The 128400-nt window shown below is 61.8% G+C and overlaps 11 protein-coding genes and 3 long non-coding RNA genes across 40 annotated transcripts; 9 read left to right on the forward strand and 5 right to left on the reverse strand.

Moving 5' to 3' along the window:
- Positions 1-1578: 1578 nt before the first annotated feature.
- LOC147362224 (uncharacterized) lies at positions 1579-2958 on the reverse strand. Its single transcript, XR_015136033.1, has 2 exons — positions 2662-2958; positions 1579-1772 (listed from the first exon to the last, which is right to left on the reverse strand). It is a non-coding gene; the product is annotated as an uncharacterized LOC147362224 (long non-coding RNA).
- Positions 2959-2999: 41 nt separating this feature from the next.
- Positions 3000-16147, forward strand: LOC147362225 (endoplasmic reticulum mannosyl-oligosaccharide 1,2-alpha-mannosidase-like). Its single transcript, XM_086324105.1, has 13 exons — positions 3000-3098; positions 4672-4780; positions 5460-5575; positions 7227-7381; positions 7611-7723; positions 8836-9021; positions 9700-9848; positions 10220-10408; positions 13326-13516; positions 14034-14154; positions 14611-14808; positions 14885-15016; positions 15634-16147. The coding sequence occupies exons 1-13, from the start codon at positions 3000-3002 to the stop codon at positions 15835-15837; spliced, it is 1962 nt and encodes a 653-aa protein (XP_086180231.1). The 3' UTR covers positions 15838-16147.
- A 1554-nt stretch (positions 16148-17701) lies between these two features.
- On the reverse strand, positions 17702-23985 carry LOC147362226 (uncharacterized). 11 transcript variants are annotated; one of them, XR_015136038.1, is made up of 3 exons: positions 23888-23985; positions 22466-22571; positions 17702-18254 (listed from the first exon to the last, which is right to left on the reverse strand). It is a non-coding gene; the product is annotated as an uncharacterized LOC147362226 (long non-coding RNA). The 11 variants fall into 11 exon arrangements; XR_015136036.1 differs by having other exon boundaries at positions 17702-20930; XR_015136042.1 differs by having other exon boundaries at positions 17702-21028; positions 22466-22702.
- A 42-nt stretch (positions 23986-24027) lies between these two features.
- Positions 24028-28251, forward strand: DPP7 (dipeptidyl peptidase 7). Of its 3 annotated transcripts, none has more exons than XM_086324102.1 (13): positions 24028-24247; positions 24796-24909; positions 24995-25134; positions 25226-25389; positions 25616-25751; positions 25828-25909; positions 26166-26332; positions 26494-26554; positions 26961-27079; positions 27174-27330; positions 27467-27531; positions 27746-27816; positions 27913-28251. In XM_086324102.1, exons 1-13 carry the CDS (start codon positions 24166-24168, stop codon positions 28019-28021), a joined length of 1467 nt encoding a protein of 488 aa, XP_086180228.1. In that variant the 5' UTR covers positions 24028-24165; the 3' UTR covers positions 28022-28251. The 3 variants fall into 3 exon arrangements, with proteins under 3 accessions (XP_086180228.1, XP_086180229.1, XP_086180230.1); XM_086324103.1 differs by having other exon boundaries at positions 26166-26302; XM_086324104.1 differs by lacking the exons at positions 24028-24247; positions 24796-24909; positions 24995-25134 and having other exon boundaries at positions 25275-25389; positions 25568-25751.
- A 1501-nt stretch (positions 28252-29752) lies between these two features.
- LOC147362228 (endoplasmic reticulum mannosyl-oligosaccharide 1,2-alpha-mannosidase-like) lies at positions 29753-41050 on the reverse strand. Of its 3 annotated transcripts, none has more exons than XM_086324098.1 (13): positions 40812-41050; positions 40123-40231; positions 39329-39458; positions 37522-37676; positions 37171-37280; positions 35795-35980; positions 34968-35116; positions 34396-34584; positions 32795-32985; positions 32157-32277; positions 31503-31700; positions 31295-31426; positions 29753-30681 (listed from the first exon to the last, which is right to left on the reverse strand). In XM_086324098.1, the coding sequence occupies exons 1-13, from the start codon at positions 41047-41049 to the stop codon at positions 30478-30480; spliced, it is 2112 nt and encodes a 703-aa protein (XP_086180224.1). In that variant the 5' UTR covers position 41050; the 3' UTR covers positions 29753-30477. The 3 variants fall into 3 exon arrangements, with proteins under 3 accessions (XP_086180224.1, XP_086180223.1, XP_086180222.1); XM_086324097.1 differs by having other exon boundaries at positions 29753-30131; positions 39329-39444; positions 40812-41040; XM_086324096.1 differs by having other exon boundaries at positions 39329-39444; positions 40812-41040.
- Positions 40866-44503, forward strand: LOC147362229 (uncharacterized). The gene is made up of 2 exons (XR_015136032.1): positions 40866-41941; positions 44050-44503. It is a non-coding gene; the product is annotated as an uncharacterized LOC147362229 (long non-coding RNA).
- UAP1L1 (UDP-N-acetylglucosamine pyrophosphorylase 1 like 1) lies at positions 44491-50587 on the reverse strand. Of its 2 annotated transcripts, none has more exons than XM_086324101.1 (9): positions 50182-50587; positions 49396-49600; positions 49017-49192; positions 48528-48700; positions 48093-48286; positions 47539-47679; positions 46815-47000; positions 46200-46266; positions 44491-45744 (listed from the first exon to the last, which is right to left on the reverse strand). In XM_086324101.1, exons 1-9 carry the CDS (start codon positions 50468-50470, stop codon positions 45661-45663), a joined length of 1515 nt encoding a protein of 504 aa, XP_086180227.1. In that variant the 5' UTR covers positions 50471-50587; the 3' UTR covers positions 44491-45660. The 2 variants fall into 2 exon arrangements, with proteins under 2 accessions (XP_086180227.1, XP_086180226.1); XM_086324100.1 differs by having other exon boundaries at positions 47464-47679.
- A 5879-nt stretch (positions 50588-56466) lies between these two features.
- SAPCD2 (suppressor APC domain containing 2) lies at positions 56467-63935 on the forward strand. Of its 2 annotated transcripts, XM_086324146.1 has the most exons (6): positions 56480-57309; positions 59914-60026; positions 60620-60766; positions 61013-61120; positions 61206-61316; positions 61433-63935. In XM_086324146.1, the coding sequence occupies exons 1-6, from the start codon at positions 56586-56588 to the stop codon at positions 61559-61561; spliced, it is 1332 nt and encodes a 443-aa protein (XP_086180272.1). In that variant the 5' UTR covers positions 56480-56585; the 3' UTR covers positions 61562-63935. The 2 variants fall into 2 exon arrangements, with proteins under 2 accessions (XP_086180273.1, XP_086180272.1); XM_086324147.1 differs by lacking the exons at positions 61013-61120; positions 61206-61316; positions 61433-63935 and having other exon boundaries at positions 56467-57309; positions 60573-60707.
- Positions 63936-72185: 8250 nt separating this feature from the next.
- ENTPD2 (ectonucleoside triphosphate diphosphohydrolase 2) lies at positions 72186-77732 on the forward strand. The gene is made up of 9 exons (XM_086324143.1): positions 72186-72376; positions 73689-73806; positions 74401-74551; positions 74739-74898; positions 74978-75205; positions 75603-75857; positions 75943-76062; positions 76913-77047; positions 77152-77732. Exons 1-9 carry the CDS (start codon positions 72260-72262, stop codon positions 77353-77355), a joined length of 1488 nt encoding a protein of 495 aa, XP_086180269.1. The 5' UTR covers positions 72186-72259; the 3' UTR covers positions 77356-77732.
- A 1670-nt stretch (positions 77733-79402) lies between these two features.
- NPDC1 (neural proliferation, differentiation and control 1) lies at positions 79403-85238 on the forward strand. Of its 3 annotated transcripts, XM_086324149.1 has the most exons (9): positions 79403-79671; positions 82394-82540; positions 83584-83718; positions 83807-83980; positions 84051-84117; positions 84253-84337; positions 84416-84495; positions 84662-84758; positions 84868-85238. In XM_086324149.1, the coding sequence occupies exons 1-9, from the start codon at positions 79560-79562 to the stop codon at positions 84934-84936; spliced, it is 966 nt and encodes a 321-aa protein (XP_086180275.1). In that variant the 5' UTR covers positions 79403-79559; the 3' UTR covers positions 84937-85238. The 3 variants fall into 3 exon arrangements, with proteins under 3 accessions (XP_086180275.1, XP_086180276.1, XP_086180277.1); XM_086324150.1 differs by lacking the exon at positions 83807-83980 and having other exon boundaries at positions 83985-84117; XM_086324151.1 differs by lacking the exon at positions 83584-83718.
- Positions 85239-89428: 4190 nt separating this feature from the next.
- On the forward strand, positions 89429-91237 carry FUT7 (fucosyltransferase 7). The gene is made up of 2 exons (XM_086324148.1): positions 89429-89625; positions 89718-91237. The coding sequence occupies exons 1-2, from the start codon at positions 89613-89615 to the stop codon at positions 90731-90733; spliced, it is 1029 nt and encodes a 342-aa protein (XP_086180274.1). The 5' UTR covers positions 89429-89612; the 3' UTR covers positions 90734-91237.
- A 1823-nt stretch (positions 91238-93060) lies between these two features.
- On the forward strand, positions 93061-112893 carry ABCA2 (ATP binding cassette subfamily A member 2). Of its 4 annotated transcripts, XM_086324109.1 has the most exons (49): positions 93064-93230; positions 96734-96827; positions 97071-97103; positions 97731-97875; positions 97980-98143; positions 98390-98517; positions 98794-98880; positions 99155-99373; positions 99689-100056; positions 100263-100422; positions 101248-101376; positions 101462-101629; positions 101696-101792; positions 101998-102171; positions 102251-102353; positions 102443-102557; positions 102691-102881; positions 102984-103134; positions 103210-103414; positions 103532-103696; positions 103784-103964; positions 104039-104251; positions 104330-104526; positions 104607-104789; positions 104946-105130; positions 105513-105633; positions 105880-106116; positions 106196-106402; positions 106617-106719; positions 106817-107112; positions 107183-107396; positions 107485-107590; positions 107689-107800; positions 107873-107933; positions 108013-108187; positions 108323-108438; positions 108516-108663; positions 108743-108866; positions 108980-109112; positions 109228-109345; positions 109569-109747; positions 109830-109971; positions 110049-110183; positions 110447-110550; positions 110629-110721; positions 111080-111182; positions 111253-111390; positions 111464-111670; positions 112164-112893. In XM_086324109.1, the coding sequence occupies exons 1-49, from the start codon at positions 93165-93167 to the stop codon at positions 112197-112199; spliced, it is 7329 nt and encodes a 2442-aa protein (XP_086180235.1). In that variant the 5' UTR covers positions 93064-93164; the 3' UTR covers positions 112200-112893. The 4 variants fall into 4 exon arrangements, with proteins under 4 accessions (XP_086180234.1, XP_086180232.1, XP_086180235.1 ...); XM_086324108.1 differs by lacking the exon at positions 97071-97103 and having other exon boundaries at positions 93061-93230; positions 97764-97875; positions 111980-112893; XM_086324106.1 differs by lacking the exon at positions 97071-97103 and having other exon boundaries at positions 93063-93230; positions 97764-97875; positions 99728-100056; positions 111980-112893.
- Positions 112894-114933: 2040 nt separating this feature from the next.
- CLIC3 (CLIC family member 3) lies at positions 114934-119554 on the forward strand. Of its 3 annotated transcripts, none has more exons than XM_086324154.1 (6): positions 114934-115173; positions 115914-116023; positions 116096-116221; positions 116339-116445; positions 116521-116696; positions 116770-119554. In XM_086324154.1, the coding sequence occupies exons 1-6, from the start codon at positions 115138-115140 to the stop codon at positions 116926-116928; spliced, it is 714 nt and encodes a 237-aa protein (XP_086180280.1). In that variant the 5' UTR covers positions 114934-115137; the 3' UTR covers positions 116929-119554. The 3 variants fall into 3 exon arrangements, with proteins under 3 accessions (XP_086180280.1, XP_086180282.1, XP_086180281.1); XM_086324155.1 differs by having other exon boundaries at positions 115125-115173; positions 115894-116023; XM_086324156.1 differs by lacking the exon at positions 116096-116221.
- On the reverse strand, positions 117539-119136 carry PAXX (PAXX non-homologous end joining factor). Of its 4 annotated transcripts, XM_086324158.1 has the most exons (7): positions 118910-119136; positions 118780-118840; positions 118505-118554; positions 118235-118425; positions 118079-118153; positions 117836-117920; positions 117539-117738 (listed from the first exon to the last, which is right to left on the reverse strand). In XM_086324158.1, the coding sequence occupies exons 1-7, from the start codon at positions 119020-119022 to the stop codon at positions 117699-117701; spliced, it is 615 nt and encodes a 204-aa protein (XP_086180284.1). In that variant the 5' UTR covers positions 119023-119136; the 3' UTR covers positions 117539-117698. The 4 variants fall into 4 exon arrangements, with proteins under 4 accessions (XP_086180284.1, XP_086180286.1, XP_086180283.1 ...); XM_086324160.1 differs by lacking the exon at positions 118505-118554 and having other exon boundaries at positions 118235-118385; XM_086324157.1 differs by having other exon boundaries at positions 117539-117920.
- Positions 119555-128400: the final 8846 nt, after the last annotated feature.

Raw genomic sequence — 128400 nt, forward strand, 5'->3', positions numbered from 1 at the left:
ACGTGCGGCCATCTCCCCCAGGAAGGGTGCTGTCCCAGGGGCTTCAGTGGCAGTGAGCCTCCCGCCTCGGGTGTGCCGGCAGGGTCAGGGCCAGGCCCAGGGCTGTGCCTCCACCCAGGCTCTAACCTGTGCCTTACTTGCCTTCTCCCAGCTGCTCCACAGGCCAGCAGAGGGCCTAGGGCAGACGAGGGTCACCAAGGAGGAGGCCGAGGTTGAGGGTCCCGCCCGGCCCAGGGGCTCCTCACTGCCACGACGGGGCAGCCTCTTTCGCAAGTCGAGTTCGTTGGGTAAACTATTAAAACAGCTTGCTTTCACAAAGCCTTTTTATTTTCAAATAATTACACCTTCACGTGAGGTTTCGCTCAGCGCAGAGAGGTCCCGGGTACACCTCGCCGTCTCCTGCAATGTCTGTCCTTCTGCGATGCGAGGACGCCGTGACCAGGAGACCCTGGTCGTGCTGAGTCCTCTCTCCCGGGTGAGGCTCCCTGTGGGTTGGGGGTCCCATGGCTACAAGCATCTCCCTCCTGCTTCCTTAGGAGCCACGTGCCCCATCATCTCTCACCCAGACAGCTGCTAGTTGAAGCAACTGAGTTTTGAAAGATGGACAAACTCAGTTTTCCCAGGATGCAGGGATTTCCAGTCAACACCAGGTGCTGGGATCCAGCCCGGCCTGGCGAGCGCGCTGTCTGACCAGCGAGTGGCGGAGTGGCACTGGGTGTCCCGGGTCTGCGTCCGTCCAGGGGCTGCAGCCTGGTGGCCCTGCGGCAACGAGAGCCCGCAGGCTGAGCTGAACCCAATCTGGGCTGCCCACGAATCTCCCTGTGCTCCATCCAGCTCTTTCCTAAGATTGCAGGGGAGCCTGGGAAGACCTAGTGGATCAGGCACCTTGGGGGCTGGTCTAAAAGCTGTCCCTTGAACCAGTTCTCTTGGGGGGGAGGGTGAGAAACCATGACAAACTCTCCTCCAGATGCCACCGTTTCCCTGGTAACTGATTGTACAGGGAGGAGTCCTGAGGGCATGGCTGGAACTGCCAGCAGAGCGGTGTGTGGAAGACCTGCAGAGGCCCCAGGGATGACCCCTAGAGAGGAGGGAGAGGTGGGAGAGGAGGGAGGGAGGTCTCTGGGTCGGGGGCAGACAGGCCTAGGTGCTGGGCAGTAGGGGCCTGTGCTGGGGAGCCCTCCTGAGGCCCAGGAAGGTCATAGCTGGGATGGCAGGAAGCAGTGGGTTCCCCCATGGGGGGAGTGGGCATTGGGACCTGGAAAGCCCAAGGGAGGGGCTGCAGAGACCACTGGGCGGGGCCCCAGATCGAGCAACCCTCTGCAGCCCAGGCCTCCTTTGCCCCGTGTGTTGAGGGGAAACAAGCTCACAGCAATGCAGTGCTCTTTGCTGCATCCTGAGGACGATGGAGTCTGCTGACCTCAGAAATAAGCACTCAGTTATTTTACCAGCAAAAGTGGACTTTGGAACATCACAGGAACTGCGATTTGGGACACGCAGGCTATAGCAAAAGCCATAGGTAAGTCCAACAAAAAGGAGAGGAATGGTTACTTTATAGAGAAAAGTGAGGAAGGTGAGAGGTTTGGGGGTTTTTTTTGTTTTTAATGAAATCTCCCTGGGAAAGACTGCGAGTTCAGGGTGAGGATGGCTTCTCGTGGGCTAAGTCGCTGAGGTGACTGCCTCTGGGAGAAGCAGTGCGCTGTCCTGTGGGGCCTGTGACTGACGGCTCTTTGCTGTTGCGCTTCTTCCATCGTGGTTTGTAACTGGCTGTTGACCTGGAACAAGGAAACAGCCAGTTATTTTACCCGCAACGTGGATTTATTCTGGAACAGTTAAGAACCGGAATCCAAGACAAACAAACTAAAGTGACCTTCCAGCAAGTGCTGAGAACAAAAGAAACCCTTTCATAGATGAGAAGGGGGGCTGTTCTAAACAAAGGGTCCATTGGAGAAAACCCGGAGCCGGAGGTGTGGCGGCTTTTTATTTGTTGCACTCTCATTGGCTGAACGGTTGCTGAGCCGGGAGAAAATCTCCCTCTGCCTGGGGCGTATGTAGCTCAGCACCTTCCTGTGGGGTCTGCCACTGAGGCTGCCCCTTAGGGCGATAGAGCTCCCGCTCCTGGTCTCCTGACTGCACCTCCCTGAGGGTTCCCTTGACTAATTTTCATTCACTGAGGGTTCCCTTTACTAACTTTAATAAGTCCAATGGACTTCCCTTGTGGCTCAGCTGGTAAAGAATCCGCCTGCAACGCGGGACACCCGGGTTCGATTCCCGGGTTGGGAAGATCCCCTGGAGAAGGGAACGCTACCCACCCCAGTATCCTGGCCTGTAGAATCCCACGGACTATACCGACTCTGGGTCGCAAAGAGTCGGGCACGACTGAGCGACTTTCAAACGTATAGGTCCAATGGCTTTCCTGGTGACGGCAGAGACTCTGCCTGCAATGCAGGAGACCCGGGTTGGATCCCTGAATCAGGAAGATCCCCTGGAGAAGGGAGTAGAACCCACTCCAGTATTCTTGCCTGGAAAATTCCAGGGACAGAGGAGCCCACAGCCTGGTGGGCTAGTCATGGGGTAGCAGAGCTGGACTCGACTAAGTGCCGCGCGCGCGCGCGCACACACACACACACACACACACACTCGATGAAGACCCCGAGGGCCCACCTGCCTGACTCTGCAGCCCTCTGTCCTCACTGAGCCCAGTCGGCCAGGCCCCAGCCCCACCCCAAGGCTCCGGGAAGACAGCGGGTCAGGTCCACCCCGAGATTCGGGGCGCCCCGCGCACGCGGCGGAGCCGCCGGGGAAGGCTCGGCCGGTCGCCCCAGGCCTTCGCGGGGGAGCTGGGCGGGGACGCAGCGCGTAGAACGCCGGGGGACCGGCTCGACCAGAGCGGCTCCTCGTCCGCCCGGCAGAGCCGGGTAACGGTCGGGCGGGCTTCTGCGCACGCGGCATACCGGCAGCGCCGCCGCCCGGCCCCTGAGGCGCCAGCGCCGGTCGCCGGCATGCACCCGCGGCCCGCACCGCCCGGGGGCGCCTTGGCGCTGAGCCCCGGCGGGAGACCGGACGGCGGCGGAGCGCGGGGGCCCTGCTGGCCGTGGCGGGTGAGCGTCCGCGGCGCCGGGCTCAGGCCTGCGGGGCCGGGAGGGCGCGGAGCGCGGCGTGAGACAGCCTCCGCGGGCGGGACAGCTGCCACCCGGCCCCGGCCCCGGCCCCGCAGCCGCGCCCGCACACGCCCGCCGGCTGCGGGGGCCGCGGTGCCGCCGCGGAGCCCGGGAAGAGACCCTGCCAGAGCCCGGCCGCGGCGCCGGCCCCCAACCTGTGCCCCGCGGGGCCTGCGGTAGGGCCCGCTGTGTCGCCCAGTGTCTCTGGTGGGCTCTGGCAAAGCGGCCTTGGATGGGGGCGTCTGAGACCCCTTGCGCCTCTGTCTGTCGAAGGACTCACCCACCCTTGACTCTTTAAGGTCACACAGAACTGACCCCTGGCGCTTCACCGGCACCCTGAGCCCTGAGTGTGTGAGTGCTCCTAGGAAGGAGGAGCCCATGCGCGGGATTTCATTTATCCCTCTGGCCCCTGACGTCTACTTGCTGACCCTTGGAGCGTTTGTCTCTGTCTCATGTCTCCGGTGTCATGTCACCCCTTCCTCAAGCTGGCCTCTGGAGCTAAGACATTCAGAAACCCATTTCCTTTGGATAAACTTTGCCCCATCATTATTGAAAACTTTATAACAAACTTCTTCCTCTGACTCAGGCCTATGTCCCCAGAGGGGCTTTTCTTTTACTTCTGCCACGAATCAGGAGGTTTTTGTCCAGCTACTGATAGGAGACCAAAAGGAGAAACACACACACACACACAAAACCTAATATGATCTCCCTCACCTTAATTCTGTTATTTCTGACTTTCATGGCCTCATGAAGATGAAAGAAAAACAATACTCATGTCTCACCCCAGACAGACCTTGTGGTTTTTAAGTCCTTCACATCACTGATCCAGAACCTAAGTTGTGAACCTGATCTCACTTCAATAAAATATGCCTGCTGGGGTCACTGTTGTCCTGTTACAAGGCCTGGCAGATCAGGGGCCTCCAGGAGCCACCACCAGAGCCCGCTGTCCTCTTTAGTGTGTTGTGGACCTGCCTCTCAGGAGGGTTTTTTTTTTTTTTTTGACTGAGTCAGGCAGCACCCAGGAGCTTAGTTCCCCAACCAGAGATCAAACTGGGCCCATGCAGTGGAAGCTCGGAGTCTTAACCACGGGATGCCAAGGCTTTCCCAGTTGGACCTTTAAAAACTTGCTTTTTGCAGGAGGCCTTTAACACCATGCAAGGAACTTGTACCCGTGGAGAGGTGGGGGCCTGAGTCCAGCTAGTGGGCTGCAGGGCCAGGGTGAGGCGGGAGGGAGCTGCGGCCAGCACACCCGGCTGCCAGTCATTCTCTGCGCCCATACCAGGCCCAGAAAAGGTCTCCCCACGGGTTTCATTCTAAGTGGACCGGTGCAGGTGTCGGCTGCAGTACCGCTCCAGCCTGCGGCCCCCGCTTGGAGGAAACGTCCCCGGTTCAGAAGCAGCAGAGCCCCATGCTGGGCCTCGGGAATTGCTCCTCATCCTCCCGGAGTCTGACACGGCGGGAGAGATTGCTCCGTGTGCTCCTTTCAGTAAAATGGTCGTTCTCTGTCCGTCAGAAATGGAAGCAGCTGTCGAGGTTACAGCGGATGGAGGTCCTCTTCCTGCTGGTGGTCCTGATGCTCTTTGGCCTCCGGTCCTATGTCCACGTGGCCGATGAGTGGACAGGTACCAGCTTGCATGATCCTCGGGTGTCCTGAGAGCTGACTAAGGGGTGCCACAGCGATCTGGCAGCGGCAGGAGGCCCAGACTTCAACGCATTGGCGGGAAGTGAGATAAGGAGAAGCCTAGAATGTTCCCAGCACCCCGCTATAAGGTGGCTGTTAATCTGCCGTGTGTGACTGTTTCCCAGACGTCTGCTGTGAGAAGCGGCCTGTCGGCCCGGCAGTCTCACACCGAGATCCAGGTCCGAGGGTACAGGCGGAGTCTGCACGCGCTGCGCTGCAGGCGCTTCCTAACACGCACCGCAGTGCTGGGAAGGAAGCGCAGGTGCCGGCAGGAGGGGCAACTCCCTCCTGGGTTCTGCTCGCGGCTCCTTGGAGGAGGAAAGCTGCAGAGCCCGCGGCTGGCTCCCGTGAATGGCCCGTGTGCCACCGTGGGCCTCCTCGAAGTGGAAAGATAAAGGCCAAGTGTGTGGGTTGTGGTGGGGTAAAGACAGAAGCTGCGGGGGCTATGGGCAGGCTTTGCTTCCCTGAGGCCACTCTGGAATTCCTTGGCCTGCCCTCTGCGGAGGCCCCAGCCTGTCCTTTTCCAGGAGGGCTGGCTGTGTAGGTGCTGTTTCCAGCGCCCTTTGACTCTCCTCTGGGCCTCGAGGCGTATTGGAGATAAAATAGATTCTCCTGTTTAGCTGTGGACAGCAGGTCGGCGGCAGCAGGGCAGATGAGACCAGCAAATCCTCCCGTCTTGCCAGCTCCTCAGAAAGCAGCTGAGAACCCGGAGGCCGTGGCGGGGCTGTCGCCTCAGGTACTTGGAGTAAACTGAAGGTGGAGTCGCAACTGGGGTCCAGGCCAGAGGCGCTTCAGCACAGCGTGGGCTGTTTGAGAGGGACTGGGAAGAATTCTGCTTCCTGCCGTGTGTCTGAGGTTTTCACCTGAGGCTCCTTGCTCTGGGCTGGGGGGATGGAGGAGACGCGGAGAGAGGAGGAGGGCCATTCTGTCCTCTGTCCTCTTGGCCCATCTGCTGCTCCGGGTCCTTGGGAGGTGAGAGAGACCGGCCCTTTTCTCTGGGATCTACTGGCCGGGGGCGGTCAGGCGGGGGCTCCACTCTGGACCTGCCCAGACAGAGGTTCTGGGGCCTCCGCATCACAGTGGGGTCAGCAGGGAGGACTGGGAGTTGGCAGGTGCGTGGTGCCTGCCATCCAGAAGGGGTGGGGGCAGGGGTGAGGCCGCGTCCTGGGGAACCCCGAGCCGTCCAGGGGGGCGAGCGAGGGCGGGGTAGCACGTGGAGACTAGAGGGCGAGGCGTCAGCCAGAGCCAGGGCAGGTCCCACCCCAGGAGGGCGGCCGGCCTCTGAGCGCCCAGGGTGCTCTGTGCCAGGTGCACGCTCCTGCGGGTTGGGGTGTCCAGGTATGCCCAGGCGCCCCCAGGGAGAGGCTCTGGGACTGATGCCGGCCTCAAGCCCCACAGGCTGCCTGCTCTCACCCCGTCTCTCTGGAAGGTCTGTGTGTGAGAGAGCCGGTTTCTCCCTTTAGAGCCAAGAGCATTCCTTCTGTCACTTCTGTGCCCACTCTTGTGTGTTGACTTCACGGTCACGTGACAGCAGAACGTGGCTGTTTCTCCTCCGAGAGACACGTTTCCACACCTCAGCATCCATGACCTGGACTCTGGGGTCCAGGAGGGGCCTGGGATGAAGGCGTGGACATCCACGTCTCCTGTGGAGCGAGTCTCGGGGCCCCTGCGCATCCTGAGTCCGCTGGCACCTCCTCTCTGGGTCCGATGCCGGCACTCGTCCCCGAGACCTGCTTCATCCATGGAGCTTTGTTTCAGCCGCACCTACTCTCGTGACCTGGGGGCCCGGCTCAGTGGGGTTTGGATCTTGGAAGGGGGTGTCTTCACGGATCCTCCGCCAAGGTGTCCGTGGGTGCTGCCGCCAGAGGCTTTCCATTCACGGGTCTGTGTCCTTGGGAGCTGGAGGAGTTGCTGTCACAGCCACTGTTGGGGGGCTGGAGCCAGGATGAGTGCGGCCTCCCACGGCGCTTTGTCACTGACCGGCCGCCTCTGCCGCAGCCTTCCGAGGCTGAGGTGGGAGTCCCGGGTGCAGGCCTGGGCAGTGTTCTCTGTGGCTCCATCGACGGGGATGGGGTGGTTTATCCCTGCCCTGCTACCCTTAGGGTCTGACTCCCAGACACGCTCTGGCCAGGGGCTTAACTGACTCTCCAGGGCTACATTCACCCATCGGCAGAGCCTCCATCAGGGAGTCAGAGCCAGGATCTGACGAGAAAGGGGCTCCTCCCAAAGCTGCGCATCGTATGAAAAGTGGAAAGCATTTCCTCTAGGAAACGGCAGCTGCTCAGCCAGTCCACAGCGCTCCCTACGTGGCTCCAGGTCTGACGGGACGGGCTGCGTCCTAGAAGCGGGATGGAATCATTGTACGAGTGACTCTTGTCTCTGTCCAGAAGCCCCAAAGGCATTTCCGACGAGGACCCCCCAACCTGCAGATTAGAGCGCCCGATGGAGACCCCCAGGAGAGGAGGCAGGACAGGGCCCAGAGGAGGGCAGAGGTGGTGGGCGAGGCTGGCTGGGGAGCAGAGGCGCAGAGAGACGGCCTCAGGTACCGGGAGCGTCAGAGATGGTCTGATTGTGGGAAACCCAGAGGCCTCTTTTGGTGTTTTTTCCCCTGAAAAACAAAGAGAACCAGCCTGACACATAAGGATAGCTTTCCTTTGTCACAGACTGTGCCCGTGGGAAGCAGTTTCGGGGACTGCTCACTTGAGGTCCCCCGTGTAGAGTGGGAGGCTGAGCAATCCACCTCTGCTCTGAGTTTGATTCTCTCCCTCCAGGTGGAGGGGAGCAGGGACCAAGCTGGAGCAGGGCCCCAGACACCCTCCCAAGAAGGCAGAGTTCTTCGGCTGGCCTTTTCAGCAGCAGGCCCTAAGGATTCGGGCCAGTCGAAGTAAGGGCCGCCTGTGCCCTCTGGGCCTCAGCTGGCATTCATTCTGAGGGCGCAGCGCTGTGCACGCTGGAGAGTGGGGTGGCTGTGCAGCTCCTGCCTTCCCGTGGAGCACGGGCACCGGGGGTCCTTGGGGTCAGGCACTCTCCAGAGCCTTGGTGACGACGTCCGGCCCCTCTGCGGCTGTTCCCCGCGTCCAGTGCTGCAGCTGCAGGAGTTACACATGCAGGAGGCTGGCCTCTCCGCCTGTGTCCCGGTGACAGGCCTGGGTGCTGCTGTGCACCTCTGTCCTTTGGGGATGGCCCCAGGCCGATGGCTCTGGGCAGATGTGCAGGGTCCTCAGGCTCCAGCGCAAGAGGTGAAGGGCCTGTGGGCGGCTGGGCTCAGTGAGCCCCATGCAGCCTGCACACTGTGGTCCTCACGTCCCCGTTGAGATGGCGGTCTGTCCTCTGCCCATTTGACCGGAGAACTGAGTCTGCAGCCTGGCTGGGACCCTCTGCTTCCAGCGCTGGAGTCCCCCAGGAGAACCAGGGAGCCAGGAGGGGGACTTGTGGCCACGGCCCTGAGGGACACAGGGCGGGGTTAGCAATGGATGACTGCGTGTGGGTGTGGACAGCGGTCCGCCTTGCCCACGCCGGGCTGCACGTGGGGCAGCGTGCACGCCTGGTGTCCCCTTGTGCAGTAGCCCTGTGTATGCATGCAGTTCCCTCACACGGGGCGAGAAGCCACCGCTGACGTGCTCCAAGCCCCGGGAGGCATCTGATCAGCCTTGAGGTGTCAGCTCCGTTTTCTCCTCCTCGGAAGCACCCTCAGCTGACTGGGTTGAACACAGGCACCACCAGATGCCTTCTTGTCCGGGTCACCAGCACCCGTCACGTTTGATGTCCACAAGCCAGACTGCACACCAGGCACACTGGGTCCTCTGCTTTCGCTCCTTCGCTGTTTCCTGGAGGGGGGTCCCTGCTGGGACCTGGTGCAGGCTGACCAGCCTGGGCTGGTGGCATCTTCAGCTGGGCCTTCACTGCAGCCTAAGGTGCCCCCACGGCAGGCTCACTCGCTGTGGGGCCACAGGGCAGGTCTGCCTGGGTGCCCACACCCTGCTTTCCTCCTCCCAGCCCCCCAGAACGAGCGCCAGAAGGCTGTGGTAGACGCCTTCCTCCACGCGTGGGCTGGATACCGCAAGTTCGCTTGGGGCCACGACGAGCTGAAGCCCCTGACCAGGTCCTTCAGCGAGTGGTTTGGCCTCGGCCTCACGCTGATCGACGCACTGGACACCATGTGGATTCTGGGGCTAAAGAAAGGTACCTGCCCGTCCCTGTGGTGGGCTCGAGCTCGCCGCGCGTGACCCTCGGGCCCGAGCGCGCCTGGTCTGGGAGGCGACCACACGCTGCGTCCTGCTGGGCTGTGCTTCCCCTTGTCCTGGCTGCCAGCGTGGCTGTGCTGGCCGCGGGCAGCTCTCTGTCCTCGCACATCCGTGCGCCCTGCGCCTCCTGCAGAGCGCCGAGCGTGGTGGAGGGTGGAATCCAGGGGCGTCTGCAGCCCGTGTTTCTGGTGGTCAGGAGGGCCCTGTGGGGGGAGGCGGCACGTGATCCGACGCGGTGGCCGGCCGCGCCCCGAGTCTCCCTCAGGCCTTGTCGGTGGAGACAGGGTGAGACGGGTGGCGTGTCCTGGGTATTTCTGAACTGGCGCGCACGGCCCTGTTCCGTCTAACACTTGCACTGCAGGCCTCCAGCCACTCATTCTCTCGTGCTTCTCTGTAGCGTGGCTTTGACGTTGAGCACTTGTGCTCACGCTGCACAGCCTTCCCCCAGCTGCACGCTGGCCCCATGTTTTCTGTGCGGTTGGAGGACTCCTGGGCCCCTCTCCTGCGTGAGGAGGTGATGTCGGAACCCTGCCGGGGTGTGCAGAGCCCCGAGGGCGCAGCCAGGAAAGGCTGGCCTGTTCATTTGTTCCTGTGTCTCTGCTGTTCCACGTGGTAGAATTTCAAGAAGCCAGGAAGTGGGTGTCAAAGAAGTTACGGTTTCGGAAAAATGTGGACGTCAACCTGTTTGAGAGCACAATCCGGATCCTGGGGGGGCTTCTGAGTGCCTTCCACCTATCTGGGGACATCCTCTTCCTGAAGAAGGCTGTGAGTGTCCCGGCGTCGGGTCTGCTCGCGTCCTGGGGGGACTGGGGTCTCAAGTGCTCAGCAGTCATGGGATTAGGCTGTGGCGGGCGTTTGTTTCCGGTTCTGTCTCCTCCCGCTCTGGCGTCTGTTTCCGAGCACGTGGGTGGCTGAAGCAGCATTGTGCCAGCCTACTGCCTGCCCGTGAGGTCATTCTGAACGAATTGAGTCCAGCTCGGTTTTTGTAGCTGGCCAGGGTTGGGTCAGGTGAAGCCAGCATACTCGGGTCTGTCCACGGAATTAGATGAAAAGGGGTGTTGGGTTCACCATCGTGTCGTGGAGACAAGGCCGCCGAGCAGCAGGAATCGTTGACTCATCACTGTGTTGTGTGTCAGGAGGATTTTGGAAATCGGTTAATGCCTGCCTTCCGAACACCCTCTAAGATTCCATACTCCATGGTAAACATTGGCACTGGAGTTGCTCACCCACCCCGATGGACCTCTGATAGCACGGTGGCTGAGGTGACAAGCATTCAGCTGGAGTTCCGAGAGCTCTCTCGTCTCACGGGAGATAAGAAATTTCAGGTATGGGGGGGCTCTGCCCCCGGCTGGTGCGGGTTTTCTGCGGGGCCGTCTCCGGCTCATGGAGGTGAGTGCAGGTCTGCGTGGTTGTGGGTGCTGGGCCATGAGACTCACGTCGGTGTTGGTTCTTGTCCCACGTTCTCCTGCAGAATCGCATTTTCTGGTGATGCCAGAGGCGCAGATGGGAGAGGCCTTGACTGGAGGCCGAGTCCTCTGCCTGGCCTGCGGGGCCCCGACAGCTGACGGCTTGTCCTGCCGCGCTCGGCATGGCCTGGTGTCCACTTGCTGTTGTCCTGTGCCCTCCTGCAGTGGCGAGGACCGCCTGCTGTGTTGTGGCTGAGTGCCACGGGGTGTGTTGGAGCTCTGGGTTTCGTAGCCAGGTCAGCGTAGGTGACGTCGTCGTCGTCCCGTTTTGGCATCCAGACTGGGCCCTGCACACAAGTGTCCCGGGTGGGCAGCTGGAGTGGGGTGCTGGCCTGGCTCCTGGTATGGGGGGCGGGGCAGTGCTGACCCCCGAGTCTTCCTCCCAGGGAAAAAGTCCTAATTTGAAGACTTGGACTGGAAAAAGGCCTCAATGGTGTCAGGGATTGCTGTAGTCACAGCAGTCTGCAAGGCTGTGAGCTTCTATCCACTACAGGCTTCCTTGGTGCCCAAATGCCTCCCTCAAATGTTCCGGGGACCCTGCCATCTGAGCCCAGAGAACAGACAGCACCTGAGTGGGTTGGACCCACACTAGTCCTGTGGACCCTCATTGCCCACCCCGCTCTGCCTTTCTGAGCAGCTTGGCACAGTGAGAGGCTTCCGCTTATGTAGTTCCTGCTGCAGTCACCGTAGCCCTTCCCAGTTGAAACTGGAGAAACTGAGGCAGGAAGGGTGCTGGTTACTTATACAAGATCAGAGGTAGTGGGAGATGGGGAATTCAGACCCACAGCATCTACACTTGAGTCTTTTTTCTTCTATTTTGTAGCCATGTCAATATGCATTATTAAATGAATGTAAAGTGAATACCAAATCTGAAAGTCCTCTACCTGTCATCGCTTTCTTAAAAAACACAGAGCACAGAACACAGCACAAGGACTCCTCTCTGTGCACAGTCCTGTGGCGTCAAGCACAGCCAGACCAGCGTGTAGCCGTCATGACCGTCACCTCCCCAAACTGACCCCCTGTCCTCAGCTAGACAGTAACTCTCCACTCTCCCAGGCCCTGGACATGAGCATCTACTTTCTGTCTCCATGAAAAATACTTTCATTTTTTAAAATGTTGCCTCTTTCTTTTCTTATTGTGGTAAGAAAATCATGTAACATAAAACTCGCCATCATAAAACCATCTTGAAGCATCCAGTTCATAAGTGTTCAATCTGTTCACACAGCTGTGAAACAGATCTCCAGAACTTTGTCATCTGATGAGCCGAAGCTCTGCATGCATGACATACTGACTCATTTCATTAGATCTTCTGTCTCTATGAAGCGTGCCGTTCAGGGTCTGTCATATAGGTGGAGCCATACGGCGTCTCTCCTTGTGAGTCTGGCCCATTTCATGCAGCGTAGTGTCCGCAGGGCTCACCCACAGAGTAACAGCAGAATTTCCTTCCTTTTGAAGATTGAATAATATTCCATTACACAGATGGACCACACTGCTTTTCCATTCATCCGTCAATGGACACTGGTTTGCTTCCGCACTGTGGTTACAGTGAATGATGCGCTCTGAACACAGCTATAATGACGCACTGTTAGACAGAATGCCCAGAACTGAAACCGTGAGAGCGTGAGGTCACTCAGTGTCCGGTGTTCTTGAGGAAGCGCCACCCCACTGTCCCAGGCGGTTACCATTTGGGTCTCCACGGCCGTGCACAGGTGCTTCACTTGCTACACGTCCTTGCAGCTCTTGTTTTCTGGGTTCTTCTTTGTGTGGTTGGTTGGTAGTGGCCATTGGAGTCAGCGTGACGTGATATCTGATTCCTGTGGTACCTGCTTCCATTTCATTAGTGATCGATGATGTTACACATTTTTCACATGCTTATTTGTATGTCTTCTTTGGCAAAACGTCTATGAAAATCTTTTGCCCTCATGTGAATCAGGTTGTTTGGGTTTTTTGTTGTTGAGTTGGAGGAATTCTCTATACATTCTGAACAGTAATCCTGAATCACATATGCAGCAAATATTTTTCTCTCATCTGTACTTTGCATGTTTCCAGCGTGGATGGTGTCCTTAGATGTACAAGAGATTTTCATTTTCACAGAGTCAGTCTCTCTGTTGTGCTGCCTGTGGATTAGGCATTGTGTTCTGATCCTGGGATGAAGTGTGGCCTGCCAGGTGCCACCTTAGGTCAGCGAGCCCCTGCTAGTGATGGAGGGGAACACGCACCGTTCACGTGAGGTTCCCACACACCCGAGGGCAGTTGCGTGTGCAATGAGCCACGTGCTCATAAGGGTCGCTTGCAGACACACGTTGCCATGTCTCGGTGGTTGCGAGATCGCAGAGGAGTAAGCAGCTCCCTCCAGGGAAGTGTGCACACTGACGGGTGTGTAACTGTTGGGTCCGGACGACTGAGAGGAAATGTGCACAGAGCCTTGGGGACACACACACGTGCTGCCCTGGCTGGATAGGAGCCCAGGCGGGATGGGTCTTGAGAGGGAATAGATGGTCCCCGGTGGCGGAGGACTTTGGGGCAGTTGTCATCATGAGTAGCAACCTTGGGCTGGGAAACAGATGTGCCTGCCAGCCCTGCAGGAAGTGGGAGCACTCAGCAATCCTCAAGAGGGGTCCCAGGCCCACAGCTGTGGCCTCAGACACTGTCCCGGGTGGAGGCTGGGAAGGGTCTCAGGGACGAGTTCAGCCCCACGGTAGGCCGTCCGGGCACTGTCTCAGAAGACAGCCTCTCCGTGTGGCCCACCCACTCACCGCCCCCACCGTCTGCCCAGGAGGCCGCAGAGGAGGTGACGAGACGTGTGCATGCCCTGCACGGGAAGCTGGACGGGCTGGTGCCCATGTTCATCAACACCAACAGCGGCAGCTTCACCCACCTGGGCATGTTCACCCTGGGCGCCAGGGCCGACAGCTACTACGAGTACCTGCTGAAGCAGTGGATCCAGGGCGGGAAGAAGGAGCGGCAGTGAGGCCTGTTTCTCTGCCTTCGGGGTGGCCCCCCGGGCTCGGGGTGGCGGGGCCCTCTGTGGGGAAGGGTGTTTCTGTTCATCCTATATGCAGAGCAAGGACCGGCCACCGGGGTGGGCAGACAGGGGTCTTCCTTGGGGTTGTGGCTGCTCGGTCGTCGGCTCCGGCGGGAGGCAGCCAGGACCATGTGGGCCTCCTCACGCTTAGCACTTTGACACTGAAAACTCACACATTCCCAGGGAGCAGCCTGGTCGCTCCTTGTTCAGTTATAAAAGAGATAAACCCCAGTGGGGTGCTGGGATCCTCTCAAGCCTCAAGCCTGGGGGTGACTGTGGCCCAGGAAGCGTCACTGACTGGGAGCCCGCAGGCTGGTTCAGGCTGACCCCATGGGGCTGGCAGGGCCGGGCCTCATAGATCCCAGAACGGGGACAGGAGCTCGGGGTCAGCCCTGTTTGTGGACCTGAGGGCTGTGCGCCCGCCTGGCCAGAGCACACAGGCCCCGCTGGTCTGCATAGGCTGCTGGAAGACTACCTGGAAGCCGTGGACGGGATCAGGAAGCACCTGCTCGCCAGGTCTGAGCCCAGGAAGCTGACCTTCGTGGGGGAGCTCAACCACGGCCGCTTCAGCGCCAAGATGGTGAGTGGGAGGGTGTTTCCCTGATGCGGCCTCAAGGCAGCGTGGGGACCCGGCCTCTGTGCTTGACGTCTGATGGCTCTGAGTGGGGACGACCGGGGGGACCTCGTGATCCTGGCCGTGGAGCGGGGCGGTCCCGGGTGGATGTGGGTGTCCCGTGAGAGCAGCAGGAGGAGCTGAGGTCTGTGGGGTGCCAGGGCCCCCACCCCGGAGCCCCCACCTCCTCCAGGTCCCCTGCCCTGCCCCGAGTCTCTCCTTCCATGCTCTCGGGGAACCCCCACTCCCAGTTGCACCCCGTCCTGCTCTCCTGCAGCCAGGGCTCTGTCAGCCTTTGAGGTGGTCCTTCCAGAAGCTGCTCCCCTGCCCGTGTGGGGCCCCAGGTGCTTGGCCCGCAGCCCAGTCCCCTGTCTGAGGCCTGACGGCGCTGGACCTGCTGCTGAGGTGACCCTGTGGTTTCAGGACCACCTGGTGTGCTTCCTGCCGGGGACACTGGCTCTGGGTGCCCACCACGGCCTGCCTGCTGAGCACATGGAGCTGGCTCAGGCACTCATGGACACCTGCTACCAGATGTACCGTCAGATGGAGACGGGGCTGAGCCCCGAGACCGCACACTTCAACCTCCACCACACGAAGATCCTTAAGGACGTTCAGGTGAAGGTGAGCCATGCTGGGCCCAGGGCTGGGCCAGATGGGAGTACCGGGAGGCACCTCCTGAGCCCATGTGCCTCCCCAGGCGGCCGACAGACACAACCTGCTGCGGCCCGAGACCGTGGAGAGCCTGTTCTACCTGTACCGCCTCACAGGCAACCGCAAGTACCAGGACTGGGGCTGGGAGATCCTGCACAGCTTCAACACCTACACGCGGGTGAGCCCCCACCGTGTCCCCAGGGCCTCACTGTCACCTCCCAGGGGCTGCACTGGGAGGCCCTGCCCTGCTGTGAGGGCCCAGGGGTTGGGGCATCTGTCTGTCTTGTCTGGGGGACAGCTGTGTCGGGAGGGTCCCTGCAGTGGCCCGAGGCGCACAGACCGTGTCTGTTGGGTCCTCCATGTGGCTTGGGCAGCGTGTTTCAACCCAGCAGGTGGGAGACCTCTGAGCCGCTACTCCCCAGGCCGGGGGCCCCAACCCGCACCACCCCCTGCTATGCCCAGGGCCCACTGCCCACCCTGGCAGGGCTGCGACTTGACCTTCGCCCCGTGGCCCCTGAGGTGGACTCTATACCCCTCGGGTGGCCTTGGGGCCTTTGTGAGGCCTGCACAGGTTTTGGAGGTGGCACTTGGCATCTGGTCACTGAAGGGAACCATGGCTGACCTCCAGGTGGCCATTCCCTCTGGGCTTTGGAGTCCTCCCCGCCCCATACCCTGCCCTGGGGGGCAGTGTGTTCTGGGGTGGGCAAGTGCCCCGGGAGTTGGGGGTGCCTCTGGCTGGCAGCCCTCCAGAGGGCTGAGCCAGCATCGTGACTTGCGGCCTCGGCTCTCGAGCAGGTCCCCTCGGGCGGCTATTCTTCCATCAGCAACGTCCAGGACCCCCGCCACCCCCAGCCCAGGGACAAGATGGAGAGCTTCTTTCTGGGAGAGACGCTCAAATACCTGTATCTGCTCTTCTCCGACAACCCCGACCTGCTGAGCCTGGACACCTACGTGTTCAACACAGAGGCTCACCCCCTGCCCATCTGGGCCCCCTCCTAGGGCGGGATGGCTCACGAGTAGGCGCTGCCCAGGAGGCTGATATGTGCTGTCCGTGAGGATGCCTGTCGGCAAGACCCGGGCCCTGACCTTGGCTGTTGAGGTGTCCCCTCAGCTGGCGGCACGTGCTCCGGGCCGGGCTGGTGACAGAGGCCGGTGGGCCACAGGGCCAGGATGTTTCGGGGCCTCATAGCTGCTCGGGGTGGCCACTGGGCGTCTGGTGCTCTGCCGTTGATTCTGTGCTCCTCGCCTGGTTCCTGTTGGATCACCGTTTGGAACACATAGGAATAAATGGGCGGTGTGATTCTGGGGATCCTGTCCACTCAGCGAGTTTCTTCCTTCTTCCTAGAAAATCAAATCAAATGACTACATTCCTGAAGCCTGAACACTCTCCTGCTGCCCTGCAAGGGCTTCCTCGGGGTCCTGGGCATCTGGTCACCCCAGGCCACTTTGGCATAGAGCCCATGATGTGATCAGAGATGGTCTTGGGCACAGCCCAGTACAGCCCAGCCTCGGGGTCACAGCCTGTGAACACGCCCGACGCAGGGGCTCGGGGCGTCCTGACCTCATGGGGATTCGGGCTCCTGGCTGGCTGTGGTGTTTACACATTGGACTCAGGGATCCGCCCCCGCCTTTACAGGGCTGGGCAAGGCTGGGGGGCATGTTCACCGGCTCCCAGCCCAATAGATGGACTTCATTTGGGATAGAAGCACGTATGCTCTGTGAGGTTTCCCATGTGGATGAACTGGTCTCTGAAATGCTGGGGGTAGATTGAGACACTCCAGGCTTTTGGGTCCCAACTCTATGTTCTGTGCACTGAAAGTCATATTGCCCCCTTCAGAAATCCTAATCCTGTTAGATATAATGAAAAACGTCAGCAAAAAGTTCAGCAAAGCCTAAGACAAGGGAAGGTTGCAGCCACAAGGCAGAGGTGGCAACTCCCAGCTCTTGTTCCTCCACACAGACACACCAATCACAGCCAGCTTTCAACGACAGCAGCAGCAAAATCACAAGGAGAAATTTAAAAGCAGGAAAGTGCTCTACCCAAAACAACAAAATTAGTTGATAGAAACCATCCCTGAAGAATTTCAGACATCAGAATTATTAGAAAGCAACTTTAAGAGAATTGTTTAAAAATGCTAAAAGAGGCCTTCTCTGGGGGTTCAGTAGTTAAGAGTCCATGTGCCAATGCAGGGGACACGAGTTCGATCCCTGGTCTGGGGAGATGCCACCTTCTGAGGGTCAGCTCAGCCCACGTGCCACAACTGCTAAAGCCCGTGTGCCCTAGAGCCAATGCTTTGCAACAAAAGAAGCCACCGTAACGAGAAGCCTGTGCACTGCAGTGAAGAGTAGCCCCTGCTCACCGCAACCAGAGAAAGCCTTCACGTAGCAACAAGGACCTAGTGCAGTCAAAAAAGAAAATAACCTTTTTTAAATGCTAGAAGAGCTCAAGGAAAACATGCACATGGAAGTAAAGGAAATCCAAAATGATAAGGAAAATGAGAATAAAGGAAAATTATGAGCAGAAAGCAAAGTCTCAGACTGAAAAGCACAGTAACTAAGACTCATTAGGGGGTTCAAGAGCAGATTCAAGCAGGAGAAAGAACGAGTTGGACTTGGTGTGTGACTAGAGGAACTCGTGTTAAGAGCAGAGAGCTCTTAACTCAAAGACCAGTGAGCAGAGGCCAGAGAGCTCTGGAGTCCCATCCTAGCGGGTCCCACATGTGCCTTATGGTAGTTTCAAAGCAAAGAGAACAGGGAAAAACGAATAGTTGAAAAAACAGTTAAAAACTTAGCAAATGTGATGAAAGATATGAATCTACAAATCCAAGAAGTCCAGTGACTTCCAAGAATCAAGTCAAAGAGACTCACTCCAAGACACTTTAATAATCAAATTGTTGACAGAATCTTGAAAATAGCACAAGAGAAATGACTGCTATATAAAAGCCATCTTCATATTAACAGATAATTTTTCATCAGAAAATGATAGAGATGGACTTCCCTGGTGGCCCAGTGGTTACGAATTTGACTTCCAATGCAGGGGACATGGGTTTGTTCCCTGGTCCAGAAGCTGAGATTCTGTAGCTGTAGGGGATCTGTGTGGAGAAGGCAATGGCACCCCACTCCAGTACTCTTGCCTGGAAAATCCCACGGATGGAGGAGCCTGGTAGGCTGTAGTCCATGAGGCTGCGAAGAGTCGGACACGACTGAGCAACTTCACTTTCACTTTTCACTTTCATGCACTGGAGAAGGAAATGGCAACCCACTCCAGTGTTCTTGCCTGGAGAATCCCAGGGACAGGGGAGCCTGGTGGGTTGCCATCTACGGGGTCGCACAGAGTCGGACACGACTGAAGCGACTTAGCAGCAGCAGCAGCAGGGGATCTGTGCACAATTAAACCTGCACACCACAACTAAGACCTGCCAGAACCAAAAACAATTAATTTAAAACAGAAAACCATAGAAACCAGAAGGCAATGGCACAATCAAAGTGACGGGTGAACAAAGTTATCAACCAGAATCCTATATCCGGCAAAACTGACCTTCAAAAATGAAGAGTTTAGGGCATCACTGATTCAATGGGCATGGGTTTGAGCAAGCTCTGGGAGATGAGGAGGAACAGGGTTAGGGGTACCTCAGCGTATGGGTCACAGAGTCAGACGTGACTGAGCACCTCAACAACAAAAGCATTCCCAGATAAACAATAGTTGAAGGAGTTTGTTGCCACCAGACCTGCCCTACAAGAAATACTCACGGTGTCCCTTCAGATTTAAGTGAAGGGACATTAGATAGTACCTCCAAGCCACAGGGAGAAATAAAGGTCTCAGATAAAGGCAAAACTATGGGCGAGCATAAAACCCAGCATTATATTTTTGGTTATGAGTCCACTTTGTGTTTAGTATAGGATTTGAAAGACAAATGCAGGAACAACAATTACAGATGTATGGTATTGTGCACAGGTGTGTGAATATTAATTGGCAATGACAACATAGTGCAGAAAGGATGGAGTTTTGAAGCATAGTGTATGCATGTGATCAGAGTGAAGCTGTCGTCTACTTAAGTACATTGCTATAAACTTAGGATGTTAAGTGTACTCGCCCTGGTAACCAAAGAAGATATCTGTGAGATCCATACACAAGAGTCTCTAAGAAAGCTACTAGAGGTAATAAATTCAGCAAAGTTGCAGGGTATTAGATTAACAGACAAAAAATCAGCTACGTGTCTATGCACCTGCAATGAACAATTCAAAAGGAAATTAAAGAAGCAATTCCACTTTACATAGCATCTAAAAGAATGACTAAAAATAAATTTAACCAAGGGGGTGACTTAACTGTACACTGAAAACTATAAAACATTGCTGATGGATATTAAGACCCAAATAGGTGGAAAGATACCCTTTGTTCATGGGTAGAAAGCCTTTTTTTTTTTGGCTGCACCACTCAGCTGACAGGATCTTAGCTCCCTGACCAGGGATCAAACGTGGCCCCAGCAGTGAAAGTGGAGAGTCCTAACCTCTGCACCACCAAGGAAGTCCCAGGAAGACTTAGTTTTAAGATGTCAATACTACCCAAAGTGACCTGCAGGTTCAATGCAATCCTTATCAAAATTCCAACTTCTTCTTCTTTTTTTTTTTTTTTTTGCAGAAGTTGAAATGTCAATCCTCAAATTAATATGGGATTGCAAGGGGCCCTGAATAGCCAAAATAATCTTGAAAAAGAAAAAAGACATACATTTCCCAAGTTCAAGACTCCCTACCTACAAAGGCACAGCATTCAAAACAGTGTGCTGTTTTCCTAAGGCTAGGACAGACATCTAGGGCATGGAGAACAAGAGAGAATCAGAAATAAACTCGTAGCTATGTTGGTGTTCAGTCGCTAAGTCATGTCCAATCTTTGTGACCCTATGAAGCAACCAGGCTTCCCTGTCCGACCCTATCTCCTAGAGTTTGCTTAAACTCATGTCCATTGAGTTGATGATACCGTCCAACCATCTCATCCTCTGTTGTCCCCTTCTCCTCCTCCTTCAATCTCTGCCAGCATCAGGGTCTTTTCCAGTGAGTCAACTCTTTGCATCAGGTGGCCAAAGGACTGGAGCTTTAGCTTTAGCATCAGTTCTTCCAACGAATAATCAGGGTTGCTTTCCTTTAGGATGGACTGGTTATATCTCCTTGCTGTCCAAGGGACTTTCAAGAATCTTCTCCAGCACCACAGTTTGAATGCATTGATTCTTTGGCGCTCAGCCTTTTTTATGCTCCAACTGTCCCATCCATACATGACTACTGGAAAAACCATAGCTTTGATTAGACAGACCTTTGTCGGCAAAGTGATGTCTCTGCTTTTTAATACACTCTCTAGTTTGTCACAGCTTTCCTTCCAAGGAGCAAGCATCTTTTAATTTCATGGCTGCAGTCACCATCTGCGGTGATTTTTGTCGTTGTTGTTCAGTCGCTCAGTTGTGTCTGACTGTTCGCAACCCCGTGGAGTGCAGCACACCAAGTTTCCCTCTCTTTCTTTCACTGTCTGCTGAAGCTTGCTCAAACTCATGTCCATTAAGTCAGTGATACCATCCAACCATCTCATCCTATTTCATCCCTTTCTCCTCCTGCCTTCAATCTTTCCCAGCATCAGGGTCTTTTGTAGTGAGTCGGCTCTTTGCAGCAGGTGGCCAAGTATTGGTGTTTCGGCTTTAGCATCAGTCCTTCCAATGAATATTCAAGATTGATTTCCTTTAGGACTGACCTCTCCTTGCAGTCCAAGGGACTCTCAAGTCTCCTCCAACATCACAGTTCCAAAGCATCGATTCTTTGGGGCTCAGCCTTCTTTATGGTCCAACTCTCACACCCATACATGACAACTGGAAAAACCACAGCTTTGATTAGACCTTTGTTGGCAAAGTAACGTGTCTGCTTTTTAATACGTCTTCTAGGTTTGTCATAGCAGTGATTTTGGAGTCCAAGAAAGAAAGTCTGTCACTGTTTCCATTTTCCCCCATCTGTTTGCTTGGACGTCATCAGAATAATCTCGAATAATCTCTGTGCACAGGAGGACACTGTCCCGAGTGCACAGGCCCCACAGGACGGGGGAAGACAGTCTCCAACTACAAATCCAATAAAGGTTTAATAACCAGGATATACTTTCTAAAACCTCTAAAACTCAAGAACAAAAACTCTTGAAACTCCTCAACGAACGAAAAAACTAAAAAAATAAAAAAAAACCAAATTAAACAAAAAAACACAACAATGAATAAACGGTGGAAACGCTTTTTATGTTAAACGTGCACATTATATGTATAATCTAATACACGTACACACATGTCCACACCACACGACTGCGGGCAGCGCCTGGGTCACAGCTGAGAGCGCTGAGGCCTGCCTGGGGAGTCCCCGGCCCCCCCGCCCCTCAAGACATTCCTCCAAGGAAGACTTAAGCACACTCACGAAGTGCCCGAAAAGGTAGCGTCACTGTCGGGAAGACGCCAATCAAACCACAGTGAGAGGCCACTCCCACTGTGGCAACGCTACCTCCGAACAAAACAAGTGTTGGAGAGGACGTGGAGAAATTGAAACTTTTGTGCACTGCTGGTTAGAATGTAAACGATGCAAATGCCATGGAAAACAGAGTGGAGCGTCCTCAGAACTGAAACACAGAGCTACCATGCGGCCCTGCAAGCCCACTTGCAGGTGTGCCCGCCCCCAGACGGAAGCAAGGTCTTGAGATCATCGAGCGCCCGAATTCACAGCAGCGTTTTAAACATAAGCAAGAGGTGGAGACAATCTGGTGTCCGCTGCTGGGTGAGTGGGTTTCACAGTGGGGTCTGTCCATGAATGGAATATGACTCATATTTACCTGGAAAAAAGGAAGGAAATCCTGACACAGGCTACACCATGCGTGAGCGCTAAAGACTTGGTGCTCAGTGAAACCAGACACAAAGATAAGTTGTGTATGATTCTACTTATATGAGGTCTCTAGAATAAGCAGACTCATAGAGACAGGACAACAGAGGTCATCCCAGGATTGGGGAGGGCTTCCCTGGTGGCTCAGCGGTAAAGAATCCACCTGCGGTGCAGGAGACACAGATCCGACCCCTGGGTCACAAAGATCGCCTGGAGATGAGAATGGCAACCCACTCCAGTGTTCTTGCCTGGAGACTCCCATGGACAGAGGAGCCTGACTCTGAGACCCTGTCCACGGGGTCTCAGAGTCAGACATGACTGATGACTGAACCATCAGCAGCCTGGGGGAGGAGAGTGAGGAGTTTCCGTTTGGGAAGATGAAAGTTTGAGAGAGAATGATGGTAGTTGCACAACAGTATGGATGAACTTACAGCTGATATTTAAAAGTGGTTGAAAGCGTATAATTTCACACAGATGAACGTGGCCTTAACTGCAGGTGCTGAGTGGGTCAGAGCTGAGAGCCCTGGGGCCTACACTTTGGGACTCTCTGTGCATCCCAAGTGCCCGCCTCTGGGTCCTGGCGGCTCTTAGGTCTGAAAGGGGCAGGGTAGGCTCTGCTAAGGGGCTGGGCCTGGCTCCAAGATCCAGAGGCTGTGGAGGGGGAATCAGGTCCCAGCTTTGTCCCCAGAGTCAGTGGCCCCGGGCAGCTGGGGAAAGGGATCTGGTCCCCCAGACGTACCTGTGTGCTCAGGGCCACAAGTCGTGGCCGGAGTCTCAGAGGAATCAGATGCTTCTCTCTGGGACTTCCTGCTGCTACCCAGGCGTGGAGGAGCCGCCTGGAGCGTCTGCAGGGGGAATGCAGTGGGCCTGCGGTGGGTTGGGGTCCGGCCTCTTATTTGACAAGAGGAGAGGCTGCCGTCCATGGGAAGGGACTCCTCCTTGAAGAGGCGGGCCTCTCAACACAGGACAGGCGCCCCTAGATGCAGGGCCGGGAGCACAGGAACAGGCCCAAGGGGACACGGGAACAGGGCCACTTTGGCACACAGAGACAGGAGGATGGGGACACGGGGAAGCAGGGACGGGGACACAGGGGCAGGGGCACGCAGGGGCTGGGGCACAGGGGCGTGGGCACACAGGGACAGGAACACAGGGGCGTGGGCACGCAGGGGTAGGAACACAGGGGCATGGGGACGCAGGGACGGGGACACAGGGGCGTGGGCACGCAGGGGTAGGAGCACAGGGGCATGGGGACAGTGGGGTAGGAGCACAGGGGCGTGGGCACGCAGGGACGGGAGCACAGGGGCATGGGGACAGGGGGTGGGGGCACAGGGGCACGAGGGAGCCAAGGGTGTGTAGGGATGGGGCTGCGGGGAAGGGACTGGGGGTGATTGTGCTGTGGCCCTGGGTGACCTCAGGGAGGCCACACCCACAGGGCGCTGTCACATGGTGGGCAGTCATTGTCACCACACTGAGAGCCACAGCATGGGGCCTGGGGCTGTGAGGGGGCGGGGCACGCGGCTCCCTCCCTGCCCAGCCCAAGGCCCTTTGCTTTCCGCGGCCCATCACCCAACAGGGGAGGCCTGGGCAGAGGCCTGGGGAGAGACCGCGGGCCGGGACCGTCCTGGGAGTGGGTTCAGGCAGCCCCCTCCCCTCTGCCACCGTGCGGGGCAACCCCCCTCAACCCGCTCTGGGCCCGGCTCACGGGCCACATCCCCAGCAGGACTGCAGTCAGCACAGCCCGGCCTGAGACTGAGCAGGCCACCCGCTGGGCCTGGCTGGCCCCTCCAGGCCCTGGACTGGCACCAGGGCAGTGGGGGCCCTTCTGTCCTCTGGGTACCAGGGCACCAGAGAGGGGCTGGCCTGAGGGGGCGAGAGAGGGTCCTGGATCCCAGCTCGGCGTCCGAAAGAGCGGCCCCAGCTCCTGTGTGGGCGGCGCGGCCCTCAAGGTTTCTCAGGCGCTGGGCTCCTTTCTAGGGCTGCTGACCCCACCCCTTGCCCCAGGGCTCAAGAGCTGTCCTCCTGCCGAGCTCTATCTTCCTAACTCTCCCTTCCTCCCCCTCAAGGGCAGGCCTTCCCCAGCCTCACTCAGGAGATGGCAGGGCCAGGAGGGGGCCGGGCGGTGGCTGGGCAGCAGCCAGGCGACGGGGAGGTCACCTCCTACCCACACGCGCGTGGCATGGCGCCCAAGCCGGCGGTGGCCATGGAGGATGGGAGGCTGGGCGGGCACACCCCCACCCCAGCACGGACCCTCGAGCCCTCAGCCCACTTCCGTGCCCCCACGGTGACCGTCTCCACGGTGACGCAGACGGAAGGGCCGGGAAGCTGGCACTGGGTGGGTAGGGAAGTGCTGCTCACAGCGCCGCCCCAGCCGTCACGTGAGGGGTTCCTCTGGTCATGTGACCCCAACCGCCTGACCCGAAGCTGCCGGGCAAAGTGAACATGAGCCCCCATCCCTGGCCGACCCTGCTCTGGGCCCTGGTTCTGCTGCTGGGGCTGCAGCCACGAGGCCTGGAGGCCAGGGGTAAGTGTGGCCCAAGGCCCCCATCCCTGCCCTGGGCCCCACTCCCCATCCCCCGCGACCCTTGCAGGGCCCGCCCCCACACCCCCCTCAACCCGCGCCAGGCCCCCTGCACTCAGCCCTGGGCTCCAACCCCCATCCCCCGCGACCCTTGCCAGGCCCCAATCCCCGTGCCCCACACCCGGCTCCCTCCCATCCCCCCCCACAACCCCTGCCAGGCCCTAATCCCTGCACCCCCACCCAGCTCCCTCCCACCCCCCACTTCGACCCCTGCAGGGCCCCCAATCCCCATGCCCCCTGCCTAGCTCCCTCCCATCCCCCCCCATACCCCTGCCTGGCTCCCTCCCATCCCCCCATACCCCCGCCTGGCTCCCTCCCATCACCCGATACCCCCACCCGGCTCCCTCCCATCCCCCCCGCGACCCCTGCCGGACCCCCAATCCCCGTGCCCCCTGCCTGGCTCCCTCCCATCCACCTCGATCGACACCCACCAGCCCGTCCCCCATGGCCCTGATGGCTCCCCCGACCCCGCTGAGCGTGGTGCCCTCTAGCCCACAGATCCAAGGACCCTGAGTTTCAGGAGGCCTACTTCGAGCAGCTTCTGGACCATTTCAACTTTGAGAGGTTTGGGAACAAGACCTTTCTCCAGCGGTTCCTGCTGACAGGTGAGCCGCCCCGGGAACAGCGCCAGCACCCGCTGCTGGCGAGGGGGGCACCCTCCCCCACCCCTCACTCGCCTCCACCCGACAGAGAAGTTCTGGAACAGGGGCGAGGGGCCCATATTCTTCTACACCGGCAACGAGGGGGATGTGTGGTCCTTCGCCAACAACTCAGGATTCATCCTGGAGCTGGCAGAGCAGCAGGGGGCCCTGGTCGTCTTTGCCGAGCACGTGGGTACCGGCTGGGGCTGGGCGGTGTGGGGGTGTCGCTCTGGGGGCTCAGAGTCAGCGCCTCCCACCCCTGCCGCCCACCTGCTTGCAGCGTTACTACGGAAAGTCGCTGCCTTTCGGTGAGCGGTCCACGTGGCGTGGGTACACGGAGCTGCTGACGGTGGAGCAGGCCCTGGCTGACTTCGCAGGGCTGCTCCGGGCGCTCCGGCAGGAGCTCGAGGCCCCCGATGCCCCGGCCATCGCCTTTGGCGGCAGGTGCGTCAGCGTCTCCTTTCTCTCCCCAGCAAGTGTACTTGGCCCCGCCCAGAACTTCTGTGGGTCTTGGACGTGTCGGGTCCTGGGGGGCACAGGGCGGGAGGCCCTGGGAAGGCAGAGGACGTGGGTGTTGGCCACACAGCATGCACGCTGAGAGGCTGCCGAGTCTCCCTTGCAGGCGACGGGGCACTGGGGGTGCCCCAGGCTAACTCTGCAACCGCACCAGCTACGGGGGGATGCTCAGCGCCTACCTGAGGATCAAGTACCCACATCTCGTGGCGGGGGCCCTGGCGGCCAGCGCCCCTGTGGTCTCAGCGGCAGGCCTCGGCGACCCCTACCAGTTCTTCCAGGACGTCTCTGCGGTAAGCCGAGGCCCTAGCCCCTCTCTATCCTGGGCAGCCCCGCTGGTGGGTGCAGCCACAGCCTTCCTCCCTGCAGGACTTCCAAGGCCAGAGCCCTGAGTGTGCCCGGGCCGTGCAGGACGCATTCCGGCAGATCAGGGACTTGTTCCAGCAGGGAGGTGAGGCAGCTGCCCCCTCCAACCAACACCATCCCGCCTCCCCACGTGGGCCCGCGCCGCCCCGCCCCCCTGCAGCTCCCTCAGGCCTGTGTCAGCCCCCACAGCCCCCTCAGCCCCCCTCAGGCCCGCGTCCCCCCTGCAGCCCCTACAGGGCCGTGTCCCCCCCAGCAGCCCCCACAGGCCCGCGTCCCCCCCGCAGCCCCCACAGGGCCATGTCCCCCCCAGCAGCCCCCTCAGGCCCGCGTCCCCCCCGCAGCCCCGCACGTCGTCAGCCAGGAGTTCGGTACCTGCCAGCCCCTCTCCGGACCAAAGGACCTCACCCAGCTCTTCGGCTTCGCCCGGAATGCCTTCACCGTGCTGGCCATGATGGACTACCCGTACGCCACTGACTTTGTGGGTCACCTTCCTGCCCACCCCGTCCAGGCACGTCACCCGCCCCTGCCGCCCAGAACCTGGGGAGGGGCCCAGCCACCCTGGGGTGCTCAAAGGCACCCGGGCCTGCCCCGGGGCCTTGTGCCCGCTCAGCCCTGGGACCAGGGAGGGGTGGGGCGGCACGGCTGCTGAGGTGTTCCGTGCTCCCCCAGGTTGGCTGCAGCCGGCTGCTGAGCGAGAGCTCAAGGATCGCGGGGCTTCGTGCACTGGCCGGTGCGTCTGCCCCCCTGCCCGGACCGGTGCTGAGCGCGGGGGCCCCAAGTTGGTGGGCGGCAGCCAGGCCCCAGGAGGGCGGTGCGGGGTGGGGAGCCCCTGGGAGGAAGTGGCCACCCCCGTGGGCCACCCCCTGCGGAGCATGGCTCCGGGGCCTTCTGGAAGGCCCCCAGTCAAAGGGCAACACACCCCGTCCCAGCCCACCCTGCTGGGAGGGGGCACGTCAGTTGGGCTGACCCGCCACCCAGAGCGACCCGGACGGAGCGGACAGCACAGCCCGTCCCCTGGGACCAACACCCAGTCCTCGCTGGATCCACTGGGCCTGAGAGCCCCGACCCCTGCAGGACCCCTCTAAGTGGACAGGGTGGGTGTCCAGGCCCCTGGCCCCAGCAGCCCTCTCCCTCAGGGCTGGTGTACAACTCCTCCGGCATAGAGCCCTGCTACGACATCTACCTGCAGTATCAGGCCTGTGCTGACCCCACGGGCTGCGGCTTGGGCAGTGATGCCAAGGCCTGGGACTACCAGGTACGGGGGCCTGGGGGCTCGGGGCGGCCGGGTACAGGGGGCTGGGGGCCCGGGGCTGCGTGGGCTGGCCTGATCACAGTGTGGTGGCCCGCAGGTCTGCACTGAGATCAGCCTGACGTTCTCCAGCAACAACGTGTCCGACCTCTTCCCCGAGCTGCCCTTCACTGAAGCCCAGCGCCAGCAGTACTGCCTGGACACGTGGGGCGTGTGGCCACGGCAGGACTGGCTGCAGACCAGCTTTGGGGGGGGCGGTGAGGCCCACGGCGGGGGTCGGGGCGCGGTTCCTCCCACCGCACTGAGCAGGCTCCTTCCCAGGCTCCAGGACCCAGCCCCTGGGTCAGGGTGAGGGGGCCCCCAGTCCCACCACGCTCCCTCCATCTGTTTCAGACCTCACAGCTGCCAGCAACATCATCTTCTCCAACGGAGACCTGGACCCCTGGGCGCGGGGCGGGGTGAGTCTCACGGGAGCCTGGGCCCGCGGGCACCGCTGCCTCCGCCCCCTCCGTTGGCTCCCGGTCTCCTTCCCGTGGCCTGGCATCTGCTCGTTCACGGTCATCTTTCCTTTCTAATGAGGCTACTCTCAAGCCCCTGCGGGGGCTGCATCCTACCTGCTGGGACGAGCAGGTGGTGAGCACGTGCCCCTGACACAGGCTCCTCCCACAACAGATCCAGAGCAACCTGAGCGCGTCCGTGCTCGCCATCGCCATCCGCGGGGGGGCGCACCACCTGGACCTCAGGTGCGCCGCCTGGGGAGGGCGCGGTGCCTGGTCGGGGCGGGCGAGGGTGGCAGGGCTCAAGGCCGGCCAGCTGAGTGCCTCCCTGCCCGCCCCCAGAGGCTCCCACCCAGACGACCCCGCATCCGTGGTGGAGGCCCGCAGGCTGGAGGCTGCCCTCATTGGCAAGTGGGTGGAGGCAGCGAGGTCCACGGGGCTCCAGGGCTGAAGGCTGCCCGCCGCAGGGCCAGAGACGACCGGCTGGGGCAGGCACCAGGCCTCGGCTCCTGCAGCTGGAGCCGTGCCAGGGTGGGCAGGGCCTTGCCCAAGGAGGCACTGGACAAACACTGCTGGCCTGTCGGGCGTGTCCAGTCGTATCCGTCCCGTCGGAGGCCCTGGACACTGTGGCATGCTCACACCACCTCGTCAACGTGGCTGTTGAATAAAGCAGAGTCCTCAGCTCCGCGTGCTGTCCTGCGTAGGGTGCGTGGGCCTTTACCACGGCAGGAAAACCCGAGATTCCACAACCAACGGCTGCGCCAGTGACCCTCCACCCTTCTCAGCCGTGCTCTCCATCCCCAGCTACTGCAATGGCCCCTGCGGCCCCCAAGTCCACCTGCTTGGGGCCAGGCTGGCCCAGGGTGGGGGGCAATCTGCTTCACTGGGCCGACTGTGCCCCGCCGGGCTGCGGAACGTCAAGGACGAAGCCTGTGGTCCAGAGTCCGGACAAACCATTGCTGAAGCGGCTCCTGGGCTGCAGGGTGGTGGTGGGGCACACTGTGGGCCCTCCGGCTGGTTTCTGCACACAGGCAGCCCCAAGAGGCAGGCCCTGCTCACATGTGGGTAGAAGCCCCGCTGGGCCCGTGGGCAAGAGGGGGATGGCAGCCTCACAGGATGGACACAGGAGGGCCGTCAGGACCAAGTGCCACCTACGGCTGAGCCAGGGCGGTGGGGAGGCCCCTGCAGTCTGCCAGCAATAGCAACGTGTCTCCTCACACAGCCGGGGAAAGGGTCAGCCCGGCCCATGAGGGCGCTGGCCTGGGACTGGGCCCAGCCCGTGGATCTGGCTTCTTGCTGGAAAGCCACACCGTGGTCACTTCACTTCACTCGCTCTTGTCTCTTTGCAACCTCATGGACTGCAGCACACCAGGCCTCCCTGTCCATCGCCAACTCCCGGAGTTTATTCAAACTCATGTCCATTGAGTCGGTGATGCCATCCAACCATCTCATTCTCGTCGTCCCCTTCTTCCACCTTCAATCTTTCCCAGCATCAGGGTCTTTTCAAATGAGTCAGCTCTTCACATCAAGTGACCTAAGTATAGGGGTTTCAGCTTCAGCATTGGTCCTTCCAACAAATATTCAGGGCTGATTTCCTTTAGGATGGACTGGTTTCATCTCCTTGCAGAACCAAGGGACTCTCAAGAGTCTTCTCCAAGATCAGTTTGAAAGCATCAGTTCTTTAGCTTTTAGCCTTCTTTATGGTCCAACTCTCACATCCATACATGACCACTGGAGAAACCTTAGCTTTGACTAGACAGACCTTGCTGACAAAATAACATCTGTGCTTTTTAATAAGCTATCTAGATGGTCATAGCATTTCTTCCAAGGAACACGCATCTTTTCATTTCACTTTCACACCCTGGTCAGCCCTAAGGAATGGGTGCTGCTGGCTGAGCAGAAGGGACTTGACAGGCCAGCCAGGCGCCTTGAGAGGAGCAGCAGGCGCTGGCAGCCCACACCCAGGGCAGCGGGCGGAGCACAGGGCCCACTGAGGCCCACAGCCAGCATCTCACACCCTCACCCTGGGGCCGCCTGCCCAGCACAAGTGCTGTGTGCGGACGTTTCCACACTTCCCGGGGCAGAGCCAAAGCCGACGTCTGGACACGGGACACCAGATCTGCCGCAGCCCTTGTGCCGACCTCACGCTGGAAATCAGAAAATAAAGACAAAGCACATGCCATTCAGAACAAGTGTACTTTTATCGTGGGTTAGAAGTCCCGTCTGTTGGGCTGGGAGCCGGTGAACATGCCCCCCAGCCTTGCCCAGCCCTGTAAAGGCAGGGGCGGATCCCTGAGTCCAACGTGTAAACACCACAGCCAGCCAGGAGCCCGAATCCCCATGAGGTCAGGACGCCCCGAGCCCCTGCGTCGGGCGTGTTCACAGGCTGTGATCCCGAGGCTGGGCTGTACTGGGCTGTGCCCAAGACTGTCTCTGTTCATATCGCAGGCTCTGGGCCAAAGTGGCCTGGGGTGACCAGATGCCCAGGACCCCGAGGAAGCCCTTGCAGGGCAGCAGGAGAGTGTTCAGGCTTCAGGAATGTAGTCATTTGATTTGATTTTCTAGGAAGAAGGAAGAAACTCACTGAGTGGACAGGATCCCCAGAATCACACCGCCCATTTATTCCTATGTGTTCCAAACGGTGATCCAACAGGAACCAGGCGAGGAGCACAGAATCAACAGCAGAGCACCGGACGCCCAGTGGCCACCCCGAGCAGCTATGAGGCCCCGAAACATCCTGGCCCTGTGGCCCACCGGCCTCTGTCACCAGCCCGGCCCGGAGCACGTGCCGCCAGCTGAGGGGACACCTCAACAGCCAAGGTCAGGGCCCGGGTCTTGCCGACAGGCATCCTCACGGACAGCACATATCAGCCTCCTGGGCAGCGCCTACTCGTGAGCCATCCCGCCCTAGGAGGGGGCCCAGATGGGCAGGGGGTGAGCCTCTGTGTTGAACACGTAGGTGTCCAGGCTCAGCAGGTCGGGGTCGTCGGAGAAGAGCAGATACAGGTATTTGAGCGTCTCTCCCAGAAAGAAGCTCTCCATCTTGTCCCTGGGCTGGGGGTGGCGGGGGTCCTGGACGTTGCTGATGGAAGAATAGCCGCCCGAGGGGACCTGCTCGAGAGCCGAGGCCGCAAGTCACGATGCTGGCTCAGCCCTCTGGAGGGCTGCCAGCCAGAGGCGCGCACCCCGGGGCCTGGCCCAGCCCAGAACACACGGCCCCCCAGGGCAGGGTGTGGGGCGGAGAGGACTCCAAAGCCCAGAGGGAATGGCCACCTGGATGTCAGCCATGGTTCCCTTCAGTGACCAGATGCCAAGTGCCACCTCCAAAACCTGTGCAGGCCTCACAAAGGCCCCAAGGCCACCCGAGGGGTGTAGAGTCCACCTCAGGGGCCACAGGGCGAAGGTCAAGTCGCAGCCCTGCCAGGGTGGGCAGTGGGCCCTGGGCATAGCAGGGGGTGGTGCGGGTTGGGGCCCCCGGCCTGGGGAGTAGTGGCTCAGAGGTCACCGACTGCTGGATGGAAACACGCTGCCCAAGCCACATGGAGGACCCAGCAGAGACACGGTCTGTGCGCCTCGGGCCACTGCAGGGACCCTCCCGACACAGCTGTCCCCCAGACAAGACAGACAGATGCCCCAACCCCTGGGCCCTCACAGCAGGGCAGGGCCTCCCAGTGCAGCCCCTGGGAGGTGACAGTGAGGCCCTGGGGACACGGCGGGGGCTCACCCGCGTATAGGTGTTGAAGCTGTGCAGGATCTCCCAGCCCCAGTCCTGGTACTTGCGGTCGCCCGTGAGGCGGTACAGGTAGAACAGGCTCTCCACGGTCTCGGGCCGCAGCAGGTTGTGTCTGTCGGCCGCCTGGGGAGGCACATGGGCTCAGGAGGTGCCTCCCAGCACTCCCATCTGGCCCAGCCCTGGGCCCAGCATGGCTCACCTTCACCTGAACGTCCTTAACAGCCTTCGTGTGGTGGAGGTTGAAGTGTGCGATCTCGGGGCTCAGCCCCGTCTCCATCTGACGGTACATCTGGTAGCAGGTGTCCATGAGTGCCTGGGCCAGCTCCATGTGCTCAGCAGGCAGGCCGTGGTGGGCACCCAGAGCCAGTGTCCCCGGCAGGAAGCACACCAGGTGGTCCTGAAACCACAGGGTCACCTCAGCAGCAGGTCCAGCGCCGTCAGGCCTCAGACAGGGGACTGGGCTGCGGGCCAAGCACCTGGGGCCCCACACGGGCAGGGGAGCAGCTTCTGGAAGGACCACCTCAAAGGCTGACAGAGCCCTGGCTGCAGGAGAGCAGGACGGGGTGCAACTGGGAGTGGGGGCTCCCCGAGAGCGTGGAAGGAGAGACTCGGGGCAGGGCAGGGGACCTGGAGGAGGTGGGGGCTCCGGGGTGGGGGCCCTGGCACCCCACAGACCTCAGCTCCTCCTGCTGCTCTCACGGGACACCCACATCCACCCGGGACCGCCCCGCTCCACGGCCAGGATCACGAGGTCCCCCCGGTCGTCCCCACTCAGAGCCATCAGACGTCAAGCACAGAGGCCGGGTCCCCACGCTGCCTTGAGGCCGCATCAGGGAAACACCCTCCCACTCACCATCTTGGCGCTGAAGCGGCCGTGGTTGAGCTCCCCCACGAAGGTCAGCTTCCTGGGCTCAGACCTGGCGAGCAGGTGCTTCCTGATCCCGTCCACGGCTTCCAGGTAGTCTTCCAGCAGCCTATGCAGACCAGCGGGGCCTGTGTGCTCTGGCCAGGCGGGCGCACAGCCCTCAGGTCCACAAACAGGGCTGACCCCGAGCTCCTGTCCCCGTTCTGGGATCTATGAGGCCCGGCCCTGCCAGCCCCATGGGGTCAGCCTGAACCAGCCTGCGGGCTCCCAGTCAGTGACGCTTCCTGGGCCACAGTCACCCCCAGGCTTGAGGCTTGAGAGGATCCCAGCACCCCACTGGGGTTTATCTCTTTTATAACTGAACAAGGAGCGACCAGGCTGCTCCCTGGGAATGTGTGAGTTTTCAGTGTCAAAGTGCTAAGCGTGAGGAGGCCCACATGGCCCTGGCTGCCTCCCGCCGGAGCCGACGACCGAGCAGCCACAACCCCAAGGAAGACCCCTGTCTGCCCACCCCGGTGGCCGGTCCTTGCTCTGCATATAGGATGAACAGAAACACCCTTCCCCACAGAGGGCCCCGCCACCCCGAGCCCGGGGGGCCACCCCGAAGGCAGAGAAACAGGCCTCACTGCCGCTCCTTCTTCCCGCCCTGGATCCACTGTTTCAGCAGGTACTCGTAGTAGCTGTCGGCCCTGGCGCCTAGGGTGAACACGCCCAGGTGGGTGAAGCTGCCGCTGTTGGTGTTGATGAACATGGGCACCAGCCCGTCCAGCTTCCCGTGCAGGGCATGCACACGTCTCGTCACCTCCTCTGCGGCCTCCTGGGCAGACGGTGGGGGCGGTGAGCAGGTGAGCTAGGTAGAGGGGCTGCCGGCAGCCGACCGCGGGACTGAAGCTGTCCTCGAGACCCTTCCCAGCCCTGAGCCAGGAGGACAGGTCAGAAGCAAGTGGCCTGTGTGGTGTGACCACGTCCCAACCTCAGGACGGCACAGGCCTCTCACGGCAGTGCCCGGCCGGGGACCTGCTGGGCCTCCTACGCAAAAGACACGCGGCACGTGGACACACACACGGCAACACACCTCTGGTTAAAAATCAAACCCAACTGGAGGCACCGTCACACCCCCGTGAGGAGGGACAAGTGACAGCTGGATGGCGGACAAAGGCACGTCTGGACAGGTGGACCCAGCCCGGGCCCTCCCGCCAACGACCCAGCGGCACACCAGCTGAAGCTTGGCAGTCATCAGCCCAGCAACAAGTCCACTGTGTCAGGGATTCTCTAAGCTGAGAAAGGAAGGATCCTGACCGGTCCTGCCACCTTGAGACAGCAGGCTCACTGGCCACCCAGACTGCAGCCACGGCAGGAGAAGACGCCACTGAGCACGGGGAAAGCTCCGCACAGCCTACCTGGCTGCCCAGGCTGGTGGAGTGACAAACGGGAAGTCGGTGAACAGTGCTGGGGTCGCTTGGGTGGGGGGGACAGTTCTAGAGGGGGACGACAGCCAGACGCGTGAGCACAGACAGCCACGGTTACGGGAGACGGCGGGACCTCTCGACACAAACATCTCAACAAAAACGAGATGGGGTGAGCGGAGGAAACAAGGAAAGCTCAGCGGATGCCGACACGCAGACAGACCCGCCACAGGAGAGTCCCTGTGGAGGCAGGTGGCAGACGCTCCTGAAGACAGAGACAACCAGAGCCAGCCACAGAGACAGGTCCACCATCCCTCCACACGCACAGTCAGCGCCGCGAGCCGGAGCCAGGCCGGCACCCCACTCCAGCTGCCCACCCGGGACAGCGTGTGGGCCCCGTCAGGGCGCCACAAACGGGACGACGACGACGTCACCTACGCTGACCTGGCTACGAAACCCAGAGCTCCAACACACCCCGTGGCACTCAGCCACAACTCAGCAGGCGGTCCTCGCCACTGCAGGAGGGCACAGGACAACGGCAAGTGGACACCAGGCCATGCCGAGCGCGGCAGAACAAGCCGTCAACTGTCGGGGCCCCGCAGGCCAGGCAGAGGACTCGGCCTCCAGTCAAGGCCTCTCCCATCTGCGCCTCTGGCATCACCAGAAAATGCGATTCTGCAGGAGAACGTGAGACAAGAACCAACACCGACGCGAGTCTCGTGGCCCAGCACCCACAACCACGCAGACCTGCACTCGCCTCCACGAGCCGGAGACGGCCCCGCAGAAAACCCGCACCAGCCGGGGGCAGAGCCCCCCCATACCTGAAATTTCTTATCTCCCGTGAGACGAGAGAGCTCTCGGAACTCCAGCTGAATGCTTGTCACCTCAGCCACCGTGCTATCAGAGGTCCATCGGGGTGGGTGAGCAACTCCAGTGCCAATGTTTACATCGGAGTATGGAATCTTAGAGGGTGTTCGGAAGGCAGGCATTAACCGATTTCCAAAATCCTCCTGACACATAACACAGCGATGAGTCAACGATTCCTGCTGCTCGGCGGCCTTGTCTCCACGACACGATGGTGAACCCAACACCCCTTTTCATCTAATTCCGTGGACAGACCCGAGTATGCTGGCTTCACCTGACCCAACCCTGGCCAGCTACAAAAACCGAGCTGGACTCAATTCGTTCAGAATGACCTCACGGGCAGGCAGCAGGCTGGCACAATGCTGCTTCAGCCACCCACGTGCTCGGAAACAGACGCCAGAGCGGGAGGAGACAGAACCGGAAACAAACGCCCGCCACAGCCTAATCCCGTGAGAAAAGCATTGATTGCTGAGCACTTGAGACCCCAGTCCCCCCAGGAAGCGAGCAGACCCGACGCCGGGACACTCACAGCCTTCTTCAGGAAGAGGATGTCCCCAGACAGGTGGAAGGCACTCAGAAGCCCCCCCAGGATCCGGATTGTGCTCTCAAACAGGTTGACGTCCACATCTTTCTGAAACAATAACCTCTTCGACACCCAATTCCTGGCTTCTTGAAATTCTGCCACGTGGAACAGCAGAGACACAGGAACAAATGAACAGGCCAGCCTTTCCTGGCCGCGCCCTCAGGGCTCTGCACACCCCTGCAGGGTTCCGACATCACCTCCTCACGCAGGAGGGGGGCCCAGGAGTCCTCCAACCGCACAGAAAACATGGGGCCAGCGTGCAGCTGGGGGAAGGCTGTGCAGCGTGAGCACAAGTGCTCAACGTCAAAGCCACGCTACAGAGAAGCACGAGAGAGTGAGTGGCTGGAGGCCTGCAGTGCAAGTGTGAGACGGAACAGGGCCGTGCGCGCCAGTTCAGAAATACCCAGGACACGCCACCCGTCTCACCCTGTCTCCACCGACAAGGCCTGAGGGAGACTCGGGGCGCGGCCGGCCACCGCGTCGGATCACGTGCCGCCTCCCCCCACAGGGCCCTCCTGACCGCCAGAAACACGGGCTGCAGACGCCCCTGGACTCCACCCTCCACCACGCTCGGCGCTCTGCAGGAGGCGCAGGGCGCACGGATGTGTGAGGACAGAGAGCTGCCCGCGGCCAGCACAGCCACGCTGGCAGCCAGGACAAGGGGAAGCACAGCCCAGCAGGACGCAGCGTGTGGTCGCCTCCCAGACCAGGCGCGCTCGGGCCCGAGGGTCACGCGCGGCGAGCTCGAGCCCACCACAGGGACGGGCAGGTACCTTTCTTTAGCCCCAGAATCCACATGGTGTCCAGTGCGTCGATCAGCGTGAGGCCGAGGCCAAACCACTCGCTGAAGGACCTGGTCAGGGGCTTCAGCTCGTCGTGGCCCCAGGCGAACTTGCGGTATCCAGCCCACGCGTGGAGGAAGGCGTCTACCACAGCCTTCTGGCGCTCGTTCTGGGGGGCTGGGAGGAGGAAAGCAGGGTGTGGGCACCCAGGCAGACCTGCCCTGTGGCCCCACAGCGAGTGAGCCTGCTGTGGGGGCACCTTAGGCTGCAGTGAAGGCCCAGCTGAAGATGCCACCGGCCCAGGCTGGTCAGCCTGCACCAGGTCCCAGCAGGGACCCCCCTCCACGAAACAGCGAAGGAGCGAAAGCGAAGGACCCAGTGTGCCTGGTGTGCAGTCTGGCTTGTGGACATCAAACGTGACGGGCGCTGGTGACCCGGACAAGAAAACCTTGTCTGACCAATATAGAAGGTCCTTAATAAACTAGTAATAGAGCTACCATGTGACCCCGCTACCTACTCCTGGCTTATAGATCCGGAGAGAAACACGACTGAACGGATCCACGACCCCCAACGTCACCGCAACACTGTTTACAAAAGCAAGACATGGAGGCGACCTAAACGTCCACCAACAGAGAAACAAAGAAAGAAAACGCGTTACATGCAGACAGCAGAAGCTCACTCAGCCACGCAAAAGAGTGAAGTGATGGCATTTGCAGCCACATGGGCGGAGCTCGCAACCGTCACAGTGAAGGAAGTAGCTCAGACAAAAAACAAGTATTCTGTGACACCCCTTATACATGGAATCTAAGGAAAAATGATACAGGTAAACTTAGTTGCAAAACAGAAAGGGACCCACGGACGCAGAGAATGAACTTACGGTGCCGGGGGAGTGAAAGCGGGGAGGACGTAGTTAGCGAGTCTGGGCAGCCTCGTCTACACTGCTCTACTCTAAACGGGCAAACACAGCATCTACCTCACAGCACACGGACCCCTGCTCAGTGTTACACGGCACTCCACACACAGAAAAGCGTGCAGTAGGATGCGGACGTGTGTGTACGGTTGAGCCCTTCCCCTGCTCATTTGAGACTGTCACAACACTGTCAGTCACCTCTACTAGAATACAAAATAAAAGTTAAAATGGCTGCAGCACCGGATACTGAAAGACATCTGTCCGGGAGACAGACGTCGTCACCAAAGCTATAGAGTGCCTGACCCACAGGAGCCTGGTCCACCTGGGTGTCCAAGGCTGAGCCGAGCTTTCGAGGGACAGCAGCAGCTGCACAGCCACCCCAACTCTCAAGCGTGTCCTTTGCTGCGACACTCAGAACGAACAGCAGCTGAGGCCGGAGGCGGCAGGCGGACCTTACCTGGGTTGGCCTGAATCCTTGCTGCCTTTGGGGAAGGCCTGGCAGGGAGCTCTGCCTTCTTTCCAGGAGGTTCAGTGCCCTGCTGTGGCTTGGTCCCTGCTCCCCTCCAACTACAGGGAGAGAAACGTGAACGCTCAGAGCAGGGACAGAGGTGTGGATGCCCCAAGGCTGCCACCGAGCTCAGGCTCAAACTCGCACGCTCCCCAGGGGACCGCGAATGGACAAGCCACAGACACCCTATTCCGCGAGGGCGCACGGTGTGAAACACAGGAAAACACTTGTTAGCACTTTGTCAAAAAAACCAGAAAACACTGGTTCCCAAGATCAGACCATCTCTGATGCTCCCGGTACCTGAGGCCGTCTCTCTGCGCCTCTGCTCCCCAGCCAGCCTCGCCCACCACCTCTGCCCTCCTCTGGGCCCGGTCCTGCCTTCTCTCCTGGGGGTCTCCATCGGGCGCTCTAATCTGCAGGTTGGGGGGTCCTCGTCGGAAATGCCTTTGGGGCTTCTGGACAGAGACAAGAGTCACTCGTACAATGATTCCATCCCGCTTCTAGGACGCAGCCCGTCCCGTCAGACCTGGAGCCACGTAGGGAGCGCTGTGGACTGGCTGAGCAGCTGCCGTTTCCTAGAGGAAATGCTTTCCACTTTTCATACGATGCGCAGCTTTGGGAGGAGCCCCTTTCTCGTCAGATCCTGGCTCTGACTCCCTGATGGAGGCTCTGCCGATGGGTGAATGTAGCCCTGGAGAGTCAGTTAAGCCCCTGGCCAGAGCGTGTCTGGGAGTCAGACCCTAAGGGTAGCAGGGCAGGGATAAACCACCCCATCCCCGTCGATGGAGCCACAGAGAACACTGCCCAGGCCTGCACCCGGGACTCCCACCTCAGCCTCGGAAGGCTGCGGCAGAGGCGGCCGGTCAGTGACAAAGCGCCGTGGGAGGCCGCACTCATCCTGGCTCCAGCCCCCCAACAGTGGCTGTGACAGCAACTCCTCCAGCTCCCAAGGACACAGACCCGTGAATGGAAAAGCCTCTGGCGGCAGCACCCACGGACACCTTGGCGGAGGATCCGTGAAGACACCCCCTTCCAAGATCCAAACCCCACCGAGCCGGGCCCCCAGGTCACGAGAGTAGGTGCGGCTGAAACAAAGCTCCATGGATGAAGCAGGTCTCGGGGACGAGTGCCGGCATCGGACCCAGAGAGGAGGTGCCAGCGGACTCAGGATGCGCAGGGGCCCCGAGACTCGCTCCACAGGAGACGTGGATGTCCACGCCTTCATCCCAGGCCCCTCCTGGACCCCAGAGTCCAGGTCATGGATGCTGAGGTGTGGAAACGTGTCTCTCGGAGGAGAAACAGCCACGTTCTGCTGTCACGTGACCGTGAAGTCAACACACAAGAGTGGGCACAGAAGTGACAGAAGGAATGCTCTTGGCTCTAAAGGGAGAAACCGGCTCTCTCACACACAGACCTTCCAGAGAGACGGGGTGAGAGCAGGCAGCCTGTGGGGCTTGAGGCCGGCATCAGTCCCAGAGCCTCTCCCTGGGGGCGCCTGGGCACACCTGGACACCCCAACCCACAGGAGCGTGCACCTGGCACAGAGCACCCTGGGCGCTCAGAGGCCGGCCGCCCTCCTGGGGTGGGACCTGCCCTGGCTCTGGCTGACGCCTCGCCCTCTAGTCTCCACGTGCTCCCCCGCCCTCGCTCGCCCCCCTGGACGGCTCGGGGTTCCCCAGGACGCGGCCTCACCCCTGCCCCCACCCCTTCTGGATGGCAGGCACCACGCACCTGCCAACTCCCAGTCCTCCCTGCTGACCCCACTGTGATGCGGAGGCCCCAGAACCTCTGTCTGGGCAGGTCCAGAGTGGAGCCCCCGCCTGACCGCCCCCGGCCAGTAGATCCCAGAGAAAAGGGCCAGTCTCTCTCACCTCCCAAGGACCCGGAGCAGCAGATGGGCCAAGAGGACAGAGGACAGAATGGCCCTCCTCCTCTCTCCGCGTCTCCTCCATCCCCCCAGCCCAGAGCAAGGAGCCTCAGGTGAAAACCTCAGACACACGGCAGGAAGCAGAATTCTTCCCAGTCCCTCTCAAACAGCCCACGCTGTGCTGAAGCGCCTCTGGCCTGGACCCCAGTTGCGACTCCACCTTCAGTTTACTCCAAGTACCTGAGGCGACAGCCCCGCCACGGCCTCCGGGTTCTCAGCTGCTTTCTGAGGAGCTGGCAAGACGGGAGGATTTGCTGGTCTCATCTGCCCTGCTGCCGCCGACCTGCTGTCCACAGCTAAACAGGAGAATCTATTTTATCTCCAATACGCCTCGAGGCCCAGAGGAGAGTCAAAGGGCGCTGGAAACAGCACCTACACAGCCAGCCCTCCTGGAAAAGGACAGGCTGGGGCCTCCGCAGAGGGCAGGCCAAGGAATTCCAGAGTGGCCTCAGGGAAGCAAAGCCTGCCCATAGCCCCCGCAGCTTCTGTCTTTACCCCACCACAACCCACACACTTGGCCTTTATCTTTCCACTTCGAGGAGGCCCACGGTGGCACACGGGCCATTCACGGGAGCCAGCCGCGGGCTCTGCAGCTTTCCTCCTCCAAGGAGCCGCGAGCAGAACCCAGGAGGGAGCTGCCCCTCCTGCCGGCACCTGCACTTCCTTCCCAGCACTGCGGTGCATGTTAGGAAGCGCCTGCAGCGCAGCGCGTGCAGACTCCGCCTGTACCCTCGGACCTGGATGTCGGTGTGAGACGGCCGGCCGACAGGCCGCTTCTCACAGCAGACGTCTGGGAAACAGTCACACACGGCAGATTAACAGCCACCTTATAGCGGGGTGCTGGGAACATTCTAGGCTTCTCCTTATCTCACTTCCCGCCAATGCGTTGAAGTCTGGGCCTCCTGCCGCTGCCAGATCGCTGTGCCACCCCTTAGTCAGCCCTCAGGACACCCGAGGATCATGCAAGCTGGTACCTGTCCACTCGTCGGCCACGTGGACATAGGACAAGAGGCCGAAGAGCATCACGACCACCAGCAGGAAGAGGACCACCGTCCGCTGTAACCTCGACAGCTGCTTCCATTTCTGAGGGACAGAGAACGACCATTTTACTGAAAGGAGCACACGGAGCAATCTCTCCCGCCGTGTCAGACTCCGGGAGGATGAGGAGCAATTCCCGAGGCCCAGCGTGGGGCTCTGCTGCTTCTGAACCGGGGACGTTTCCTCCAAGCGGGGGCCGCAGGCTGGAGCGGTACTGCAGCCAACACCCGCACCGGCTTCGTGGGTGCTAGTGACTCGCAGCGTCCCACTCGGTTCGAACCCCATGGACTGTAGCCCGCCAGGCGCCTGTGTCCATGCGATTTCCCGGCCAGCACACTGGAGTGGGGAGACACCTCCTCCTCCAGGGGGTCACCCCGACCCAGGAATCGAACCCGCGTCTCCCCTCGACAGGCGGGTTCTTTACCGCCGAGCCACCTGTGAAGCCCCAGCGGTCGGAGCTGGAGAAAGGAAACTCCACGCAGACACCGTCTGTGCCCACAGTGGACGGCCGAGAGGGACCCGCAGCCCTCCTCGCCTGGGCCGCGCGAGGCCGGCCGCAGTCGCGCCCGGTTCCCAGACCCCAGCCCGGGGAAGCGCCGACCCGGCCGCCCGGCCCGCCCCTCACCCGCCAGCAGGAGCGACGCCTCAGGCCCTGGCCGCCATCGTAGCTCCGGCCGGGGCTCAGCGTCACCGAGATGAAGTCCCGACGCGCCGGCGCCGGCGGCGGGTACATGACGCCCGCGGGGGCCCGAAGGGCCTCGCCTTCCGGCGGCGTCAGGAAGCCCTACTTCGAGCCGGGCTGAGAGACCAGTTGGTCTGAGTCGGGTGTCCGGCCATAGCGGCGCCGTCAACTCCCCGCCCATCGCGCCGCGCCGCCAATGCGCCTCTGCCGCGCCTTCGCAGCCCCACTGCGCCTGCGTCCGTCGTCGCGACTCGGCTGAAGGCAGGCTTGGGTCCTACGCCCTCTGCGTCTGCTCGTGCGCGGTGACGTCACGCCCACACGGCCGCGCCTGCGCGCAGCTCACCGCCGTGGCTGCCCCGCGCTGGGACAGGCTTCCTGAGGGATTCCGGGCCGCTGAGCCGTCCTGCGCCCTCGCGCGGCTCCCCCGGGGCCTGTGGGCATCGAGGATCAGCCAGGGCTTCTCACGGCAGTGCTGACCGCGGGCAGGTGTCCCCTGCTCCACCACGTCAGCCGGGAGCCCCTGAGCTGCGGACCCCAGGGCTGGACCCTGCCCCACCCCCACACCGGTTGGATTTGACCTAGTTGGTGCCCGGCCCGGCTGGGTGGGCGGAATGACGCGGGGCCCGCTACGGAGTTAGAAGCCCGGGGGTTTTCATCCATCGGACCTGTCAACCGTAAAAGTAGCCAGCTGTTTGGTCAGCAAACTGAGTTTATTCGGGCATGGCAAAGGGTTTGCAGTTAAGAAGGTGCACCTGTAGCAAATAATAGCCATTTCGAGACCAAGGAGAGGAATATTACTTTTGTTGGTGTTTTCCAAGATACGGCGGCCTAAGTATCGATGCTGTTTGATCAAATGCAGTTTTTTCACGGAGACTTTATGTCCCTGTAAAACAGAACAGTTTTAACAGATTGCTGATGGCTTCCTGTGAAGAGGTTTGAGGAGAGCAGAATAGTAAGTCGTCCCAATGCTGTAATGGCGTGGAGCCTGCAGGAAACCTTATATCGTCCAAATCAGCTTTTAAGTCTTGTGAAAGGAAGGAATTTCAGTGAAACCTCGGGGCATTCATGTCCAGGTGCGTTGTTGTCCTTCCCAAGTGGAATCTGAGAGGTCTTGGCTAGCCTTAGCTGGAATGCAGGCACACCTCGTGTTAGCATACTTTCCCTTATCACACTTTGTGCATACTATGTCTTTTAAATTGAAGGTTTGTGGCAACCCTGCATTGAGCAAGTTTATGGGCACCATTTCTCCAACAGCATTTGCTCACTTCCTGTCTCTGTCACATTTGGTAATTCTTGCAACTTTTCCGACATTTTTGTCATTATATGTGTTATGGTGATCTGTGGCCAGTGATTTTTGATGTTACTTTTAAAATAACTTGTTAATGGTGAGCAGTTTTTTGCAATAAGTATTTTTTAATGAAGTACATCCGTTTTTTTAGACACAATGCTTTTGCATGTTTAGTAAACTACAGAAGAGTATAAAGAACTTCTTTGTGCACTGGGACCAAAAGGTCGGCGTGACTTGCTTTGCTGTGAGGTTCCTTGTTTTGCAATGGTCCTGAACGAGACCCACAGTGTTCCTGAAGGTGCACCTGTGCTAAGGAACACACGACGTAACTACAGTGAAAATTGCTGCTTTCAGCAGGAGTGCTTGTAGAGGGTGGGGATTAAGAGCCAGAGGGTGCTGAGGGGCAGCAGCGTTGATAATGGCCTGCAGGCCCTGGACAGACCTCCATCCTCAGCCACTGGGCTTTCTCACAGGTTCCGTTTAGCAGTGTGCACGGGGTGGGGAGGCCCTGAGCCCTGGAACCCTGTCACAGGCTTTAAACCTGGAGGGGCTTCTCTACTTAAGGCTATTGGTTCGTTCTGGGGAGAGGATTCGAGTGACTTAAGTTTGAGTCTTGACGGGAAGAGCTGTGGGTTTTGTTACTATCAGCTGGAGATGTTGCCCATAAGGAGGGTGGTAGCTGATTCAATAGCAACAAATAGGTCAGTGTCTCCAGAAACAGCTCCAGGACTGTGAGGCAAAGCAAAGCAAAGGCGGTGAACAGTCAATCCACTTTGTTGGCTGTTTTGTTACTGTGAATTCCTAGAATTCTTTCCCCTTTCGGGAGAAAGAAATTCCAGCGTGGTATTTTCTACGATGTCTTGGCCTAATCAATGGAGGTGGAAGAATTGAGGAGAGCGAGTGGTGGGTATCTCGGGGGGCTTAAGCAAAAAGAAACAGGTTCAGAGACACGTTGAGGTTCATCAGGGACCACCACCATTTGGACCACTTTAGTTTTCCAAGACAGGGGCTACTTTACTGCAGTTGAGCTGAGTGTGGTAAGACATTCATTCCCAGACTGGAAACTTGTTTCTCTGAGCTGATGATGAACAGGGTTTGGAAAGAGCCTCGTCACTGGGGGCTAGGAGGGCGCTGGAAAGGCTGATTAGAGCCTGAAGGCAGTTGAAGTACTTAAGCTTGCCACAATCTCTTTCCAGTGTCCCGGCTTTTTGCAACGCTAGCAGAAACTAAAAGGGTTTGTGTAGGGACCATTATTCACTGGAGTTGAAGGTTAAGGATTTGAGAGGCCGCTCTTGGTTGAAGGACTTCCCTGGTGGCTCAGAGGTTAAATCGTCTGCCTCTAACCCAGGTCTCCTGCAAAGAGTCGGACAGGACTGAGCGACTTAACTTTCACTTTAACTTTCTTGGTTGAAGGCTGCTGCTGCTAAGTCGCTTCAGTCGTGTCTGACTCTCTATGACCCCATAGACGGCAGCCCACCAGGCTTCCCCGTCCCTGGGATTCTCCAGGCAAGAACACTGGAGTGGGCTGCCATTTCCTTCTCCAATGCATGAAAGTGAAAAGTGAAAGTGAAGTCGTTCAACCGTGTCCGACTCTTAGTGACCTCATGGACTGCAGCCCACCAGGCTCCGTCCATGGGATTTTCCAGGCAATAGTACTGGAGTGGGGTGCCACTGCCTTCTCCATTTAGCTAAATCTGGAGTAGACACAGTTTCCTGTTTGATTCCAATCCTTTGAACTAAAAGGGAAGGATCTCCTTTCAGCCAATTAATGAACACAGACCTAAAGGCTACCTCAAAGAATCTGTCATGAAACCAAACTCAGGTCCACTTGCCCACACACTATAAAGTCAGTCTCCTGATACCAGCTCAGCCTGCGGGCTCTCGTTTCCGCAGGGCCAGCAGGCTGCAGCCCCTGGACGGACGCAGACCCGGGACACCCAGTGCCGCTCCGCCACTCGCTGGTCAGACAGCGCGCTCGCCAGGCCGGGCTGGATCCCAGCACCTGGTGTTGACTGGAAATCCCTGCATCCTGGGAAAACTGAGTTTGTCCATCTTTCAAAACTCAGTTGCTTCAACTAGCAGCTGTCTGGGTGAGAGATGATGGGGCACGTGGCTCCTAAGGAAGCAGGAGGGAGATGCTTGTAGCCATGGGACCCCCAACCCACAGGGAGCCTCACCCGGGAGAGAGGACTCAGCACGACCAGGGTCTCCTGGTCACGGCGTCCTCGCATCGCAGAAGGACAGACATTGCAGGAGACGGCGAGGTGTACCCGGGACCTCTCTGCGCTGAGCGAAACCTCACGTGAAGGTGTAATTATTTGAAAATAAAAAGGCTTTGTGAAAGCAAGCTGTTTTAATAGTTTACCCAACGAACTCGACTTGCGAAAGAGGCTGCCCCGTCGTGGCAGTGAGGAGCCCCTGGGCCGGGCGGGACCCTCAACCTCGGCCTCCTCCTTGGTGACCCTCGTCTGCCCCAGGCCCTCTGCTGGCCTGTGGAGCAGCTGGGAGAAGGCAAGTAAGGCACAGGTTAGAGCCTGGGTGGAGGCACAGCCCTGGGCCTGGCCCTGACCCTGCCGGCACACCCGAGGCGGGAGGCTCACTGCCACTGAAGCCCCTGGGACAGCACCCTTCCTGGGGGAGACGGCCGCACGTGGGCTGGAGGAGCGGGGAGGGCGGCACTTAGGAGGCTGTTCACAGGAGGAGGGGCAGGCGCCCTGTGCTGTTCTCCAGGCGGGAAGCGGCCCCAAGCAGCCAAGCCCGTGGAGAGAGACCAGAGGCAGCCGGCTTCTCCCCACCTTGACCAGGCTGAGGGTGTGCAGTGAGGGTCTGTGCCCACCCCTCCCTGGGTGGGGCGGTAAGGAGTGCGGGCACCGTGTTGTCAGAAGCTCCCTGTAGGCTTGGGGCGGGGGCGGGAGGGCGGCGCCCTCCACGGGTCCCACTGTTTTCTGGGGGCTGAAGCTTTGGATGGAACTCGAGACAACTGTGCCAGGCATGCAGGCCAAGCTTCCCGGAGAGCCAGCTCCGGACCTGCTGTGGGCCGCAGCCGGGCAGGGAAGGGGCGCCTGGCTGTGACCCCCAGGCTCAGCTGTCCCTCCCAACACAGAGCCCTGCAGGCTCTGCCGTCGCTGCAGAAAAGCGCAGCATGGCTGCTCCTGCTCCCGCCAGGTGGGTCTGCAGGCGCACAGGAGCCCTTTCAGCTCAGACAGGCCCGTGCGCCTGTCAGCACCTGCCGCACCGGCCTGGGCCCCACCCCAGTCCTCCGAGTCCCTCTGCCTCCAGCCTGGACGCCACTGCAGGAGTGAAGCCAGAGCGCCCCCAGGGACCCTGCAGGCCCGGGGTCACCCGGCTCCCAGGGCCCTGGTGGCGGGAGGCCTCCCACCCCTGTGGAGGAAGCCTGCTCCGTTCTGTGGTCTCCGGTCTGCAGCCAGAATCGCAGAGCAGCTCTCCTGCCTGAAGCCCAGGTGGGGCTGCGTCCTGAGTCTTGGGCCCCAGGGTTGGCAGGGGTCAGGGCCGCAGCTCCCTGGCCATGGCCTCGTCCAGGATGAGTGGGGGCCGGAACTCGCGGCCTCGCAGGTACTTCTCCAGCCCCTGGAGACGAGCAGGTCGTGATGACCGGATCCCACCTCCTGGTCCACTGGGTGAGGCCCCAGGTCAGCCCGGAGCCAGTGAGAGGCAGGGCCAGAGAGGTTGCTAGGAGCGAGGGCTGGATGCCACCTCGAGCTCCCGGGCCTGTGCAGCCCTCCCATAGGGCTGGCCAGAACTGCCCACGGGAGGCACAGCGGGCTGTCCTCCCACTGAGAGGCTCCCACTAGCCCAAACCCCAGGCTCAGATGGACCTGCTTTGCCTTCCCCAGCCCCTCCAGGCTTCTGACAGCTCACTGCACCCCAGGTCTTGGACAGTCCTCTGCCACTGAGGGACCGCTGACCCTGCCAGTTGACCGTGGCAGAGCTGTGACTTCCCAGCCAAGCGTCCAGCTCAGCCTGCCCCGTCCAACCCCGCCACCCCAACCCCAGCAGAGCCCCCGCCGCCGGTCGGCTCTCACCTCTCCAGCGTATGACACCAACGGGGAGATCTCACAGATGGCTGGAGGCTCTGCGCTGCCAGGCAGGCTGGGGGGTGCACTCTTCAGGATCAGTTCAGGGTCCTGTCCCAGCGCCCTCCCTGGCCCCACCCACCAGGAAGCCGGCCAGCCCCTGCCCACCCAGCAGACCATCCCCCACACCCGCAGCCCTCCTCCAGGCAATCTCCTCTTCCTCTGAACACGCAGCCCCGGACACCACCCCAGAACGACAGGCCCTGACTTGGTCTGGAAAATGCTCCTTGCCCTCTGCAGGCATCTCACAGCCTGGATAGCCAGATTCAGGAGGTGGCTGTGGGCAGTGGGGTGGAACCTAAGTTCCTATTCTTTCCCCACCCTAGAAAGTGACCTGCCTGCTGCTTTCTGGGTGCCCCGCCTGGGAAGATGCGGCCCTCACGTCCCCGGGGCCCTGAGCAACCTCGAGGACCGGGCACACGGCCACCTGCATTCAGTGTGGTGCCAGGGCAGAAGCCCCCACCCCAGCTCAGCAGCCATGACAGCAGGGCCCTGCAGTGCGGCTTGGGCTGTGACACCCTGACATCACTGTCCTTCGGGCCACACCCCGCTGCCCACACTCACCTGAGCTGCTCGGGGAGCTGGGCCCCGTGCACGTCCAGGAAGCGGGCGCCTGCCCGCAGGGCCCACCGGCAGTGCTGGGCAAGCAGGGCCCGCCGGGACGTGGAGGGGTTGTCCCTGTCGGCTGAGTCAGCGTTCTTGAGTGGGGAGAACTCCTCCTCCCGCAGCACTTGGAAGGCCATGAAGTTCCTGGGGGAGCAGGGGAGACAGCTGCAGACCCGACGTGCTGGCCCAGACGCCCTGGGCCCCGGCAGCTGAAAGCCAGGCCGGAGCGACACAGACTACGTGGGCGTCTGTTCTCTGGGCCCCCGAGCACGCGTGAGTCTTTGTTCCAAGACTCCGGAGCTATCTTTGGTCCTCTCTTCCCTCCCCTTCCCACCAGCCTGACCCCCAGAACCTGGGACCCCAGGTGGGGGCCACCTACCCTGGCAGCTCCAGCTACTTCCCCTGGAAACAGCTTCAGGGCCCCGGGCCAGGGCAGAGGGGGACTCAAGAGGAAGCACAGGTGTCCCCGCAAGTCCACAACCCCAAGGGCTCCGACCGCTCTAGACGCGCCCTCTGCTCCCACCCCAGGGACTGCTTCCTCTGGGCTTCTTGCACCAAAACCCTCCTGCAGCCCCCCAGCCCCCCTGCAAAGGGGCATGGCCTCCACTTCCCTGCCTGTTGGGCCTCAGAACTACCACCAGATGGGGGTGGGGGCAGGAACAAAGACAGCTTCTGCACTGACTTGGCAAACGGGAGCACGTCAAACACGAACTTCTCCATCTTGATCCCGTTCGGCTGCAGCGGCTTTACTGGGTTCCCGTGCTCATCCACACAGGGGACCTTCTTCACAGCCACGTGTGGCTGCAGCAGGGGCTCGAGCTCCCTGGGGATGCGAGGCCAACAGGAGGTAAGACGCAGTTCAGATGGGACACCTCGGGGCCCCAGCCTGCCTCCCGCACGCCTGGCCAGGTGAGGCAACTGGACAGACGGACACAATGGACACAGGGCAGTGAGAGCCCAGCTGAGCCCTGTCTCTGCTGGCCAGAGAGCTGGCCACCATCGGCCTCACCCCTGACCAAGCACAGTGGCAGCGGCAAGCCCCGGGGTGGGTGGTACCCGCCGGCACAGCCTCTCTACAGGAGGGCCAGGCCCACTCGGCCGCACCAGCTGCCGAGCTCTCTGGTGCCTCCAGCTTGTTTAAACTCAACAGCCATTCTGCACTGCAACCCACAGAAGGTCAGGTCTGCCCTCAGGCCCTGCAGCCAGGCTGGCCGGGAAGCCGCCTGCCACGCACACCTGGTGACCGTCCGGAGGAAGTCTCGGGTGAAGAAGTGGTTGCAGATGTTGCCTGCGTTGTACAGCAGGCCCCCACCTGGCGCGCGCAGCTGCGCCACCTCGGGGCTGATCTCGCTGTACTCCACCACCTGGGGGACGCCGTCCACCTGGCACACCACGCCCACTGGCTCCTCAGGGTACGCCTTCTCCACCACCTGCAGCCTCGACAGGATGGATAGATGGCTGGCTGGGCAGATAAACTGACTGGGGCCGGACCGGGCAGGCGGGGACGCGGGGCGGGGAGGGCGGGGCTGAGAGGAGGAGGCGGGGCCAGGGGCAGGAGGAGGGCGGGGCTTGGAGGGCGGAGCTGGAGGAGGAGGCGGGGTCGGGGCGGGATGAGGGCGGAGCTGGAGGAGGAGGCGGGGTCCGGGCGGGGCGAGGCGCGCGCCGGCTCACCTTGGCTCCACAGTCGGCGCCCCGCAGCACGCAGAAGCCTATGAAGAGCGGGTCGGCCAGCCGCACCAGGATGTTGTCCACACAGTACACGTGCACGAACTCCACTCCTCGCCGCTCCATGTCCTCTAGGATCTGGTGGTCCTCCAGCGCGCTGTACAGGCCCCCATTGCCATCTGCCGACGGAGGAGAAAGGGCCTTGCAAAGGCTCTGGCCGGCCTCTAGTTGATGGTGTGCTAGAGACAGGGGAGGCCCCTCGGGGCTGGACCTTGCGCCTAAGGGCGCGCTCTATCGCCATCCAAGTAGCCCTGTGGCTGTTCCACGTGACAGATGGGAATCAAGGCCCAGAGAAGGGAGGCCCCTTGCTCAGGACTACGCAGCCTCTGGGCAGCATATTCTGGCCTCTGTCCCAGGCCTCTTGACCCCGACCTAGCTCCACATTCTCGGCCCTCCTCCACATTCAGACCCTTCCTGCCTCAGAGACAGGCGTACCTGGTGCCATGGCGACCTTGTCTTTCCTCTCCAGGATGGCCTTGCCATCGAAGGACACAGCAGGCAGCATGCGCTGTTCAAACATGATCACGTTGTTGGGATCCAAGTGGAAAAAGTCATGCTCCTTGAAGAACTTGGCTGTGGGCTCCAGCGTGAACTCACTGGTCATGATGTACCTGCAAGGGAGGCAAGGCTGAGCCAGCCTTGCAGAGGGCCTAGTCCCCCTGGCAGATGGGACTGGCAGGCCTCCCTCTGGGTGGGGGCTGGGCTCTGACTGGGACTGTGCTGGGGTTCAAGTCCTGGTGCGGAGCAGGACTGGGGCTACACAAGGTAGGGGAGGGGAATCACTCCGGGGCCAAGGGAATGCAGGTGCGCACACCAGGGCACAGTGCAGCGGGTCCCGTAGCGCTCGCCGGCCAACTGCTCCACCCGCCGAATCCGTTCTGCCTGCAGTTGGTACAGGGTCTTCTGGCTGGGCAGCCCCACTTGATACATGCCCTTGGGGTAGGTCACGCCCAGGCGGGTGCCCTGCCCGCCAGCCAGCAGCAGCACGGCCACCTTGTTCAGGGCGATCTGATGGAAACCTGGAGGCAGGGGGCACCATGAGGGGGTTCCCGAAACCCACCACACAACCACCCCTTCATTTTAGCGCAAACCAAACTTGAGCCTGGGGCTGCGAGCCACAGCGCATAACTTTCCAAATGACACTCTGACCTGGGCCGGGGCCTCACCGACCCTGCCGAGGTTCTGACCACGCCCTCCTGGGTCCTTCAGAGGAAACACCCCGCGGGCCCGTTCGGAGCCGCCGGCGGGGACCCGGGGGAGACTCCACTCCAAGAGCAACAGCCTCAGCTACGGGCCAAGAGGCAAGGAGCACAACTCGCCAACACTGCTGTGAAACGGAGCCTGTGCAGGTGTCCAGGGGTCCCCTACTGTCAGTAAGTGGCAGCTGGCCATCCAGGGGCGCCCAGCACAAAGCACGCCCCCAGGGAATTCGGCCCCAGAACCAACCCGAGCCGGTACGTGTGAGAAGGCAGGCGATTTCACGAAGAAGGCAAACTGAGCTCCAAGCTCCGCTTCCCCGCGCGCCCCGCTCGGCCCGCTCCGTGGGCGTGGCCCCTTCCGGCCGCCCGCGGCGCCCGCCGCCGGGACCCCGGCCGCCTACCTTCCTCCTCCCAGAGCCGCCGGGTCTGGGGGTCACCCTCGCTCGCGCTGCCCACGCGCTCAAGAGGCAGGGGCTGCAGGCGCGCAGCCAGGTCGGGCGGCGGGCCCGGGGGGCGCGCGCAGGCAGCAGCCGCGCGCTGGCAGTGCTGGCGCAGCGCCTCGGGCTCCAGGGCCTCGAGTTGGGCCAGCAGCGCGGCGCGGGGCTCCGGCGCCAGCTCGGCGCAGAAGCGCAGGAGGTGCTCCTGGCTGGCGCGCTGCAGCCGGGCGCGCAGGTCCGCCTCCGAGGCCATGTTGCCGCCGCCGGCCGCGCTGGCGCTTGTGAGCCGCGCTCTCCGGCCGGTGTCACGGGACCCGGCGGGCGGCCCGGACTCCAGCCGGGCAGGCCCGGGGCGCCCCGCCTTGACCCCGCCCCGCCCCGGCCCGGCTGGGTCGCAGACCCCTGCCCACTCCGCCTCTCTTCCGCCCCCGCCCCGCCCCTCCACTATTCAGCCCCGCCCCTGCCCGCGCTGGCGCTGGAGGGCGGGCTTCACTTTTAGTTCACCTCCTAGCCCACAGTCCCCTGGGGAGGCCAGGGTCAGTCCCTGCCAGTGGCCATGTTTGCATCCAACAGGACCCCTGGCGCCAGGGACCACAGTCCGGGGGCTCAGGGCTCAGGGCCAGCAGACTGAGGGCTGGGCGGGGGCGGACTGAGCCAGATCTCCAGCAGGGCCCCCCAGAAGGCCAACCTTCCTGCCTGTGGGCCCCCTCCTTCTCATTCCTCCTCCTTCCCATTGCCGTGTGACCGGAAGCACGCAGGGGCTGCCCCTGGCCCTGGCTTTTTACTTGAACCATCAGGTTTTAAACCTCTTGCTGTTTACAGCCTCCTTGGTGGAAAATATGAAAGAGTAGCTTCAGGCACTAGAGGACAAAATTTTCTTTTAGAAACTAGTTTCATTAAGTCTAAAAGTCATACGTACCCGTGGTTAAAACCAGTTAAAATGGTGCTTTAGGACCCGAAATGAAAAGATCTCTGGGACTTCCCTGGTGGCCCAGAGACTAAGACTCTTATCTCCTGATGCAGGGAGGTTGAGTTCAATCCCTGGGCAGGGAACTAAGATCCCACAGGCTCCAATTAAAGATCCCAGATTGTTGTTATTGTTCAGTCATCAGTCGTGTCTGTCAGTGACCCCACGGACTGCAGCATGCTAGGCTCCTCTGTCCGCCACTGTCTCCTGGAGTTTGCTCGAATTCACATCCATTGAGTCCATGATACTATCCAACCATCTCATCCTCTGCCACCATATTCTCCTCCTGCCTTCCATCTTTCCTAGCATCAGGGTCTTTTCCAATGAGTTGGCCAAAGTATTGGAGATTCAGCTTCAGCGTCAGTCCTTTCCATGAATATTCAGGGTTGATTTCCTTTAGGATGGACTGGTTTGATCTCCTTGCAGTCGAAGGGACTCTCAACAGTCTTCTCCAACACCACAGTTCGAAAGCATCATTTTTTTCTGCTCTCAACCTTCTTTATGGTCCAACTCTCGCATCCATACATAACTATTATCGCTTTGAGTGTATGGACCTTTGTCAGCAAAGTGATGTCTCTGCTTTTTAATATGCTGTCTAGGTTTGTCATAGCTTTCCTTCCAAGGAGCAAACGTCTTTTAATTTCATGGCTGCAGTCACCATCCCCAATGATTTTGGAGTCCAAGAAAAGACAATCTGTCACTGCTTACACTCTTCCCCTTCTATTTGCCATGAAGTGATGGGACTGGATGCCATGGCCTTGGTTGTTGTTGCTGCTTTTTAATGTTGAGTTTCATGCCAGCTTTTTCACTCTCCTCTTTCACCTTCATCAAGAGGCTCTTTAGTTTCTCTTCACTTTCTGCCATTAGCATGGTATCATCCACATATCTGAGGTTGTTGATTTCTCCTGGCAACCTTGATTCCAGCTTGTGATTCATCCAGTGCAGCACTTCCCATGATGTACTCTGCATTTAAGTTAAATAAGCAGGGTGACGATATATATATAGCCTTGCTGTATTCCTTTCCCAATTTTGAATCAGTCAGTTGTTCCATGTCCGGTTCTAACTGTTGCTTCTTCTTCCTTTTCTTTTATTTTAAATAATTTTATTTATTTACTTTTGGGTGTGCTGGGTCTTTATTGCTGCACAGGCTTTTCTCTAGGTTCAGAGAGCGGGGTCCACTTTCCAGTTGCCACGCATGAGCTTCTCGTTGTGGTGGCTTTTCTTGCAGAGCACGGGCTTTAGGGCGCTTGGGCTTCAACAGTTGCAGCTTCCAGGCTCTGGGGCTCAGGCTCAGTCGTGGTACACGAGTTTAGTGGCCCTGCAGCATGCGGGATCTTCATAGAGCAGGGATGGAACCAGAGTCTCCTGTATCGGCAGCCTGATTCTTTACCACTGAGCCATCAAGGAAGCCCTAACTGTTGCTTCTTGACCTGCATACAGGTTTCTGAGGATACAAGTAAGGTGTTCTGCTATGCCCATCTCTTTAAGAATGTTCCACAATTTGTTGTGATCCACACAAAGGCTTTAGCACAGTCAATGAAACACAAGTAGATGTTTTTCTGGAATTTCCTTGCTTTCTCCATGATCAAATGAATGCTGGTAATTTGATCTCTGGTTCCTTTGCCTCTTCGAAATCCAGCTTATACATCTGGAAGTTTTCGGTTCACATACTGCTGACATCTAGTTTGAAGGATTTTACCTGGCTAGCATGTGAGATGAGTGCAATTGTGTGGTAGTTTGAACATTCTTTGGCATTGCCCTTCTTTGAGACTGGAATAAACACTTACCTTTTCCAGTCCTGTGGCCACTGCTGATTTTCCAAATTTGCTGACATATTGAGTGCAGCACGCTAACAGCATCATCTTTTAGGACTTCAAATATCTCAGCTGGAATTCCATCACCTCCACTAGCTTTATTCATGGTAATGCTTCTGAAGTCTCATTTGACTTCACACTCCAGGGTGTCTGGCTCTAGGGAAGTGAGCATGCCATCATGGTTTTCCAGCTTACAGTTCTTCAGTGTATTCTTGCCACTTCTTAATCTTTCCTGCTTCTCTTAGGTACTTACTATTTTTTCCTTTACTGTGGCCATCCTTGTATGAAATGTTTTCCTGCCATCTCCAGTTTTATTGAAGAGATCTTTAGTCTTTCCCAATTTGTTGTTTTCCTCTATTTCTTTGCATTGTTCATTTAAGAAGGCCTTCTTATCTCTCCTTGCTATTCTCTGGAACTCTGCATTCAGTTGGGTATATTTTTCCCTTTCTCCCTTGCCTTTCACTTCTCTTCTTTCCTCAGCTATTTGTAAAGCCTCCTCAAACAACCACTCTGCCTTCTTGCATTTCTTTTTCTTTGGGGATGGTTTTGGTCACTGCCTCTTGTACCATCCCACATGCCACAACGAAAGATCCTGCGTGCCGCAACTAAGACCCGGTGGGAGGGAGACAAAGAAAGAAAGAAAGAAAAGAAAAACCTCCTCCAGCCTGTCCCGCGAACGCCTGTTAAGGCGCGAGCCCCACCCCTTCCAAGTGCCCTTCCTGGGTTGGGAGGCAGAGCTTAACAGGCTCTCGGGGGTCCCCTGCGCTTGCTCGGGACCTGAAAGACGTGTGCCTGCCTCAGGGCCTTTGCACCTGAATGGCTTGTTTTCAGAAAGTTGGAGGACTTCCTGCTCCACTTTGCCAGATCTCTGCTCACAAGTCACACTTGGGGAGACCCTTCTATCCTTTTCTGTCCCTCCTTGCCTTTCTGCACCCTCCCCTGCCTGGCTTCCCCGTGGGAACTGAACCCCCTGAGAGCTGGATGTTGTCTGGTTCACTGCTGTGGGCCATCACGTGACCCATGACCAGCACGCAGTGGACACTCAGCCAACGCGTGTTAACGGAACGATCGTGTTGGGCCCCAGGTCCAGCACAGGGACTGGGCCTGACGGCTGTGTGGGCGCGCACGCTGCATGAGGGGCTGGTCCGCTCTATCAGTCTGTGGCCCTGAAGGGAGGTCTGTGACAGGCACTCCAAGTGGACAGTGTGCGTGGGAGGTTGGGACTCAGTTGAGGTCAGAAGGATTTGGACAATTGAGACCATGTAGCCGGAGGCACCTGAAGGGCCAAGAGTAGGGGGGCCGGCCCACCTGGGCAGAGGGGGCACTGACAAACGGGGATACCTAGGAGGCACAGGTGGGTGACAGCTTCTTGGGCCACCTGCCAGGGGCGGCAGAGGACAGCGTGGCCAGTGCCCCTGGCTGCTCCAAAGAGCTCCTGGCTGCCGCAGAGAAAATTACAACTAGGGTGGGTACCTCAAAAGTTTAAAGGCCGCAGAGGATCTGCCTGGCCTGGGCCTCTGGGAAGCCTCCCCCATCCCCCACCAGGGTGACAGCCAACCTGACAGTTACAGGTGGGAAGGTGTTGGGCAGGTTGGAAAGCGGAAGGAGGAAGCGATCAGAGTTCAGGATCAGAAAGACATGGGGACCACGCCTTAGTCCCACGACCAGAGCTGGCACTGACTCCAGCTTCTCCATAACTTTCTCCAGTGCCTAGTGAGGGGCCATCGGAACACCCATGGACCAGGGGCCGGCAGGGCCCACCTTCCCCATGGCTCTAGAAGCCCTGAGGGGCCTTTGCTTCCTTGGCATAGTGGGCTCAGGCTCACAAGGGCCGTGGCCTAGCCTGGGTCCCGCTGGGCATGACGTCTGAGAGGCAGCAGCTTTGCTTGCTGCCAGACGCCGGCCTCCACACCCACCCTAACCCCACAGAGCTGCCCCCAGGCCGCCCCCTCCCACAGACCTCGCCGTGGTTCAGCGTCCCACCCAAAGATGCTCTTTCCGCTGTAACCTCCAGGAAGGTTTCCACTGAGCACCACTGTGGACCAGAAGAGCACAGGGCTCAGCCAGGAGCACAGAGGAAGGGTGTTCCTGGTAGGAGAGCCCCCAAGTGCAAAGACTCAGAGGTGAAGGAACACCAGTACCCTAAGCATAGGGGACTGGGGTAGGGGATGGTTGCTGGAAGCAGAGAAAGAAGGGGAGATGAACTGCAGGACAAAAGACCTGAATGCCTCTGGGGACGTTGGCTGGTCCTGCCACTAAAGGGGAAGGCAGGGACAGACCAGTCTCCATGGGGTGACTCTAGGCTCACAGCTTTCTAGGTACCCCCCAAGTTCCTCACCATAAAAGAGTCCTCACTTTGAGGGATAACCCCAGGAGAGAAGTGGACCCAGGACACTCCCTGGCCAGGGCAGCTGCCCTTACAACAGCTTGAGACTCAAACCAGTGCCTGTGGCCCAAGGACACAGAGGCACAGGTAGGCAGGCCAGCCAGAGTGTGGAGCCCATCGCCACATCAAGAGCCTGTCTGGAGCTGGTCGTCAACTCTTTGTTCTTTTACCCCCCAAGGTGAACAGTCTTCTTCTAAAGCAGCAGATAACTCATCTGCTCTGCTCAGTGGCAAAGTGGGGTATCAGTTACATGGAGAAGACCATCAGTGGAGGAAAGGGATCAGGGCAAGACCTCAGGGCAGGCTATGGGGAAGGCAGGATCCCAAGCAGACAGTATCTCGGGTCCTTCCCTGATTTGGGGAAGGTCCCATCAGTGGGCCTGAGATGAGCCCCTCCCAGACTGACCAGACAGAGTGACCAGGGAATGAAGCAGGGGCAGTGGGCAGGGGTGGGAGGGGGTGCACAGGCCTGCCTAGCTGGCTTCAGGAGGCCATGAGTGCCCTGGTTGCAGCTGGAGGAGGTGTCCAGCCAGAGGAAGGGGCCGGAGCAGAAGGACCTTGTGAGCACACGGCAATCTGGGGACACAGGAAAAGTGGCTTTGTCCTGCGGCCGGCAGGAAAGGCCAGGCTTTCCCGAGGGACCGGCGGAGGAGCGAGCAGCGGTGGGGACAGAGAGATTTCTGTGAGCGGAAGCGCCCAGCTGGCTGGAGCCCACAATCCCCTTGGGGCCCGCCTGGCGCAAGAGAAAGAAGCCCCAGGGCTGCGCCGAGGGACACTCAGCGAAGAGCGCGCGGGGCAGCTCGAGGGGGAAGGGGGGTCCCTGGAGGGCTGCTCTCCTCCTTATCCCGGGAGGCGACCTGGGAACAGGTTACCGCCGGCCCCGGGCCCCGCCCTCCGGAAGGTGGGCCGGGCGGCCAGAGCCAGCGAGGTCAGGACCGCGGAGGGAGCAGCCGGAGTAGTTGGGCAGGGGGAATCTACGGGGGCGCTCGGGGGTCCCGCCCCCATCCGCAAGCTCGAGAGGGAGGCGGACTTGGGGGACCCCGCCCCCTACCCGCCGGGCGCCTCCGCTCGCCCCCAGGCCCTCTGGGCACGGCGGGAGCGCGCGAGCCACCGGCCTCTGCACCCGAAAATCAAACCGGGGCTGCCGGCCTCTCAGCCAATCAGAGAGGAGACGAGCTAGCCTCGGCCAATGGCCGCCGCGAATGCTAATGAGCGTTGACGCCACGGGGAGGCCCATTCAAAAAGTCGCCGCTATTGTCCGGGTGGGTCGCGCGCCGCCGGGCCCGCTGTCGGACTGCGCAGGGACCGAACCGGGGCGGCTTGAGGCCGAGTGCTGCGGACGGGCGCCCATGGCCGGAGCCGCCATGGCCGAGCCGGGCGGCGGGCCGCCTCCCGCGCCCGGCACGGAGGGGCTGCCGCGCGCCTTCCTGCAGAGCTTGCGCACGCTCTTCGACATCCTGGACGACCGGCGGCGCGGCCTCGTGCACTTGCGGGAGATCGAGTCCCGCTGGCGGGGCGCCGACGCGCGCGAGCTGCCCCGCGGCGTGCTCGAGGGCCTGCGCCAGGTGGCCCCAGCCAGCGGCTACTTAACCTTCGAGCGCTTCGTGGCCGGCCTGCGCACCGCGCTGCCGAGCGCCGACGGCGGCACGCGGGGCCCCGCACGCGACCCGGCCCGGGAAGGCTGCTCGGCGCGGCCCGGGGGCCAGCCGCCGCCCCCGCGCCTGGTGTTCGCGCCGGCCGACGAGCCGCGGACCGTCCTGGAGAGGAAGCCCCTGCCCCTGGGCGCGCGCCCCGCGCCGGCTGCCCCCGGCGTCGCGAGTCGGAACCTGGAGAAGCCGTGCGGCCCGGCGGAGGCGGCGGCCGGTCCGGCGGAGCCCGAGCGGCCCCGGGGCGCGGCGCTGGAGCGGAGCCCGAGCAAGGACACGGGTGAGTTCGGGGCGGCCCCTGGGCCCGCCCGGAGCTCCCCGCTGGCGTCACCCCGCTGCCTGCAGGGAAAAGAAGTTCCTCCGCGCTTCGGGTGTTCGGGGACCCTGCCAAGGAGCTGCTTGGAGCCCCCGCAGACCCCATCAGGAGCCCACTCCGAGCTAAACCCGAGCGGGGAGCCGTTTTGGTCTGAGGGCTCTCCACCTCAGTACTTGCCCACACCTGGGGACACCCGGGCCCTTGGGTTCATCTGCTGACTCAGGCAGAGGCAATTCTCACTGGTGCCAAGGGAGGGTCCCCAGACTGTGAAGGGCCTTTGCTGCCTCCTTGGGTCCTTCTCGGTCTAGCAGCTCGGCGGAGAGACCTGGGCGGACCGCCCCCTTGAGGGCAGGGTGGAGCTGCCAGGCGTGGTGCAGGAGAACCTGGCCCCAGAAAGGGCAGAGAGTGGAGGGTCTCCAGCCGAATCTTCCAGGCCTGGAGCCTTGGCGCCTCTGACACCTGGGCGGGATCAACCACAGCCCCTGGGGATGGCCCAGCTTCCGGTCCAGTTGGCAGGGACAGGGCATGACTGAATGGTCTCCTGTTTATCCCCCAGAGAGCCTGCCCTGGGAACAAGACTGGCATTATCCGGGGAGGGGGCGGAGCCCCCTCGGGCCATTCAGCCTGTGCAGGTGCAGGCCCTCCGCTGGGCAGCTGTGGCCGTTTCTATGCTGCCCACCGCTCTGCCAGCCTTGCTGGACCCCCTGCCCAGGCTCAGACATATTCCCCAACTCCATGACTGCCAGCTGAAGCTGCGGTGGCCCCCGCCTCCTTGTCAAGCTCATCAGACCCTCAGCTGGGGGCTCCTGCATCCAGGCTCCTCGCTGCCCGGCCTCCACGTCCCCCCCGGGTGTGAAGGGGAAGCGGGCTTCTGGGCGTGCGGCCCTAGTGCGGGCCCAGTGCTGTCCGCGTGATTGCATGCGGTTGAGAATTGGCCGTGGGACTGGGGTTTGCAGCCTCAGGCCCGTCATCGCACCAGGTCCGTCACTGCGGTCCTCTGAGGTCCAGTTCCGGCGTCCACTGTCACCTTTTACCAGCGGAGGCCCAGACGGGGCTCATTACATACTGTTTGGGTGCAAAACCTGGAGGTCTGAGAACCCTTAGCACCCCAGGAAGAGAAAGGTGCCCCACGTTCACAGCCCCCCAAGCCCTCCCCGCCGTCCAGGCCCTCCTTCCTGTTTCCTGTTGGGGTTCAGCATGCACCCCAGGCTGGCCTGAGCCCCGTAGGTACAGGCTGCTAGATCCCACTCGGATGGGGTGGGGTGGGGTCAGGGATGCCTCTGCCTGCTGGGCCTCCAGCCTGCTGTCATCTGGGGGCCCTGGGCCACCCTGCAAACCTCTGGTGCAGACCAGCCCAGGTGTTCCAGGGTGCCCCCGCACCCCTCTGCTGTGCCTTCTCTGCCTGGAGCGCAGCTCGGCAGGTTGGAACGTGAACTCAGCCTGCCTGGAGCCGGTCTGCCAGGCTGGCTGGTTGGAGCTGGTCTACCACAGCTAGCCGGTGGCCCACATGGCCACCTGGTCCCAGCCCTCTGGAAGTGTCCCTGTCAGACATACCTGTGCCTGCTTCTTGCATCACCTGCCCACTGCCATGCCAGGCAGGGCATAGGGCTTGGGAGCCCAGGGAGGGCGCCCTCTTCACCTGCACCCACTCCCCCCTCATGGGCAGCCCTGCTTGCCTTCCCTGTCCTCCAGGGAAGCTGGTGGCCCTCCAGGAGGCCCGCCCAGGGAAGCACCTGGCTTTCTGGCCCCACGCCAACTCTGCGGGTGGCCATGTATGTGTAGGAGTTACTGCTGGGGCTCCACTGGTGCAGGTATGCAGGGATCGTGCTGCAGTCTCCTTCCTGGGAGAACGCTGGACTCTGCTACCTAAGCCCTACATTCCTCCTGCTTGAACTCCGTGTGTGCTAAGTCGGTTCAGGCATGTCTGACTCTTTGCAGCCCCATGGACTGTAGCCCGCAGGGCTCCTCTGTCCCTGGAGTTCTCCAGGCAAGAATACTGGAATGGGTTGCCATGGCCTCCTCCAGGGGATCTTCCCGACCCAGGAATTGAACCGAGTCTTTTTGTGTCTCCTGCATTGGCTGGCGAGTTCTTTACCACCAGCACCACCTGGGAAGCCCCAGTCACCCTTAAAGGGCCAGGCGGACAAGGAGAGAGGAGTGGAGGCCAGAGGTCACCTCGCTGGCTCCGAGTCCAGCAGCCTTTGAGCCCTTGAGGTATGGGCCCTGGGTGTGCAGAGCTGAATGAGATGGAGCCCCCTGCCCTCCAGGAGCTTGCACAGGCGGTGCGAGTGCAGACCTGTGCCTCAGTGGCCGCACGGCTGTCTGCAAGGCAGGTGTGAGGGCAGCTTGTGAGGGGTGAGAGAGGACCAGGCTCCAGCCAGGCCCCAGCAGGGTGTGGCCCAGGGAGGCTCTGGATTGCTGAGGATCCCAGAGGCATGCAGGCCTGGGCACCTGGCTTTGTGCAGCCGGAATTGGTTGGGGGGTGGGTCTGGGATGGATCTTTGGGGGTTTGGGGGAGTCAAGCTTGCCTCACGGGAAGTGAGCCAGGCTCTCACTTCTCTGCTACAGGAGCAGTGACCTGCAGGGCCCAGGAACTCGGCACGGGGGCCGCCCACTGGGGGCCCCCTGCCCGAGGGGAACGGCGGAGGCACACCATCACCAACGGCGTGGACTGCACCCTGGTGAGTAGGGGCCCGGGGGCGCTACCATCTTGCCTGGGTTTGGACTTGGCCCCCACACATGTGGTTTCCTGGACCATTCCTCTGCCTGGGAGGGGACCCTGTGGCAGGAACATCGGCGGTTCTAAACCTCAGTTCCTGTCCTGGTTTGAACCCACTTGGGAGCTGGCCCACGGTCAGGTCAAGAAGTCCTTTGGTCAGCCCCTCCCCGGCACTGCACTGGCCCCTACCTGCTTCCCTGGCACGTCAGGCCGGCCCACCCGCTGAGAATGACCACATGCCATAAAGGGGGGAAGATTCCCTTGGGAACCCTGTGTGGAGAGGCTAAGGAAGGCCAAGACTGCCCCCAGTCCCGGGAGGAGGAGCGGGGCTGTGTTCCCAGTGCGGAGGCGCACAAGGGCTCCTGTTGGTACCGGGGTGTGTGAGTGCAGGTGTGCGAGGAGGTGTGTTGAGCAGGGGGTTGTACTCGGGTGTGTGCGTGTGGGCCAGTATGAGTTCCAGGCACAGGCAGGTGCAGGCCATCCTGTCCTGCTGCGTGCCTGTGTGCAGCATGGCACGTGCCCGTGGGTGACGCAGCGTGTGCCCGTGTGCGGCAGCTGAAGCAGATAAGGGAGCTGCAGCAGGAGCAGGAAGTGCTGCTGCAGGGTCTGGAGATGATGGCACGGGGCCGGGAGTGGTACCAGCAGCAGCTGCAGCGCCTGCAGGAGCGCCAACACCGCCTGGGCCAGAGCAGGGCCAGCTCGGTGAGTGACGCTGCTCCCTGGGCCCGTCTTCACCCCCACCCCCGGGCACAGCGACCCTCCCCCCACAGTGATCCCCTGCCCAGGTGGGCAGAGGACAGTGGGTGCCCCTCTACCCAGAGTGCTGGGTCACCCTTCCCTGCCATGATACTCTCCACCTGTGACACTCCTGGGCTCCCTGCCCATAGGGCCCCCCTGCACCCCTGGGCTGGCCCTGCTCCCTGACCGCCCCTCCGTGCTCTCCTCCAGGACCTCGGGGCTGAGGGCAGCCCCCGCCTGCTGGGGCAGCTGCTGCCCAAGGTGCAGGAGGTGGCCCGGTGCCTGGGGGAGCTTCTGGCTGCGGCCTGTGCTGCCAGGGTGAGTGCCTCCCAGACCAGCTCGTGCTACCCTCACCCTCATCCTAGAGGCTGTGCCAGGCCTGCCTGACTGTGCCCCCCTGTAGGCTCTGCCCTCGTCCTCCTTGGGGCCCCCTGGCCCTGTGTCACCCTCGGCCCCCAACTGGCAGCAGCAGACCATCCTCATGCTGAAGGAGCAGAACCGGCTCCTGACCCAGGTGGGCGGGGGCTGGGGGCGGGGTGCGGGCAGGGGTTGGAGGCGGGATGCGGTCCGGGGTGCCAGCAGGGGCTGGGGGGCCCTGGCCAGGCCCTGACCGCCCTCCCACCTCCCCAGGAGGTGACCGACAAGAGTGAGCGGATCACACAGCTGGAGCAGGAGAAGTCTGCCCTCATCAAGCAGTTGTTTGAGGCCCGAGCCCTCAGCCAGCAGGACGCCGGGCCCCTGGACTCCACCTTCATGTAGCCAGCCCCGGGCACAGACATGGGACCTTGCCGCCTGGCCAGTCTCTCAGCTCTGGGCAGGGGGGCACTCCCTTGGCCCCCCTCTGAGGCAGAGGTGCCTGGACACCTGCCTGGACATCGCCTCCCTCCTCCCTTCTGGTCTGGTCTTCGGGGCTGGCTGAGTGGGAGACGCCGTCTTGCCGGCGCCCAGCCTGGAGCCGCTGTCAGGGAGGGGACGCCGCCCTCAGCAGCTGTGGGCCTACTCCCGTGTTCTGCTGGCCTGTGTACCCTCCGCCTCTCCAGTCCGCGGTCCTGCTCACCCTGCACTGCTAACTGGCCTTGGAGCCTGCATTTGGGTGTCTCGGATGGGGCCTGGAGTAGGTGGCCCTGGGGTGGGACACCTCAGACCCAGTGGTGATTGGCCCCGAGGGTCCATGGACACATTTCCTTCCTCAGGACTAGGGGTCCGACCTCAGCCAGGAGTCCAGGGGCTTCTCCTGGTGTCCAGTTCCAGGGGAGCCCGGGGCACAGTGTTCAGGGTTCACTGGATTCCTGCCTGAGCCAGAGCTGGTCTGCTTTCTCTTCCTCACAGACCTTAGACGCTAGGCGAACAGGCTGGCGGTCACCCCGCTGGCCCGGACTCCACTGAGCAAACAGTACCCCTTCTTGGGCCTGCAGAGTAGCCAGGCCAGGGCCATGGGCACCAGCGTGGCATAGGGTGCCCTCCGTGGGCAGTGCCCTGTCTTCAGGGTGGTGGTACCCTCTGGCGTGCCCCAGGAAGTCCTGGAGACCCAGCAGCCTTAGCAGCACCCCCACCAGATGCGTGCTTCCCAGGGAATGACGGGCCTGGGTCTGGGTCCGAGGAATGTGGGCCTGAAGGACTCAGGAACAGCCTGGCAGCGGGTCCGGCCGGGGTCGTTTGTTGCCTGTGCCCCCACGCCCGGCCCGCTCTCAGGGAGACCACCTGCTCAGCTGGCCTGTAGCCACCCTGGCAGGGGCTCCGAGCGCCCCCAGGGCCCTCCCCTGGAGCTGAGGGCATCCAGGCTTGGCAGGCAGGCCATGTGGTCGGGCACTTACAGAGCCAGGATCTGAGGGCTGATTGTGCACAGCCTCACTTGCCTGGGGGTGGCAGCCTGCCCAGAGAGCAGGGTCCGGGGTGCTGCGCCCACGGGGCCCAGCTCTGCCTGTGCCAGCTGGAGCCCTCCCCACACCGGCAGCCAGTGGAGGAAGGTGGTTGTCTCAGGTCCGGCATGCAGGCTACTTGACGTTGACCTGGGCAGGTTCCCTGGGATGTGAGGCAGAAGGGGAGCTGGACCCAAAGGGCGGCACCAGGTCTCCAGCATCTGAGCCATGCGGTGACTGGACCAGGGCCCACCAGGACCACCCAGAGGCTGCCCCTCTCCTGGTTTCCCCTGGTCGTCCCCCTCTGCCAGCCCTTGACCAGAGCCCCCACACCAGCTCAGGCCCTGAGCCCCTCAATAGGAGTCTGCTTAATTCCAGAACTGAAAACAGCCCTCCCCAGCTCCGAATCCTTCCTCCACCCGCGTGACTCCACCAGGCCGGGGGCCATCCCAGCTCTGGGTTCTGGGGAGCTCCCTCCCCCGCTTCACCTGATCTGCTCCTGCCCAGCCCTGCCTGAGCCTGCGGGGGCTGGAACAGCAGAGGTGGCAGCCTTTGCCCTGAGGAGCTCTGCGTCCCTGCTGAGAGCTCGGTGTTCACCCCAGGGGTACCACCAACTGCAGGCGGTCCCTTCAGTTGCAGGGTGAGTGGGAGAAACCTGTGACTTGCAGAGAGGCCTTTAGTGATGATGCTGGCTTTCCACGCAGGACGTGACTTGCAGAGAGGCCCCTAGTGATGACGCTGGCCGTCCACAAAGGACGGAAGACATGCCCTCCTTATTTGCAGCCTGCACTGAGGCAGCCTGTGCCGCCCTGGAGACCCCAAGGGGAGAGCTGTGAGTGCCCGCAAGCTGGCGAGCCCAGGTGGCTGGCAGAAGCAAAACAGCCTTTCCAGAGCAGCGAGTGTGAGCCACACAGGGGCATCGCCGGGGGCGGGGTGGTCTTGGGGCCTGCCCGTGCCCTGGAGGAGGTGTAGCAGCGTCTGTCCACTAGATGCCAGCAACACTCAGTGTGACACCAGCGCTGGGAGTGGGCGGGCGAGGCCACCCTTGGCTGAGCATCTGTGCCAGAGTGGTGCGGCTCCACCAGGCCTCGCGATTCCCTGTGGACCAAGTGCCAAGGACAGGCAGTGTCTCCAGTTTAAAACCTGCTCACAGGGGAAGGAGCCACTGAGCCAGGAGAAAACAGATTCTGTGGCCATTTCAGATACCGGGACGGTCAGAGAAGATGCCGATGTTTCGTGTAGCTGGAGAAATAAAAGATGCTTGAAAACACAAACATGGAATCTATAGTTTCTTATTCCATTAAAAGTGTCAACCTTGACTCTATAAAAGTGGCCAATAAAATGGATCTAATAGAACTAGAAATTTGAAAATAAAATTTAAAACTTGACTGGGCTTGATGTGGAAAATTTCAGCACAGCTGAAAGACTTTATGAATTGAAACAGAGCTTAGGGGACGATTTGAGGACCATTCACTTAGAGAGTCAGGAACTATGAAAGAAGCGTCTTAAGAGGTGGAGGGCTGTTTGATTAGATTTCCTGAAAGGATGGGGAGGAGGAACAATATACGAAGTTAAAATGGCTTAAATTTTTCCAGAATCATCTTAAGAAACCAATCTACGTCCAGGAATCCCAGTGGATCCCAGGCAAGATGAATTAGAAAAATGACATTTTCTCTTGCAAGATGGTTAAAGCATCCAGAGACAAAACCAGTTACCCTCAAAGGAGATACCACAGTGACGTCAAAGTCCAGAGACTGAAAAGCCATCAGTAGCTGAGATGATGTCATTATTAATCTAGATGCTTACACCTGCAGACACTCTTTCAAGAGTGAGGATAGGGGCTCCCCTGGTGATCCAGTGGCCAAGACTCCATGCTCCCAGTGCGAGGGGCTGGCTTCAATCCCTGGTCAGGGGACTAGATCTCACATGCCACAACGGAAAGATCCCACGTGCAGCAAAGTTGCTATTTTTAAAACCCACAACTTAGTGGCTTATGTACACAGCTCAGTCGCTTAGTCGTGTCCGAGTCTTTGCGACCCCACAGACTGTATGTAATAGCCTGCTAGGCTCCTCTGTCCATGGGATTCTCCAGGCAAGAGTACTGGAGTGCCATTTCCCCCTCCAAGGAAACTTCTCGACCCAGGGATTGAACCCACGGCTCCTGCATTAGCAGGTGGGTTCTTTACCACGGAGCAAGCAACACATTTTCTTGCCATTTCTGTGGGTTAGGAGCTGGTGGCGTTGGCCTGGAATTGCATGAGGCTGCGGCAGAGGCGGTCCTCGGGACTGCAGCCTTCTGCCATGCTGAGCGACCAGGGAGGACTCACTCCAGAGATGGCTCGTCCACACACTGTCAGCGGGCCTCCTCCCTTTCTGTCTGCTGTGACAGTGATCCTAATGAGGATGAGGGTGCTGAGCTCTGGGGAAGTGGAGTAGAACCCAAATGTCACGATGGCAGAAATGGGGGAGCTGAGGCATTCTCAAGTATAATTGTTCACAAGGTGGGAAAAGACACCAACTGGGTTTATTTTACTAAGTTTGCAAGTTACAATAACTGGGAGAACCAGGTAAGATAATAGCTAAGAGTAAAACTTTCAAAAAAAGGGAGGGACAGGGAAATGGAGGAGAAAAGGGGAAAGAAATTCAAATCTAGAAGAAAAAATGTAAAAATCAGAAAACACATAAGGTCAAAGAAGTATATTACTATTCACAGTATATGTGAAAGATTAACTCTGGTGAGTTATCAGATTGGGTTTTTAGAAATTCAGATATAAGCTGTTTTAAGAGACACACCTGAAATATAATGATACCAAAAAAACAAAAACAAAAAACTCAAGCAGTTGTATTAATCTAAAACAAAATAGATTTTAAGGCAAGAGATGTTAATAACATTGAAGAGAGTAACAATCTCAAAAAGTTTAATTTACCAGGAAGATACAGCAACCCTAAAGTTGTACTCACCCAACTGTAAAATATAACTCACAAAGATAGGCAGACATTTCAGTGAGGAAGACACACAGATAGCGGATAAGCATGCGAAAAAATGTTCAACATTATTAGCCGTTAGAAAAATGCAAATTAAAAGTACAGTGAGAATGGACACGCCCCAGAGAGGCTAAAGTGAGGAGCTGGAGACACCACCTGCGGGCGAGCACGTGGGGAGACGGCCACTCACACATTACTGGCCGGCGTGTCCAGTGACGCAGGCGCTCCGGAGAATAACTTGGTCGTTCCTTTCAAAGCTAAAATCACATGTGATGGCTAATTTCACGTGTCAGCTTGACTTGGGTATGATTCCCCATCCTTTGGTTACAACACAGAGGCTGCTGTGAAGGTATGTTTCAGACATGACTCACTTTTACATCAGTGACCTCTGAGCTAACCAGATTGTCCTCCATAACGTGGGTGGGCCTCGTCCAATCAGTCGAAGATCTTAAGAGAAAAGATTGCAATCTCCTGAAAGGAAGGAGGTCTGCCTGCGGGCTGCCTCTGCACCCAAGGCTGCTACATCGGGCCTTCCTGGGTTCCAGCCTGCTGACGAGCTTTGCAGACTTCAGACTTGCTGGCTCCCACAACTGCGTGAGCTAGTTCCTTAAAATAAAAATCTGTTTCTCTCCCTCTCCCTCTTTCCCTCCCCAAACATGTATTCCTATTGGCTCCCCTTCCTTTCTCGGGGGCACCCTGACTAATACACCATATGCACAGCGATGGCATTCCTGGGCGTTTTTCCCAGAGGAACAAAGACTTGTTTTCAGACAGGAACATGTACAAGATGATTCACAGCAGCTTCACTGGCCGTCGCTCCCAGCTAGACACTGCTCAGATGTCCTTCCTTCTGTGGGTGTCTGTTCGGACACTGTTCCAACCACGCCACAGGATGCAAGTCAGCAACGAGAAGGAAGGGACTGCTGCTAACGCAGCAACATGGGCGAGCCTCGAGGAAGGGATGCCAGGTCGGGAGAACCAAACTCAAAAGGACACGTGACGCGTGACCCATCCCTATGCCGACCGGGAAACGACACAGACAGGGCTGGGCGGCGTGGGGCGGCTGGAGCTGGTGCCGCGATCGCTCGGGGACAGTTCAGTCGGGTTTCCTAATTATCACGGTGGTTACACAGGGCTCCACGTGGGATAAAACTGCAGAGAGCTACACACACATGCACGCGTGCAAGGAAAACCAGTGAAATAAAGTAAGCTCCTTGGACGGTACCACTGTCGGTTTCCTGGTTTGGCTACTGGTGTTCAGCTGCTAGGTCGTGTCTGACTCTGTGACCCCATGGACGGTAGCATGCCAGGCCTCCCCATCCCTCACTTTCTCCTGGAGTTTGCCCAAGTTCATGTCCACTGAGTCTGTGATGCCATCCAGCCATCTCATCCTCTGCTGCCCTCTTCTCTCTCCTTTTGCTATTGTACCATATGTTTATATATAAAATACATGTATATATTATACATATATATACAGCAAGACTTGTCAGAACTGTAAAGAAAAATCAGCAAACTCATCATCACAGTGAGAAGTCTTAACATACCTCTTGATAACTGACAGCAGATTTGGACGTTATTGGTAATGGTGATGCAGCGTACAAATCCAGACCAACGCGTTCACTAACTGGAGAACACACATCCTTCTCCAGCACACGAGGAACATTCGTATCTCTTTATGACCACACACCGGGCCCCAAACCCAATCCGACAGATACCAGAAGACTGCTTGCAAGCAGACTGCGTGATGTAACCATGATGCAGGCACCTTAGATAAAAGCCCAGGAACTTCCCTGCTGGTCCAGTGGCTAAGACTCCAAGCTCCCAATCCACGAGGCCGGGTTCAATCCCTGGTCAGGGAACTGGGTCCCACATGCCGCAGTGTAGACCCAGTGCAGCCAAATAAATATATATATATTTTTAAAAGCCAAGACTTCTGGGTTTTAAGACACACACACTTCCTCAGAAAAACAAATCCAAAACAAAGCAAAAGAAAAGGAAACAACCAGAAAAAAAAAGAAAAAAACATGAAAAAAGAGATTTAAAAAACACCCATATCTAAGCAATTCATGTGTCAAATAAGAAATTGCAATGAAACTGGAAAAAAAAAAGATGAAAACAGCATGCAACGAGAGCAGAGACCAGAGGGAAACATACACAGACATCTAGACATTTACATTAGGAAAGAAGAGAGGCTTGTAAAGCATGAATTAAGCATTGAACTTCAGATTCTGGAAGAAGAAAGATCCAATACAAAGAATATAGAAGACAGGAATTATAACACGTCAGTTTAAAATATTTTTGTTGAGTGTATATATACCTGGCAGGGCTTCCCAGGCAGCTGCTGCTGCTGCTAAGTCACTTCAGTCGTGTCCGACTCTGTGTGACCCCATAGACGGGAGCCCACCAGGCTCCCCTGTCCCTGGGATTCTCCAGGCAAGAACACTGGAGTGGGTTGACATTTCCTTCTCCAATGCATGAAAGTGAAAGATGAAAGTGAAGTCACTCAGTCGTGTCCGACCCTCAGTGACCCCATGGACTCCAGCCTTCCCGGCTCCTCCATCCATGGGATTTTCCAGGCAAGAGTACTGGAGTGGGGTGCCATTGCCTTCAGCACTAGTGGTAAAAACCCGCCGGCCACTGCAGAGGCATAACAGACATGGGTTGGATCCCTGGGTTGGGAAGATGCCCTGGAGGAGAGCATGGCAACCCACCACAGCATTCTTGCCTGGAGAATCCCATGGACAGAGGAGCCTGGCGGGCTAATGGGGTCACAGAGTTGGACCCAACTGAAGCGACTTAGCACGCATGTACACGGACCCGACCCTTCTCTTGATGCTGGGCAACAGCTGAGAGAGACGCAAAAACTCCTGCTCACACAATGGCATATCCGAGTATAAATAATAACGATTGAGCAGGAATTAGTGAAACAGAAAACAAACATCCAAGGACCTCCCTGGCGGTCTCAGGGTTAAGACTTGGTGCGTCCAGTGTGGGTTTGATCCCTGGCTGGGGAACCATGCTTTCACACGCATTATATGAAACATCGACAAAGGGGCAAAAACTTGACTGAGAAAACTCACAAAGTGCAGAAACGTCTGCCTGGATTAGTGAAGCATAAAAGACATAAAACAAATAAAATGATGTTAGGAATTTAAAAAAAAAAAACGGAAATAACAACAAATGCCGCAGAAATAAAGCAGACACTAACAGGGAATTTTAAACAGGATTACACCAATCCACCAGCAGTGGGTAAATGCCTCATGGCAGATTACACGTACAAGCCCCAAAGGTGCAAAGGACAGAGCAGAAAACGGATACGTCGGACCAGTCAAGAGCTTCCATGATTTCACTGCAAGGAACTCATGGCCAGAGTGTACATACAAGCTGTGCAAATCAGCAAGGAAAAGACAACCATCCCCGGAAACCGAACTCAAGATTCAAACGGGTGCTTCACGGAACACAGGAAAGACTCAACTTCTCTACTAACTGACGAAACAGCATGAAAAGCTCAAAGAGATTTCTTTCTCACCAGCGTCTCAAAAATCCAAGAGTTGCAGGGGGACCTCCCTGGAGAGACCTGGTGGCTGAATGCTTAAGAATCTGCCCTGCGATGCTGGGTACACAGGCTTGATCCCTGGTTTGGGAACAAAGACCCCTCACGCCTTGGGGCAACTAAGCCCATGGACCGCAGCTCCTGAAGCCCGCTTGCTTCAACTGGAGTCCATGAGCCACAGTGGAAGACCCCTCAAGACAGTGACGGTCTCATATGCTGCAACTGAGATCCGACGCAGCCAAATAAATAGTGTTTTTTTTAAAAAATCCAGGAGTTGCAGAACAGCAACCAAAACAGTGGCGCGCCCTTGAGGTCACCAGGTGGCGCCACCTTGCTGTAAACCGGGCGTGTTGGCGGGTGACGCTGAACGCACACGTGCTCTGGTCCCCCGCCCCTAAGCTCTTCCCCAGGGAAAGGCTCGTGTGCAAGTGTGTGTAGCAGCAATCTTAGTGAAAGCAGCCTGACGCCAGAACCACGAACACACTCACTATGAAATGTGAGGTTTGCGACACTCGTACCAGAAGACAGAGCTTCACGTGTCAGCATCACGAATCTCAAAAATCCAAAGGCAGGGGAAGAAGCTAATTCCAGAAGAGCATTCCAGCACGTCAAAAAACAAAAACAAAAAAACAGGAAAAACAGCACAATAGATTATTTAGAGATGCATCGAGGGGTGGAAAGCTATAAGCAAAAGCAAGGGCATCACCAGTACAAAGGTCCGGTTGGGTCAGGCGGTCAGGGCTTGTGATATGCCAGCCCCCTGAACAGGACTCCTCCGGAGGCCCGGGGCCTGCACCTGCTGTGTGTCTGCAGTGCCTTGCGAGGCACCCCTCCCTGGACCTGCGGCGGGTCCTCCCCACACACTGCCTTCGCTCACTGTGCATGCAGTCTGGGGCGCCTGGTCCTCAGAAGGATCCCGGCAAACATCTGCTGAGTGACTTCTCGAGCACAGTGAGTGGCGAGGAGTTTCAGCCACAGGATGTGGTGGCTTCCCACTAGGAGATGGAGGCAGGGGCAGTGGAGGCCTTGACCTCTGGGACCCCCTCCCTGGGAGGTCTGGGTCCTTCGAGGGGGGTGGGTTGCAGGCCCTCCCCCAGGGCCTCTCCTGGCACCTCTCTGCAGCCACATTCCTCTGCCTGGAGCCAGGGCCAAGCATGTGCAGAACATCTGGAGCCCCACCTCCGCCGAGGTTCCCGGAGGAGGCCGGCTCGCCTTCAGCCCAGTGGGCCCCTGCCAGGGCCTCCCTGTTGCATGCCCCCCAGCCCGCCTTCCAGAGTCCGGTGGTGGTCGTGGTCGAAGGATGTCTCTGGGCCAAGACGCAGTTCTGACCGGCCCCTGTGGGGGGGAATTCACTCCCGTTCCTGTCTTGCCCTGGCTGTTCCATGCCCCCACTTCCTCCCATTGGCTCTCCCCAGGCTAGTCTGGGCCCTTGGCATGAGCACGGGGGCCAGGCCTGCGTCCCTGCGCCCCCTCCACTTGGGCCTCAAGGGCTGGGGGGGGCTGGGGCAGGCTGGCACACCAGTGTCTGCCAGGCTCCCTCTGGGCAGCCTTTGTCTCTTCCTTTTCAGCCTAGACTGCCGGCCTCTCCCTCCTCTGAACCTTCCGGGGTGGAAGAAAGGGCCTGGGCTGGGAGGGGTGGGGGGAGCTGGCGGGAAACCGGGGCCTGGAGCCCTGAGTTGGCCGCACCCAGTGACTCTCTGCTGGGCCCCAGCCAGGAAGGTTTGGGGAGGCCAAGCGAGGTCCCGGGGCTCCCACCCCTCCCGCCGGGTCCTGAGCTGGAAACAAGGCTGCATTGCTGGGCCTGAGACACCAGCCCCTCAGCCTGGGCAGCCGGCCCGGCGATCCTGACTGTCCCGTCCCGTTCCAGCCAGCCGTGGCACTGCCCAGACCCTGTGCCCATCGAAGGCTGTCCTTCTGGGCCCCCTCCCCCCCCAGCCCTGTTGCTGGCACTCCAGGGTGGTCTTGCCACATAGTTCGCTGCTGTGGGAATTCCCATTTTGCACAAAGTGGGGGTGGCCCTTGGCCCGGGTAAGGGGTGATTCTTGGCCAGGGTGGCATGCAGGGTGGCATAGGGATTCAAAGCATAGCGACCGGACATGTCGTGGGGCGCAGGGGCAGAGCTGGGGCTTCGGCCAGTGGAGCACCTGTCCACCCCAGTGTGCCCACCGGCCGGCCTGCAGCCCCTCTCCCCCTCCCCTCAGCGGGATGAGGCCTCCTGTGCAGAGGCCCCTCCTCCCCAGTCCAGGCTTCTGGGCCCCTGGGCGAGGGCCCTGCACTGGGCGGGAGCGGTGGCAGGGCCCCGGGCCCCTGAGCAGGGCTCCCTTGTCTCCAGGCTCCGTGGGACTGTGGGCTCCCTGCTCTGCTCTCTGCCTGCACCCTCACCAGTCTCCTTGGAACCCTGTGAAGTAGGTCTGGCTTCCCCCTGCTTGGCCCTCAACTCTCAGCTCTCAGCACCCCCAGGGTAGGCAGGCCCAGCCTGGGTCAGCACAGCGTGCTGGGGCTTGACTGGCACGGTGCCCTGCCATGAGCCCAGGATTGGGTGGGCACCGCAGGCAGGTCGGCCCTTCCCTGCAGGGACCCAGCTGGGAGCCCACCTCCTTCCTTCAGGATCAGGCCAGGGGATAGCCGGCTCTCCAGAAGAACGACCCTCCAAACAAGCGTGCCCAGGAGGACCCCAGGCCAAGGCCAGAGAGGGCAGGGCGTTCTCTGGGTCCTGCTGGAGTGCCCAGCGGCCCAGCGTGGCAGGCTCTTAGAGGTTGGGGTGGTGGTCCGGTCAGGAGGGATGACTCTAGGGCAGAGCAGACAGGAAGAGGAAAGGGGGCAGTGAGCAGGGTGCCTGGGCTGCGGCCGGGGCGCCGAGAGGGGCGGCGCGGGTGACTCAGCAACCGAGACTCTCACCTGCGCTCGGGGCGGGCTGGAGGTGGGCGGGCCGTCCCGCCGTGGGCGTGGCCTCCGCGGACCGGTCCCCGCCCCGGGTGCCAACCCCGCGGTCCCCCGACCTCGTTCGGCCTCCCGGCTCCCCGCCGCCGCTCCGTGCACGCCGGGCCCGCCTGCGCACCCATGGCCGGGAAGGCGCTGTCGCTGCTGCCACCGCTGCTGCTGGCCGCCGCCGGCCTCGCCGGCCTCCTGCTGCTGTGCGTCCCCACCCGCGACATCCGGGAGCCGCCCGCCCTCAAGGTGCACGCTCGAGCTCCCGGGCAGCCCGGCGCAGTCCGCGGGGGGCTTGGATCGAGCCGGGCTCGGCTGCGCCCGCGTGCCAGCCGGGACCCCGGGCGCTCCGCAGCCGGCCCAGCAGGGTGGGGTCCGGGCCCCTCAGCCGCGCTCCGGCCCTGGCCCAGGGCGCTGCAGCGGCGCTTCCGGGGGACGCGGTGCCGGAGGCCGACACGCCAGGATCTCTGGTCGCTGCGCCCGCCGCGGAGCCGTCTCAGAGCGGCCAACGGGGAGTCTCTCCGCACCCCCAGGGTGCCCGGGACGTGGCCGGGCCCGCGCCCCCAGCACACTCGGCCTCCCTTGGGGTTTGGCCCGGATGGGGTGCGACAGGCGCTGGGCCCAGGGACCCCTCCCCAACCTCGCCGCTGGCTCTCACGGTGCGGGGGCAGCCCTGACCGGTCCTAAAAAAAAGTTCGAGCGGACTGGGCCTGATTCCCCCACCCGCCCTCGCCAGAATCGACCTCCGGGAGCCGGGGCTCCCTTAACTCTCTACTGCACTGAGGGCCAGTCTGGTGCCCGGGTAGACAGCGGGTGCTTGGAGCCCCAGGCACCGGGAATGCAGGTTCAGGGTGAATGAGCTGTTGCCAGGGGAGACCCCCGGCTGGGGTGGGGCCCGGCGGGCTGTTGGCTGGCTCTGGTACAGGGACTCCAGCAGGCTCCCCAGCAGGCTCCCCTTGCTGAAATGCAGGCCCCTGGGGCAGGTGCGGGGAAAGTGGCTCTGGCAAGCTGGGTGCTATCACTTTCCGACGTGCAGGAAAGGCCCCTGCGGTGTTCCAGCAGCTCTGCACAACAGCGCCCCCTGGCCCTGCCCTTGAGGCCCAGGGACGGGGCCTCTGCTCATTGGCCAGTGATCAGCCTTGGTCCTGGCTTCCCTGGGGCCTCTATTTCACATCCTCAGATGGGACAGAGATCAGAGAGACAGGACAGAGGGTGGGAAGGAAGGGCCGGTCTGAGGGGCTCTTGCTGCAGCCTGAGGACCTCAGGCCCCCCGCCAGGGCTCCCAGGGTGGCCCCCGACCCCTGACTCTGCTCGAGCCCCTCAGGAGGCTCCTGCAGTCAGCGGTGGCATGGCCGATGGCCCTCCACCTCCACCCCCATCTCTGCCCACCAAGCCATGTCCCAGCGGTTGTCCCTGGCCTTCTCGGAGCCTCAGAACTTCATTCTGAAGCTTCCAGTCTGGACACAGGGTCGGGCAGGGTGGGCCAGATAGCTGAGAGAGCCACAGGGCATGGCTTCACGCCCTGCCCCACTCCTAAGGCTGACCCCCACCCCACCCGCAGTATGGCATCGTCCTGGATGCGGGCTCTTCCCACACGTCCATGTTCATCTACAAGTGGCCGGCGGACAAAGAGAATGACACAGGCATCGTGGGCCAGCACAGCTCCTGTGACGCGCAAGGTAAGAGCCCCCTGAGCGCTGGGCGCCCCCAACCTGCATGCCCGCTCACTGTGGGGCCTCGGGAGCCCTCCCTGGTTTCAGCTGCTGCAGACTCGAGCCAGCAGACCTCTCTGCTTGGTGCCAGGGGGCCACTCCAGGCAGGAGCTGCAGGAGCCCCCCACCTCCCAGAGGGAGGCTGCATCCCTAGGCCTTGGAAGGGCTGTGGACAGTTCCTAGAAAAGAAGCCCCAGGGAACATCTGGAAGGTTTGGGCCTTGCCTGGCCCAAGATTGGCTCTACATCCCAGTAGAGCAGGAGGGGTCCCAAGGAGCTGGTGGGCACACCCAGGCAGGCCCGTGGGGAGGCCGGGCTGGGTGGACAACACCCAGTGCTTTGTCCAAGCACCTGTGTGCATGCCCACTGGGCAGGTGGCAGCTCGCAGACCGTGGGTGGCCCACAGGCGGCCCTTTCATCTCTGAGCGGGCGTCTCTGAGCATTTAAGCTGGGAAATCTGGTCTCAGCTGCCACCTGGCTTGGGAGCACAGACGCCCCCAGTCCTGCTGGCCTGTGGACCACCTAGAGGCTGCCCGCCAGGCCCCTCCTGCTGCCCCTCCAGGTGCAGGCATCTCTAGCTATGCTGACAACCCTTCTGGAGCCGGGCAGAGCCTTGTGGAATGCCTGAACCAGGCGCTTCGGGACGTGCCCAAGGAGAGACACGCGGGCACGCCACTCTACCTGGGAGCCACGGCGGGCATGCGCCTGCTCAAGTGAGTGTCCTGCCCTGTCCGCTGACCTCCTGGCCCTAGGGACCACGGCAGCCTGAGCCCAGGGTGGGCCCTGCACACCCCCAGCAGCAGCCCTGGGGCCCCTCAGCTGGCTGGGCAGACGCTGAGCACCCCAGCAGCAGGATCACAGCCACCTGGGGAAGACTCTGAAGTCCTCCCTGTATCACAGCCTGACCAGTCCAGAGGCTTCAGCCAATGTGCTAGCTGCCGTGACGCAGACGCTGACCCAGTACCCCTTTGACTTCCGCGGTGCCCGCATCCTCTCAGGCCAGGATGAGGGCGTGTTTGGCTGGGTGACCGCCAACTACTTGCTGGAAAACTTCATCAAGGTGGGCCCGGTGGCCAGCCCGATGAGCCAGGGGTGTGGGCACCCACCCACTGGCTGACCCCAACCTCTACTTCCCACAGTATGGCTGGGTAGGCCGGTGGTTCCGGCCAAGGAAGGGGACGCTGGGGGCCATGGACCTGGGGGGAGCCTCCACACAGATCACCTTCGAGACGACCAGCCCCACGGAGGATCCGGCCAACGAGGTTCAGCTCCGGCTCTACGGCCAGCGCTACCGAGTGTATACTCACAGCTTCCTCTGCTACGGCCGTGACCAGGTTCTGTGGAGGCTGCTAGCCCGTGTGCTCCAGGTACCTTCTACTGAGTCCTCCTGGAAGTAGGGCTCGGGGAAAATGGGGGCCAAGGGCCCAGAGCAGAGCCTGAAGAGTGGCCAGAGCGGGGCTTCTCCAGGAACCCAAGTCGTGCTTGGATTAGCTGGAAGGACAGGTGGGCAAGAATCCAGCACAAGCAAAGACCCAGAGGCTGGGGGTGGACCTGGTGAGTAAGGAGGGCTGGGGCCAGCTCTCAGAGGATCTGAACTGCCTGGCCAAGCACTTTGGGTTTTGTCCAGCAAGTGAGGGGGAGCCATGGATAGCTCATGCATTCAGAAGAAATGCTGTCCTCTGGGGAGGCCCTCCAAGGGTCCTAGGGTGGGGGTGGCTGGTAACGCTCAGAGCGGGACTGACGCACACCCTCATCATTCCCCAGACCCACGGGTCCCACCCCTGCTGGCCACGGGGCTATTCCACTCACGTGATGCTCTGGGATGTCTACGAGTCGCCCTGTACTGCTGCCCAGCGGCCCCAGGCCTTCAACAGGAGCGCCAGGGTCAGCCTGGCGGGCAGCAGTGACCCTGCCCTATGCCGCAGCCTTGTCTCCCAGCTCTTTAACTCCTCCTCCTGCCACTTCTCCAGATGCTCCTTCAACGGCGTCTTCCAGCCCCCTGTGGCTGGGAAGTTTATCGTGAGTCCAGAGGACAGGAAGGTGGGGGGCCCGTGCCCTGAGGTGCCTGGGGTCTGGTCACAGTGTGACTGTACCCGCGTTCCAGGCCTTCTCTGCTTTCTTCTACACGATGGACTTCCTGAGAACGGTGATGGGGCTGCCCGTGGCAACTCTGCAGCAACTAGAGGGGGCTGTAGTCACCCTCTGCAACCAGACATGGAGTGAGGTGAGGCCTGCCCCCACTCCACCAGGACTGTGCAGGGTGGGGCTGGGGTTTCTGCCAGCCAGCGCCAGGCCTCCCGATCTTTCTTTTGCTCTGTGAGTAGAGGGGTGTGGGGATACACTGCCAATCAGACTTGAAAAGTGGCCAGGCTACAGCCAGGAGCCCAGCAGTCAGATGAGATGGGATTGCAGAAGCCTCTCTGAGGCCTGACCCTAGATCCAGGATCTGGAGGGTGGAGAAGACAGCCAGTGCAATGGCCCTGGGGCAGCAGGGAGCTTGGAGTGGACAGGGCAGGGGAGAGTGTGGCTGGGAGAGCGTGGGGGAGAACAGACAACCCGGGGAGAAGTGGAAGGACCCGGACTCAGCAGGTAGCACAGGCAGGGCTTGGGGAGTCAGGAGTGGAAGGCAGCGGTGCTGATCCCCTGTGAAGTAAGATGGAGGGGTCTGGGCCGGCGGAGGAGGAGGGAATTCCGGAGAAACACTTGCGTGTCTGTGAGGCTCCTCCTGCTCTCTCTGTGTCTAGTCCCAGGCAGACTTGGGGAGCTGGGGAAGTGGGCTCAGGAGGCAAGCCCAGGACTTGGGGGCAAGCCGGGAGCTTCTGCTCCCCTGATCTCTGCAGGCCCGCTGCAGCCCTGCTCCCCGGGGGCCATGCCGCTGTTCCCTGGCCCTCAACCTCACAGGCACCGCGCCGCTGCCATCCAGAGGTCACGCTGCTCCTCCCCAGGAGAGAGCCCCGCCTGCTTCTTTCTGGGACCTGCAGTGCCGTCTCCAGCCCCGCACTACCTTTCTGTGTCTGGTGGGGCAGAGACCTCCGGGTGGTCGCTGGCCCTAGAGTCTCCCACTTGCATCCCAGCTGCAGGCTCGGGCGCCGGACGACCGAGCCCGCCTGCCCGACTACTGTGCCGGGGCGATGTTCGTGCAGCAGCTGCTGAGCCGCGGATACGGCTTCGACGAGCGCTCCTTCGGAGGCGTGACCTTCCAGAAGAAGGTGGGAACTCAGGGAGTGGAGGGGCGGGGCCGCCCGGGCCGGGGTGCGAAGGGGCGGGGCCGCCCTGGCTGCGCCGAAGCTCAGGCCGTACCTTTGGCCCGCAGGCCGGGGACACTGCGGTCGGCTGGGCGCTTGGCTACATGCTGAACCTGACCAACCTGATCCCCGCTGACCCGCCTGGGCTGCGCAAAGGCACAGACTTCAGCTCCTGGGTCGTCCTCCTCCTGCTCTTCGCCGCCATGCTCCTGGCCGCGTTTGCCCTCCTGCTGCACCAGGCACGCTCCACCAAGTCGGCGAGCACCATCTAGGGGCCCCCAGCGCCAAGCCTCCCCATCTCCATATCCCCTCATCCCTCACCCCACCCCGCCACCAACATCTCTGTCCCTAATGCAGCCCAGGATCAAGACTCAGTGCCCACGCCGACATCTGGCCGGGATGGGCAAAGGGAACGGAAACCAGCCCCACCCCCCCCCAACTCCAGCCTTGGTCTCACCTCCAGGCCTCCTGCTCTCCTTCTTACTGAGGTTGGGGGTCCTCAGCCTGTGAGAGCAGAGTCGGGTCTCCGGGAGTGGAGTTCTGAGGGCCCCCCACCCCAGGATTGGGTATTAGGGGGCAGGTCGTGGTCACAGCCCAGGCCTACTTGTACCCATTTTTTACTATTGAATAAAAGGATTTTCGTAGAGCAGTGGAGAGAATGTCCACGGGGCGGGGCCTCTCTGTCGCCTCCCTCCCCACCCCAGCTGCGCTGGCTGCACAGGCCCCACTCTGGTCCTAGGGGAGGACCCTGGCTCTTCCTACTTCCTTCCTCTCTGGACTCAGGCTGGGGGAGTGCCGACCCTGCACCACCGTGGCCTGGAGTAGCTGTCAGCTGGCTGCTCTAAAACAGAGTCCCTGAGACTCCTGCCAGACTGGAGCCTGGGCCCTGGTCTCAGGTTGGCTGGGGTGGGGTGGGGATAGCGGACGAGGGAGTGAGTGGGCCCAGTGATGGCCTAAGTTGTGGGCAGTGTTCAAGGGGGCTTCCCCGGCGGCTCAGCGGTAAAGAATCCGCCTGCAATGCAGGAGGCCAGGAGACGTGGGTTCAATCCCTTAGCTGGGAGGATTCCCTGGAGGAGGAAATGGCAACCCACTCCAGTATTCGTGCCCAGGAAAATCCCATGGACATGATTGAGCACGCAGGCCTCGCAGTCGCTGCTCAAGACACTGAGGGAGGTCTCAGGAAGGAGGGGGCAAACCCTCCGCAGGAGGCGGGAGGTGTGGGGAGAGCCCAGGAGGGATGCAGGGCCCATTGCTCAGGAGGATGAGCCTCGCAGAGAGCCTGGCTCTGGCGAAGCCGAAGCCGCACAGTCGCACAGACTCCACCTGCCGCTCGGGCAGCCCCTCCCCAGGCCCTGTCTCCCCCGAGTGGGCAGGCGTGGTCTTGCCTGAATCTCCCCGCCCCCCTACCCCACATTTTGGGAAGTGAGCTCTGACACTATTTCTGTCTGATCAGTGCCTCGTAGGGGACGGGGGCGGTCCTTCTTCTGCATACACACACACAGCACCCCCCCCCGCACACCCCCGCACACCCCACATACACGTCTGCCAGATTCTGAGCATTTCACAAACCTGCGGGCCGCCAGCCCCGTCTTCGGAGTTCCGAGACTCAGAGGGCCGAGAGGAGCACCGCGGGCGGAGGGGGCGGGGGAGAGCCGCCCTAATCTCTCAGGGACGGGAGCCTGGGAGGTTTCCAGGTGGGATGCGGAGGCTGCGCTCCCAGGAGGCAGTAGGTGGGGTTAGGGGGGTGCACCCCAGTGCTTGCCGTCGTGGGGCATCCCGGAGCTAAAAGGCTGTCACCTGGGCACCGTGGACAGCTCCCAGCTGGCTGTCAGCAGCAGTTCCAGGTCACTCTTGCCCCCTGGTGGCCTCACCGGGAGCGGCCATCCCACTCCAGTCATTATGCCGGGCTAGTCCTGTGCGCCTGTGTGTGCCTTTGCCGTGTGTCTGAATGCCCAGTCGGCCTCCGGGCACACCTGCGCGTCCCCGTGCGCCTGCCCAGCTGTGTGCGCCTAACGTCCCTCCAGACCCAGGCGGATCCTCCGCTCCAGGAGGGTGGCTGGGTGTGGGTGGGAGTTATCAGCCCGAGAGGGACCGGCTGGGGAAGCGCATCCCAGGGGACCCAGCCCTAACCAGTGCCCCGCCTGGAGAAGGTCCAGGTTGCAGAAGTCGCAGAGGCTGAGGCGCCCGGAGAGCTGGCTGGGGGGCCGAGGAGGGGCTCGGAATCGGAGCGGGGGGCGCAGCCTGACGGCGGTCCCGCCTCCGCAGGTGGGGCGCGCAGGCGCACTCCGACTCGGCGCCCTCGCCGCCCCCTCCCGGATCCTCTGCCGCAGCGTCAGTGCCGCCGCCGCCGCCTGTTTTCCTCGGCGTCCGCCTTCGGCCTCCGCCCCCTCCTCGCCGCCGCCTCCCCCGGCGCCCCGACCCCGCGCCCAGCCCCGGGCCGCGCGGTGCCATGCTGCCCCGGCCGCGGCGCTGAAGGATGGCGACGCCTGTGCCCCCGCCCTCCCCGCGGCACCTGCGGCTGCTGCGGCTGCTGCTGTCCGGCCTCGTCCTCGGCGCGGCCTTGCGCGGTGCGGCCGCCGGCCGCTCCGGTGAGCGACGCGCTGGGCAGCCGGCTGCGGGGCGCCCCGGGGTCGGGGGTCGCCGGGTGGGGCTTCGGCCGCGCGGCGCCGCGCTCACCCTCCCCGCCGCCGCCGCCGCCGCCGCCGCCGCCCTGGTCTGGGCCCGCAGGCCTCCAGGCCCCGCCGGCCCAGCCCGCGAGCCGCCGCGCCGGCCTCGCCTGGCCCTGCTCGGGTAAACAGTCCCCGGCGGGAAGGGCGCGGCGCCGCACCGCCGAGGGACTCCTCTGGACTGGGCTTCTCCGGGCTCCTTGGCGGCGAACCTTAAGTCCATCCGCTTCTTGTCTTTGTCTGGGTTCGTGAGCCGGTGGGTCGGTGTCGCAAGCGGGCTGTCTCGGAGCGGGCCGCGGCCTGGAGCCGGTCCCAAGGGCGTTTCTCTGTGCGCGCGGCTCCGGTGCCTGCTGGCCTTCCTGCCGGTGGCCGTCCTGGAGTCGGAGCCGCAGTTCTGGTCTGTCCCTGCCGCTTGGGTGGTGGACACGCACCTTGCTTTGCTGCCGTGGTGGCGTCTGAAGTTTCCCGGGCGTCTGACAGCTCGTCTCAGGCTTCGGGGCATGCTATGGCCCCGCTGGGGGCAGGAGGAGCTCACAGTCTCTGCTTCCTCACTCACCCTCTGCCCTGCGGGGCCCTTTCGTTCCATCTTCTGTGCCTGGCAGTGGGGGCACACCCCCAGGGCAGATTCAGGCAGAGAGGGATGAGCCCAGGGTCCTGGGAGACCCTGCCAGCTTCCCAGATGGCAGTGAGGCTCCAGACTTCTGCAGGAACCCAGAATCCTGCTCGCACCCTCCCAGGTGGCAGGACCGGGGGACTTTGTACCCAGGCCCCATTTCTCCTAGCACCTCTCCATAGGAGAGGTGCTGCCTTTAGCCCATTTCACAGATGAGAAAGCTGAGGCACAAAGAAGTGAAGTGACTAGGATGTGCTGCAGCTGGGACGATAACCTGGGCAGCGTGGTCTGCATGTGTAACAAGAGGCCAGAGCAGGGCAGGCTTCTTCCTGGGGACAGCACCTCTGGACAGGGGCCTGGCCTGACCAGAGGAGGCTCCCAAGGAGGCCTGAGGGCCAGGGCATGGCTGGCCAGGGATGGTGGAGGCTGCTTGCTGGCGGCCTGGCTCCAGGGCGTACAGCGTGGGGCTCCCGAGGAGACAGGGAGGCTGGGTGCCGCCCCAGCAGCTCATCAGCTCTGTGCTCGCCCAGATGCAGGGCAGTGTGCCAGCCGCTCTCCAGGTGCTGTTGTTCCTGGGGCCTCATTTGCACTCTGAGGCTAGAGCGGGGACCTTCCCAGGATCAACGGGCAGTACCCGCGTCTTCCTGGGGCAGGGGGCAGGGAGCAAAGGGAGAGCCCTGGAGCCCAGAACCGAGAGCCAGCTCTGGACCACAGGCCCCTAGCCGTGGTCAGTGCACTCCGGGTTCTCAGCACAGGGGCTGGGACTGCCTGGCTCCCTGGGGCCCAGCTGGTGGGTGGGGTCTAGACAGACCTGCTGGCGCAGGCTTGATGTTTAACCAGCCCCAGCCCTGGGTCCAGCGCGCTGATACTGGCGCCTGCTGACCCAGGCTGTGCAGGAGGCGGGAGCCCTGGGAGGGGAGCCCCAGCCTGCTTGCCCACCTGCTGTTGAAGCTGCTGGAACTTCCTCCAAGGGATACCTACAGCCAGAGGCTGCAAGTATTGTTACCAAGGAAACCAACTCAGGCCAGCTGAAGTCTGGAGGACAGGCTGGGATGACACGCTCCCGCGGGGTAGGGGGAGGGTGCTGGGCCAAGGGGACCAGTCCTGGTTGTTCAAGATACCCCCACGCCCACCTCCCCAGGCATGATTGACATTCCTTTGGGTCTCTCCGTGGCTCCCCAGGCTCTGCTGTCGAGTGACTGGGGCCAGTGTCCCAGGCCTTGAGACTCCCCAGCGTGGAGGTGCCTCACCTTCTGCATCCAGAGAGGAGGCTGAGGCTCGAGGGCCACCGCCCTCCAGTCCCCAGCATCAGGGTGGGAGCCACGGTTGTGTGTGCAGGACACTGAGGTCTGGGCCCCAAATTAGAAGCGGCCTCCCTGCTGGAGTCCCAGGGCCCCCGTCCCCAGCAGCGGCGGCTGCAAGAGTGCCCCGCCTGGTTTCTGTTTGCAAAGCCAGTGAAGCCAGCAGACCCCATCCCAGGTTTCCCCACCCCAGCAACCCCTCTCTGTGCCGGGACGGGCTAGAAGGTAGACATGGGGGGAGCGACTGGATCTGGGCCGTCTCCCAGCCGGGCTTTCTAGGGCTGTAGGATGTCGTGATGGGCTTTGAGTGGCAGCCCTGAGGGGATGAGAGATTCCAGGGCCCCACCCTCTGGGGCTCGAAGGCTGGATGAGGGGCTTGCTCTGGGTCAGCTTGAGGCCAGAAGCAGGGCTTGGAGGGCTGCCCGGTCCTGCCCGGGAGAGCTCTGTGCTCTCAGGAGGACAGGGCAGTTTTCGTGCAGACAGCTGGCCTGGGCCTGGGCAGTGGACTCTGGGGAGTGGGTGGGGCGAGGGAGTTCCCATAAGTGTCAGGACTGTTTGTCTTCCTGGTTCTGATCCCTGATGCGGGGGAGGCAGGGCCTGCCCAGAACAATGGCCGGAGCCGGCTTGGCCAGCTCTGGGGTGGGGGCGGGGTGGCCAAGACAGCACCACTTCTGGGCAGGGGCTGAGTCAGGCCCCCTGAGATGCTTTTCTTCCTCTGCTTCCTTCCCAGATACAGCCGCCTGTCCTGGGAGCCTGGACTGTGCCCTGAAGAGGCGGGCACGGTGCCCCCCAGGTGCACATGTCTGTGGGCCCTGCCTCCAGCCCTTTCAGGAGGATCGGCAGGGGCTCTGTGTGCCCAGGATGCGCCAGCCTCTGGGTACGGCCTCTCCCCTCCCCCCAACCTGGTACATCCACTCTCTTCCTTAGCACTCGGCTCGGGTGTCCTGTACTTTGTGGGATGCCAGGACTCGCCAGTCTCCCTCCAAGTGGCCTGGTGACCCTTTCCGGATGGCACCATGAGGAGTTGGGTAGTGGGCTGGGGCCTGGGGCAGTCACCCTTCCCAGGGCCACCGGTACCCAGCATGAAGTGCCAGGGTGACCCCAGGAGAGACAAGGTCAGAGTTCCCCAGGCCTGAGTCTCCGCAGAGTCAGGCTCCCACCTCTCCACCCCCGAGCTGCCTCTGCTCTTTGCCCAGCGCCTCTTCTCTCTCCATCACTCACTCGTCCTGTCTGCTTGAATGCCCTGGTGCTGCCCTGACCCAGCGTCTGTTGGGATGGTGCCAGCCAGAGTGACTTCAGGTGTGATGGGGCATTACGGAGGGTATTGTGGGGGCTGAAGTGTTGGATAGGGTGGGAGGGGCTTCCAGGAGGAACATGTCCCTGGCAACGAGTTGGGGGGTGGGCCCTGAAGGCATGTGGTCTGGGATGGGGAGGCCCATCCACAGCCCCTCCCTTCCTCCTGGTGACCAGGCAGGGGTGGGGGTTAGGACGGGGCTTCTCTGCGTCCCTTGGGAAGTCCTGCCCCCCTCGGCCGAGGAGGCCCACGCAGCCCGGGTGACGCACTGTCCCTGTGTTCCTCCCATCACTTTGTGGGAGGCGGGTAGGGAGAGGGCCGGCACCCCTGTCCTGTGCTGGCCTCTGCGTGTTCCCCCCGCACTTGCTCCTTGCCTACTCGCCTGGGAATTGCCGCTCACACAGTTGCTTCAGCTGTCACCATGGCGACTAGGATGGCCAGGGCCTCGGGCTGGCACCTGGTCCTCTGGCTCCTGGGGCCTAAGAGGAGCCTGTAGGGAGGAGACCCAGGCCTGGGGACTGGCTGGCGGATGGGCCTTCCGGCTCTCTCTGGGAAGGCCACCTGTAGCTGGTGTTGCCAGGGAGGGCCCAGGGCCTCTCCAGCTGATGGCCCCTCGACCTCGCCAGGGGAGGGCTTGCACCAGCCCAGACTGGAAGAGGAGATCGACTTCCTGGCCCAGGAGCTAGCCCGGCAGGAGGCAGGGCGCCCCAGGCTCAAGGCCCCACCCCAGCTTGAGGCACAACAGCGGCCCCCAGAGGCGGGTGAGACCCTGACCCGTGCATCTGTCTGGCTCCCTACACCCTTGACCCCAGCCCGGTCTTGCTGAGCTAACTTGCCATCTCCCTGCAGCGGCCACCCTGGGGCTTTCAGAGCGAGGCCAGGGACTCGATCTGGGCCTCCCCTCCACGCGGGGAGCCCCGGCGCCCACACCCCGCCCCTCCCTGGGCCCCGCTGTGTCGTCTGGGCCTGTGCACATGTCCCCCCTGGAGCCGCGGGGCGGGCACGGTGACGGCCTCACCCTCGGTAGGTCCGGCCGGGCGGGGAGGCGGGGTCCTGCCCCGAAGGCTGCCCTCACCGCACCCCCTCCCTGCAGCGCTGATCCTGGCGTGCTCCGTGGCCGGCGCGGCCGCGCTGGCGGTGGCGGCTCTCTTCTGGTGGCGGTGAGCGCGGGGCGGGGTGGGGCCGGGAGGGTGGGAGGGGATAAAGGGGCGGGGCTGGTGTGGGAGGGAGGGGCTGGTGTAAAGGGGCGGGGCTGGGGAGGGTGGTGACCCCGAAGGTCTCTTCGTTCCCCGCAGGCTGCAGCAAGACATCCGCCTGACACAGAAGGCCGACTACGCGGTCCCGCAGGGGCCCAGCTCCCCAGCTCCGCCGGGGATCTCGGTGCGTGGCCCCGCCCCGCTCCTCCCCGTCCCACCCCTCCGTCCCGGGCCTGACCCTCCCGCCCCACCCCTCCCGCAGCCCGGGGACCAGCGGCTGGCGCACAGTGCGGAGATGTACCACTACCAGCACCAGAGGCAGCAGATGCGATGCCTGGAGCGGTAAGACGCCCCGCCCAGTGCTGCCCACCCACCCACTCCAGGGGCTGCTGCCTCCTCCTCAGCCCTCCCCACCTCCACCCCGGCCTGCCGCCACCCCTGCCCTCTACCCTGGGTCGCTGGCACCTGCACGGTGAGGGAGCACCCAGCGATCCTGCCCCCCACCCAGGCATAAAGAGCCTCCCAAGGAGTTGGACTCTGCCTCCTCCGACGAGGAGAACGAAGACGGCGACTTCACGGTGTACGAGTGCCCGGGCCTGGCCCCAGTGAGTGCGGGGCTAGGGGGTGGGGGGTATGGGCCGAGGGAGGGGTGCAGGGGGAGGCGGAGGGGGGTCCCTGCCCTGCTCTGGGCCCACCTAACGCCAGCGTTCGCAGACGGGAGAGATGGAGGTTCGGAACCCATTGTTCGACCATGCCTCGCTGTCCGCGCCTCCGCTGCAGTGACCTGAAGGCTGACACCCACCCTTTCGCCCACCCTCTCGAGGACGTGATGCACACTGGTGGGGAGGAGCAGGGGGCCCGGCCTTTCCCATTAGAGAGGGTGTCCTGATGCGCGCCTGCTTGTGGCTGGGGCCTCAGCGGCTAGGAACCCCTCGCAGGGCAGACTCCTGCCTGACTGTGCCCCCTTGTTGCACCTGTCCCAAGTGTGGAACCCCCCCAGTCGAGGGGAGGAGGAGAGCCCTAGAGACCAGGCATGGATTGGTAATACCGGAAACAAGCCAATTAAAGTACATTTCAAAACTTTGGCTGAGTGTGTTAGAGACTGACCTCCCCCTCAACAGGCGGCCATGGTGGATGGACCCTGGAGTGGGTCTTCGGGCCTTCTGCTGCACCCCCAGCCTGGGAAGACCCTGTCACTGCCTGCTGGGGAAGAGGGCTGGGGAGGGGACAGTATGGGTGCATGGCCAGGCCAGTTTGGAGTTAGTGCTCTTTCCTCAAACACCCCATCCTGTGTATGATGAAAAGGGCTGGGAGTGGGCATTGAAGATGCCAGGCAGTGGGCACTGAGGCCTCCAATCCTGCCTGCCTCCATCTGGGCCAGGAGGGATGGGCTGCACACCTTGTCTCTGGGCTTCCTGTGGGACCACGTGGACTCCCGGGCCCCTGCAGCACATAGGGGGTATGCCAGGCAGAGGAATGGGCTTCCTGTGGGACCATGTGGACTCCTGGGCCCCTGAAGCATGTAGGGGGTATGCCAGGCAGAGGAAGCTAGGCTACACACAGGCGGGTAGACCAGGGTGGGCAGCTGAGGTGACAGAGGAGGTGGGGTCTCTGAATGTCAGGAGGTACCTCTGAGTCGACCTCAACGCCCCGCCAAGGAGCAGGAAAGCCAGTGGAGGGGGAGGTGACCTTCACCTGAAGCCCCAGAGTAGGGTCCAAGTTTTGTGCTCAGAAGTGATGAGGAGACTGGGCTGGGAGGAGGGGCTTCTGGGGTCCAGGGAGCAGTGGGAGCCTGGTGCAGACAGGGTGGGAGTCAGGCCTGCCTGCCCCACCAAGGGTGGGGAGGAAGGGTGGTGGGGTTCAGAAGCCCCTTAGTGAGTCCTCGGGGCGGGGTCCCGAGGTTGCTGGACCTCGGCAGCCCTGCAGAGGGTGGGCACGGCCCGCTTGGGGCAGTCTGGTCCCTCAGGTGGGGCTGGGCAGTGGAAGCCGGGTTGGCCCTCCTTAGAGCTAGTGGCTCTCCTAAAGCAGTGTGTCGCTAGGGCTATGGCCTTGGGTGGGCCCCCAGCGGGAAGCCACGGTGTCCCTCTGGTGTGCTGGTGTGGGAGATGGAAGGGGGTGGGGACAGGGAGCTGGGAATGAGCGCAGGGTGGCATGTGGGCAAGGCATTGAGGACCCTTGTCCCCTGTTACTTAGTCCATGTCATGAGGGGGAACGGCCACAAAGAAAACTGGGGGACAGAGAGGTTAAGGCCTCCCTTAAGGGTAAAGGCCAGTCACCAGCTGAACCCTGGAGACCCAGGACTGAAGGTTGCCCTGGAGCCCTGGAGTCCGTGGATTCCTGCAGCCCCTGCAGCCTCATGCTGCTCTGACCTGGGCAGAGGATGGCCACCCACGTGCCCTGGTGGACCACCGACTCCCTCCAGACAGCAGTGCCTAGGCGGGGCGGAGGGAACACCCAGCTGCAGCCAAAGGGGGCCAGAGGGCCAGAGCACACCTGTCTGCCCCCAGGGCTGGGTCAGCCCAGCCAAGTGGGGCCACGGGCTCGGAGCGCCCCCTGGTGGCGGAGCTTGGCTGTGGGCTCCTGCAGAAGGGGGCGAGGGCAGCAGGGGGAGCCCGCACCGCTTTTCTCCAGGGAGAGTGTGAGGCCAGGGCTTTGGGGAGCCCCTTGGGGAAGAGGGGTGCACAGAGGCTGGCAGTTGGCCAAGGAAGCCCCAGGTCAGGTGCAGCTGCGGGGGCAGCAGTCACAGCAGGCGGCTGCCTTCAGCCTCACTGCGGACCACCTGAGGCCACCAGCCCCTTCAGCCCTCCTGCCCTTCCCACCTGGCCGGGGGTCCTGGCCACATCCCATCCAGGGGGAGCTCCAGGGCCTGCTGGGCCCCCTCCAGGGCCCTGCGCACCACAGCCTGCCCCGGCTCAGCGCCTGGTGCCGCTGGAGCGGCAGAGGTGTGCTTGCAGGACGGGTCTCCAGACCCGCCCACCTCCAGGCTGTCGGGGGCTTGGTTCAAGCAGTGATTGCAGTTTGGCTGCTCTGCTTGAGCTCACCGGGGCCAGTGGCGGGAGTGGGCACTGGGCTCCGTGGGGCCGAGAGCCCAGTGCGTGGGCTGAGGGGCCTGGTCCCAGCCCCTGGCCCCTCTTCCCTGACTAGCGGCCGGCCCTCGTTTCACTGAAAAGGCCTCTAGGAGGAGCCTCTTCCCTTGGGCCCTGGGGACCAGTTAGGGGCCCTCCAGGCAGGTCCCCCTGGTAGGCTGGCCCTGGAGCAGCACCACACGTGGCTGGGCTGCAGGGGTGACTGCGTGTTCCAGGTCCAAGGTGCTCATGGACAACTGAGCCAGCCGTGAGTGCCTGCCTGCACCCTGTTGACTCTGGGGCCTGGCACCGAGTTGGCAGGAGGCCCCGCTTTCTCTTTGACTCAGGCTTGCCAGTCTCTTTCTTTTTCGCTCAGAATCTCTCATTCTGACCCATTTTTGGGCCAAATCCTGAGCCCCATTTCCCAGCAAGCAGGTTCTCACGAATGGGGCCCTGGCTGCCCCCCGAGCAGGTAGGCGTGCAACGGGCCCCGGGGAGCATCCCAGACAAGGGTGGGGCGGCTCCTGTGAGTCCACCCAGGAAGGGAGCGGGCTGCGGGTGTGGCTGGGGCCTCTGGCAGAGCCCCCGCCACCTGGCAGTGCAAACAGGAAGGGCAGAGGCCCTGGCAGCCAGGAGCCAGGTCGCCAGCGGTCTGTGGGGGGGTCGGCTCCTTCCTGCCCTCCCCCACTGCCCTCGGGGTGCCTGCCACAGGCAGAGGGGGTGGGGTCCTCGGGGGTGCCGGCCACCCTCTGTTCTGGCCAGCCCGATGCCACATCCACCCCGCGGGCCTCCAGACGGTTTCCGACGGTTCCCACGGCCCTCCCCCAACACCCCCCGCCCCCCAGTGTTGTGCAAGAGCCTCGCCACCACCGCTCAGAGCCTCTGCTGGGGGTGAGGAGCCTCAGAGGGGCCAGAGGGCCCCCTTCTCCCAGACCGGCCTCTGTATCCCCCATGGGTGTGCTGACGGCTCCTCAGTTCCCATCCTGGACACAGTCTGGTCCTCACCAGGGGACGAGAGCGGGGACAGGCTGTTAGTCCCGGGAGCCCAAGAGTGGACAGGGTGATGGGCGGCCCCCAGGACATCACAGGTGGCAGGCCTGGTGAAGGTTCCAGGCTGGTGTTCCTTCCACGACACCCAACCTGCAGCCTCCAAGAACTGGACTGGCCTGAGGCCCTCAGGACGCTAGCGCCAGGGCTGGGCCTTGCTGGCCACATCCGGCTGAGGTGAAGGAAGCTAGTGACTGAGAGCAGAGTGGGCTGGAACCAGGGCAAAAGGGGAAGGAACTGGACCTCCATGCCTGGGCCCCAGGACTGGCGGACGGCAGGGTGGGGAGAGGGCCTCTGGACTGCTGTCTTCCTTTTCCTGGAGCAGGTGCTCACGTCAGGGACACAGCGACTCCTTCCCTTTCCAGCCTGGAAAACCCCCTCCGTACTCCCCCGCCCTGGGCTGTGGGGCCTGGAGGAAGAGACCCGGAGCCCCCAAGGGCGGCGTCCCAGCCCAGGTTCCCGCATCTCTTCCTGGCCTGGCCAGACCCAAGGCCACCCAGGCTGGGGCTCCTGCAGACCGATGCCCTTGGTGGGGAAGGAAGGTGTGGCAGCCCCACAGCCCACTGGAGCCAGGCCCAGCCCGGCGCTGTCCACCAAGGGTGTGTGCTGGGGCCCTGTGTGGACCCTGCGACGGAGCCCCTCCCAGGGAATCCGGGTTCTGGGACAAAGGTGTCCTCGAGGCCGCAGGGATGGGCGGCATGGAGAGGCCTGGCGAGAAGCAACGCGCGGGAGGAACCTCAGCCTCCCGGGTGGAGCTGAGCGCAGTGAGTCTGCAGCCAGAGGGTCTGGGGGCCCACTGCAGAGCCGAGAGGGGGGAGCGGGGGAAGTGGGTGATGACACAGCGCCAGGGGAGGCGGCGGCCCGCGCCCGGCGGCCGCAGGGAAGCACGCCTGCTCTCCGTGGCACCCCTGGCAGGGCAGTGGGCGGCTACTGAGTCCTCGATGTCAGGGTCGCCCTTTCCGGGTGGGGGCCACCTCCACTTGCAATGGCCTCCCCATCCCTGAGGCCAGGCAGGCCCTCTCCTCCCGGGCCAGCCGGCGGGTCATCTCCAGGCCTTTCCAGAGGCCAGCAGGGGTGGGAGTCACGGTCCTGGACCTTGTCTGGGTACCCTTCCGGGAGCCGCCACTCCCCAGCAGCCAGGGGCCTCTTGGGGGAGGCGAGGCGGCATTTGGATGCTGGTGGTGTCAAAGGTCACTGGGGGCGGGACGGGAGCGGGAAGATACTCTGGTGGCCTTCCTCCGGAGCAGACGAAAGGAGAGTGTTTGCAGGCGGCGACCCAGCGCGGGGGAGCAGCTGTGGTTTCAGGGCGTTCCCACAGAGTGGAGGCCGTGATTTGAGGAGCCGTGAATGCAGAATGCTGGTGAGTCTCTGGCCTTGAGGGAGGCCTGGGCTGGGAGCCTGGGGCCCGTGGAGAGCTGGAGGACACAGCCTCTCTTCCTGTGTCCCCTGCAGGGCTCAGCCCCACTCCGAGCCTCCGGGCTCTGGGGGGCCTGGCCGTGGCGGCCCTTCTCTCCACTGTCTGGCTCTGGTGGCGGCTTGGGGCGGCCCCCGGGGGAGCCCCAGCCCCACAGCCCACGACCACCATCCTCGTCTGGCACTGGCCATTTGCCAGCCAGCCCCCAGAGCTGCCCGGGGACACCTGCACCAGGTACGGGGTGGCCCGCTGCCGCCTGACCGTCAACCGCAGCCTGCTGGCCGGCGCCGACGCCGTGGTCTTCCACCACCGAGAGCTGCAGACCCAGCAGGCCCGCCTGCCCCTGGCTGAGCGGCCGCGGGGCCAGCCCTGGGTGTGGGCCTCCATGGAGTCGCCCAGCCACACCCGCGGCCTCGGCCGCCTCCGAGGGGTCTTCAACTGGGTGCTGAGCTACCGGCGTGACTCGGACATCTTTGTGCCCTACGGCCGCCTGGAGCCCCGTGAGGGGCCGGCGCCTCCGCTGCCGGCCAAGCGCGGGATGGCCGCCTGGGTGGTCAGCAACTTCCAGAAGCGGCAGCGGCGCGTGCAGCTGTACCGGCAGCTGGCGCTGCACCTGCAGGTGGATGTGTTCGGCCGCGCGGCCGGGCAGCCCCTGTGCGCCAGCTGCCTTCTGCAAGCCGTGGCTGGCTACCGCTTCTATCTGTCCTTCGAGAACTCCGAGCACCGGGACTACATCACCGAGAAGTTCTGGCGCAACGCGCTGTTGGCCGGCGCCGTGCCCGTGGTGTTGGGCCCGCCGAGGGCCGCCTACGAGGCCGTCGCCCCGCCCGATGCCTTCGTGCACGTGGACGACTTCGGCTCCGCCCGCGAGCTGGCCGCCTTCCTCACCAGCATGAACGAGAGCTGCTATCGGCGCTACTTCGCGTGGCGAGACCGGTTCCGCGTGCGGTTGTTCAGCGACTGGCGAGAGCGCTTCTGTGCCATCTGTGCCCGGTTCCCCCAGCTGCCCCGTGGCCAGGTCTACCAGGACCTTGAGGGCTGGTTCCAGGCCTGAGCTCTGCCCATGGAGGGGGGAAGAGGCGGGTGGCTGGGGAGCTGGACATGTGGGTAGAGGGGTGGGTGTTGAAATCAAACCACCGGCATCCGACCGGACCCCCATAGGCAACGGCAGGGCGGACATGGAGGCTGGGGTGGGGGGCTGGGAAGCAGGGCTCCTCTGGGCAGCCTGCCTGGAGGAGGAGGCTGCTGGGCATTGGAGCCACTCTTTTGAGGCAGAGGCGAGAGCAGGGAGGGAGGGATGGAGTACGGGGTGCTGAGGTCCGTCAGGCCCTCCGTCCCTACCTCGATCATATCTCAGACGGGCGGGGGCTGAGAGAGGCTGTAGGCAGGGCCCTCGGGGCTGCGGACACGACCCCTGAGGTCTGTGGGGTACAAGCCGGCCCCCAGCCCATAGCTGGGGTCCCTTTGTCCCGGATGTGCAGTCTGGAGCCTGCAGACCCTGTGGCCTGCTGCCCCCTGGGGAGGGGAGAGCAACGAATAAAGACACAAGCAGAGTGTGCGTGGACTCTGCCTCCCCTGCACCCCCGCCACAGGGGCCTCCTGTCCTGGCCAGATCCGCCCCCGCCCCCAGGCTCGTCCTCCCGGCCTCCATCTGCCTCACTGAAAGGCTCTGCAGCAGAGAGCCTGCCCTGACGCCCTCCACCCTGAAAGGCCCAGGGGCGGGGAGCAGAGGCCCAGCTCAGAAACGTGGCTGGGGGACGTGTGCAAGGCGCCCTGGGACTTCATTCTCAGGCTGTGGGCATCCAGGGTGTGATGAGGCCCGGTTAGATGTGGGCTCTCTGTCACTGGTGGCAGCGTGGGCATGGGGGAGCACCAGGTTCCTGCTGCACCAGGGGTCCTGGTGTGCAGGGGAGGGGGATGGGGGCTGGCGCTGAGCCTCTGGGTGGCGCTGCCAGGGCCCCAGGTGGGTGGGCAGCAGGTGGTAGCAGGAAGCTGCTGCCCTCCCCCTTGGCAGTGGCTTCCTGTCCTGACCTAGCCCCACGTCCTGATAGAGGAGAAGGAAGTGTCCTCAGGCTTCAGGGGGAGGGGGGAGGAGGAGGGGGGGAGGAGGGGGGAGGGGGAGAGGAGGAGGGGGGAGGAGGAGGGGGAGGAGGGGGGAGGGGGATGAGGGGGGAGGGGGATGAGGGGGGATGGGTCCCCACCCCCTCCTGCCTGGCGCTCAGTTTAGAGCCTTCTCTGTGTAGCGCGACACCACTCGGTTTGCCCCTCCCATTCACAAATTGGGAAACTGAGGTTGGGAGGAGCCCAGAGAAGCGCAAGGCAGGACGCTTCTTGCAGCAGGGGCGGGCCTGCCCTCTGCTGGCCTGCCCGGGAATGGGCCTCCCCACGCGGCTCAGACCTGGCCAGGCACTGCCCCAAGCCTGCAGGTGCACTGGCCCCAGACACCCCTGCAGAGGCCACAATCACCCACACCCACAGGAAGAGAAAGCGGCCCCTCACAGAGGGCGCAGCCTTAGCCTCCCCAAACACCAGCCTGCCTCGCCTGCACAGGGTGGTTCTCTGGGTCCCTTCTCCCCCTGGCTGAGCCCAGGGAGCTGCAGCCCCCACCGAGCCCAGCCAGGGCCGCCCTAAGTGGCTCATTCACAAGGAGCACAGGAAAGTCTTACAGGGGAAGGGCAGCCCACCTGCTGCCCTTCTAGTCAGTACGTCCCCCCACCAAGGTGCAGGTGGGGTTGCCCCCAGTCTGGCAGGAAAGCCAACTCTTTGAGCCTTTAGAGACATGCCCGCTCTGCACAGGTAGGACCTGCATCCGAGGCTGCGCGCCCCCTCCCCAAGTGTGGGCAGCTGTCCCCCACCAGCCCCCAAGTGCCCCAGGCACTGGGATCTGGCTCTCAGGTTCAGATGAAATTCCTGCCATCGTCAGCTCTTCTGCGCGGAGGGCAGACAGAGGTGGGGACCTGGTGGGGAGCGAGCATCCCCCAGCATCCCCCCAGGGGCCACGGGCCGGGGCCAGGGTCGACCTCGGAGCGCCTCTAAGAGAGGACTATTTCAGGGGTTGGGGTGCTGCGCCTCGGCTCGGCGCCCGTGGGAGAAGAGCGCCCTGGGACTGAGTCGGGGATCTTGGTTTACGTCTGGGTTCTTGGGCGCATCACCTCAACGCCTAGAGGGAGGGGGGCAACCAGAAAGCCTCTCGTGGCGGGTCAGAGCTCCGGGAACCGCCCAAACGCCGGTGGGCAGGCGACCCGGGTCGGGCGACGTGCGGAGGGCACCCGGCGGCCCCTTTAAGCGGGGGCGGCGCAGGCAGGGCGCGGGCGGGGGGCGGTGCGAGTCGCTGCCGCCGCGGCCGCCGAGGCGGAGCCAGCGCCGAGCCGGTCCCGGAGGCTCGAGACCCCGCCCCGCGCGGGCGATGCCGAGCGGCGCGGCGGGCGGCGGGGCGCGCAGAGGAGCGGGCCGCAGCGCGGAGGCGGCCGGAGCGCGGCCCCGCCATGGGCTTCCTGCACCAGCTGCAGCTGCTGCTCTGGAAGAACGTGACGCTGAAGCGCCGGAGCCCGGTGAGCGACCCCCGGCGCCGCGGGCCGGCCGGAGCCGGAGGCTGCGGGCACCGGGGCCGGCGGCGCGCTCCCCGCGCGCACGTGCGGCGGCCCGGCCGGGCGCGCGTGGACCCCAGGCGGGCGGGGCGGCGGGTGGTCGCCCCTTCCTGCCCTCGCCCCTGCCCGCGCTCTGGCCTCCAGAGAGGGGGCTTGGCTGTACCCGGCCCGCCGCCCGCGTCCGCTGACATTCGTGGAGCTCGGCTGAGTCACGGGGCGGGCGCCCTCCGCAACGCGCTCTCCCGGGCCAGCCTCAGGGCTGGAAGGTGGCCCCCGGCTCCTGGGGGAGCGGGAGGCCCTGCTTCCCCCGGCAGAGGACCGGCTGGGAGTCTGGGTCCGACTCAGAGGCGCTGAGGTCTCTGGGCCCAGCCCTGGTGCCCCTGCAGGGACCCTGCCCCTCCTCCAGGCGCAGCCCTCTGTCCTTGGACAGGAGCCTCTCCTCGCACACATCCACCGACCCTCGCTCACGGGCTCGCGCCGCGTCCTCGCTGTGCCTGCCTCGGCCCGCCCAGGCCCTGCCGCACCCTTTTGTCCTTCGGGGCCCTCCTCCCTGAAGCGGTCCACTCTCTACTCCCCCAACCCGGCCTCCCCCCGGGACTGGGTCCTCTGACCACCATGCTCCCCAGCTCTCTGCCCTACCCTTGGGGGTGCAGGGCACAGCAGCTGTCAGGGGCTGAAGCACCGGTGAGGAGTGGGGCTGGGGCGGTATGGGTGTCATCACACTGACCGCCACTGCTCCGGCCTTGGGAAGGGCAGGGGCATCTGCTGGCCTGCCCAGATGGCACCAGCCACATCGCAGCGAGGCCTGGGCAGCTCGGGTTCCTGACAGGACATTGGGGATTTTCCAGCATGGGGCTCAGGGCAGGTTGGGGTCTGGAGATGGAACCTGAGGTGGAGGCATCCTCCTGCTCCTCTGGAGTTTGGGGGCTCCTGTCCCACCTGGCCCCGGGGCCCCTTGAGCCGACCTGCTCCTGCCTGGGCCCCTCCCTGAGAGGGGTTTCAAAGTGCACAGCGGGAAACCCAGACCTGCAGATGGGCAGGGTAGCCGTCATCACCCTGGCCTGGCAGGATTCCCCTGGGCACCTGGCCCTGGCAGGGAGCCAGGCTTGTGTTCGCTCCCTGCCCGCGGCGCCCGGGGCTGGCTGGCACTGGGCTTGTGGATCAGACCTGCAGCCTCTGGTGCTGCCTCCTCTGCTGCAGGTTTTGGGTAACTGGGGCCAGCAGGGCGGGGCCCTGGGGAGGGATTGAGACTGGACGTGGGCATGCGTCAGTGTCAGCCCTCAAATTCCTGGCAGGGAGGATGGGAGCTAGGAGCAGAGGCTCCCATGAGGGCCCCAGCATCTCCTGGGGACCCCAAGGCTCAGGGAAGTGGGCACCTGGCAAGCAGGGGGGAGGTGCCCACTGACTTACACCCAGGAGTAGCCCCCGAATGTCAGGTTGGGCCTCCCCAGAGCCTTCCTTGCCCTGCCCCATGGTGCCCCCAGGGATGGCTGGGCTTGTGGAGGTCCTTGGCCTGTGGCCACAACACAGCAGGAATTCTTCCTCCAGGTGGCTGAGGCCTCGCTGGGCTCACGCAGGGAGCTGGGGCAGGCTAGGTGGCCGGCGCACTCGTCCACTTTTCTGGGAGGGTCTTGGGCGTCACAGTTGGCTCCCTGGACTTGGCTGGCAGAGGGTCTGCCTGCGTGCTGCGTGCCTCACTGAGGGTGCATATGTGCCCTGGGGGAAGCCTGGTCTGGGGCAGGAACCGAGGCTCTCTGTGCCTGGCTCGCTCCACCTCCCCAAGCTCTGCGCCTCGGTTTCTCCATTTGCCGGTGTGGACCTCGGTCTGGACCTCGGTCTGGATCCCGGTCTGTTCTGGGGCTTCTGGCTGCTCCTGGGGGGGGGACCAGGTCCCTGCAGTCGGGGGCAGCGCCTCCATCCTCAGGCCTCACCTGTTCTCTTCTGGACGCAGCGGGAAGGGCCCGGAGGGGACACACGGGGCGCTGGCCCGTCTCCAGGGCCAGGGGTCTGACCACCTTGCAGACCGCTGGGTGGGGCGCCCAGGTGGGGCTGAACCTGCACTGCCTGCGGTAACTAGATGCCCCTCTGGCCACCCGCCCGCCAAGCAGGCCTCCCTCCTCCCAGCAGCTCATGTGCGGCTGTTGCTATAGCAATGAGGAGACAGCAGGCCGGTTGCTGCAGTTACTCGTGGAGGTGCCCGGAGGCAGGGTGGGGGTGGGTGGGGCCGGCTCAGCGGCCGTGACCCCAGCCATGCTCGGTGTGCAGGCGGCAGGCGCCTGTCCTGGTCCACGATGCCTCCTGGGCTGGCCTCAGGCTGGCTGCTGGCTCAGGGCGGGGGTGGAGGCTGGCACGGGCTGGGGCGGGCGTGGGGCGCAGACACACAGCAGGGTGTTCCACACCACAGAGCCCTATTGTCAACCCAGTAAACACAGCAGCATCTGGCCCCGCCCTGGGGGACCAGGGCTTGGGCCCTGGGCCAGAGAGAGCACCGCTGGGTCAGCGCTCTGAAGTCAGTTTGGTGTGGGGGTGAGGCTAAAGGAACCTTGGTGCCTCCGCAGAAGCTCAGTAGGGGTAGGGGTCAGGATGTGCCCTCGGGTGGGCCAGGGGCCCCCAAAGAGCAGCCAGCCCAAGGTCCGCCTCCCCCTTCCACCGTGCCCTCCCTGAGCCAGGAGGGGTGCAGGCAGGAATGGAGGGAAGTCTGGACCCCAGGCACTTCTTTCCCGCTCCAGGCAGGCCCCAGCAGGGCTCACCTCGGTGCTCAGCCTGCAGCCAAGTCTCCCAGGGAACCCTGATCAGAGGCCCCAGGCAGGCAGGGCCGCGCCCACTCGAGCCACCTGGGGTCGTGGTGGGCTGGGGCAGGAGGCACCTGCGTCTCAGGGTCAGGGGGCGGGGGGGGTGCTGTCAGACCCCTGACCAGGTCTTCCCGGAGGCTTAGGGCCCAGGGCTACAGCCAGGCCCTCCCCTCACCCAGGCCTCACCTTCTTAGGCCTTTGCCAGCAGGGGAGATTGATGGCGCTACAGCTGCAGGGAGGAGGGCTGACCCTGGGGGCGGGGGTGGGAGTCACAGGCCAGTCCAGACACTCCTGGATCCTCTGAGATCTTGCCCAGGCGGCCCTGCAGGCAGGCAAGGAGCTGGGCGACGCGTGGGTCAGCGTGGACCACAAGCTGCCTGATTTGTCCCTGCCGGCCTTCAGCGAGGCACATCTGGACTGGGTGTGGAGACCTGGTTCGCTTGAGCCAGAGAACACTGACCCTCTCGCTCCTCAAAGAGGTTCTGGAAGGAAGGGGCTGTGATCTCTGTGGGCTTGGGGGACCTGGGTGGACCTGTGGCCCCTGGCGGGGCACGCAGGGTTCAGTGGGGCTGGGCTGGCCCTGGGAGGGGTGGGTGTCTCTCTGAGGGAGAGTAGGGTTTGGGTGTGTCCTGTCCCGCCCTGGGCAGGTGGCCTCACTCCGCCCGCCCTTTCCAGTGGGTCTTGGCCTTCGAGATCTTCATCCCGCTCGTCCTGTTTTTCATCCTGCTGGGGCTTCGGCAGAAGAAGCCCACCATCTCTGTGAAGGAAGGTGAGGGGCTTCTGGGGGCCCGGCCGGGAGGGGCGGGCAGGCGGCCCTCATGGCGTCTCGCACACCCGTCGGTGTGCACACGGCTCCTCCGGGCACAGGGGTGCCCGTCCCCGCCGCGGTCCCACGCCCCACGCCTGGCTGGGCTGGGGTGACCGTGGCGCTGGGTCTCACTGTCTCCTCTGTTCTGTTCTGCCCCCTCCCCGCCCTGCATGGTCTCTGTCCTCCTCCTGGGCCTGCATGCAGTCTGTAAGTGCGTGGTCGCCTCCCGGCTGGCCCGGGCAACCTCAGGAGCCCTGAGGGGCTTCCTGGTGAAGCTTGCGCCCTCCCCCACCCCTCGCTTGCACTAACGGAGTCTCCTGGCCAGCTGGGTCCTGCAGGGCCCCTGCCTGCTGTCAGGAACAGCTGGCTCGGTGGGGTGGGGGTGGGGTGGTGGGAGGTCAAGGCTGGAGTCCCCTGGACGTCGGTGGCTCCCTGGTCAGGCTCCCCGGTGTCACTCAGGGTGGGGCTGCCTGGCCCTGCTGTGCAGGGCTGCAGAACCTGGCCGCTGTCCACTCAGACCTAGTGGGCTCTTGCGTTCACTCTACTAACCAGCTGGCCAGAGAGGTCAGAGGTCACTGCCCAGGAGGGCCCCTGTGCTCCTGAGCCCTGGGGGCAGTGCCGCCTTGTGTTCTTGGTGAAGCAGTCAGAGCGCTGGCTTTGGCTGGTGGAGGGGAGAGGGATGCTCTAACAGTTGTGGGGAAGGGGTGGCGAGATGCCCTTTGACCTCTGACCTGCTGGGGTCATCTGCACTAGAACACTCAGCCTTCTGTTTCCTGTCTGCTGCCTGCAGCTGCTTTTCTTCCTGACTTTCTCTAAATCTCTCTTCTCGGCCTCTGTCTCTTCCCACCCCCCAACCCCGCCCCTCCCCGGCCCTGGGCCCTCTCGCCTGCCCCCCAGCCTTCTACACGGCGGCGCCCCTCACCTCCGCCGGCATCCTGCCGGTCATGCAGTCGCTGTGCCCCGAGGGCCAGCGGGACGAGTTTGGCTTCCTTCAGTATGCCAACTCCACGTGAGTGCCCCGCCCCCGGCTGCCCCGCCCCGGGCCTGGGCCCCGCCCCCGGCTGCCCCACCCTGGGCCTGGCGGCCTGCAGGTGATGGCCAGTGGTGCTGCAGGGTCACACAGCTGCTGGAGCGCCTCAACCGCGTGGTGGAGGAGGGCAACCTGTTTGACCCGGCGAGACCCAGCCTGGGCTCGGAGCTAGAGGCGCTGCGCCAGCACCTGGAAGCCCTTAGCGCCAGCCCAGACCCCCTGGACGGCCGCGCAGCCCGACCTGCAGGTGCGCCTGGGGGCGGGGCGGTGCCGGAGCCCTCGGTCAGCGGTCAGCGGGGTTTGAAGCCGGGCTCGGGTGCCTCCTGCCGCGGGTCCCACGCCCACACCCCTGCCCGGTGCTCACCTGGTGGCTGCTGCCCGTCACCGTGGCTCAGCCACAGTGGGAGCTGCTAGGAGCTCAGTTCTGAGGCCCTTTAGGGCTCTCTGGCCCCGGGCAGGGCCGGCCTTCAGCCCTGTCCTTCTGCCTGTCCAGGGTCCTCCTTCTCTCTGGACTCGGTGGCCAGGGACCCGCGGGAGCTGTGGCGCTTCCTGACGCAGAACCTGTCGCTGCCCGACAGCGCGGCCCGGGCTCTGCTGGCCGCCCAGGTGGACCTGCCTGAGGTGAGGGCCAGGAGCCTCAGTGGAGCGCCTGTGTCTGCTCCTGGGAGCCCCCTGCCCTGGTCCTCCCCTGGCTTCCGTGGGGGTGCAGGGCTCCTGTGTCTGCTCCCGGGGGAGCCCTGGCCCTGGCCCCCCGCCCTGGCCCTCCGCTGGCTCCCGTGGGGGTGCAGGGCTCCTGTGTCTGCTCCTGGGGGAGCCCTGGCCCTGGCCCCCCGCCGGCTCCCGTGGGGGTGCAGGGCTGGAGCCCCAGCAGCTGAGCCACGACCCCCTCACGCTCAGGTCTATCGCCTGCTTTTTGGCCCTTCGCCTGGCCTGGATGGGGGTTCAGGGCCCCCCAGGAATCAGCAGCCCCTGTTCCGGATGGAGGTGAGGGACACACGCTGCCTGCTTCTGGGTGGGTGAAGAGAGGGCTCCCCTTGAGGGTGAGGGGGTCCCCAGGAGTAGGTGGTTGTCCCCAGGAGGCAGGGTGGGAATGCGTCTCTCTCCCTCCCCCTGCCCCCACCTGCTGTTGCAGGACCTGGGTGGTCTCAGACCCGCCCGCTGGGTGGGGCAGGGTAAAGCCCTGGGCCCTGTGGGCCAGGCCTTTGGTATCCTCTTGGCTGGGGCTCCTTTCAGCCATTCCTCTGCACCCTGCCCCCAGGAGCTGCTGCTGGCCCCTGCTCTCCTGGAGCAGCTCACGTGCATGCCAGGCTCCAGGGAGCTGGGCCGGGTCCTCACTGTGCCCCGGGGTCAACAGACAGCACTGCAGGGATACCGGGACGCAGTCTGCAGAGGGCAGGCTGCAGCCCGTGCTCACCGCTTCTCGGGGCTGGCTGCTGAGCTCCGGAACCAACTGGATGCAGCCAAGATCGCCCAGCAGGTGAGGCCTGCCCGCCAGCCGGCCTGCAGATCTGGCACCTGGGCGAGGGGGTGTGCTGGGGCTCCTCGGGAGTGCCTGGGCCCGGGCTCTGCCTAGCTGCCCTTGGGTCCCCTGCCCTGGGCCTTCGATCCAGCCTGTCTTCCCGTCCCTGGTTGGTGCTCCTTGACCCCCGGGCTGCTCCCCTGCTCGCCTCTTGTGTCTCCTGCGGGTGTCCTCCCCATTCCACGCTGACCTCAGCCTCCCCTGCAGAGCGGCCCCCAGACCCTGCGCCTGCCCCTGGGCCTGCGTCTGCCCACTCGCCCCATTTCCCCTCAGCTGGGCCTGGATGCCCCCAATGGCTCTGCCGCCCCACAGCAACCGCCACCCCCACCGCGGCTGCAGGCACTCCTGGAGGACCTGCTGGATGCCCAGAAGGTCCTGCGGGACGTGGACGTCCTCTCAGCCCTTGCCCTGCTGCTGCCTCAGGGCGCCTGCGCAGGCCGGGCTCCTGGGCCCGCAGCCAGTGGCCCTGGCGGGGCAGCCAACGGCACTGGGGCTGGGGCAGGCCCCGGCTCCAACAGCACGGCTGAGGAGGGGGCCCCGTCCGCTGCAGCCCCGGCCCCCTCGGACGCGCTGCAGGGCCAGTGCTCCGCTTTCGTGCAGCTCTGGGCCGGCCTGCAGCCCATCCTGTGTGGCAACAACCGGTAGGTGGGTGGCAGGGGGTGGGGTGAGGAAGCCGGGGGTTGCTGGGCCTGCCCCCAGGCCTGGCTCTGATGCCCCCTCCCTGGTCCTGGTCCATGGTCCCCTACTCCATGCCAATTGTTTGACACCTGCACCCACTCGGAAGCCCCGCGCCCACCCTTCCCTGCCGATGCCCCGTCCTACCTCGAGTCTCGCCTGCTTGCCCCAGCACTATCGAGCCTGAGGCGTTGCGAAGGGGCAACATGAGCTCCCTAGGCTTCACGAGCAAGGAGCAGCGGAACCTGGGCCTCCTCGTGCACCTCATGACCAGCAACCCCAAGATCCTGTACGCACCCGCGGGCTCCGAGGCAGACCGTGTCATTCTCAAGGTGTGCGCCGCGGGCTGCCTGTGTCCTCTGGGGCAGGAACTGAGGGAGCTGGGCAGAGGGCTCTGCAGGCTGGGGACGCAGTGTGGGGGGGCGGCGGTTGGTAGAATTGGCACGAGAGGGGTGCAGCCCTGGCTCTTGAGAACTCCGGGGCTTGGCTCTCTGGGTGAGGGGACCTGTGAGCAAGTCTGAGGTGCAGGGGCACTTTGAAGGCTGCCTTGAGGATGCCCTGCCTGGCTGGTGTGGCGCAGGGTCCTGGCTCTTTGAGCATGACCAGGGCTGGGCAGCACTGGTGAGGGTAGAGGAGGGGCCGCAGGCAGAGACCGTCCAGAGCGTCGTCCGCTGGGTGCGATCTGGGCAGGGCATCTGCGTGGTTTGGGACCAGCTGAGAGCAGTGTCTGTGGCCCTCCCGGGTTGCAGTCTGGAAGAAGTAGAAGCCAGGGCTGGAGATGGTGCAGGAAGGGGAGGGCTGTGGAGGGGTTCCCTAGGATGAGCATGGGGGGAGGTGAGGGCCAAGTGTCAGGGCCACTCGAGACGTGTGTGGAGGGGTCCCACAAAGGGCCGGGGAAGACACCGCTGGTGGCAGGGGCTGGGGAGGCTGTGCTTTCCTGGGAGCCGGGCAGAGGGGGTTTCAGGGGAGGCGCTGAGCAGAGGCCTGGGAGGGAAGGCCTTGGAGCTTCCAGGGGCCATCTGGCCAGACCTAGATTGGTGGTTGGTGGGGACTGGCCAGTGGGTGGCCTCCAGCCACGGAGGGAGGTAAGGAGTGAGAAGCCTGCTGCTGGCCGGCGTCCTTCCATGAGCCCCATGCTCTGCCCTCACCCTCTGCAGGCCAATGAGACCTTCGCCCTTGTAGGCAACGTGACTCACTACGCCCAGGTGTGGCTCAACATCTCGGCGGAGATCCGCAGCTACCTGGAGCAGGGAAGGCTGCAGCAACACCTGCGCTGGCTGCAGCAGGTGCTGGGGGCCGGGCTGGGCGGGTGTGGCAGGGCCCCCTTGGCCAGCCCAGGCCACCCTCTGAACCGGTCTCCCCCTCCCCCAGTATGTGGCCGAGCTGCGGCAGCACCCGGAGGCACTGAGCCTGTCACCCGAGGAGCTGCCGCCCGCCCTGCGCCAGGACAATTTCTCACTGCCCAACGGCTCAGTCCTCCTGCAGCAGCTGGACACCATTGACAATGCGGCCTGCGGCTGGATCCAGTTCATGTCCAAGGTGGGTGGGTGGGCCCCATGGGCCCTGCGGGTGCCCAGGTCGCCTCTCATGACTGTCCTCTCTTAGGTGAGCGTGGACATCTTCAAGGGTTTTCCAGATGAGGAGAGCATTGTCAACTACACCCTTAACCAGGCCTACCAGGATAATGTCACCGTGTTCGCTAGTGAGCCAGCCCCCTGGGCAGGTCCCCAGCCCGGGTCCCCCGCCTCTCCCCTGCCCGAGACCTTCCCATCCCGGTCCCCCTTTACGGTCAGTCACCCGCCCCGCCCCGCCCAACCCCTCGGCCCCGCCCCACGCCTCGGCCCCGCCCCCACGCCTCGGCCCCGCCCATCTCCCCTCCCTCCGCCCCGCCCCTTCTCCTGTCCCAGGTGTGATCTTCCAGACCCGCAAGGACGGTTCCTTGCCGCCCCACGTGCACTACAAGATCCGCCAGAATTCAAGCTTCACGGAGAAAACCAACGAGATCCGCCGGGCCTACTGGCGGCCGGGGCCCAACACCGGCGGCCGCTTCTACTTTCTATATGGCTTCGTTTGGATCCAGGGTGAGGGCCGACCCTGGGGCCGCGGGGGGCGGGGCGCAGCCTCCGCTGACCACCATCCTCTTGCTCCTCCCACCCGCAGACATGATGGAGCGCGCCATCATCGACACCTTCGTGGGCCACGACGTGGTGGAGCCCGGCAACTACGTGCAGATGTTCCCCTACCCGTGCTACACGCGGGACGAGTGAGTGCCAACCGAGCGCTGGGCGCGCGCCGGGCGCCGCGTCCGCCCGCCTCCACCCGCCTCCGCCTTACGCCCCTCCCTCCCCCCAGCTTTCTGTTTGTCATCGAGCACATGATGCCGCTCTGCATGGTGATCTCCTGGGTCTACTCTGTGGCCATGACCATCCAGCACATTGTGGCTGAGAAGGAGCACCGGCTGAAGGAGGTGGGGGAGATGGAGGAGGGGAGAAGAGGGAAGGGGTGGGGCTGAGGAGGGGGGCGATGGAGACAGGTGAGAGGTGGAGAGGAGTACAGGTGGGGAGCAGCCGTGGGCAGCCCCTTGCCCTGCTGCCCCACAGGTGATGAAGACCATGGGCCTGAACAACGCGGTGCACTGGGTGGCCTGGTTCATCACGGGCTGCGTGCAGCTCTCCATCTCGGTGACGGCGCTGACCGCCATACTCAAGTACGGCCAGGTCCTTGCGCACAGCCACGTGCTCATCATCTGGCTCTTCCTGGCTGTCTACGCCGTGGCCACCATCATGTTCTGGTGAGTGCTGTGTGGCAGCAGCGGGCTGGAGGGTGGACTTGCTTCGAGTAATGACCCAGGACTCGGGTGTGGTTGACGGCCCGTGGCCCTGCCTGCCCCCAGCTTCTTGGTGTCCGTGCTGTACTCCAAGGCCAAGCTGGCCTCGGCCTGCGGCGGAATCATCTACTTCCTGAGCTATGTGCCCTACATGTACGTGGCTATCCGTGAGGAGGTGGCCCACGACAAGATCACCGCCTTCGAGAAGTGCATCGCGGTGAGGGTCATGGGGGTGGCCCAGGCTTGGGGGTGTCCGGCCTCCTTTCCTGCACTGACACTGCTGTCTCCTCAGTCCCTGATGTCCACGACAGCTTTTGGCCTGGGTTCCAAGTACTTTGCTCTGTACGAGGTGGCAGGCGTGGGCATCCAGTGGCACACATTCAGCCAGTCTCCCGTGGAAGGGGATGACTTCAACCTGCTCTTGGCTGTCACCATGCTGATGGTAGATGCGGTCGTCTATGGGGTGCTCACGTGGTACATTGAGGCTGTGCACCCAGGTACCGAGCCCTTTGGAGGGGAGGGGAACAGGAGAAGGGGGCTATCTCTAGGGGGACACATGGCATGGGGGGGGACACTGACCCCAGGCCCTGGGTCAGCCTCCCCTCTCCCCATAGGCATGTACGGGCTGCCCCGGCCCTGGTACTTCCCACTGCAGAAGTCCTACTGGCTGGGCAGCGGGCGGACGGAGGCATGGGAGTGGAACTGGCCATGGGCTCGCACCCCCCGCCTCAGCGTCATGGAGGAGGATCAAGCCTGTGCCATGGAGAGCCGGCGCTTGGGTGAGTGGACACCAGGTGGGGACTGGGGCAGTTGCTGACTTTGGGGGGCTGAGGACATCCTTGGTGCTCACTCTGGCCCCCGTGCAGAGGAGACACGGGGCATGGAAGAGGAACCCACCCACCTGCCGCTGGTAGTCTGCGTGGACAAGCTCACCAAGGTCTATAAGAACGACAAGAAGCTGGCTTTGAACAAGCTGAGCCTCAACCTCTATGAGAACCAGGTCGTGTCCTTCCTGGGCCACAACGGGGCTGGCAAGACCACCACCATGTGTGTGCCGGGGGGTGGGTGGCAGGGAGGGCTCCCTGCAGGAGGTGGGGCTGTGACCTCACCTGTCCACCCAGGTCTATCCTCACCGGCCTGTTCCCACCTACGTCGGGCTCGGCCACCATCTACGGGCATGACATCCGCACGGAGATGGACGAGATCCGCAAGAACCTGGGCATGTGTCCCCAGCACAATGTGCTCTTCGACCGGCTCACGGTGGAGGAGCACCTCTGGTTCTACTCGAGGCTCAAGAGCATGGCCCAGGAGGAGATCCGCAAGGAGATGGACAAGTGGGTGGGGCTTGGGTGGATGCGAGGCTGCAAGCAGCAGCACCCCAGCCCTGCGGCTTACCTCCCGTCTGCCCCCAGGATGATCGAGGACCTGGAGCTCTCCAACAAACGGCACTCGCTGGTGCAGACGCTGTCCGGCGGCATGAAGCGCAAGCTCTCGGTGGCCATTGCCTTCGTGGGTGGCTCCCGGGCCATCATCCTGGATGAGCCCACGGCCGGCGTGGACCCCTACGCACGCCGCGCCATCTGGGACCTGATCCTGAAGTACAAGCCGGGTGAGCAGGCGCCGAGGGTGCAGAGAGCAGCCCCCTGCCCGGCCCCACCTGGCCGCCCCTCTGACCCCCGTCTCCCCCAGGCCGCACGATCCTCCTGTCCACCCACCACATGGATGAGGCTGACCTGCTCGGGGATCGCATTGCCATCATCTCCCACGGGAAGCTCAAGTGCTGTGGCTCACCGCTCTTCCTCAAGGGCGCCTACGGGGACGGCTACCGCCTCACGCTGGTTAAGCGGCCTGCAGAGCCCGGGGGTCCCCAAGGTCTGTGCGGAAGCCACCTGCCCCAGACTCTTCCTCAAGACCAGTGAGGTTGAGGGGCTTGGCTCTCACTGTGTTGCCCAGTGGGCCCAGGATGCTAGTTGGGCCTGGCCCACCCTCTCCCCCAGCCCCTGAGTGAAGCTCTTCCTACCCTCCCAGAGCCAGGGCTGACAGCCAGCCCCCCAGGTCCAGCCCAGCTGAGCAGCTGCTCCGAGTCCCAGGTTTCCCAGTTCATCCGCAAACATGTGGCCTCCTGCCTGCTGGTCTCCGACACCAGCACCGAGCTCTCCTACATCCTGCCCAGTGAGGCCGCCAAGAAGGGGGCCTTTGAGCGCCTCTTTCAGGTGTCTGAGTCCGGGCTGGGGTGATGGAGGAGGTGGGGCAGAGGTCTGTAGAAAGTGGGGGAGGTGGAGGAGGTGTGTTCAGCAGAAGAGGCGGGCCTGGGCTCAGGGGCGGGGCCAGCAGGGGGCGGGCCTGGTGGAGGAAGCAAGACTGGGGTCGGGGGTGGGGCCAGTGGAGGGGGCGGGCCTGGTAGAGGAAGCAGGACTGGGGTCGGGGGCGGGGCCAGTGGAGGGGGCGGGCCTGGTGGAGGAGGCAGGACTGGACTCTGGGACTGGGGCAGAACTGGGGCGGGGCCAGTAGAGGAGGCGGGGCTGCCCAAGAGGTGGGCACAACTTGCCCCGCGGCCACCCTCTTTGAGGTGGGCCTCACGCAGCTCTTTCACAGCACCTGGAGCACAGTCTGGATGCACTGCACTTGAGCAGTTTTGGGCTGATGGACACGACACTGGAGGAAGTGTTCCTTAAGGTGTCGGAGGAGGACCAGTCGCTGGAGAACAGTGAGGCAGGTGAGACTCCAGAGCTGCTGATCAGCTCTGCCCCCATACCCTGGCTCCGCCAGCTCTGAGCGCGAGCCTAGGGTTGTCACTCTTACGCTGTCTCTGGGGGCCAAGGGTTTTAGGTGGGAACAGGGAGCCAGGAGACCCCAGGGTCAGGCTGGGGCTGTTGCCTGGGGTGGGTGGGTGCGGGAGTGTGGAGGCCTGCAGCTGAAGACCGCCCTGAGCCCCCACGCGTCTCCCCTGGCACCTCTGCAGATGTGAAAGAGTCTAGGAAAGACGTGTTACCGGGGGCTGCGGACCCGGTATCGGCGGAAGGTCCTGCGGGCAACCTGGCGCGGTGCGCGGAGCTGGCCCAGTCGCAGGTGTCGCTGCAGTCTGCATCCTCGGTGGGCTCTGCCCGTGGTGACGAGGGGGCCGGCTACACCGATGTCTACGGCGACTACCGCCCTCTCTGTGACAACTTGCAGGACCCTGACAATGTCAGCTTGCAAGGTGGGGGCTGTTGGGTACTGCCGGGAGGGTCCCTGGAGGGTGGAGCGGGGCCCGTGCTCAGCTCCTGCCTCCTGTGCAGAGGCAGAGGCGGAGACCCTCGCGCGGGTTGGCCAGGGCAGCCGCAAGCTGGAGGGCTGGTGGCTGAAGGTGCGCCAGTTCCACGGGCTCCTGGTGAAGCGCTTCCACTGCGCCCGGCGCAACTCCAAGGCACTGTCCTCTCAGATCCTGCTCCCTGCCTTCTTCGTCTGCGTGGCTATGACCGTGGCGCTCTCCGTCCCAGAGATCGGTAAGGCTGCAGATATCCGGACATCCGCCTGCTTGGGAGCCACATGGGGGGGCCCTGGGCACAGTAGCTGAGGCTGGTGGGCACACTCTGGGGTTCCTTTGGGGTGCAGACTCCAAGCTTGGGTCCCCTGTGGGTACTAGGAAGAGGGGCCTGGGCCCGTGAGGTGCTGGCAGGCTGTAGGAGCTTGCTCAGGCTTCCCCGCGTTTCCCACCAGGCGACCTGCCCCCGCTGGTCCTGTCCCCCTCCCAGTACCACAACTACACGCAGCCCCGTGGCAACTTCATCCCCTACGCCAACGAGGAGCGCCGGGAATACCGGTGAGCCAGCACCAGGGCTGCCGTGGGGGGCGGGGGCTAGTGCGGGGACTGGGGGGCTGGCCTGACCCCCGTCTGGGCTCGCTCTGTGCTTTCCCAGCTTGCGACTGTCCCCCGACGCTGGGCCCCAGCAGCTGGTGGGCACCTTCAGGCTGCCGTCGGGTGTGGGAGCCACCTGTGTGCTCAAGTCTCCGGCCAACGGCTCACTGGGGCCCACGCTGAACCTGAGCAGCGGTGAGTCGCGCCTGCTGGCCGCACGATTCTTCGACAGCATGTGCCTGGAGTCCTTCACGCAGGGGCTGCCGCTGTCCAACTTCGTGCCGCCCCCACCCTCGCCCGCCCCATCCGACTCCCCCATGACCCTGGACGAGGACCTGCTGCCTACCTCCGGGTCAGGTACTGGCTAGTGGGGCCGCCTGGGGCTCGGGAAAGCGGGGGCCGGGCTGACTGTGCGCTCTGCCTGCAGAGAACTGGACATCGGCGCCCTCCCTTCCACACCTGGTGCGGGAGCCCGTCCGCTGTACCTGCTCTGGGCAGGGCACCGGCTTCTCTTGCCCAGGCGGTGTAGGCGGGCACCCGCCCCAGATGCGGGTGGTCACGGGTGACATTCTGACTGACATCACGGGCCACAATGTCTCCGAGTACCTGCTCTTCACCTCTGACCGCTTCCGGCTGCACCGGTGAGCAGAGGGGAGGGGCGTTCCGGCCGTGGATGGGCAGCAGACCCCCACTGCCCGCCTGGCCTCACAGGCGGTCGGCTTCGCCCAGGTACGGGGCCATCACCTTTGGCAACGTCCAGAAGTCCATCCCAGCCTCGTTTGGGGCCCGGGCCCCGGCTATGGTGCGGAGGATTGCAGTACGCAGGGCTGCCCAGGTGAGCCCCGCTCGGCCCCGGGCCCTGCCGCATCCCGCCCTCCCCCAAGGTCTGCAGCGATGACAGGCTCTGGGGGGTCTCTCTATGTGCCCCCGCAGGTTTTCTACAACAACAAGGGCTACCACAGCATGCCCACCTACCTCAACAGCCTCAACAATGCCATCTTGCGTGCCAACCTGCCCAAGAGCAAGGGCAACCCTGCGGCCTACGGTGGGTGAGCGGGGCAGGGTGGGGCGGGTATGCAGGCGCAGAGCAGGTCCTGAGGCCACCCCTGTGCTGCAGGCATCACCGTCACCAACCACCCGATGAACAAGACGAGTGCCAGCCTCTCTCTGGATTACCTGTAGGTGTGGGTGGGGGTGGGGGTGGGCGCCGCCACGGGACCGCGTGCCGGGCAGGGCTGAGGGCCTCCTCGCCCCCAGGCTGCAGGGCACCGATGTGGTCATCGCCATCTTCATCATCGTGGCCATGTCCTTCGTGCCGGCCAGCTTCGTGGTCTTTCTGGTGGCCGAGAAGTCCACCAAGGCCAAGCACCTACAGTTTGTCAGCGGCTGCAACCCTGTCATCTACTGGCTGGCCAACTACGTGTGGGACATGGTGTGCTCCCAGACCCCCGGCCGTCCCCCGCCCCCCTGCCCCTCGCTGGGCCCCCCGTCCTGCTCTGGGGACCCTCGCCCCTGTCCCCAGGCCTCTCCGGCTCTGGCCCCTCACCTGCCACCCCTGCTTCGGTAGCTCAACTACCTGGTCCCGGCCACCTGCTGCGTCCTCATCCTGTTCGTGTTTGACCTGCCGGCCTACACGTCCCCCACCAACTTCCCGGCCGTGCTCTCCCTGTTCCTGCTCTACGGGTAAGGGGCGATGGTGGGGGTGGGGCGGGGCGCAGGAGGCCGACGGCCCAGTGACGCCACCTGGCTGCCACCCGCAGGTGGTCCATCACACCCATCATGTACCCGGCCTCCTTCTGGTTCGAGGTCCCCAGCTCGGCCTACGTGTTTCTCATCGTCATCAACCTCTTCATCGGCATCACCGCCACCGTGGCCACCTTCCTCCTACAGCTCTTTGAACATGACAAGGTGGGCCGGGGTGGTGAGGTGGGGGGTGGCAGGGCTGAGGCTGTGCCCTGACACCCCCCGCTCCGCCGTGACCCTCCAGGACCTGAAGGTTGTCAACAGTTACCTGAAGAGCTGCTTCCTCATCTTCCCCAACTACAACCTGGGCCACGGGCTGATGGAGATGGCGTACAACGAGTATATCAACGAGTACTACGCCAAGATCGGTGAGGCCGCGGGGCTGACGGCGCGGCCCCTGGCTGGGGGGCCTAGGCGGGCTCCAGACCTGGGGGCAAGCGGGCGCTCCTGAGGCCCCGGCCCTGAGCCAGCTGCCCCGCAGGCCAGGTTGACAAGATGAAGTCTCCCTTCGAGTGGGACATCGTCACCAGGGGCCTGGTGGCCATGACCGTTGAGGGCTTCGTGGGCTTCCTCCTGACCATCATGTGTCAGTACAACTTCCTGCGGCAGCCGCAGTGAGTGCGCGGGCCCTGCGGGTGGGGGCGGGGCTGGGCACTGCCCTCCGGCGTGGCCCAGGTGCGCGGGCACCAGGTGGCATCAGCCACGCGCTGCCCCGCCCCCGCCCCCCAGGCGCATGCCCGTGTCCACGAAGCCCGTGGAGGACGACGTGGATGTGGCCAGCGAGCGGCAGCGAGTGCTCAGGGGAGATGCAGACAACGACATGGTCAAAATCGAGAACCTGACCAAGGTGGGCCCTGGGCGGCTGGGGGCGGGGCCTGGGGTAGGCTGGGGGCAGGCCGGGGGGCGGGGCCCAGGGTAGGCGGGGGGCGGGGCCTGGGGCAGGCTGGGGGCAGCCGGGGAGTGGGGGCGGGGCGGAGCCCGGGGTAGGTTGGGGGCGGGGCCCGGGGCAGGCTGGGACCCAATGGGAACTCGCGGGGCCTGCTGAGCAGCTGCCCTCTCACCTCCGCCAGGTGTACAAGTCGCGGAAGATCGGCCGCATCCTGGCCGTGGACCGCCTATGCCTGGGCGTGCGTCCTGGCGAGTGCTTCGGCCTCCTGGGCGTCAACGGCGCGGGCAAGACCAGCACCTTCAAGATGCTGACGGGGGACGAGAGCACGACGGGGGGCGAGGCCTTCGTCAACGGGCACAGGTGCGGGCAGGCGGGCGGGCACCTGGGCGGGCGGGCCGGCGGGCCGGCGGCAGCCCTGGTGCTGACGGCGCTGTGTCCCCAGCGTGCTCAAGGAGCTACTCCAGGTGCAGCAGAGCCTGGGCTACTGCCCGCAGTTCGACGCCCTGTTCGACGAGCTCACGGCCCGGGAGCATCTGCAGCTGTACACAAGGCTCCGGGGCATCCCCTGGAAGGACGAGGCGCGGGTGAGGGTTGCCCGGCGGGGGAGGCGGCCGGCGTGGGGGTGTGGAGGGGGGGTCCCTGACGTTCCCGTCACTCCCAGGTGGTGAAGTGGGCCTTGGAGAAGCTGGAGCTGACCAAGTATGCCGACAAGCCCGCCGGCACCTACAGCGGAGGGAACAAGCGGAAGCTGTCAACAGCCATTGCCCTCATCGGGTACCCAGCCTTCATCTTTCTGGTGAGCCCAGGGGTGGCACTGGGTACAGGATGGGGGATGGGGGAGGATGGGGGATGGGGTGTGTTGGGGGGATGGGGGAGGATAGGGGATGGGGTGGGTTGGAGATCAGGTACCCCAACCTTCACCTTCCTGGTGACCGACCCCAAGGGTGGGATGAGGATCGGTACCCCATCTTTGTGTTCTTGGTGAGCCGGGTGGGAAGCAGCTGGTGGGGCCAGCCGGGGTAGACAGGGTACAGCGGCTGAGCCTGGCACTACCCCCAGGATGAGCCTACCACAGGCATGGACCCCAAGGCCCGGCGCTTCCTCTGGAACCTCATCTTGGACCTCATCAAGACAGGGCGCTCGGTGGTGCTGACTTCACACAGGTCCGCCCGTGCCCCGCCCCGCCCGCCCCCCCCCACAGGGCCCTCCACTCCGTGCCAGCCTGTGGGTCTTGCCTGCAGCATGGAGGAGTGTGAGGCGCTGTGCACGCGGCTGGCCATCATGGTGAACGGGCGCCTGCGCTGTCTGGGTAGCATCCAGCATCTGAAGAACCGGTGAGCCCCGGCAGCGGGGGGCCTGGGGGGGAGGGGCACGGGGGGCGAGGGAGGGGGCGGGTGGCCTGGGGGGGAGGGGCACAGGGGGGCGAGGGAGGGGGCGGGGGCCTGGGTGGGGAGGGGCACAGGGGGCGAGGGAGGGGGCGGGGGGCCTGGGGGAGAAGGGGCACAGGGGGGCGAGGGGCCTGGGGGGGCACAGGGGGGCGAGGGAGGGGGTGGGGGCCTGGGGGGAGGGGCACAAGGGGGGCGTGGTCCCGGGCGGGGGCGGCCGAGGTCACAGGGGGCGGGGGGTCCACGGGGACAGGCTGAGACTGGGCCCCTCTGCTGGCTGGGGTGTGGCCACGAGCCTGTGCCGCAGGTTCGGGGATGGTTACATGATCACGGTGAGGACCAAGAGCAGCCAGAACGTGAAAGACGTGGTGCGGTTCTTCAACAGGAACTTCCCGGAGGCCATCCTCAAGGTGGGCAAGGCCTGAGGGGCGGGGGGAACGGGGCACCGCCCGAGCGGCCTCTGACCTCTGTGCCCCCCAGGAGCGGCACCACACGAAGGTGCAGTACCAGCTCAAGTCCGAGCACATCTCGCTGGCGCAGGTGTTCAGCAAAATGGAACAGGTGGTGGGCGTGCTGGGCGTCGAGGACTACTCGGTCAGCCAGACCACCCTGGACAACGTGAGTGCCCTGGGCTGGGGTCGCCCTCCCCGCTGGGCCGGCCCCCCGCCCACCCCCTGCCCCCGCCCACCAGGTGTTCGTGAACTTCGCCAAGAAGCAGAGCGACAACCTGGAGCAGCAGGAGACGGAGCCGCCCTCGGGCCTACAGTCCCCGCTGTGCCGCCTGCTCAGCCTGTTCCGGCCGCGGCCTCCCCCCACTGAGCTGCGGGCGCTGGTGGCCGACGAGCCTGAGGACCTGGACACGGAGGATGAGGGCCTTATAAGCTTCGAGGAGGAGCGGGTGAGCCAGGGGCTCGGGTCAGGGCCGCGGGCTGGCCGGGGGCCGGGCTCGGTTGGGAGTGGGGGTCGGGCTCCGCAGGGGGAGGGGCCGGGCTCAGGTTGGGACGGGGGCCGGGCTCGGGAGGGGCAGGGCCGGGCTACGGCGGGGCGAGGCGGGGCCTTGGACCCCGGCTGTTCTGAGCTGGGGCGAGGGCATAGGGACCCACGATACTCGGGAGTAGAGTGGATCTGGGAGGCCTGGGCGCAGTCAGGGGAGACAGACCACGCCGACCTCCTAGCACCTTGGAAACGGAGGGCGTTTTGGAGCCAGGCAGAACCGAGGTGGGCGGAGCAGAGCCTGGGACCAGCAGCCACCGGCCTGGCAGGGGCAGACCACCGGGAAGCCCGGCACTGAGAGGGAGCTCGGAGCGGACAGAGGCGGGAGGGCCGGCGAAAGGGCCGGCCTGGGCCGGGAGCGGGCTCACACACTCCAGCCAGCCTGTCGCTGTCCACAGGCCCAGCTCTCCTTCAACACGGACACGCTCTGCTGACCGCTGGAGTTGCGTCGAGGTTACGCGGTGGGAACAGAAGTCAGGCGGTGGCCGAGGTCCCACGTGTGCCCTCCCCCCTCGCCCACCTGCCAGGCCCTGGAGTGAGCGGTCCAGGACCAAGGGCTTCAGCCCCCTCCAGCCCTGCCCCCTCGGCCGCCGTGCCGCCCTCCCCTCGTTGTGCCAAAGGCTGGCCCGCCCCGGGCTGCGCACACCCTCACCCTGCTCTGCCTTAAAGCCTTGGGGTCTGGCCGGCCCCTGGCCTCTGCCCTTGCCCAGCTCTGCCCACTACTCCCAAGGCCGCGGGGTGCCCCGGGCTGCCAGGACCGCCCGACCTCTCCTGGCGGGACCTGGCCTCCCCACGGGCTGAGCTCTTACACCCAGTTTGGATGGTGGCTGCTGCCGGCCTTGGGCTGAGGGGAGGGGTGGGTTCGGCCCCACCCGAGGCGCCTATTTATTTTGCTTTAGGATAAGGCTCCCTCACCCTGGCTTCCCGCAGGGAGGCTGCCAGGGGCGGCGGGCCGGGGGTCAGGAATGGAGACACTGGCCCCGCCGGCCAGGCGAGGGGCCTGACCCCCCTCCCCACCCCTCCTGCTGCCGTTGCCCTCACCCCAGCTCGGTCCCCTGCCCTCCCACCTGGGAGCCAGACCTGTACATAGCGCACAGATGTTTGTTTTAATAAATAAAGTCCATGCAAGCCTGTGTGTGGCGGGTGGTGTGTGGGGTGAAGGGGACCCACTGGATGCCAGGACACAGCGCCTGCCCGCAGGCACCGGGCTCTAGTTGGGGGACGCAGACAGGGTCAACCTGGAGGAGGGGCTGGGCTCCTCTCCCCTCACTGGCCCTTCTAACAGAGCTGTTAAGGTGCTGCTGGAAAGGGCCCGCAGGCAGGAGCTCAGGAGAGAAGAGTTTTCACCAGAGATGAGGCCCCTCGCGGGCCCTGAAGGGGCAGGGCGGGCAGCTCCACGGCCCCTCCGGCGGCTGCTCTGCGGATGTGGCAGGGGCGGCGGGGAGGCTGTGGTCCTGTTAAGGCTGGCACACAACGTGGTAGGCGGTTCAGACGACGCAGGCGGAGAAAGCACGGGCGGCGCGTCTGTGCTTCCCGTGTCCGAGGCCACTGCAGGCGCACGCGCATGCTCAGAGCCGCAGGCGCGAGCGCGAGGTGCTTTCCGTTTGCTGGGTTTCTCTCTCCCACTTGGCCTGCTTTGCTAGGGCCACCCTAACAGAGAACCACGACCAAGCAGCTTACACACCAGACACCTACTCTCTCACCCTCGGGGGCCAGAAGTTCAAGGTCGAGGTGCTGGCAGGTGGGATCCTCCAGAGCTCCCTGCTCTCCCAGCTGCTGGGGGTCTTCTGGCCGTCTCCGGTGTCCTTGGCTTGTAGGAGCATCGCCTGGCTCTCTGCCTCCAGCTCCACACAGGGTCTTCCGTCTGAGTGTGTGAAGGTGTCCATATCTGCCTTTTTTATGGGGACACAGTCATGGGGCTAGCGCCCATTGCCATGACCTCAACTTTGATCACCCCCATTTCCAAATACAGTCACATTCTGAGGGTGGGGGCTGTGAATTCAGAGGGGGCAGCCATAACACCAGGAAACCTCAGGCTAGTGGGACCCGCCCTCCATCCTGCACCAGGCTCCCACCCCCGGGGGACTGCAGACCGTTGATTCATCCTTCGTGTACTTACAGGGACGTCCCAGAGGCACTGCCGTTTACCAGGGGCATCCCCAGGAGTGCGTTTCCCCACATCCTTGCCAAGAACATGGTTGCCACATTTCTGTCCGTTGAACCACAAACCATTATCTATCTTGCTCTGATTTGTTCTTGAAATAAGTGTGCGATGAAACCTCGTGTGTGCGGTTGGGTGTTTTATTTCCTTTATTCTGAGCCACCTGTTCATTGCACCATTTTCCTAATGGACGTGTGAGGGTGTTTTTACACACAGGCCATCCGGTGAGCAGGTCCAGGTGTGGAGGGTCCGGGCCCTCCTCCAGGATGGGCTGTGTGACAGGAAGCAGGAAACCAGCTGGTGACCCCCTACCAGCGGTTGCAGAGCCGCCCATGGTGGTGTCAGACGGTCGGAGGCCCAGGCCCCGAGGCCACAGTACGTCCAGGTCAGCCCGGCTCGTGGCGGGGCCTGTGCCCAGGGCCCTGACCAGTGCTGGGTCTGGGGAGGGGTTGTCAGGCTGGGCCCGGGCAGGGTAGGGGCGGGGCCCTGGGCTGGAGGAAGGCGCGTGCAGACCCCACGGTGGCCACCAGGCGGCGCGGCGCCTCCACAGCCCGGCCCCGAGGCCCCGCCCCGGGCGGGAGACGCTGCGAGCGGCCTGTACGGGGCAGGTGCGCGCGCACCTGGGAGGCTGCCAACCCCCAGCCTCTTCTGGCCCTTCCTTCCAGTCCGAGGGGAGGGCGGTTCCCATGGGTCAGAAACTTGTGGCTTCTAACACCAAGAGCTCTTCTTTTCAAAGGTTAAGAACCGGGAGAAACACATCTCGACCGCACAGGGGAGGGGCAGGGGCGTGGGGTGGGCGCGCCCCGGGGACAGCTCACAGGTGGGAAGGGGGCGTCCCTTCCAAGTGGCTTCCCACTCTTGTGGCGCCCTGGTCGGCAGGTGGGGAGACTGAGGCTGTGGCCAGGCTATTCCCACCTCCCCCGCTCCCTGGCCTTCGGGGCGTCCCCTGGAGGGCGGGGCCGACCCTGACCCAGAGCTGCCCCGCCCAGTCCATTGCCTCCTCCCCCACCACTCTGGCCCCTTCCCTCCCCGGGGAGCCCTGGGGGCTTCGGTCCGCTCTGAGCTCCCTCGTGCCCGCCCCGCAAGAGCCTGGCAGGCTTCCCGGCCGAGGTGACTCCACAGGGCGGGCCGGGGCTGGGGAGGGCGGGGCGCTCGGAGAACCTTAAAGAACGCTCCCGGCCCGCCCAGGCCCTGCTGCCGCGGCTCCCACCATGGCTGAGGCCGGCAAGCTCCAGCTCTTCGTCAAGGTGCCAGGCTGCCTGGGCTGGGGGAGGTCCCGGGGACGGGTGCTCTGTGGGGCTCTACTTTCTGGGGCAGGCTGAGGGGGGTCTGCGGCAGTGTCTCCTGAGGTGGTGGGCTCAGGCTGTCTCGTGGAGGCTGTGTAACTGGGGGCGGGGGTGCATTAGAAGGGAGAGAGCGCCATCCCCAAAAGGGCTGCGGTGGCCCCATTCTCCTGGGAAAAAAGCCCCTTCGGGGCTGTGCCAGGCAGGTAGCCCAAGGCCAGGGCTCAGGGGCTGTGCCAGGTAGCCCCCTCAGTGCCCAGATCTGTGATTCCTGTGAAGGGACTGCCAGGTCCTGGCCTCCTCCCACCCTTGGAGCCCGGGGCAGCAAGGTGCCCAGTTGGACAGGATGAATCAGAAAACAGCTCCATTGGCCCGACCCACCCTTATGACCAGCCTGCAGGGCCTGGTGCCCAGGGGCCTGGCCTCTGCCCAGGCTCTGAAGGCAAGGGTCAAGGGGCCAGGCCCCAGAGCCAGGGTCGCACCCCTGCACCCCTCATCCTGGCACCTTGCCCAGCCTCCAGGCCCTTGGCAGCTCCGCAGACCCCTCCTCCCAGGGACCAAGTCGAGGGCTTTCACCGGCCACTTGTCGAGGTTGTGCCTGAGAGAGCGGGAACCCTGGGCTTGCTCTGGCCTCTGGGCAGCAAGAGCCCACAGGGGTCCTGGGTGTGCCCCCTGCCCTGGCAGCCCCGTGTCCCCCACTCCAGGCCAGCGAGGACGGCGAGAGTGTGGGCCACTGCCCCTCCTGCCAGAGGCTCTTCATGATTCTGCTTCTCAAGGGCGTGCCCTTCACACTCACCACCGTGGACACCCGCAGGTGAGCCCTGCCCCGGGACCCTGACCTCGCACTCCTCTGCCAGCCACCTCCCGCCCTGCCTCATGCCCACAGGTCCCCGGAGGTGCTGAAGGACTTCGCCCCAGGCTCCCAGCTGCCCATCCTGCTCTGCGACGGTGACGCCAAAACCGACACGCTACAGATCGAGGAGTTTCTGGAGGAGATGCTGGGGCCCCCAGAGTGAGGGCCGGGCGCAGAGGGGCCCACAGACAGGCCACCCCCGGGGCAGAGCCCAGTAAGGGCAGAGCGGGCCGGGAAGGGGCAGCGGGCTCTGACTCGAACCCCCTCCCACTCCAGATTCCCCAGCTTGGCGCCCAGATACAGGGAGTCTACCGCAGCGGGCAACGACGTCTTTCACAAGTTCTCCGCCTTCATCAAGAACCCAGTGCCCGCACAGGACGACGGTGAGAGTCTGGAGGTGCGGCGAGGGTGGGGGGAGAGGTGCCCTGGCCGGTCCTCACCGGGCCCCTCGCTCTCAGCTCTGTACCAGCAGCTGCTGCGCGCCCTTGCCAAGCTGGACAGCTACCTGCGCGCGCCCCTGGAGCACGAGCTGGGCCGCGAGCCGCAGCTGCGCGAGTCCCGCCGCCGCTTTCTGGACGGCGATCAGCTCACGCTGGCCGACTGCGGCCTGCTGCCCAAGCTGCACGTCGTGAACGTGAGCGCCGGGGCGGGGCGGGGCGGGGCGGGCAGACCCGCCAGGAGACCCTGACGGCGCCCCTCGCCCGCAGACGGTGTGCGCGCACTTCCGCCAAGCTCCCATCCCCGCTGAGCTGCGCGGCGTCCGCCGCTACTTGGACTGCGCCCTGCAGGAGAAGGAGTTCAAGTACACGTGTCCCCACAGCGCCGAGATCCTGGCGGCGTACCGGCCCGTCGTGCGCCCCCGCTAGCGCCCCCCGCCACCTGCCCACTCGTCTGCAGCCCCATAAAGGCACCTCTGCCCCAGTGAGCGCGAAGGGGCATCGGAGGGACCAGAGGCCCTCAGTTTCTGCCACTACCGAACGCCCACCCTGGGCCGCTCAACTCCAGACAACAGCCCACGAGGACAGACAAGAGAAGCCGGTGGGCGGGGTGCGGTCCATCTCCCTACTCCTCGGGGATGGCAGGACTGGATTGGGCTCCCAAACCAGTCAGGCCAGGGTGGGGCGGCAGGATGGCTGGGGAGGGTGGGGAGCGAAGCCCCGTCTGGGCAACTCCGGGCCAGAGGGCGGGCCCCACATTCTTCAGCTCTGCCCAGGCGCAGACAGACCACCCCCCACCTCCCTGGCCATCGTGTGGGGTCTGCATCACTGAGGCATGTGCCCCCTGGGGCGGGAACAAGGTTTCTAGCCTCTCAGAGCCCCACCCTTGCACAGCCGGCTGGGCTCCTGGGCGTGCCGAGCAGGGACAGGTGGGCAGGGCTAGAGAGGTGGGCAGTCTCACCAGGAAACGCAGAGCCTGACACGGCCCCATGCCCAGCCCGCGGGCCCGGGAGCCAGCGTCTGTCCATGACCTCATGACTTTCGCCAGATGAAGCTGTTTATTTGACGGGGAAGGGGCTAGAGGAGTGGCCTTGTTCCGCCTGGCAGCAGGCTGGGCAGGTGCCGGCAGGAGGTCCTGGGGGCCGCCCCTGCCCTCTCCTCGCAGGCACAGTCCTGACGTCACACTTTCCGTGGTGCCTTCAGGGGTCATCAAAGTCTACACCACTTGCCGGCTTCTTACTGGGAGAGAAGAGGGGATGACGCTGTGGGGTGTGGAGGGGTGGGCAGGGTCCATGCTGGACCCTGGGCACAGGAGGGATGGGGGGCGGGGAGGCACCTCTTGAAGCCGGGGTTGATGAGAGACTCCCCTGGACACCGCCTCTTGACCCCAGGTCCAGGGCCACCTCTCTGAGGATCTGGGTCTGGGGAAACAGGAGTGGGGGGGGCTGAGTCCAGCAAGACCCCAGGCCCACGACCCCCTACCACAAGGACAGAGCCTCTCTCTGGACTTTGAGGCTTGTTCTTGAGTTCCAGCACAGTCAGTGCGGCCCCAACCCGAGTCACAAGTGACAGGCCTTACCTGGTAAGAAGAGACGAGGCCCCGCCTGCCGGGCGCTCTTCCTGGGGCTGGTGGCCGTCTCCTCCGCTGCAGCAGCTGGGGGGTGGAAAGCAGGAATGCAGGCCCGGCCTGGGGGACCTTAGTGAGCCCAGGTGGGGGGTTCCCACCCCCACCTACCTGCCAGCCGCCGCTCCAAGCTGCACACACGCTCCGCCAAGCCCAGTGTCAGTGTCTGCAACCTGGAGGCTGCCTCTGGGCCCGGCACCTTGGACAGGTCAAGTTCCAGCGCCGAGGGGCCCCCTGAAAGGGTCAGGGACGCTCTGTCTTCCTGCAGGGTGAGAGTCACAGCTTGCTGCTCGCAGGCTGCCCTGGGGAAGGAGGGGGGCTGAGTACCGTGGCCACATCCACTGCTCCCCACCCACCCTGCCTCTCTGCTCAGAGGCTCACCTGAATCGGAGGGCGATGTCTTCAGCCGCACTGAGGCCAAAACGGGCTTTCTACAGGGCACAAGGGCTGGTCATCAGGGGCCTGAGACCCTACAGTCTCTGGGGACACCCTCAATCCGCAAGACCAGGCCTCCTGGGGCAGCTGCAGGGCCGTGGGAAGGGTGCCCAGGTACTTCCGGGAAATTCCAGGCCGCCCCCTGCGAGCCCACAGGCGGTCCGCGCTGCAGGTGTGTGGTGCGGGGGGCCTCCCGGCCACCCAGGAGCCCCGTTACCCACCAGGGCCGCCAGGCGGTCCGGCGTGAAGCAGGTGCTCCATAGCTCCGCGGCGTCCGTCACACTGCGGGGCAGGGGCAGTCAGGCCGAGCCGCCCGCGCCCCCTCGCAGCCCCGCGGGACCCGGTACTCACCAGAGGTTGAAGCCGCCGCGTTCCCCGGGCCCGCCGCCCTCCCCCTCGCAGTAGCACACGAAGCGCGGGGGTCCGGGGCCCGGCGGCAGCGTGCAGAGAGGCGGCGGCACCATGGCGCCTCGGCGGGCGGAGGGATCCGGCGGGCAGGGCTCCGGGGCTGGGGCGCCTGCGGGCCCGGGGCGCCTGCCGATCTGCGGCGCCTCGGGACCTGGGGCGCCTGCGCGGGCAAAAGGCTTCCGGATCGGGGCGGGTGGGGCGGGGCTTAGCCCGGGGCGGAGCCTGCACCGTAGGGCGGGGCTTAGTCCGGGGCGGAGCCTGCGCCGTGGGGCAGGGCCGCAAGCACGGCTCGGGCTACCAGGCTCCTCTCACCGAACCTAGTCACCGTCTGGGGCTTGGCCCCCGGCGCACACTTGGGGGCCTCTTTGGACCTTCCCTTCTGCGCGCCCCCTGTCCCCGCTGAGTCCGGGGTTCCCCCCTTGGCGCAAGCCCTGAGGGGGCGCAGGCCTCTCCAGCCACCACTTTGGGCTCAGATCTCTTTGACCCCCCTTCTCTGGTCCCTGCGGCCTCCCCCTAGCCTCCGCACCCCTCTTCCTGTGTCAACTGGAACAAGTCAAATACAAAACAGAATAAAGTATGATAACCCGCGCCAGCCTTCCGCCCCTCGTTCATTCGCTCCGCCATGTTTAGCCAGCCCGCCTTCCTTGCCAGTGTTGTCCCGGCCCGTAGCTCACCTTGATCAGTAGCCGGGTCTCTGATCTCCTAGAGCTGGGGAGCGCTCACGGGATGGACAATGAAGCATGAAGTCCTCAGGTCGTGCCCCGTGCCCTTTGAGCTGTGACCTGGAAGAAGAGAGGAATGGAGCACTCCAGGAAAGGGGGCACCAGGCAGAGGGGGCGGCCTCTGCAGAAACCCTGTTGTGGACAGAGAACAGCTCTGCTCCGGGCTTTGCGAGGCCAGGGTGACAGAACCGAGGCAAAAGGAGGGTGGCTGGCAGGTGGGTTTGTAAGCTGTCCTGATGGATTTCAAACATGCCTGCAGCTGAGCCTGCCCTGCTGGCTGCATCCTGTTTCACAACCTCCCCACCCCCCTCCTACTCCCCGCCAGGCTCCTGTCTTGGGTCTCTGCTCTGCCTGGCACCCCCTCCCCAGACCCTCCTTCAGGTCTTTACACAAAGGTCCCTTACCGGTGAGGCCTTCTCTTGTTTTATACCTGATTTCAGTACCCTGCCCAACATCCCATGTCCTCTCTCCTCTGTTTTTACTTGTTTTTCAGCTTGTCACTATACAAAGCGTCTTCTGATTTACGTGTGGTGACAGCAGCCTCTAAGATGGCCCCCAACCAAGTGCCTCCTAGTTTTGCACCTTTGGGTACCCCTCCCCTGAGCCTGCGCTGGATGGAGTCCCTCGCAGATAGCCAATAGAATGTGCCAGAAGTGATGGACTGTCACTTCTGTCTTCCTCTGGAATTGCTAACACGGCACAAGGAGCCGGGTGGCAAAGGACCAAGGCCCAGCGTGGAGAAGCCCGGACACCGACTATCTCCCGGCGGAGCCTTCTGCTGGGAACACAGCCCCCACCAGAGGGCACACAGCCAGCTTCTGGCCCCTCAGAAATAGGCAGACAATGCACGCTGTTTTCAGCCGCTGAGTGCTGGGGGTAATCTTTCAGCAGTGGTTACTAATACGGTTATTTATTCTCTTTCTTGCCCATTTTCACCATGAGGTTTACAAAGGGAGGACTTGCTGTCTGTGTCATTCGCCATTGTATTCTCTAGTGTAAAGATGGGCTTGATAAAGGACAGAAATGGTATGGACCTAACAGAAGCAGAAGATATTAAGAAGAGATGGCAAGAATACACAGAAGAACTGTACAGAAAAGATCTTCACGACCCAGATAATCACGATGGTGTGATCACTGACCTAGAGCCAGACATCCTGGAATGTGAAGTCCAGTGGGCCTTAGAAAGCATCACTACGAACAAAGCTAGTGGAGGTGATGGAATTCCAGTTGAGCTATTTCAAATCCTGAAAGATGATGCTGTGAAAGTGCTGCACTCAATATGCCAGCAAATTTGGAAAACTCAGCAGTGGCCACAGGACTGGAAAAGGTCAGTTTTCATTCCAATTCCAAAGAAAGGCAATGCCAAAGAATGCTCAAACTACCGCACAATTGCACTCATCTCACACACTAGCAAAGTAATGCTCAAAATTCTCCAAGCCAGGCTTCAGCAATACGTGAACCATGAACTTCCTGATGTTCAAGCTGGTTTTAGAAAAGGCAGAGGAACCAGAGATCAAATTGCCAACATCTGCTGGATCATGGAAAAAGCAAGAGAGTTCCAGAAAAACATCTATTTCTGCTTTATTGACTATGCCAAAGCCTTTGACTGTGTGGATCACAATAAACTGTGGAAAATTCTGAAAGAGATGGGAATACCAGACCATCTGACCTGCCTCTTGAGAAATCTGTATGCAGGTCAGGAAGCAACAGTTAGATCTGGACATGGAACAACAGACTGTTTCCAAATAGGAAAAGGAGTATGTCAAGGCTGTATATTGTCACCCTGCTTATTTAACTTCTATGTAGAGTACATCATGAGAAACGCTGGGCTGGAAGAAACACAAGCTGGAATCAAGATTGCCAGGAGAAATATCAATAACTTCAGATATGCAGATGACACCACCCTTATGGCAGAAAGTGAAAAGGAACTAAAAAGCCTCTTGATGAAAGTGAAAGTGGAGAGTGAAAAAGTTGGCTTAAATCTCAACATTCAGAAAACGAAGATCATGGCATCCGGTCCCATCACTTCATGGAAAATAGATGGGGAAACAGTGGAAACAGTGTCAGACTTTATTTTTTCAGGCTCCAAAATCACTGCAGATGGTGACTGCAGCCATGAAAGTAAAAGACGCTTACTCCTTGGAAGGAAAGTTATGACCAACCTAGATAGCATATTCAAAAGCAGAGACATTCCTTTGCCAACAAAGGTCTGTCTAGTCAAGGCTATGGTTTTTCCTGTGGTCATGTATGGATGTGAGTTGGACTGTAAAGAAGGCTGACCACCAAAGAATTGATGCTTTTGAACTGTGGTATTGGAGAAGACTCTTGAGAGTCCCTTGGACTGCAAGGAGATCCAACTAGTCCATTCTGAAGGAGATCAGCCCTGGGATTTCTTTGGAAGGAATGATGCTAAAGCTGAAACTCCAGTACTTTGGCCACCTCATGCGAAGAGTTGACTCACTGGAAAAGACTCTGATGCTGGGAGGGATTGGGGGCAGGAGGAGAAGGGGACGACAGAGGATGAGATGGCTGGATGGCATCACCGACTCGATGGACGTGAGTCTGAGTGAACTCCAGGAGTTGGTGATGGACAGGGAGGCCTGGCGTGCTGCGATTCATGGGGTCGCAAAGAGGCGGACACGACTGAGCGACTGAACTGAACTGAACTGCAGTGGCACGTTTGTGTTGTTCTGTTGCTAAGTCACGTTGGACTCTTTGCGACCCCATGGACCGCAGCACGCCAGGCCTCCCTGTCCATCACCAACTCCCGGAGTTTACTCAAATTCATGTTCAACGAGTTAGTGATGCCATCCAACCATCTCATCCTGTCGTCCCCTTCTCTGCCTGCCCTGAGTCCCAGCATCAGGGTGTTTTCTAATGGCTGGAACATAGAGATATTTAATAAATATACAAATGAATGAATGCAGAGTGGGGAGCTGTTGGCAGGTTTAAGCTGGAGTGGGATGGAAGTGGCCATTCTGATTTTTGTGTATAAAGCCCATGTTGAATGTCATGAGGCGGGGGGATCAAGGGTTTCAGGGGTGAAGGCAAGGGGGGCAGGGAGAATAGTAGAGGGCTGCTGAGTTCCTAGGGCAGAGCTAATGCAGGTGGGGCCGGGGCTCAGAGTGGAGTTGGAGAGAGGTAGCAGGGAGGAGGGGATGGATCGTGGATGACCCCTGCATTTCAGGAGGGTAGAAAAGCCCTTCCCAAGATGATTGGGGCAGGGCAGGATTGGAGGAGACCTGGGGCCTCTCCTTTTTCACGGAATTCCTGACATGACTGTATGTCTGATGGAGGTGAGTGAAAGCTGCTGTGCTTGCAAGAGTCTAGTCTGGATGATCAGGCCGGGAGGTGTGAGTGTGGCATCACCAACGCCTTGTCGTCCAGTCACTAGGTCGTGTCCATCTCTTTGCAACCCCACTGCGGCACATCAGGCTCCTCTGTCCTCTGCTATCTCCTGGAGTTTGTTCAGACTCGTGTCCATTGAATTGAGTCAGTGATGTTATCTAAGCATTGACTCCTCTGCTGCCCCTTTCTCCTTTTGCCTTCAATTTTTCCTAGCATCAGGCTCTTTTCCAATGAGTTGGCTCTTCACACCAGGTGACTAACATACTGAAGCTTCAGCTTCAGTAGAACTTCCAATGAATATTCAGGGTTAATTTCCCTCAGGACTGACTGGTTTGGTCTCCTTGCAGTCCAAGGGACCCTCAACAGTCTTCTCCAACACCGCAGTTCAGAAGCGTCAATTCTTTGGCACTCAGCCTCCTTTATTGCTCAGCTTTCACATCCATACGTGACCCCTGGAAAAACCCCAGCTGTGACCACACGGACCTTTGTTGGCGAAGTCGCATCTCTGCTTTTTAATGCGCGGTCTAGGTTTGTCCTACTGTTTCTTCCAAGGAGCAAGCTGTTGTGATTTCATGGCTGCGGTCACCGTCCGCAGTGATTTTGGAGACCAAGTAAAGAAAAGCTGGCACTGTTTTCTATTTTTTCCCCAACTATTTGCCATGAAATGATGGGACCGTGATCAATGCAAAGAAATAGAGGGAAAAAAATAGAACGGAAAGACTAGAGATCTGTTCAAGAAAATCGGAGATACCGAGGGAGCATTTCATGCCAAGACGGACGGGCACAATAAAGGACAGAAATGGTATGGACCCAACAGAAGCAGAAGATATTACAAAGAGGTGGGAAGAACATACAGAAGAACTATACAACAAGGATCTTCATGACCCAGATAACCACGATGGTGTGATCACTCACCTAGAGCCAGACATCCTGGAGTGCAAAGTCAACTGGGCCTTAGGAAGCACCACTGCAAACAAAGCTAGTGGAGGTGATGGAATTCCAGTTGAGCTATCTCAATTCCTAAAAGATGATGCTGTGAAAGTGCAACAATCAATATGGCAGCAAATTTGTAAAGCTGAGCAGTAGCCACAGGACTGGAAAAGGTCAGTTTTAATTCCAATCCTAAAGAAAGGCAATGCCAAAGAATCTTCAAAGTGAAAATGAAGTGAAGTTGCTCAGTCGTGTCCGACTGTTTGTGACCCCATGGACTGTAGCCTACCAGTCTCCTCCGTCCATGGGATTTTCCAGGCAAGAATACTAGAGTGGGTTGCTATTTCCTTCTCCAGGAGATCTTACCAACCCAGGGATTGAACCCAGGTCTCTCACATTGTAGGCAGACGCTTTACCGTCTGAGCCACCAGGGAAGTCCAAAGAATGTTCAAAGTACCACACAGTTGCACTCATCTCACATGCTAGCAAAGTCATGCTCAAAGTTCTCCAAGCCAGGCTTCAGCAGTATGTGAACTGAGAACTTCCAGATGTTCAAGCTGGATTTAGAAAGGCAGAGGAACCAGAGATCAAATTGCCAACATCCACCGGATCATAGAAAAATCAAGATAATTCCAGAAAACCATCTACTTCTGTTTTATTGATGACATCAAAACCTTTGACTGTGTAGACTGCAACAGACTGTGACAATTTTTAAAGAGATAGGAATATCACACCACCTGACATGCCTCCTGAGAAATCTGTATGCAGGTCAGGAAGCAACAGTTACAATCAGACATGGAACAAGAGACTGGTTCCAAATTGGGACAGGAGTACATCAAGGCTGTATATTGTTACCCTGCTTATTTAACTTATATGCAGAGTACTTCATGTGAAATACCAGGCTGGATGAAGCACAAGCTGGAGTCAAGATTGCCGGGAGAAATATCAATAACCTCTGATATGCAGATGACACTACCCTTATGGCAGAAAGAGAAGAACTAAAGAGCCTCTTGATGAAAGTGAAAGAGGAGAGTGAAAAAGTTGGCTTAAAGCTCAACATTCAAAAAATGAAGATCATGGCATCTGGTCCCATCACTCCATAGCAAATAGATGGGGAAACAGTGGAAACAGTGACAGTCTTTATTTTCTTGGGCTTCAAAATCACTGTAGATGGTGACTGCAGCCATGAAATTAAAAGACGCTTGCTCCTTGGAAGAAAAACTATGACTAACCTAGACAGCATATTAAAAAGCAGAGACATGGCTTTGCCGACAAAGTTCCATCTTGTCAAAGCTATGGTTTTTCCAGTGGTCATGTATGGATGTGAGAGTTGAGCAATAAAGAAGGCTGAGTGCCAAAGAATTGATGCTTTTGAACTGTGGTATTGGAGAAGACTCTTGAGAGTCCCTTGGACTGCAAGGAGATCCAACCAGTCCATCCTAAAGTAAATCAGTCCTGAATATTCATTGGAAGGACGGATGCTAAAGCTGAAGCTCCAATACTTTGGCTACCTGATGCAAAGAACTGACTCATTGGAAAAGACCCTGATGCTGGGCAAGATTGAAGGCAAGAGGAGAAGGGGGTGACAGAGGATGAGATGGTTGGATGGCATCACCAACTCAATGGACATAAGTTTGAGCAAGCTGCAGGAGTTGGTGATGGACAGGGAAGCCTGGTGTGCTGCAGTCCATTGGGTCACAAAGAGTCAAACATGACTGAGTGACTAAACTGAACTGATGGGACCAGATGCCATGATTACAGTTTTTTGAATGTTGAGTTTTAAGCCAGCTTTTCCACTCTCCTCTTTCACCTTCATCAAGACGGTCTCTAATTCCTCTTTGCTTTCTACCACTAAGATGGTGTCATCTGCATATCCGATGTTATTGATGTTTCTCCTAGCAATCTTGATTCCAGCTTGAGTTTCATCTAGCTTGGCATTTCTCATGATGTACTCTCAATATAAGTTAAATAAGACAATATACACCTTTGATGTACTCCTTTCCTAATTTTGAATCAGCCCATTTTAACTGTTGCTTTTTGACCTGCATACTGGTTTCTCAGGAGGCAGGGAAGGTGGTTTGGTATTCCCATCTCTTTAAGAATTTTCCAGTTTGTTGTGATCCACACAGTCAAGGGCTTTAGCATAGTCAATGAAGCAATAGTAGATGTTTTTTTGGAATTCTCTTGCCTTTTCTATGATCCAAAGGATATTGGCAATCTGATCTCTGGTTCCTCTGCCTTTTCTAAATCCAGCTTGTACATCTGAAAGTTCTTGGTTCACATACGTTTGAAGTCTAGCTTGAAGGATTTTGAGCATTACCCTGCTAGCGTGTGAAATGAGTGCAATTGTGAGGTAGCTTGAACATTTTTTGGCATTGCGTTTCTTTGGGATTGGAATGAAAACTGACCTTTTCCAGTCCTGTGGCCACTGCTGAGTTTTCCAAATTTGCTGGCATATTGAGTGCAGCACTTTCACAGCATCATCTTTCAGGACTTGAAATAGCTCAGCTGGAATTCCGTCACCTCCACTAGCTTTGTTCCTAGTGATGCCCACTTGACTTCACACTCCAAATGTCTGACTCTAGGTGAGTGATCACACTTTGTGGTTATCTGGGTCATTCAGACCTTTTTTGTACAGTTCTTCTGTGTATTCTTGCCACTTCTTAATATGGAACCTCCTGACTCCGTTTTAAATATGGTTTCTATTTATTAATCTTTACATTTCCGCCTTTGGAGATGTCTCTCTGAAAGCATTGCTGATCAAGCCGCAGTTTGTTTTTTTTTTTCCAGATTCAGCAACTTTTCCTCTTGATGCCAGGGAGGACCCTTCCTGGATATCGTGTCCCTCGGGACAGGGAGCGTGCACATATGGAGATCTCTTCAGGTCAGAGTCAAGTAACAGAACGGGTTGGAGGAGGCGCTCAGAAATCTCCCGTCTGAAGTCTGTGTCTTAGAACAGTGGATGCAGAAGAGCACACTCGAGCCGGAGAGAATTAAACACGCACTCTGGGGAGACATGGTTGATGCAAGAATTAAGGCATGGGGGAGTGATTCTGGATTATACGGAATTTGACTTAAACTTTATGCTAATTAGAGCAGCCTGTCTTATGGCCTGTTGAACATTAACTGTGTACCTGCTTTAACACACTGAGGAGGGAGGGGGAAATGCATTACCTGATTGTTTAGAATGTCCACTCTGAATACAGGGATAAATGCCACCTCCTGCCCCTTCCTCCCCAGCGACAGTGCTATATTCCTTCGAAGATGAGATTCCCTCCCCAGACACCAAGGTCACGCTGACTGGCTGTGCACCTGCTAACCTGTCTTCGGACCTTGAGAAAGTGTAACCCCGTCATGTTTGGTGTTTGCTGTTCTGACAAGATATAAAACTGGTGCAGGCATCCACGTTGGACCCGGGTGGCCATTGTGGGTGCGGTTTCAGACAGCTCCTGCCTCACTGGGAACTTGAGTTTTTAAACTGTATCAGACTCAAGGTCATCCCCAACTGCGCTTTGCTAGTCCTCCCACCTGCGACCTTATGGTCTCAAGGTCCCTCCTTGCAACTTTGTATCTTGGGCCCCACTGATTCCTGCTCTACAAACAGCCTTCCTCCTTGTCAGCTTCAACCCTGATTCCTGACAGTTTCTGTATCTTTGCAGTTTTTGCCTGTATAAACGTCCCTCCGCATTTTGCAGCCTGGGGAGCACAATTCAAGTGCTTCTTAAATCTGGGCCTTCTGCCCTATAGTCCTCGGTTTAGCTCAGATAAAACTTTTCTATTCCTATGGTCAATGTAAATCACCAATAACCCATCTAAGCTGATTAACAAGGAGAGCTTGAAAGAAAGAAAAGACACAGTTTAAGAAAAAAATAGAGAGAGAGAGGGTTGGGGGACTCCCCTGGCAGTCCAGTGGTTAGAACTCCGCGCTTCCAATGCAGGGGGCATGGGTTTGGTCCCTGGTGGGGGAACATGCCATGTGGCGTGGCCAAAAACACAGAGGAGGTTTAGGAGGAGGCTTGGGAGGAGCCCCTGTGATTCCTCCGGGCCCGTGCTGGGGGTTGGAGGATGTTGGAAAGGCTGGTTAGAGGCTGAAACTGAAGGCTCCTGAGTGCTTAGGCGTGGAACAACCTTTTTCCCAATGACCTGGCTCTTTGCAATAACACCGGTGGGTCAGCGGAGGGGGCCCTTGTTGGCCACCTAAGGTCTTTGGCCTTTACTCTCTTGAGGGGACCCACGGGCAGGTTGTGGGCTGAGGAGTGGCGCGCTGACGGTGACACCTGCAGCCTTGGCACGGGTGGGCAGATGGCTGAGGGCTGCCCCCTTGTGGCCAGAGCAGGACGTGCAGGACTGGGCCCATCGGCAGGCGCCAGGGGCGTGGCCCTTCCTGGGTCCAGAAGGCCGTGAGCGCAGGCTGCATCTCCTCACGCCAGACCC

Source organism: Bos grunniens, chromosome 11, assembly GCF_055505025.1.
Source record: "Bos grunniens cultivar Pamir isolate PY7600 chromosome 11, Bosgru_T2T1.0, whole genome shotgun sequence".
Lineage (NCBI taxonomy): Eukaryota > Metazoa > Chordata > Mammalia > Artiodactyla > Bovidae > Bos > Bos grunniens.

Coding starts and splice junctions, on each gene's coding strand:
- LOC147362225 (XM_086324105.1), top strand. CDS start 3,000: ATGCACCCGCGGCCCGCACCGCCCGGGGGCGCCTTGGCGCTGAGCCCC. Junction 3,099..4,671: donor GGCCCTGCTGGCCGTGGCGG/GTGAGCGTCCGC, acceptor TCTGTCCGTCAG/AAATGGAAGCAGCTGTCGAG. Junction 15,017..15,633: donor GCTTCAACACCTACACGCGG/GTGAGCCCCCAC, acceptor GCTCTCGAGCAG/GTCCCCTCGGGCGGCTATTC.
- DPP7 (XM_086324102.1), top strand. CDS start 24,166: ATGAGCCCCCATCCCTGGCCGACCCTGCTCTGGGCCCTGGTTCTGCTG. Junction 24,248..24,795: donor ACGAGGCCTGGAGGCCAGGG/GTAAGTGTGGCC, acceptor GGTGCCCTCTAG/CCCACAGATCCAAGGACCCT. Junction 26,333..26,493: donor TTCCTGCCCACCCCGTCCAG/GCACGTCACCCG, acceptor GTGCTCCCCCAG/GTTGGCTGCAGCCGGCTGCT.
- LOC147362228 (XM_086324098.1), bottom strand. CDS start 41,049: ATGGGCGGGGAGTTGACGGCGCCGCTATGGCCGGACACCCGACTCAGA. Junction 40,232..40,811: donor GGCGTCGCTCCTGCTGGCGG/GTGAGGGGCGGG, acceptor TCTGTCCCTCAG/AAATGGAAGCAGCTGTCGAG. Junction 32,986..34,395: donor CGGGAGATAAGAAATTTCAG/GTATGGGGGGGC, acceptor CCGTCTGCCCAG/GAGGCCGCAGAGGAGGTGAC.
- UAP1L1 (XM_086324100.1), bottom strand. CDS start 50,470: ATGGCCTCGGAGGCGGACCTGCGCGCCCGGCTGCAGCGCGCCAGCCAG. Junction 47,001..47,463: donor GAGGCCCAACAGGCAGGGAA/GTGGAGGCCATG, acceptor CTGCTCCCCCAG/GAACTTCATGGCCTTCCAAG. Junction 46,267..46,814: donor CAGCTCCCCGAGCAGCTCAG/GTGAGTGTGGGC, acceptor TGCACCCCCCAG/CCTGCCTGGCAGCGCAGAGC.
- SAPCD2 (XM_086324146.1), top strand. CDS start 56,586: ATGCTAATGAGCGTTGACGCCACGGGGAGGCCCATTCAAAAAGTCGCC. Junction 57,310..59,913: donor GAGCCCGAGCAAGGACACGG/GTGAGTTCGGGG, acceptor TCTCTGCTACAG/GAGCAGTGACCTGCAGGGCC. Junction 61,121..61,205: donor CTGCGGCCTGTGCTGCCAGG/GTGAGTGCCTCC, acceptor GCCCCCCTGTAG/GCTCTGCCCTCGTCCTCCTT.
- ENTPD2 (XM_086324143.1), top strand. CDS start 72,260: ATGGCCGGGAAGGCGCTGTCGCTGCTGCCACCGCTGCTGCTGGCCGCC. Junction 75,858..75,942: donor CTGTGGCTGGGAAGTTTATC/GTGAGTCCAGAG, acceptor CCCGCGTTCCAG/GCCTTCTCTGCTTTCTTCTA. Junction 77,048..77,151: donor GCGTGACCTTCCAGAAGAAG/GTGGGAACTCAG, acceptor TTTGGCCCGCAG/GCCGGGGACACTGCGGTCGG.
- NPDC1 (XM_086324149.1), top strand. CDS start 79,560: ATGGCGACGCCTGTGCCCCCGCCCTCCCCGCGGCACCTGCGGCTGCTG. Junction 84,118..84,252: donor GCGGCTCTCTTCTGGTGGCG/GTGAGCGCGGGG, acceptor CGTTCCCCGCAG/GCTGCAGCAAGACATCCGCC. Junction 84,759..84,867: donor AGTGCCCGGGCCTGGCCCCA/GTGAGTGCGGGG, acceptor CAGCGTTCGCAG/ACGGGAGAGATGGAGGTTCG.
- ABCA2 (XM_086324109.1), top strand. CDS start 93,165: ATGGGCTTCCTGCACCAGCTGCAGCTGCTGCTCTGGAAGAACGTGACG. Junction 98,144..98,389: donor CCGCGCAGCCCGACCTGCAG/GTGCGCCTGGGG, acceptor CTGCCTGTCCAG/GGTCCTCCTTCTCTCTGGAC. Junction 106,403..106,616: donor GCTCTCCGTCCCAGAGATCG/GTAAGGCTGCAG, acceptor GTTTCCCACCAG/GCGACCTGCCCCCGCTGGTC.
- CLIC3 (XM_086324154.1), top strand. CDS start 115,138: ATGGCTGAGGCCGGCAAGCTCCAGCTCTTCGTCAAG. Junction 116,024..116,095: donor ACCACCGTGGACACCCGCAG/GTGAGCCCTGCC, acceptor TCATGCCCACAG/GTCCCCGGAGGTGCTGAAGG. Junction 116,222..116,338: donor GAGATGCTGGGGCCCCCAGA/GTGAGGGCCGGG, acceptor CTCCCACTCCAG/ATTCCCCAGCTTGGCGCCCA.
- PAXX (XM_086324157.1), bottom strand. CDS start 119,022: ATGGTGCCGCCGCCTCTCTGCACGCTGCCGCCGGGCCCCGGACCCCCG. Junction 118,841..118,909: donor CGCGGCGGCTTCAACCTCTG/GTGAGTACCGGG, acceptor CCTGCCCCGCAG/TGTGACGGACGCCGCGGAGC. Junction 118,555..118,779: donor CGGACCGCCTGGCGGCCCTG/GTGGGTAACGGG, acceptor TGTGCCCTGTAG/AAAGCCCGTTTTGGCCTCAG.